This window comes from Lithobates pipiens, unplaced genomic scaffold (assembly GCF_037356315.1).
Source record: "Lithobates pipiens isolate NorthernLeopardFrog02 unplaced genomic scaffold, aLitPip1_a1.2 Scaffold_10, whole genome shotgun sequence".
Taxonomy (NCBI): Eukaryota; Metazoa; Chordata; class Amphibia; order Anura; family Ranidae; genus Lithobates; species Lithobates pipiens.
Window position 1 is genome coordinate 71,805,185 of NW_027507686.1, and position 144,179 is coordinate 71,949,363.

The window sequence follows — 144,179 nt, forward strand, 5'->3', positions numbered from 1 at the left end:
AGCCACGGGACACAGTGCTTTGGAGAGAGATAAGAAAACGCTACAGATATGTGCTCAAATTTCATTAAATCTGGTTTACATCCACTGTAAGGTAAAAAATGTTTAGGTGTCAGCAGGGGAGGGGCCAGGAGTGCCAGCGAAGGTTCGTGGCTGCTATGTGCAATTCCGTTGCACAGTGCAGGTAAGTATAGACATGTTTGTTATTTATAAAAAATGACCTTTACAATCACTTTGGCAGCTCATTCAGATGAGCAGATCCATCCTCCTTGTTGAGTCGTGCTGTGTACATTCATCTTACATCCTGGGTTTTCTTTAATTTCCTCCCTTTTAGTAACATAGTCCCTTTAATGAGAAGAGTCTCTTTTCTTCTCTCTGATTTCTTGGTCAGGTCAGGCATATCCAAAGTCTGGCCCGAGTTCCGGTTTTGAACGGCTGCCTGGTTATTTGTACATATATATCTTTTGTGGCCCCCAACAATCTCCCAGGGTCAGGCCACAAAAGATGTATATGCCGGCTGCCTTGGAGGGGACAGGGAGGATGCGGGAAGAGTGTCGTGCACACAGGAGAATTTCCTGTTTACACGGCAGCCTCTAATAGAAATTCCATCTCCTGCACTGCCATTGGACGACTGTTCTGTCCATCAAAAAAAGGCGGGACTTTGTATTAAAGAGATGACCAAAAAAACAGGAGTTTTTCCTGTATGTAATCTTTTGGCGCTCGTCCCACCCCCCTCCCTGTTCCCTTCAAGGCTGCAGATGAATGGGCATCAATCAGGTTGCATTCCTGGCAATGGTGGGTTCTGCATTCCTGGCAATGGTGGGTGGCGGATGCTGCATTCCTGGCAATGGTGGGGCTGCATTCATGGCACTTGTGAGGCTGCAGATGGGCACTGACCCTTATTTTGCTTCACAGTTCTTTATTTAAAATGTTATTCTTTTTCCTTAAACTTTCCTCTTAAAGTGAAGGTGCGTGTTATACGCTAATAAATACGGTACATCCAAATAACACGCTTGAGCTCATCTCTTTACTCACACACAGCCACAAAGGCAAGGGAATTCTTGTTGGGCAGTGTATTAGTGCTCGAATGAACACACTTAGACCGAATTTTAATGGTTCAAAGAATGTCAGGCAAAATGGTCGGCCCTCACGCATGTTCACTTCATCAAATCTGGCCCTCTTTCGACAGTCAGCCTACCGCCACCCTTTTCTCTATCCAATGAGACTGCCCTCACTGGACAGTCTTTTTGAACATGAAATTGACAAGTCTAAATTATAAAGTCAGACCTAAGGAACACTATGAAATTAAATAAGAGGGGGCTAAGTAATTGCAGACATCTTGTAGGAACAGCAAGACAACATATATAAAGAGGCGCTGGGAACTTTCAAACTCAATGGGAATGCAATAGTAGCTCAAACCATAGACCAGAAATGGTTGAGAGAGCCACCGATAACTTTAAATGTTGGTAAATAACTCATATAAAAACATCCAATTAGTTTCAGGGGCAGCATCACATCTCCTTCATAAAGGCTACATGCCTCATAAAAGTGAGTATACCCCCGCATTTTTGTAAATATTTTATTATATCTTTTCATGTGACAACAATTAATAAATGACACTTTGCTACAATGTAAAGTAGTGAGTGTACAGCTTGTATAACAGTGTAAATTTGCTGTCCGCTCAAAATAACTCAACACAGCCATTTATTTCTAAATCGCTGGCAACAAAAGTGAGTAGACCCCTAAGTGAAAATGACCAAATTGGGCCCAGTTATCCTTTTCCCCTCCCCGGTGTCATGTGACTCATTAGCGTTACAAGGTCTCAAGTGTGAATGGGGAGCAGGTGTGTTAAATTTGGTGTTATCGCCCTCACTCTCTTACTGGCCACTGGCAGTTCAACATGGCACCTCATGGCAAAGAACTCTCTGAGGATCTAAACTAAAGAATTTTTGGTCTACATAAAGATTGCCTAGGCCAGGGGTGCCCAACCTTTTGAAGAACGAGGGCCACTTAAGCAACTTAGTAACCAGTCGTGGGCCACAATGAGCAGATGACAAGTTCTGCGTCCACTCTGCATATGCAAAGTGGACACAGACACAGCCCACTCTACTCTATGGGCCCTCTCATCTGATCAAATGAAAGGTGAGGGATCCACTTAACTTTTTTTTTATTTTATTTTTTAGCAGATCGGATTGGGAGGAGGCAGGTGTAAACGAACACAAGTCTGTTTACATCTGCCACTCCATAGAGGTGAATGGAGGGTCAGATTGGGTCAGACAGATCATGTTAAAGGGTAAAGGTGATGGAGTGACCAAGCATGTTTCCAGACCTAAACCGTATTGACCATCTGTGGGAAATCCTCAAATGGAAGGGGGGGAGCACAGGGTCTCTAACATCCGCCAGCTCTGTGATGTCTTCATGGAGGAGTGGAGCTCTGGTGAACTCCAAGCCCAATACGGTTAAGGCAGTGCTGGAAAATAATGGTGCCACACAAAATATTGACACTTTGGGCATTTTCTCTTAGGGATGTACTCGCTTTTGTTGCCAGCGGTTTAGACCTTAATGGCTGTGTGTTAAGTTATTTTGAGAGGATAGCAAATTTACACTGTTATACAAGCTGTACACTCACTACTTTACATTGTAGCAAAGTGTCATTTCTTCAGTGTTGTCACATGAAAAGATATAATAAAATATATATATATTTTTTTTAATTCTTTTTATTGAGTTTGCAATTAAAACATAAAACAACTTACAGCCTATTGGGCATACCCAGGCTGATTACTACTACAACCCCCTGAGTCAACAATAACAACAAACCCCCCCCCCTCCCCCCCCCCAAAATAACGCCACCGGCGTATACAACCAAAGAAAAAACCCACCGTACACTCTAGCATCACTGCTCACTGCTCAGGACAATCTTCAAGTTCGCTCATGCTCTACTGCAGGCTGTAGGTCATCCCCGGATGAAGCTTGCAAGCCTTCGCCCTCCCCCCCAACCAACCCCCCACTGCCCCTGTAAGGAGGACCCAGGGCTACAGACGTGTTAATATCCTAGAACACCTCCACTAAGTCCTAATGAAACATTGTCAGTCAGCACTCGAGTCAGCATTGGTGTCTCGTGACTCCGTCCAAATGTCCCATACTTTATGAAATTTAGCTCCGCAGCCACGCGAAAGATAGGTGGCCTTGTATAGTGGAAGAGCCGTGTTCACTAAACTCTTCCAAAAATTAATAGAGGGGGCCACTGGAGCCTTCCACTTAAGAACAATAGACTTACGGGCATAATATAACAATAATCCCAGGAGTGTTCTGATCGCTCGGCGTGGGGCCAGCGATCCGACCAAACCCAATAGACATATTTCAACAGACAACAGTACCGTTACAGTGGTAACCAACCGAATAAAGTTAGTCACCTCCACCCAAAAAATAGCTATTTGAGGACAGCCCCAGAATACATGTATAAAATCCGCTGAGAGTGAGTTGCATCTCCAACAGGAGGCAGGGACAGATGGGTAGATTCTATGGAGACGTTGCGGAGTATAATATACCCTATGCACTATTTTAACCACTTCAGGACCGCCGTATTGCCAATGTACGTCAGCACAATGGCACAGGCAGGCAGAATCACGTACATCTACGTGATTGCCTTCCAGCGGGTGGGGGGTCCGATCGGACCCCCTCCCGCTGGTTACGGCGGTCCGATTCGGTCCAGGAGCGCTCCGTGATGAGGGGATGGTCGTTGGTTTTCGGCCACCCCCTCTGGATCGCTCCTGGCCAATGAGAAGCTTCCTCCCCTGTGTATTGTTTACACAGGAAGGAGGAAGTGATGTCATTCTCCTCGGGGCGGTCTTTTTGACCGGACTACGAGGAGAAGAGTAAAAGTAAGTGTGCACCAACACTACACTGACATGTAGGTACACACAGGCACACAAACCCCCCCCGATCGCCCCCCGATCACCCCACGCCCCCCCTCCCCCCCCAGTCACAGTGTCACTGATTGCATTGATCATTTCTTTACTGATCAATGCATTCAGTGTCAGTTGTGACAGTAAAAACTGTCAGGACAGTTAGTGTTAGGTCCAGGGTAGCCCCCTATCACCCCCCAATAAAGATTTAACCCCCTGATTGCCCCTAGAGTTAACCCTTTCACCCCCTTTTGCCAGTGTCACTAAGCGATCATTTTTCTGATCGCTGCATGTGTCGCTAGGTAGCTAGTTATTTTTTTAGGTTCACCGCCAGGTTTTTATATCGCTAGGTACCCCGATATACTACCCAATAATGGTTTTAACCCCCTGATTGCCGCTAGTTAACCCTTTCACCCCCTTTTGCCAGTGTCACTAAGCGATCGTTTTTCTGATCGCTGCATTAGTGTCGCTACAGTCGCTAGGTAGCTAGTTATTTTTTTAGGTTCACCGCCAGGTTTTTATAGCGCTAGGTACCCCGATATACTACCCAATAATGGTTTTAACCCCCTGATTTCCGCTAGTTAACCCTTTTACCCCCTTTTGCCAGTGTCACTAAGCGATAATTTTTCTGAACGCTGCATCAGTGTCGCTAGGTAGCTAGTTATTTTTTTAGGTTCACCGCCAGGTTTTTATAGCGCTAGGTACCCCAATATACTACCCAATAATGGTTTTAACCCCCTGATTGCTGCTAGTTAACCCTTTCACCCCCTTTCACCAGCGATCACAGTATAAGTGTCACTGGTGACGCTGGTTAGCCAGTTAGTTATTTAGGTTCCCCGTCAGGTTTTTATATAGCGCCAGGGACCCCCATATACTACCTAATAAAAATTTGAACCCCCTGGTTGCTCCTAGTTAACCCTTTCACCACTGATCACCGTATAAGTGTTACGGGTGACTCTGGTTAGTTTGTTTTTTATAGCATCAGGGCACCCACCATTTATTACCCAATAAAGGTTTAACCCCCTGATCACCCGGCGGGTGATATCAATTAGGTTTTAGGGTCAGGGTCTGCGTCGCCCCAGGCAGCGCTAGGTTAGTGCCAGTACCGCTAACACCCACACGCAAAGGATAAACCTCCCGTAGTGGTATAGAATCTGAACAGATCAATATCTGATCTGATCAGATCTATACTAGCGTCCCCAGCAGTTTAGGGTTCCAAAAAAACGCATTGTTAGCGGGATCAGCCCAAATACCTGCTGGCACCTGCGTTTTGCCCCTCTGCCCAGCCCACCCAAGTGCAGTATCGATCGATCACTGTCACTTACAAAACACTAAACACATAACTGCAGCGATCGCAGAGTCAGGCCTGATCCCTGCCATCGCTAACAGGTTTTTTGGTAGCATTTTATATTCAAATCCGGAAGGCAGTGCTTGGTTTTCGGGGTCCCGTACGTGGCTAGGCTCCCAAAAAGTCCCCCACATGTGGTATCCCCGTACTCGGGAGAAGCAGCAGAATTTATTTTGGGGTGTAATTTGACTTCTGCCCATATCATGTGTGAGCAATATATCATTTAGTGACAACTTTGTGCAAAAAAAAAAAAAGTTTGTAATATTCCCGCAACTTTTGGCAAAATATAAAATATTCCATGGACTCAACATGCCTCTCAGTAAATAGCTTGGGGTGTCTACTTTCCAAAATGGGGTCATTTGGGGGGGTTTTGTGCTATTTTGGCATTTTATGGACTTCGAAACTGTGATAGGTAGTGAGGAGTTAAATCAAAAATTTGCACCCTTAGAAATCCTGAAGGTGGTGATTGGTTTTCGGGGTGCCGTGCGCGACTAGACTCCCAAAAAGTCCCACACATGTGGTATCCCCGTACTCAGGAGAAGCAGCAGAATGTATTTTGGGGTGTCATTTCACATATGCCCATAGCATGTGTGAGCAATATATCATTTAGTGACAACTTGGTGCAAAAAAAAAAAAGTTTGTAATATTCCCGCAACTTGTGGCAAAATATAAAATATTCCATGGACTCAACATGCCTCTCAGTAAATAGCTTGGGGTGTCTACTTTCCAAAATGGGGTCATTTTGGGGGGTTTTGTGCTATTTTGGCATTTTATGGCCTTCCAAACTGTGATAGGTAGTGAGGAGTTAAATCAAAAATTTGCACCCTTAGAAAGGTGGTGATTGGTTTTCGGGGTGCCGTGCGCGACTAGACTCCCAAAAAGTCCCACACATGTGGTATCCCCATACTCGGGAGAAGTAGCGGAATATATTTTGGGGTGCAATTCCACATATAACCATGGCATGTGTGAGCAATATATCATTTAGTGACAACTTTTTGTAAAAAAAAATTTTTTATTTTTTTTTTGTCATTATTCAATCCCTTAGGACAAAAAAAATAAATATTCAATGGGCTCAACATACCCATCAGCAATTTCCTTGGGGTGTCTACTTTCCAAAATGGGGTCATTTGGGGGGGATTTGTACTGCCCTGCCATTTTAGCACCTCAAGAAATGAGATCGGCAGTCATAAATTAAAAGCTGTGTAAATTCCAGAAAATGTACTCTAGTTTGTAGACGCTATAACTTTTGCGCAAACCAAAAAATATACGCTTATTGACATTTTTTTTACTAAAGACATGTGGCTGAATACATTTTGCCCTCAATGTATGACTAAAATTTAGTTTATTCGATTTTTCTTATAACAAAAAGAAGACAATATCTTTTTTTTTCGAAATTTTCGCTCTTTTTCCATTTATATCGCAAAAAAAAAAAATCGCAGAGGCAATCAAATACCATCAAAAGAAAGCTCTATTTGTGGGAAGAAAAGGACGCAAATTTCGTTTGGGTGCAATATTGCATGACCGCGCAATTACCAGTTAAAGCAGCGCAGTGCGAAATTGCAAAAAGACCTCTGGTCCTTAAGGTATTTATTGGTCCGGAGCTGAAGTGGTTAAATTGCACTAATCTATCCCTGGCTGACACTAACTGTAAGAAAGGATACTCCCAGACGTCCTCCCAGTGTCCAAAGAGGAGGAATCCGCCTCCCACTTTGCCCTCAGGAGCTCGAGACCGGTATGAACATTCGGGAGCAAAACCTTATATATGGCCGACAGAGGTTTAGACAGATCATCATCTCTGAGCAGAGTCTCTAGCCTCGAAGTGTAGAACGCCACTGGGGCATTTCCAAACTGTGTTCGAAAGGCATGGCTAAGTTGCAGGAATCTGAATAAATGCGAGTTAGGCAAAGCGTACTGTTGCTTCAGCCTGTCAAAGGTCTGTAATTTACCCTCAAAACAAAGTTGCTCGATATATTTGATGCCCCTGTTAGCCCACACACTAGGATCAGGTATAGAGCCAAATTCCGGTAAATTGGGGTTAAACCAAAGAGGACTATGCGGAGAGATGTGCCCTGAAGGTACGGGGCGCATCGAGCTAGCTATGTTCCATGCCCTCACAACCGCCCGCATTGCGGCAGTAAGAGGGAACGGGGCCCGAAGACCGCGATACATTAAGTTCCTCAATGCTTCATATGACCCCAACCACGCCGCCTCCAGAACCACCACCGCATTGGACTCATCCGAAACCAGCCAATTGTGGGCATGGGACAGAAGGGCCACCACATAATAGGAGTGTAGGTCCGGGCAAGCCAAACCACCCTCCCCCCAAGGCCTCTGCAACACCGTCAGCCGAAACCTCGGCTGTCCAGCGCCCCAGAGAAACGACACCAGGAGAGAGTTGATCATGCGGAATATTTTTTTAGGAATCCAGATTGGAGCATGTCTGAGAACATAGAGGAAAGCAGGAAAAAGCTTCATCTTGAATAAATTAATCCTCCCAATCAAGGTGAGAGGGAGATGTGACCACGCTTTCAGTCTAGTCCTCATCTTCTGCACCAATGGATCCAGATTAAGGGCACAAAAATCAGAGGTAGAGGAGGAGATATAAATCCCCAAGTATTTGATTGTGACCGTCCACACTAATGTTAGGTCGGGATCCGCTGCCGCTTTAGCCCCCCTGTCTATGGGCATGATTTGAGACTTGTCCCAATTTACCTTCAACCCCGAACACTCAGTGAAGTGGGAAAGAATGAGTAGTGTCTCCCGGAGAGACTGGGCAGGGTCACTTAAAAAAAGTATGAGATCGTCTGCATATAAAGCTACCTTTTCTCGTATGGAGCCCACCCGTATCCCACGAATCCCCTCCGCCCTCCTGAGGGCCGACGCGAGCGGCTCCATCACCAGGGCAAAAAGAGCAGGTGACAATGGGCAACCCTGCCTCGTACCCCTCCGGACAGCGAAAGGCGCTGACAAGGCACCACCCATCTTAATCTGTGCCAAGGGCTCTTTATATAAAACATGAATCCAATTACGGAATTCCTCTCCAAAACCCATAACCTCCAGCACCAGGGACATAAACTGCCATGCCACAGAATCAAAAGCTTTTTCGATATCCAATGACACTATTACCCTCGTAGAAGACTCAGTGGATGGCAACTGCAAATGAGTAAAAACTCTTCGCAAATTTATATCTGTGGACTTCCCTGGCATAAATCCGGTCTGGTCTATATCAATCAGGGATGGCAGGACCGTTCATATCCTGGTGGTCAGCATTTTCGTCAAAATCTTCAAGTCAAAATTTAGCAGAGAAATCGGTCTATAGGAAGCACAGAGGGAGATGTCCTTGCCAGGCTTGGGGATAAGCACTATGTGTGCTTGATACATGGACGGAGGGAGTGCCATCCGAGTTCTACTGTCAGAGAACACTTTCAACAATTTGGGAGCGACCAGCGGGGCGTACATCCTGTACCACTCGCCAGGTAGGTCATCGGGTCCAGGTGTCTTCCCGCCAGGGAACGAGCATATTGCCTCTTCTATTTCCTCCAAAGTAAAATCCCGGTCTAGAAATGCACAATCCTCTTGTGAGAGAGTGGGCAAATCCAGAGAGGAGAGAAACTCCCTCTGCTCCTCCACCGATCCCCCTGGGACTTCAGCATACAGTTTTTCATAAAAGGTTCTAAATTCAGTAAGTATCTGATCAGGTGCAAACACCAACTGACCATCAGACCCTCGGATCTCCGAAACCACTGTCTGAAATTTAGAGTCAGCCACTAAATTCGCAAGAAGCTTACTGTTTTTGTCCCCGGATTCAAAGATTTTCCCCGCCAGGGACTTCAAATCTAAGTGAGTAGACTCAGCAAGGTGAAGGGACAAGGCCCACCGTGATTCAGCCAATCGAGTAAAGCGCTTCAAGGTCGGCGAGTCGGAAAACGCCTCAGCCGCCTCGGCCTCGCCCCCCTCGAGCGTCAGCAGCTGGGATGACAGCTCAGAACGGATCGCCTTAATGGCCGAAATATATTCTCCTCTGGTGTTGGCCTTAAAGGCGTCCCAAACCATCTGTGCCGAGGTAGAACCTTCGTTCAACTCCCAGTATTGTTTCAGTTTAGGAGTGACCTCCTCCCCCACCCGCACATCCTGCAACCATTTGGGCGCCGGGCGCCAACAAGCATTACCTCTGGCGTTCGACAACTGTAAGGTAACCTCCAAAGGTGCATGATCAGAGAGACCTGCAGGCAAATACAGTGCCCCCCTCACCAACGTCAGGGCCCCAGAGTTGCCGAAGGCCATGTCTATCCTGGAGCCCGATTTATGTGTGAAAGAGTGGAAAGAGTAGGCCCTAGCACCCGCGTGCTTCCATCTCCAGATCTCAGTATAGTTAAAAGTTTGAGCCCATTGCAGTAGCTCTGGCGAAAATACCCTATTTGGGTTGGACGAATCCAGGGATGGATCCAAGATGGAATTAAAATCCCCTGCTATATACAACCTGGAGAATTGGAGGGGAGCCAGCAGTTCACTAATCTTATACAAGATCTGCGGATGGAAGGGGGGGGGGCAGGTATACATTAACGAAAGCATAAACCACCTGGCCAATCTCTAATAACAGGATAAGAAACCTGCCTCCTTGATCAGTGTGCAGGTGAACAAATTTATAAGCCAAAGACTTACTTAGCAAGATGGCCACACCCCTCGCATAGCTAGAATACGTAGCATGGAACACTTGTCTCACCCAGGGCCTGCGCAGTGCTAGTAATTTATTCCCCAGAAGGTGAGTCTCCTGGAGAAAAAGGACATGGGGTCTATGACTATTTAGGTATTTAAACATCAAGGCCCTCTTAACCTTATCATTAAGACCCCGAACATTCCAAGACACCAGTCTCAAATCCATTGGAACAGCTGGTAACATAGTATAACATAGCAATACCTACACAATAACCCCTTATCCCGCCATTGAGCATGACACATGGAAGTATAGCATACAGAACAGATGCAATAAACAGTGGATTCAGAGTGCACATTGAAAAAAAAAAAGAAAAAAAAAGGGAATCAAAATACCAAAAGAGAAGAAAAAAAATAACCCACAACTCCCTACTGGCCAAGAGTGCCCCAATTGGGGAAAAACAAAAAACAATTGGGCACTAAAAATCATGGCCAGTTTGATACCCAAAACCTAACCAAAACTTAAACCTCCAGACTTTTAAACAAAAAAAGTTCCGAAGCAGCGGCCGCTCCAAACCGCTTACTCCTTGTCAGGTCAAAAAACCCTGTAATGAGGGGGAAGAACTGATAAGTCCTTAAGTGTCCCGCGTCCGGGGAGCTCCGAGCTAAAAGGAAGTAGCTAAAAGGACAAGACCTATAACAGAAAAAACAAAGCGGAGTCAGGAAGGATCAACATTGAGCAATGGCAAAGCACCGCAGATGTCCTAGGAGAGGTGGAGGTCAGTACGCCATCCGCTGGCAGGAAGGATGAAAAAACGCCCACCCATCCAGTGGGTAAGTAGAATCCCATAAGTTCCGCAGCAGCAGTATCAACAAACCGCCAGAAAAAACAAAAAAAAACAAAAACAAAAAGGCCGGGAGCCCATAGCAGGATACTAATTCAGGCAAGTAGTACCCCCCATCAACGTAGGGATAGCTGTAGAAAATTAACGTAGAGTGATCAGCCAGTCATTCGCTTCCTCAGGCGTGTCAAAGAATTTCACTGATCCGTTATAAGGCACCCGAAGGCGGCTGGGGTATAACATGCTGTATTTAATATCCTTGTCCCGTAGGCGCCTGCGGACATCATTAAAGGACCTTCTCTTGCGCTGCAAGTCTGCCGAGAAGTCCGGGAACAGTAGGATTGAGGAGTTGCCATATGGTAGAGAAGGGAGCTTACGAGCTGCGGAAAGGATCCTATCCCGGTCCCTGAAATTCAAAAAGCGGGCCAGGAAGGGTCGGGGAATTGCCCCTGGGATGTAACGTCCTGTAGGAACACGATGAGCACGCTCAACAACATATGTCGGGGAGACTTCCGGGAGGCTCAACAGCTTCTTGAAAAAGTCTTCAGCAAACTCCGCTGGTCGGTCACCCTCCTCTCCCTCCGGCAGTCCTAAGACACGAATATTGTTGCGTCTCGCTCTATTCTCCGCATCATCAGCCTTAGCGACGAGCAGTTGCACCGTGCGTTGCAGGTCCGCTATGTTGTTGGTGTGGGTAGCCGTGAGGTCCTCAGCTGCAGAGATTCGTGATTCTGATTCAGTCAGCCTGCCCCTGATCTTGTCCAGGTCATTCCTAATAAGGTTACATTCTTCTGCAAGGTGATCGATTCGTACCAGCATAGAGGTTTTACTCTGTTCGATAGCAGCTAGTATCACCGCAGTACTGTCCTGGGAGGGAGGGGTAGGCATAGCCACCCCGGAGGGAGAACCGGACTCCATGGCTAATTCCGCAAGCAGCGACTGCACCCTCCCAATAAGAGAAGGATCTGGCTGAGCGGGCGGATCAGGAGCAGGACAGCTCAGTGCAGAAGAGCTCTTAGGCCGGTGTTTAGGGCCCATGAAGGGATGGGGGCTGTATGCGTCCGTGAGCCTCCGCTCCTCACAGTAGCAATTCTTTGGCAGCAAGGCTCAGGCAGTGACTCTATATGGCAGGGCCCAGGGAGCTGGATGGATGGATGCAATGTCCGTCAGGAAGGGAGGATTGCCAGGGCCCTCAGTCAGTGCACCAGATCAGCCCCCCCTAAAAGGGGTAGCAGTGTCCAGCAATAAAGAAAAGGAGCAGGTACCAAATAACAGGGGTCAGGCCGACCACATCACCTCCCCTCCAGCCACTGGGCAAAGGCTGCAATTGACTCCCAGGTTGCAACAGGCCGGACTAGGCCAGGGCAGTTATAATGACTCCACAGCCCCCCACCAGCTCCCGCCAGGATGGTTATGGAGGAGACAGTCCCCCACCGGCCGACAGCCGCCTCCGCCGCTCCGCTGGCCGATCGCGGCGCTCCTCCGCCGGCCGGCCGTCCAGGAAAGTCCGGTCCGCGGCAGGCTTCACTAGGCCGCGCTAGGCCTCAGGCCCGAAATTTAACGCCGGCGGTCCGCGGAACCACGGGACAATCCGGGACAATCCAGGGGCGCAAGGGGGCAGTGGATGGATGGAGAGGAGCCTCTTACCTCTCCCACAGGCACCGGATCAGCCCCGATTGCCCCGCAGAGGCCGGGAAGATGGCGTCCGGCACGGGGAGGATGAGCGGCCTTATCCCAGGCTCCACGGTCCCCCACTCCACAATTTCCCCGCAGGATAAAGTGCAGCAGGGCAGTAGTCCCTCTGGCTGAAAAAGCTCTCCGTTTGGGCCGTTAGAACAGCAGGATGGCACAGGATTCTGAATCGGACGGCCGGAGCTCCCCAAACACACGTCCGCTCTTATTTACATCCGGACACGCCCCCCATAATAAAATATTAAAAAAAAATGTGAGGAGTGTACTAACTTTTGTGAGATACTGTATAAACTTAAAACGTGGTCATAATGATAAAAGATAATGTCACAGCCTTAGTCGGTGAACTCTGAGGCCCTAATGGTGCAATTTAAAGACTCCTTACACAAAATTCCTAACAAGGTGTCTAAACAAATGACAACTTAGCTTATCAAAGCAATAAAGGACTAACATATACAAGTCTACCATAGAGCTGCGCTGCAATGATAAAACAGTGGTCTTGGAAGGACATGAAGATGAAAAAAGACTAGGTCTGCACAACCCTTTTTTGTTGATGTAGTTTGAGCACTCTGAAAACCATAATTGTCAAACCTGCACCTGAGGAATTTGGCAGAATCCACAGCCCTTCAATTCACAGTTAAAAGTCCTGTTCCAGTAGTAGTGCCTGAGATACCCATAGAACGCCTTGAGTTTGACAGGCTCCAGAAGAAGAACCTGAGAAAGAACCTTGCACAATATAATAGTGCGACTCCATTACTACCATACTAAGGAGCATTTGATGCAAGGGACTGCAAATCCCTGGAACTCAATGGACAAGCAGCTATTTGCAGACCTCTCTCTAGCGATAATAGGACGATATTGCGAGTTTAAAGTGGTTGAAAAGCTAGGATTTTACCTTATAAGAGAAGTGTGTGTGTGTGTATATATGTATGTGTGTATAATAACCTGTCACAGTTCATATGAGTACCGAGTACATGAGCACCAGTCACCAGCCCATCAGAGTACATGAGTACCTGTCACCAGCCCATCAGAGTACCCGAGTACCTGTCACCAGCCCATCAGAGTACCCGAGTACCTGTCACCAGCCCATCAGAGTACCCGAGTACCTGTCACCAGCCCATCAGAGTACCCGAGTACCTGTCACCAGCCCATCAGAGTAACCGAGTACCTGTCACCAGCCCATCAGAGTAACCGAGTACCTGTCACCAGCCCATCAGAGTAACCGAGTACCTGTCACCAGCCCATCAGAGTAACCGAGTACCTGTCACCAGCCCATCAGAGTAACCGAGTACCTGTCACCAGCCCATCAGAGTAACCGAGTACCTGTCACCAGCCCATCAGAGTAACCGAGTACCTGTCTGCAGTTCATAAAGTTACCCAAGTACCTGTCTCCAGCCCATCAGAGTACCCGAGTGCTTATTTTCAGCCCATGCCTCATAGAATATACGTTGGGGAGTTGGCTTTCCAAAATGGGCTGGTGCAACACAAGCGCTCTCTATTGGAAACTGTAGAAATGCTAAAAACCTGCAGCTGCTTGAATCTACTATTCATACGAATAATATCATGCAAAGATCAAAAAAATTGGACCAGATGCCAGGAGAGATAATATGTGACAACCCCGTCACAAAATATATATATATATATATATGTGTGTGTGTGTGTATATAATTTTTTTTTTTTTTTTAAATATTCATGCTTACTTATGTAGATGGAGTATCAGACCAAAGCTGCAGCTGTCCCCTGCTGCCTCTTCACTGAGATCCGAGCCACCGAACACCGCCGATGACTCGGTTCTCTCCCCTCCCTGAGCAGAGAGATGCTGCCTGTCAGTCAGCATCTCCTGCTCAGTTTCTCCACACTCATTGGAGCACTGAGCTGTGGAGGGGCCATGAGAGGCCATCTCAGCATCTCGCTGAGAGGCTGAGACTGCCATCAGTCAAGGCAGCTGGCGGATCCAGACTTCGGAAGTCAGGGTGACATACTGCCTCGACTGATAGCAGTGACGTCAGCGGATAGCGGACTTCAGACCACTCTCCGCTGAAAATGGGTAACAGGAGTGCAAAACGAATTGCAATCCTGTTACCCAGAAGAGAAGCCCGGCCTAAAAATCTCAGGCTGGACTTCTCCTTTTTAATGCATTCCTGAAAACCTTTCAAATCCTGCTTGGATATATCAAAGCATGGCCCCTGGGGGCCAAGGCATCATTGGAAAATGGGGCAAAGCTGGACCCTGGTAGTTTTACATCCATCTATTTTAAAAAGTACTCAGACTTTCTACCTTCTCACTCAGTTAAGCTAGTCAACAAATTTCACAGAGACGCAAAGCCTACAAGAGACTCCTCAACTGTTAGCTAAAGGTACAAGGCTTTACAGACTGGAGTATTTCCCACTATGGGGGTAGATGGATTAACCAAGATTTGATTATAGCAGCTGGGGCAGTGGCGTAAGCTTCAAGGAGTTTTGAAGTGGTAGGATACCTGCTGGCATCAGTGGGAGAGAACTTGGAGTGCCTGTTCATTTAGTGGGGGTGAACGTCTTAAAATGGCAGAAGTGCAGAGCCTAAGAAGCTGTCTTATCTTCTCCAGAGCACCTTGCAAGGGGTGATGGGTTTTACAGCTGATGGCTCACAGGTTGCAGTACTCTAACTCCCCCAAGCAGGCAGCTGTCTAGGACAGGATTAAGAATGCAGGAAGTGTCTTGCAATGCAGAGGTGCTGGGATTACAGGTCAGAGTGTACAATCTAGGTTGGCAGGGGTTCCTGGATCAAACGGAAACAGCTGGCAGCGTGGGGAACCGCATGTGATTTTGAACAGAAATTGCATGCGAATCTTCAGCAGTGCGATTTGAGACATTATTCTGTATGACTCAAATGGCACCGAATTCGCACCAAAAACTTGCAGGACCCCTTTTTTGGCCACACAAGAATCAGATTGCATTTCACACCCATGCGATTTGATTCTGCAAATTGCACTGCGGTTTGTGAACGGGAGCTCGCTGCAAATTTGCAGCACACACGTGTGAACCGGGGCTGAAGCAGGCTAATAAATGGAGTACACAAGTGGCTGGCTGGAACTCACATGAAATTACACAAGTGATGGGATGCAGATAGCTGACTGGAATACACAGGGAATCACTTGGATGCAGGAAGACCGGGGGCTGGCTTTGGTATCCAAGAAAGCCACAGGTAAAAATTGTGTGTTCCGAGTATCCTCTGAGCACTGTGCTGGCTTTGTGATTGTAGGCAGGTACACACAGGGAGTCACTGAGGGTCTCTCTAAGGCTGCTTTCACGCTGATTAGAGGAAGAAAAAAATGCATGACCGTTTAAATCCTATGGAGCTCTCCACAATGGTTAGTTGCACGCCCGTTTCATTTTAAAAGTCCTGCATGCTGCATTTTTGGTACAGTATAAAACTGCGCCAAAAATGTAACTCACCGTTGAAATGAATGTAAATGCATCAAAAACGTACCCACGGTTGCCTTTTTGGTACGGTTTTGAAGTCAAATTACTTTTTTTCACAGGTGCAAAACACACTGGAAATGCAGCAAAAATGTGATAAACGCATTTGCATTCTGTCCACATTTTTTCAATGGAGCAGTGTGAAAGCAGCTGAAGAGTGATGACGGGAGCAGGATGGACACTAGAGGGAAAAGCTGCACAGAGGAACACTAAGAATGCTTAAAGGGGTTGTAAAGGTAAATGTTTTTTTCACTATAATGCATTCTATGCATTAAGGTGAAAAAACATCTGACAGTGCCTGCTCCCCGAGCCCCCCCCCCTTTTTACTTACCTCACCCCTCGAAAATCCCACGCTCGTCCCCACCGTCCTCCTTCATCACTCAGCCTTGCCGCTGGTTGGCTGAAGTGGATGGATGGAAAGCAGCGCAGCCAGTGGCTCGCGCTGCTGTCAATCACATCCACTGACGCGGAGCGCCGGGGGGCGGGGCCGTGTGATACAGCGAGCGGCTATAGCCGCCGCCTGTATCACGGGAGCGTGCCCGCAGATTCTTCTCACCATGCGAGGGAGCTCGCATGAACATGAGAAGTACCTGCGGGAGGAAGCAGAGACAGCCGCCGAGGGACCCCAGAACAGCAGGTTCAGGGCCACTCTGTGCAAAACGAGCTGCACAGTGGAGGTAAGTATAACATGTTTGTTATTTAAAAAAAAAAAAAAACTTAGCTTTACAATCCCTTTAACCACTTGCTGACCAGCGCGCGACGATGTACATCGGCACAATGGCATGGCTTCGCAAATGGGCGTACCAGTACAACCCCTTTAAGATGCGGCATTGTGGGCATGCGCCGCCGGTGGGGCACGCGCACACCCGCGTGTACTCCATGAGGGGTCCCACGGACTCAATGTCCGCCAGGGGGCCAGCGATCATGACACGGAGCAGCAGAAAGGGGAGATACCAATATAAACAAGGCATTTATTTCCCTGTTCTGCCTAGCAACTTGACAGGGATCTACTGCTCCCTGTCATCGGGAGCAGTGATCTCTGTCATGTTGTAGTGAGCCCATCCCCCCTACAGTTAGAATCGCTCCCTAGGACACACTTAACCCCTTGATCACCCCCTATCAATATACGCTTATTGCAATATTTTTTTTTTAATCAAAAATATGTAGAAGAGTACATATCAGCCTAAACTGAAAAAAAATGTGTGTTTATATATATATATATATATATATATATATATATATATATATATATATATATATATATATATAGCAAAAAGTAAAAAATATTGCTTTTTTTTTTGGTTTATAGCAAAAAGAAAAAAATGCAGAGGTGTTCAAATATCACCAAAAGAAAGCTCTATTTGTGGGAAAAAAAGCATGTGAATTTTGTTTGGGTACATCACACGACCATGCAATTGTCAGTTAAAGTGATGCAGTGCCGTATTGCAAAAGTATCGCAAAAAGTGCTCTGGTCAGGAAGGGGCTAAATTCTTCCGGGGCTGAAGTGGCAAAAGACACTGGGGGAATCGGCTACAAGTGTGTAGACACCTTTCTGAAATGCAGAGCAGCACATGCCAGCCCTGTAAAGATTATACCTGAAAGGGGATTGGCAACACAGGAAGAATGCCTGCTGTCCCCAATTGAGTTTGCCCTGGCCATAGAACCCCTGACTCCCATTGCTCTTGTTGAAGATCAGTAGCACAATGAATTTTTTTTCATAATAAAAATAAGACTGAAAATCATTTTTTTGTAAATTTTTGTTTATTAACAGTTTTTTCAACACATACAGTACAGAACACATGTACCAAACGCCCCCCCCCTCCCTCCCGCTCCCATCCCTCTCCCCATAAACCCTTGTGCAGCCGTCCAACCAATACCAAATAACGTTCCACGTTCACCAACTGTACCCCACAAATATTATGTTTCCCAGACATCAATGGCAGTGAACACGGAGCCAGATAAATATCTAACCGTGATTATATAATTTCTCTGCCCAGTATATCAGGTGGTTATGTAAAAGCCCACCCCCAGCGTATTGAATTAATTCAAGGTATCCTTGGCGTCCAGCCAACACTACCACACTTTCTCAAATTTCTTGGGACATCCCCTACTTAAGTATGTTGCTTTATAAAGAGGTAGTGCTTTATTAATTATACTTAATAATTAATTCTCCAGTATGACACCGTAGGTGGTTCAGGTTTTTTCCAACACAACAGAATAGCTTTTGCGTGCGTTAAACATAGAAAGGGAAATCATAGTCCTCTGCGCCTTTCGGGGCGCCAACTCCTCCACCAGTCCAAGCAAACATGCTGCGACTGTGACAGGAATTGGCACCGAAAGTACTGTCTGTATAGTGTGCGTTACTCCTTTCCAGAAGTCTATCTTCCGGCACTACCAAAATACATGGTCAAAGTCAGCATGATTATCTGTGCAGCGCCAGCACACTGCTGTACCTGTACCATATATCCCAGCTGTCCTTGCAGGGGTATAGTACACCCTGTGTAAAATTTTGAATTGAATGAGTCTGTCTCTGACTGACACCAGGGTCTTGAACGGGTAATACCACATGTCATCCCAATCCTCTCCCCCCGAAATCTGTTACTAATGCGCTCCACGTGTCTCTACATTTTTTAAGCATTTTTGGCCTTTCCACAAATAGTTCATTGTAGACTGTTGAGAGGGGTTTCAGTAAGTCCTCCGTCCTCAGCATACTCTCCAGGGGGGGGGGGGGGGGACATACCCAGCTCCAGAGTGTCGGAACCAAACTAAGTGAGGAAGGCATGTCTCAACTGGAGGTATCGAAATAGATACCAATTGGGAAGGTTGTATTTATCTTTCAGTTGGTCAAACATAAATAGCTTTGCCCCCCCCACTACATGCTTCAATTGTTTGATGCCAACCCTGGCCCATATCACTTGATCAGGGATTGCACCAAAGTGTGTCAGTCTGGGATTGAACCAGAGGGGAGTGTCTTGTGACCAGTCCCCCACTTCATTTTTCATCAAAATCTGTGCCTTGTCCCAGGCACGCACTGTTGCTCGCATTGAGGCAGTCAAAGACAAAGAGGTTTGTGGGCCCCTGTATGCTAAGTAGAATAAGCTCTCATACGATCCCAGAAGGGCTGCCTCTAGTACCGTTGCCGAATCCCCGTCGTCCCTTGTCAGCCAGCGTCGAGCAATCACCATCTGCCCTGCTATAAAATATTTGAAAAGATCTGGTAGTGCCAAGCCACCTTGACCCCAGGGCTCCTGCAAGGTACGAAGACTTATTCTGGGGTGTGTGGCGGCCCATAAAAAGGAGCTAAATAGACTATTCACCCTCCTAAAAAAGGAACAGTGAATCCTAATTGGCGTGTTCCGTAGTAAGTATAGAAAACCCGGCAGAACTTTCATTTTAAGTAGGTTAACCCTACCAATCGGGGACAATGGTAAATGTTTCCACGCATCCAGTTGCACTTTGACCCTGGCTAGTAATGGAAGAAGGTTTAAAGACATAAAGTCACCAACTCGGGTTTATACTCGTACACCCAAGTACTTGAACTCCTTCACCCATTCGATGGGTACCCTGTTGGTCGCCAGAGCCTGGGCATCTGTGTCAATAGCCATCACATTGGACTTCTCCCAATTAACTTGCAGCCCGGAGAACGTGGCAAATTTGTCAAGTATTCCGAACACCACCTCCAGGGATGGCCCTGCGTCTCGCAGAAAGAGAAGCATGTCATCCGCGTAAAGTGCAATGCATTCCTGGATACCCCCTACCTCTAATATTCCAACCTTAGGCAACCTCCGCAGTGCTATAGCCAAGGGCTCTATTGCTAGAGCAAATAAGGATGGGGACAGTGGGCACCCTTGACGCGTGCCCCTGCCCACTCGAAACTGGGAAGAGACCGAGGTGCCTATCTTTATGGCCGCTTGGGGTTTACTATAGAGCATAGAAATCCAAGTCATAAAAACGTCTCCAAAGCTCATGTGCCGTAGAACTGCCAACATATACTGCCAGTCCACAGAGTCAAGGGCTTTGGCCATGTCAAGGGACACCACTACCCTAGTTCCCATCCTGTCATGTTCAATCTGTAAGTGAGTAAATAGTCTGTGAAGGTTAGTATCAGTAGATTTTTGCGGTATAAAGCCTGTCTGATCTATGTCAACCAGGGTAGTAATAACTTGGGAAAGTCTGATAGCTAGCACCTTTGTAAGATTTTGAGATCCTGATTCAGCAACGCTATAGGCCTATATGATGAGCATAACAAGGAGTCCTTGCCCGGCTTTGGCAGAAGAATCACCTGCGCTTCTGATAATGAGTCGGGGAGGCACTTGTGTTTAAGACAGTAGCAAAACAGGGCTTTAAGTCTAGGGACCAGGTCCTCCATATGTAGCCTATACCATTCAATTCAAAAACCATCAGGTCCGGGAGATTTGTGAGGGTGGAAGGACCTGATGGCTGTTTCAATTTCTTTTTCAGTTATGTCAGCCTCCAAGATGTCCCTATCCGTCGCAGACAGCATCGGGACATTCAGGGACGCCAGCAACACATCTAAGTCTTGGGGATCATAGGCTGGAATAGGAGCATACAAAGCAAGACTGAAAATCCATTGCCATGACTGACTGAACACCTCTTTATTTGCTTGTGGATGACTGCCTCATCTGACATGCATTAAAGTGATAGTAAACTCATTTTTTCTATTTGCGATGCTGAGGGTGTCTTTTTATTTTATTTTTTTCTTCTTCTTCTTCTACAGTTTGTTTTGCTATCCTCCCTTTTCACACTCTCCTGTCCTCTGCCAAGATTTCCATTGTAAGTGTGACCTATGGAGCCCTGCTGGAGCCACCCTTTGCATGCTTGTTCACAGTATACGTGCAGCTTCTGCCTGCATCGGACACACACAGAGGAATCAAAAGGTGAAACACGTGTGCTGGCGCTAGGAATGATCGGTCATGTAGTCCCAGGGAGGATATTCAGGAGACGCTAAGGGGGAATTTACTGAAACTGCAGCAGACAGAATCTGGATCAGTTGTACATATTACCCATTCAGCTTGTAACTTCAACTTATTCGGTTCAGCTTTGAAAATGAAAGCTAGAAGCTAATTGGTTACCATGCACAGATGCTCCAGATTCTGGCTGCTACAGTCCTAGTAAGTTCTCCTAATTTAGTTCTGAGAGTGCACGGCCCCCGACTGGAAGTTTGTGCCAGTAAAAATTAAATAAATGTGAGTGTTTAACCACTTCAGGCCTGGAGGATTTGGATATACGGCACTGCGTCGCTTTATTTGACAGTTGCATGGTCGTGCGATACTGTACCCATGAAAAATTGACGTCTTTTTTTTTTCCCCCACAAATAAAGCTTTCTTTTGATGGTATTTGATTCTCTCTGTGTTTTTTATTTTTTGCACCATAAACAAAAGAAGAGTGACAATTTTGAAAAAAAAAAAACTATTTTTTTCCTGTTTTGGCCGATATGTATTCTTCTACATATTTTTGGTAAAAAAAATCACAATAAGCGTATATTGATTGGTTTGTGCAAAGGTTATGGCGTCTACAAAATAGGATAGATTTATGGCATTTTTAGTATTATAATTTTTTATACTAATAATGGCGGTGATTTTTAGCAGGATTGCGGCAGACAGATTAGGACACTTTTGACACTTTTTTTCGACCATTGGCATTTATACAGCGATCAGAGCTAAAAATAGACACTGGTTACTATTTAAATGTCATTGGCAGGGAAGGGGTTAACACTAGGGGGTGATCAAGGGGTTAAATGTGTGTCCTATGGAGTGTTTTTTTACTGTGGAGGATGGGACTGGGGGAGGATACCGATCGCTGTTCATAAGCAGTATGAACAGCAGATCTGTCTCCTCTCTCCTGACAGAATGGAGATCTGTCTGTTTACATTGACAGATCTCAGTTCTGTCTCTCTCAGGAGCTATCGTGGGTACCAGGTGGACATCGTGGGTGCCGCGCATCGTCTCTGTCATCACGCCCCCTAGTGCTCTTAAAGCGGCTGAGGTACAGCTACGGCAATTCGCCTCCTACCATTGGATCTCTTGTCCAAGGTGTAGGAAAGGGTCTTCCCATCAAAATTTCAAAAGGAGACACTTTAGTAGTTTTTTTTAGGAGTCATCATTATTTCCGCCAGTACTGCTGGCACGTATGCCTTCCACCTAACATAAGTGCCTCCTGTAACTTTTCACAATTTTTCTTTAATTGTATGGTTCTTTCTTTCCACCACCCCTGAACTCTAAGGATGGTATGGAATATGAAACTTCCAATTAATCACCATTAATTCAGCAATATTTAGAAAAATTTTAGAATTGAATGTGGGACCTTTGTCCAAATCAATGGTTAATGGGCAACCCTTGGGATCATTTCTTTACACACAATTTTGGCTACTTTAAGTGCGTCCTCTTTATGGGTTTCAAAAGCTTCTGGCCACTTAGGCCCCTTTCACACAGTACAGATCAGTAATGATCCGCCCCGTGATGATCCCCTTGCTCAGCGGGGATCGCTCCGTTGTCCCCGCTGAGCCGGCGGATAACAGGGCGGTCCTGGGACACTGGGCCGGGACCGCCCTGTCAGCTCTCCGCTCTCCTCTATGGGGGATCAGATGAGCATGGACCGTCTGTCCGTGTTCATCCGATCCGCTCTGCAGACGGATAGAAAAATAGGATTTTCCTCCGTCTGCAGAATTGGACAGTAGCGGAGGCGGACGATAGCGGGTGTCTGCGGATGTTCATCCGCAGACACCCGCTATCCCATAGGAATGCATGTATGTCCGTATTTCATGCGCAAATGGATGGATGAAATACGGACATAATATTTTGTTCTATTCCTGCTACCTTTAGGCATGTGTGTAAAATCAATCTGCAATTCTATTTTTTTCTTTTTTTTCTCAGAAAAAAGTTTTATTGAAAATTGCAGTTTAAAACATGTAAAAAAAAAATCCCAGTTCCAACAAATCACAGTGTACATACATCAATTATTATCATCTCTACACCATTATCTATGGCATAATAATTACAACATGCATTTTGTTATAAATGTAGCCTGTAGTCCTCAAGGCCAGCTACTCTAGCTATGGACCAGCAGTGTGACCTGGTGTGTTACCTTTTGCAATTTAACAACCCAGTTACCTATGGATAGGTGCAATCTGCAATTCTTGAAATTGACCTTTTGAGGTGGTGGCAAATGATCATGTTTCCAATGTTAAGCACCCTGTGTATTGTTCCTAATACATGTTATGCATCTACTCAACTGGTCCTGGACTCTGTGTTTGATATTTTTAATGCTAAACCTTTTCTCCAATTCGTGTGTTGTCCTCTGTGTCCTATACCATGAAACTGCACTATAATGATAGGTGCACTATGTTGAGGTATGCCTATGATCCCCTCTTTTGTCATGAGACCGTTTTTGGTCTAAGGGCAAACCTTTTTTTTTTTCAGTATTGTACATCTTCCTCAGTGGCTGTATACTGTAGATCTTTCAAAACCTGGTGTTCTGGAATTGTGGGTGGCTCTGGAAGGACAAAGTTGGGATTTCTTGCTGCAAGGGAACCTGCATGGGCAACAAAAGCAACTACTTCTTTGGCCATTTGTTAGCCAAAGCATTACCTAGGGCATCGAGGTCATTAGAATTAGTATGTGCCTTACATTTTATCACTGCAACAGAACAGGGTTTGTGTATGGCCTCTAACAAATCATTTACCAATGGCACGTGTGAAATTCCCTTACCATCAGTTGCTACATTTTCAAATCATGTACCACTCCGAAAGCATATTTAGAATCCGTTTAAATGTTTACATCTTGTCACTCAAATAACTGACATGCACGGGTTAAAGCAATCAACTCTGCTACTTGTTCTGAACAATGGAAAATGGCTTTGGCTTCCAACACAATGTTTGAGAATTGTACTACAGCATACCCAGTTAAAGCGGAGTTCCATCCTTTTAAAAGAGAGCAGCTGACTTTTAATAATCGGACACTCATCTGTCTCACGGTCCAGCGAAGCAGGTGAACAAAACCCTGCTCCTCTCCACCCTCCTCTCTGCGGTGCCAGCATTGTAAATGTGGGAGCCCGGCTGTGGCTTCATAGCCAGGCACGCACTGCAAATGCGCAAGCCGCGCTGCGTGCTGTGAATGGCTGGCCAGTGTTCTGGGACCTGTGACATGTCACAGAAAATTGCAGGGAGGAGGGAGAGGTGACCTTTCTTCCTGAGCCCCGGGAGGAAGTGGGAGCTGGATGCCTCTAAAAAGAGGGTATCCGCTGCCCCTCTCCCCAAAAAAAATTACATGCCAAGGGGGTCACCTACATTTAAAACGGAAGTTCAATTTTTGGGTAGAACTCCGCTTTAAGTATTTCTTGTCATTTGGTATAGTACACGAGCCATCTACAAAAATGTCTATACTACCTGGTTGGGGATCCTGCATCATGTCTGCTGTTGGTGCGATATCCTCATGAATAACCTGTACATAGTCATGTTCTTCTGGTGGGGAATCTTCTTCACCCTTAACACCTAGCTTTCCATTAAGAATGACTATGGGGCCTTAAGTTGGGGAAGCATATTTAACAGACAAGTTACTGGTCAAAGGTAAATAGAAAAGCTTGGAGATACGGGACTTTAAAGGTACCTAAATAGTATAAATATCACATAATAGTCAATTATGATATCAAAGAGATTTTTTATTTGCACAAAATTAAAAAATAAAAAAAGACAAAAAAACTCCTGTAAACATGTCTACTAACATAGGCCTATACATATAACCTATTGCAAAGAGACAAAAAGTTACAGCATTCTAATGTATAAACCATTATGTTCTCATTTTTTCGACATTTTTCACCTATGTGGCTTCTTCAGGAAAGGGACACAGACTACTTTTAGTAAATGCACAAGAGAGTATGATCCATTTTAGATGTATATAACTCCAACAAGGGGGGCATGTGGGTCAAATCCAGTAGAAAGTAGGCTCCCGAGAGATCCCATTATACACACAAGCCAAAACTTGGTCCATAAACAGCCAGAAAACCCATAGAGAGGGATAGATTCGCTACAACATTTCCTTGTTGCCATACAAAATATAATACCTCTCACCAAAAAATGAGTAAGGATATATTGAAATAATTCCGGGAGCTCAGGTAAACCACACATTGGGCAATTGCCTGATGGATAGATGTTCACGTCAACAGGATCTTCCTGACTTTCTCTCTATGGCGACCCTTATATGTGGCAACACAGGATCCCCGAAAGGGGGGAAAAGGCATGGTCCCACCAGCCCCCCATGTCCCCACACCGGGATAAGCCTCCTCTCCAAATGGTCAAAAGTTCCCAATGATTGACCTTTACACGGCAGTTAAACGAACGTCCCGAGCTCCACTGCACTCCAGTGACAATTTAGCCTTGAGGCATTCTCTGCCAGATAAGCTGGCGGCCATCAGATGTGAAACTCCGTAGTAGTTGTGTCTCTTCGCCCACTGAGACAAAAGAAAAAGTATTTGACAAGTCCAGCACAGTTTAATACTGAGTGGTACAGGGAATAGAGGTAATCAATGACAGTACATCTGGGACAATTGGTGCAACTGGGACTATCAAGTTATTAATAGTCCTAAGGTCTTGGGTAAATCTATAAGAGCCATCAGGCTTCTTCACTGGATTTATTGGTGTATTGTAGGGAGATATTACAGGCCTTAATATACCTTGTTCTAAGAATGACTCAATTATTGGCCCAACTCCCTCTATTTTCTCTTGTGACAAAGGGTATTGTTTCTGGTACACAGGACTAGTGAAGGGCTTCAGTGTAGCTTTTAAAGGTGTGCATGGAATGAACCCTATGTCTAACTTGTCCTTTGCCCATACCTAAAGATTTATATCATCAAGTTCACCAGCTTCTAGGAAGCAATACAGTGATTCCATGTGTATGCCACCATTAGGGTCTTACCTCCTATTTTGCTTTCTAATTTGCCTAATAAGTCCCTTTAAAGTAAATGTACAGGGCAGTGTGGGATAATTCTGAATGAATGTTGTAAAATGTTACCTGTACCATAAGGGGGGTTGTTTACTTCAAGAAGAGTGGTTTCCCAGGTACAAGCCCATACCCCATTTATTCCCACATAAGGTTCACACTCTTGACGGGTACCCTTCATATAATGAACGGCTGAACAGTATATTGAGAGTATATCTGAGGGAGCATGAGGGGTTTACCTTCCAGGTAACCCTATTGTTTTCCCTGCCATTGTAATGGGTATTTAATGGTATGCTGCTTATTATTACCCTGGAGTTGCTGTCTTTGTTGGGGGTAGTTTCCAGGATTATATACTGAAGCACCACCCTTGGACTTTGGGCATTGGTTCCTCCAGTGTCCTAATTCCCCACAATTGAAACATCTCTAATTTCTCTCTCCTGAAACTCCTCTTCTACTTCCTCTGTACCCCCCTCTATTTCCATATCAGGAATTATCAAATTTCCCTGGATTATGCTGAAGTCCCTGGAATTGTGCCTTTGATGAAGTTTTGGGAATATCTAAACAAACTGCGGAATCTTTTAACATAACGTCCTTCTCAAATCCCTTTGTATCCAGCTCAGGCCATTTAGCAACTAGCTGCTTAATCAAGAGAGTTTAAATGAGTGCATAATGATCTGTGTGTATATCATGCCCATATCACCTGCCATGGTCATTCCCACTTCTTCTTTCTACACCTTTTTAATCCTTTTAATAAAGTCAGTGGCTGTAGAAATTGATTTCTTATCCTGCAATAGTCTTTTAATTTCTGCCTCAACTTGCCGCCACATTTCTTCAACATGGGCATCTGTTAACAAAGGATAATCAGCTGCTCTACCGCCTGGTGCTATTAAGTCTAATTTATCCACATTATCCCAGCTCAATCCTGATTCCATGTCATATCCCAATATTCCATATTTAATTAGTCTATAGTCTTCTATAGAACACTGCCTACCCTTTGTAGCGCTCTTTAAATAGTTTATAGTAGCTGAAGGATTTTTTCTAGGATCTGGGGAATTCTTGATAATGTCCATGCAGTATTGCATGTCCATTGGTTTAACCATAACATAATTTCTAACTATGATATAAGGTGCTGTTAAATCTGCAGATGGGATGCGGCATGCAATGGGGGAAGAGGTACTGGGTCCATCGATGAGAGTGGATGCACTGGGCCTAATTAAAGTACCACATCCACACCACAAGTACTAGTGTACCTGACTAACAAATCTCCCTTCTGTGCTAGCTGCCGCTCCTCCCTTCCTCCCTCAGTAGAGGATGTTGCTATACCTCCTTGGGCTCTTCCAATTTGTTCATCCCTTACCCAGGGGGCCATGGCTCCTGCAGAACTACCTGCCTGAACCTATTGCTGGGGAACCCCATCCCGCTGTATGGGTGGGGTCCTGGGATGCTGGGGCCGAGGACGATTTGTACGCAGTCAGAAAACTGCAGCATCTTCGTCCTCTATTACCTGTGATGCTGCAGGTAATTGTTGGTATATTTGTGTATAATTAGGGGTCCCTGGGAGTGGAGCAGTAGGATTATTATTATTAGATTTTTTTTTTTTATCTGCCTGGGGTGGTTCTGAAGGTACATATCTCAGTGCATATTTTAACCAGTTTAATCCTTCCGCCATCATATACATTTTATCCCATTCTGGATTGGGTCAAACCATGGGAAAGCTTTCCTGTCTCCCAGGCACAGACCCTTCGCCATATTTACATCAAACTCATTGTTTGCTCAATCTGGGAAAGGAGCTGGAACTATGCATTAACTCAGTATATTATACCCTGACAGATTATCTACCCAAGGATTTACATAATAATCCCATATGTTCATACAACATGCTCTTTACATGTTACAGTTTCAGGATTTGGTTTTGGAGTGGATTCTGACATTTTACCAAGTTTACATAACTTAACTATTTTCTTTCTCTAAGAACCTTTCTAGTAGGCTTAGGTGGGTCTGGGAGTTTCCCCTTACCCTAGGGTATTTCCCATCCTTTGGATCCAAAAGAGTGATTATGCAGTTCCTAGTATTATAATAATTACTCACTACTGTGTTGAAATGGCTGTACAACACTCAAGTAGAGCCTCTGACAATGCCTTTCAACAACATAGGAGCTTTATAGCTTAAAGCGAGCAAAAATTTGAATACCCTTAACACTCCGTCTCTCTGCCACTTGCATTCACCTTACTCTGGGTCAATGGCGTGAGCCTAGCCAGAGGGGTGGGGTGTCTTGCAAAGATCAAGAGCACAAAACTTTTAACATTTCATTCTAACAGGACATTAAGCAATCTAACAAAAGCACAATAAGCAAAACCTTTATATCACTCTTAACAGGTTGAAGGGAGTATTCCTACAACTATTTCAATTTTCCTAGGCTAATAATCTGTCTGTGAGCTACTTCAGCTCAAACGGACCTATCTGCTGTGCTCCCATGGCACTAGGGTTCATTGAAATGTGGCCATAATCGGGGTGTCATAAGACAGGATGTCTCACTTGCCTCTGATGGCGAAGTCACATTCCACTTCTGATCACCAGTAAGTCAGATCACAGCAGAAAAAAAGACACTTTAATGTCCAAGAGGCTGCATGGCTTCTCTAACGTCTGACTGCTGTGATTGGCTCTCAGCAGATAGATGATCAGGAGGCATGACTGAGAACTGTCAACAACAGCTTGGTCAGTGTGGTGAGAGTACGCAGTACAGTAAGTACACTCTCAGCACACAACCTCAGTATGCCATGGTCATGTGTGGCATTTAAGCGTTAAACTTTTTCTGCTGTCGCATACATGCAATACATACAATTGGGTTGAGAAATATGTCTTTTACATATATGCAGATTGGATACTGCAATTTTTAGAGAAAAGTCTGTTTGGGCTTGTTTGTTGCCTATCGAGTAGTACAAGGTTTTCCTGTCTAACTATGGATAACACAGAAGGAAGTAATGTGTTTTTGTGAATTTTAGGTACATCCCTAGTTACCCAATACATGGCACGCAGTTACTGGCAGTATCCACCCTTTGCCCAGAAAAGTAGATAATTGTGTAGAGTTTTCATGGGTGCTGTTGTACGAGGTAGAACTGATTTGCAAATCAGGTGTTTCAGCACCCTTTCTTCAATTTCCCTAAAATATCTGTGAGGAATCATACAGGATTCCTGAATTGTGTGATTCTGCACACATCAGACAAATCTGCGTAAAAAATAAATATCCAGGCAGAGCAAAAATTTGTAGTTCACTGCTAATAAGGAAAACTGTACAGAGACTTTAAACCAGATTGAAATGTGTGTATAAAAACTCTAACAATACATTTCTCTTATTTGCTCTTTTTTGGCCTGTTAAACTTGCACTTGAAAGTGTTTCAAAGTGATTGTAAAGGCTCGTTTTTTTCCCCTATAAAAATAACAAACATGTTATACTTACCTGCTCTGTGGCAGTGAATTTGCACAGAGCAGCCCGGAGCCTCCTCTTCTCGTGTCCCTCTTCTGTGATCCTGGCCCCTCTCTCCTCTCCTGTTCAGCACCCCCACAGCAAGCAGCTTGCTATGGGAGCACCCAAGCTGAGTCGCAGTTCCCTGTGTCCATTTAGACATGGAGCCCTGACCCAGCCCGTCCCCTCTCTCCCCTGATTGGCTAGCTGACTTTGACAGCAGCGGGAGCCAATCGGGAGGGAGAATCTTGGACGGCCAAGGGACTCATGGACAGAGAGGGACCTCAGGTAAGTGATGGGGGGCTGCTGCACACAAAAGGCTTTTAATCTTAAAGGGAGGATTTTTTATTTTAGTGTATATTATGCATTAAGATAAAAAGCCTTCTGTGTGCAGCAGCCCCACTAATAACTGTCACATTGTATCCGCGTATTTATATTTATTTTATTTTTCTTTTTTCTTCTTTATTATACTATTCCCACTGGAGCTCATGTTTTAACTACTATGCTATGATAAAGTTGTTTTCTTATCTTAATAAATTATTATATCTATAGAGGTTATTCACCCTATCTCTTTGTGTTTGCTGCCAAAAAACCCCACCTGGGGGAGGAGTTGTTCCTTTTTTTTCAACATTTTGTAAATAAGTATGTTTTCTCCTTCACTGATGGGCACCGATGAAGTGGCACTTGGCACTCATAGGTGGTGCTGATATGCAGCACTGATGGGCACTCATAGGTGGCACTGATAGATGACATTAATGGGCACTGAAAGGCTGCACTGATGGTTACTTATAGGTGGCACTGATGGGCATCACTGGCATGGAGGCCTAAAATATCAGGTGCAAAAATTGGTATCATATATCGGCCATCGACCACGCCGATTTCTAAATATCGGCATCGGCCAGAGAAAAACCCATATCAGTCGACCTCTACACAGCACCGCCGATCAACACATGATGTTCGGTCAGAATAACGCAACCACTTTGCGCACGTCATACTGTTATATAGTGGGAATTGGTTAAAAGATCTAAAGGCTATTCCGTAGGCTGAGGATTTTTTCATCTTTAAGCACTTGGACACCTTCCCGCCCAAGCCAATTTTTGAGCTTTCAGCGCTGTCGCAATTTGAATGACAATTGCGCGGTCATGCTACACTGTACCCAAACAAATTTTTTATCATTTTGTTCCCACAAATAGAGCTTTCTTTTGGTGGTATTTGATCACCTCCTGCAATTTTTTTTTTTTTTTTGCGCAACAAATAAAAAAAAACGAAAATTTTGGAAAAAAAAACCCCAAGTTTTCCTTTTGTTTCTGTTATTTTTTTTTTGTAAATAAGTAAGTTTTCTTCTTCAATGATGGGCACTGATATGGCTGCACTGACATGCACTGATGAGGCAGTATTGATGGGCACCGATGAGGTGGCACTGATAGGTACTTATGGGTGGCATTGGGCATTAGTCATTGTATCTGTTACTTTATGGTGCCAGTCAGTGCCCATTTGTGGGCATAGATTGGGCACATGTGGATGGCCATGGGGTACATACCTGGCCATCCACATGTTGCCCACTTCCCTGGTGGTCCGGGCAGCTTCCCTGGTGGTCCAGTGGGGGCATCCGAGGGGGGCTGCACTGATAATCAGTGCAGACCCCCCCCCCCGCCTGGAGAGCCACTGATCGGCTCTCTACTCGTCTCTGTCAGGTGCGAGTGAGGAAAAGCCGACCAATGGCTTTTCCTGTTTACATTGTGATCAGCCGCGATTGGACACAGCTGATCACGTGGTAAAGAGCCTCCGTCGGAGGCTCTTTACCGAGATCAGTGTAGCAGTGTGTCAGACTGACACACCGCACCACCAATCCTTGCGATGCACGCCCCCACGGGCGCGCTCTGGCTGTTATCCTGAAGGACGTCATATGACGCTCAGTCAGGATAACTGAACCACTGCCCAGCCGTCATTTTGCTATAGGCCGGGTGGTAAGTGGTTAATATGTAATTTTATTCATATAGCACCTTACTTGTGAGATATATGCCCCTTTCCCTCTTTGTCCATGACAGGTGATCCCAGCGCACCTCCCTTGATTCACTGTTTATTGTGCCTGACCTTTGATTATTCCTTGAGCCTAAAAAGTCCCAACTTTTCTGAGGAGAAATTTCTTTCTCTACGCAGTTACAGTAAGTACACTCTCAGCACAAAACCTCAGTCTGCCATGGACATGTGTGGTAGCTGAGCTTTAAAGCCCACTTTTTCTGCAGTCGCATACATGAATCATGTGACCGGCAAGAGTTTAAGACTCCTGACAAATAGGCAAGACAAGACAGTCAAGAAAAGTTATTGTAGTTGACTATACCTCAAAAACCTACGAGGTAGCAGAAAGAAGGTGAAAATCCAAATTGAGTTGAGAAATATGTCTTTTACATATATGCAGACTGGATGCTGCAATCTGCAATTTTTAGAGAAAAGTCTGTTTGAGCTTGTTTGTTGCCTATCGAGTAGTACCAGGTTTTCCAGTCTTTAAAAATGGATTGAACAGAAACAAGTAATGTGTTTGTGAATTTTAAAGTTGTTCTGCACCTAAGAAAAAAAATATTAAAAGCCAGCAGCTACTAATATTGCATCTGATGACTTTTAATAAAATCACACTTACCTGTCCCAGGGTCCAGCGATGTCGGCGGCAGATGACGATCGATCGCTCATCTCGCTGCTGCCACCGCCGCCATCCTCTGTCAGGGAATCGGGAAGTGAAGCATGGCGGCTTCACTGCCCGGTTCCCTACTGCGCATGCGCGAGTCGCGCTGCGCGTCTCTTCAGATCCCCCGCTGTGTACTGGGAACTGTGTGTTTCCCAGAACACAACGGGGGGGGGGGGGGGGGGCGTCTGCGGGGGTCTGCGGCGGTCTGCCCGGAAGTGGGTGCAGATACCTGGATTATCCAGGTAACTGCACCCCCCCCCCCCCGAAAGGTGCCGATTGTGGCATCGGAGGGGGGGGAGGGATCAGATTAGCGGAACTTCCCCTTTAGGGTAGAGAACCGCTTTAAGTACACTCCTAGTTACCCAATACATGGCACGCATTTACTGGCAGTATCCGCCTTTTGCCCAGACTAAGTAGATAATTGTGTGGTGTTTGCATGGGTGCTGTTGTACGAGGTAGAACTGATTCGCAAATCGGGTGTTTCAGCACCCTTTCTTCAATTTCCCTAAAATATCTGTGAGGATTCATACAGGATTCCTGAATTGTGTGATTCTGCACACATCAGACAAATCTGTGTAAAAAATATCCAGGCAGAGCAAAAATTTGTAGTTTACTGCTAATAAGGAAAACTGTACAGAGACTTTAAACCAGATTGAAAAGTGTGCATGAAAACTCTAACAATACATTTCTCTTATTTGCTCCCTAAATTTCCCTAAAATATCTGTGAAGAATCGTACAGGATTCCTGGTTAGTGTGCTGGGAGTACGCAGTACAGTAAGTACACTCTCAGCACACAACCTCAGTTTGCCATGGACATGTGTGGCAAGGGAACAAGAAGGAAGCGCCACCTAAGTGCATTTAGGTGGCGCTTCCTTCTTATTCCCTTGTCTTCCTATTACAGAACTGGCTTCTCTCTAGGGATAGCTGCAACCCACCACCATTTCTTTTAGGACTTGTTATCTGTTCAGTCTATGGACTAAGGAACTGTGACTGTGTTCATTACAGACATTGTTTCATGTATAGAGGTACACATATCTTTGCGCTCACAGTTTTCTTTTTTTTATTGTATATGAACATGTTTGGCAGCTGAGCATTAACCACTTTAGCCCCAGACCAATTTTCAGCCTAAGGACCAGAGGTCTTTTTACAATTTCGCACTGCACTGCTTTAACTGATAATTGCGCTGTCATGCAATGTTGTACCCAAACGAAATTTGCGTCCTTTTACTTCCCACAAATAGAGCTTTCTTTTGATGGTATTTGATTGCCTCTGCGTTTTTTATTTTTTGCGATATAAATGGAAAAAGACCGAAAATTTTGAGAAAAAAAGATATTTTCTACTTTTTGTTATAAGAAAAATCGAATAAACTCAATTTTAGTCATACATTTAGGGCAAAATGTATTCAGCCACATGTCTTTAGTAAAAAATGTCAATAAGCGTATATTTATTGGTTTGCGCAAAAGTTACAGCGTCTACAAAATAGAGTACATTTTCTGGAATTTACACAGCTTTTAATTTACGACTGCCTATCTCATTTCTTGAGGTGCTAAAATGGCAGGGCAGTACAACCCCCCCCCCCCATGACCCCATTTTGGAAAGTAGACACCCCAAGGAAATTGCTGAGGGGCATGTTGAGCCCATTGAATATTTTTTTTTTTGTCACAAGTGATTGAATAATGACACAAAAAATAAAAAAAGTTTACAAAAAGTTGTCACTAAATGATATATTGCTCACACATGCCATAGTTATATGTGGAATTGCACCCCAAAATATATTCTGCTTCTTCTCATGAGTACGGGGATACCACATATGTGGGACTTTTTGGGAGTCTAGCTGCGTACGGCACCCCGAAAACCAATCACTGCCTTCAGGGTTTCTAAGGGTGCAAATTTTTGATTTCACTCCTCACTTTCGAAGGCCATAAAATGCCAAAATAGCACAACCCCCCCCCCCCCATGACCCCATTTTGGAAAGTAGACACCCCAAGGAAATTGCTGAGGGGCATGTTGAGCCCATTGAATATTTTTTTTTTGTCCCAAGTGATTGAATAATGACACAAAAAATAAAAAAAGTTTACAAAAAGTTGTCACTAAATGATATATTGCTCACACATGCCATAGTTATATGTGGAATTGCACCCCAAAATATATTCTGCTTCTTCTCCTGAGTACGGGGATACCACATATGTGGGACTTTTTGGGAGTCTAGCTGCGTACGGCACCCCGAAAACCAATCACTGCCTTCAGGGTTTCTAAGGGTGCAAATTTTTGATTTCACTCCTCACTTTCGAAGGCCATAAAATGCCAAAATAGCACAACCCCCCCCCCCCCATGACCCCATTTTGGAAAGTAGACACCCCAAGGAAATTGCTGAGGGGCATGTTGAGCCCATTGAATATTTTTTTTTTGTCCCAAGTGATTGAATAATGACACAAAAAATAAAAAAAGTTTACAAAAAGTTGTCATTAAATGATATATTGCTCACACATGCCATAGTTATATGTGGAATTGCACCCCAAAATATATTCTGCTTCTTCTCCTGAGTACGGGGATACCACATATGTGGGACTTTTTGGGAGTCTAGCTGCGTACGGCACCCCGAAAACCAATCACTGCCTTCAGGGTTTCTAAGGGTGCAAATTTTTGATTTCACTCCTCACTTTCGAAGGCCATAAAATGCCAAAATAGCACAACCCCCCCCCCCCATGACCCCATTTTGGAAAGTAGACACCCCAAGCTATTTACTGAGAGGCATGTTGAGTCCCTGAAATATTTTAGTTGCAGGAATATTAAAATTTTTTTTTTTTTGCACAAAGTTGTCACTAAATGATATATTGCTCACACATGCTATGGGCATAAGTCAAATTACACCCCAAAATATATTCTGCTGCTTCTCCCGAGTACGGGGATACCACATGTGGGGGACTTTTTGGGAGCCTAGCCACGTACGGGATCCCAAAAACCAAGCACTGCCTTCCGGATTTAAATATAAAACTCTACCAAAAAAACTGTTAGCGATCGCAGGGATCAGGCCTGACTCTGCGATCGCTGCAGTTATGTGTTTTGTAAGTGACAGTGATCGATCAATACTGCACTTGGGTGGGCTGGGCGGAGGGGCAAAACGCAGGTGCTAGCAGGTATCTGGGCTGATCCCGCTAACAATGCGTTTTTTTGGAGCCCTAAACTGCTGGGGACGCTAGTATAGATCTGATCAGATATTGATCTGTTCAGATTCTATACCACTACGGGAGGTTTATGCTTTGCGTGTGGGTGTTAGCGGTACTGGCACTAACCTAGCGCTGCCTGGGGTGACGCAGACCCTGACCCTAAAACCTAATTGATATCACCCGCCGGGTGATCTGGGGGTTAAACCTTTATTGGGTAATAAATGGTGGGTGCCCTGATGCTATAAAAAGCAAACTAACCAGAGTCACCCGTAACACTTATACGGTGATCACTGGTGAAAGGGTTAACTAGGGGCAATCAGGGGGTTCAAATTTTTATTAGGTAGTATATGGGGGTCCCTGGCGCTATATAAAAACTTGACGGGGAACCTAAATAACTAACTGGCTAACCAGCGTCACCAGTGACACTTATACGGTGATCGCTGGTAAAAGGGTTAACTAGGGGCAATTAGGGGGTTAAAACCATTATTGGGTAGTATATCGGGGTACCTAGCGCTATAAAAATCTGGCGGTGAACCTAAAAAAATAACTAGCTACCTAGCGACATTAGTGACACTAATGCAGCGATCAGAAAAATGATCGCTTATTGACACTGGCAAAAGGGGGTGAAAGGGTTAACTAGGGGCAATCAGGGGGTTAAAACCATTATTGGGTAGTATATTGGGGTACCTAGCGCTATAAAAACCTGGCGGTGAACCTAAAAAAATAACTAGCTACCTAGCGACACTAGCGACACTAATGCAGCGATCAGAAACATGATCGCTTAGTGACACTGGCAAAAGGGGGTGAAAGGGTTAACTCTAGGGGCAATCAGGGGGTTAAACCTTTATTGGGGGGTGGTAGGGGGCTACCCTGGACCTAACACTAACTGCCCTGACAGTTTTTACTGTCACAACTGACACTGAATGCAGTGATCAGTAAATAAATGATCACTGCAATCAGTGACACTGTGACTGGGGGGTTTGTGTGCCTGTGTGTGCCTACGTGTTAGTGTAGTGTTGGTGCACACTTACTTTCACTTCTCCTCGTAGTCCGGTCAAAAAGACCGCCCCCGAGGAGAATGACATCACTTCCTCCCTACTTGTGTTTACTATACACAGTGGGAGGAAGCTTCTCATTCGCCAGGAGCGATCGAGAGGGGGTGGCCAGAAACCAACGGCCATCCCCTCATCTTGGATTGCTCCTGCAGCGAAACGGACCGCCGCATCTGCTGGAAGGCAAGCATGTACATGTACGTACATGTGCGTGCTTGTGCCTGTACATTGTGATGACGTACATTGGCATGCGGCGGTCCTTAAGTGGTTAAAGGCCACTTTTTCTGCTGTCGCATAATCTCACCTCAGCAGTGCCACCTCTCCCTGAAGATCAATGGGAAGCTGATCAGGGTGAGCCATACGTTTTTTTTGAAGTGTTACAACTGTTTCCAACACTTCAGCCCATGTCTACATTACTAAGGATGTTTTCTCCTCAGCCTTGGTGGGGTTGGCGGAAATATTGACTCCTCTAATTGCATCTTCCCGGCATGGGAGAAAACGCAATAGGTCCCCTTCTACCATCCAGGACCCTCAAATAGGGGATCGGTGGGTGGGGGAGGATGAGGCCCCCTCAGGGGATCGTGAGGCGGCTGACTCCCCTTCTGAGTAATCAATTGTGGAATAACCTTTTTCAGCTTCACAATCTGGAAAATTGCTGGTGCAATCGCTTACAGAAATGGTTCGCTCCACATTTAAGCTACCCTTAAATAAGTCAGCTGAAAAACCCGCTTCTTCTTTGGGTTCCATAAAGCCTCCCCAAGCTATGCATGCTTTTCCTGTCCATCCGTTGTTAGAACAGCTTATGTATTCTGAGTGGGATCACCCAGATAAGCATTTTCTCCCTCATGAAAAATGATCAACACTTTATCCTATGGAGGAAAAATTCACAAAAAAGTGGAGTAAAGCAGCAATTGATACTGCTATTTCCTCTTGACCGTCTCATCTATGTAAGTTTATAAAGTGGTAGGGTAGAATCAATCATAGCTCTCTATTGCGAAACCGTGGGAGGCTCCGGCTTCTTCCATTTAATCAGGATGGCCTTCCTGGCATAAAAAAAGGCATATAGTATGCTCTGTGAAGAAACATGAGTTGAATATATCTGTCCCTAGCCAATATCCTCAATGGGATATATAATGTTAGATCCCTTTCTCCCATTCTTCTTCAGCAAGGGCAGGTATATCCTCCAACCATTTATGAAACAATTTAGTCACTCTGCTTGAATCCTCGTAAGATATCGAAAGATATAGCAAAGAAAGGATTCTATCCACACTATTGGAAATAAGGACTGCATACACATACTTAAAGTGATTGTGAAGGTTTTTTATTTTTTTTATTTTTTAACCTTTTGCTTGCTGGGCACTTAAACCCCCTTCCTGCCCAGACCAATTTTCAGCTTTCAGAGCTCTCACTCTTTGAATGACAATTGTGCGGCCTTGCAACGCTCTATACAAATTAAAATTTTCACACAAATAGAGCTTTCTTTTGGTGATATTTAATCTCTGCTGTTTTTGTTTTTTTTGCTAAAAAAAAACGAAAAAAGGCAGAAAATTTTGAAAAAAAAACTCCCCAAAAAACATTTCATAGTTTGTTATAAAATTTTGAAAACAGGTAATTTTTCTCCTTCGTTGATGTGCGCTAATGAGGCTGCACTGATGGTCATTGATAGGTGGCACTGTTGGGCAAAGGTAGGTGGGCACTGGTGGGTACTGATATATGTGGCATTGGTGGGCACAGATGAGGCAGCTGTGGCTTTCAAAAAATGAAGTGGGGTACATATATTTTCAAAGGAGTTCAATTTTTGCCTGGAACGTCGCTTTGAGGTGAAATCCTGTAAAATCACTTTCATCCCCAAGAGCTTTCAACCAGGGCTGTCTGAAGCTGCCCGTAGGCATGAGATTGTTGGCCAATCCACCAAAATGGACAGATCAGGAGGCTAACATTTTATGTTTGTTTATAGATACAGACAACTGCGCAACCGATGAAGAATACTGATTTTCAGGTGTCATAATCTGCACATATACAGTATCTCACAAAAGCGAGTACACCCCTCACATTTTTGTAAATATTTTATTATATCTTTTCATGTGACAACACTAAAGAAATGACACTTTGCTACAATGTAAAGTAGTGAGTGTACGACTTGATATCTGAATGATGCCTGCAGTTGTAATGACTTTATTCTTGAGGGTATCTGCTAAAAAAAATAATGTTTGGGGGTTCTATGTAATTTTCTAGCAAAAAAAAATATGATTTTTTACATGTAGGAGAGAGATGTCAGAATTGGCCTGACAGGCAAATGGGTAAAGTGGTTGTAAACCCCCCCCCCCCCCCCCTCAAAAAACAAAACAAAAAAAAACTGCAAGACAAAGGCATAAGGAGATAGTATGCACAGTTAGTACTAAGTTCATTATGAAATACTCACCTTAGATTGAAGCCCACCCCCCCCCCCCCCCCCCCGTGGCGGTCCCGGCACACTGCTCTGCCCGGCACCATGTCTCCCAGAGTTATTTCTGGATATTGCGGGCTCTGGCGCTGTGATTGGCATGCGCGTGGAAAATATCCACAGTAGCTACAGGTATGCCTTATTATAGGCTTATCTGTAGTAAAAAGTGTTTTGTAAGGGTACAACCATTTTAAGTGATAGACCTGTTCTCCTCCAGAGACGTTTTCTTCATCTGAATCTTTTATCAACATTTGACAATGCATAACCTTGTGCTACCTACCAGTTTCCAAATCTGTTACACTTGTTGTGTACCATTTAACGGTGTACATCCTTCCATGGTTATCCTGGTTGTGTCTTTGAGGCAGGCCTATTTTTTTGCTTTGGGCACTGGATTTTGCATAAAGCACTCAACTTGGTATAGAGCAGTATGTGTGAAACAGCAGGGTTCTATACAGGTCCAGAGCCAAGGTCTATTCTTCTGGTTCCCAGACTCTGAGGACACCTTTTGGGGGTAGGACTACCATGACAGGCAAAACATGGACCTTAATACAGTGGGGATCGAAAGTTTGGGCACCCCAGGTAAAAATGTGTATTAATGTGCATAACGAAGCCAAGGAAAAATGGAAAAATCTCCAAATGGCATCAAATTACAGATTAGACATTCTTATAATATGTCAAAAAAAAGTTAGATTTTATTTCCATCATTTACACTTTCAAAATTACAGAAAACAAAAAAATGGCTTCTGCAAAAGTTTGAGCACCCTGCAGAGTTAATATCTTGTACTGCCCCCTTTGGCAAGTATCACAGCTTGTAAACGCTTTTTGTAGCCAGCCAAGAGTCTTTCAATTCTTGTTTGAGGTATCTTTGCTCATTCTTCCTTACAAAAGTGTTCCAGTTCTTTGAGATTTCTGGGCTGTCTGTCACGCACTGCTCTTTTAAAGTCTATCCATAGATTTTCAATAACGTTGAGGTCAGGAGATTGTGAAGGCCATGGCAAAACCTTCAGTTTACACCTCTTGATGTAATCCCCCGTGGATTTTGAGGTGTGTTTAGGATCATTAACCATTTGTAAAAGCCATCCGCTCCTTAACTTCAGCCTTTTCACAGATGGCATCAAGTTACCATCCAAAATTTGCTGAAATTTTATTGAATCCATTTTTCCTTCTACTCGTGAAATGTTCCCTGTGCCACTGGCTGCAATACAACCCCAAAGCATGATTGATCCATTCCCATGCTTAACAGTTGGACAGAGGTTCTTTTCATTAAATTCTGTGCCCTTTCTTCTCCAAATGTACCTTTGCTCATTCCCGCCAAAAAGTTCTATTTTAACCTCATCGGTCCACAGAACTTGTTTCCAAAATGCCTCAGGCTTGTCTATATGTTAATTTGCAAACGCTGATTTTTGTGGTGAAGACATAGAAGAGATTTTCTTCTGATGACTCTTCCATGAAGACCATATTTGTACAAGTATCTCTTTATAGTGGAATAGTGTACCACAACTCCATTGTCTGCCAGATCTTTCTGGAGGGATCATGCAGTCAAACGTGGGTTTTGAATTGCTTTTCTCACAATCCTGCAAGCTGTTCTGTCTGATATTTTTCTTGGTCTTCCAGATCTTGCTTTAACTTCCACTGTTCCTGATGACTGCCATTTCTTAATTATATTCTGAACAGAGGATATTGACATCTGAAAAAGCTTTGCTATCTTCTTATAGCCGTCTCCAGCTTTGTGAGCGTCAACTATTTTCAGTTTCAGTTTTCTAGACAACTGCTTAGAAGAACCCATGGTGCTGATTGTTGGGGCAAGGTCAGATGAGTCTGGCCATTTAAAACCTTTGAGATTGACATCACCTGGTCTTCCCAGATGATGATTGAGAACAATCCATGACACTGGCAGGTCTCATAATGGAAAAAGGGCCTTCGCGCTGCTATATAAAAATATAAATACAAATTGGGTAAAAATACCTCTCCAACTAATCAGTGTAAATAAATGTAGAAAATATAAATGATTAATCAAAAAAGTGCACGTGCAAATATAAGGTGCAAACTGGCAGGTCTCAGCTTTTCAAAAGGGGCAGTGCATGCTATAAATTCTGCAGGGTGCCCAAACTTTTGCAGACGCCATTTTTTGTTTTCTGTAATTTTGAAAGTGTAAATGATGGAAATAAAATTGAACTTTTTTGACATATTATAAGAATGTCTAATCTGTCATTTGATGCCATTTGGAAATTTTTCCATCTTTCCTTGGCTTTGTTATGCACATTAATACACATTTTTAGCTGGGGTGCCCAAACTTTCGATCCCCACTGTAGGCCCAGTGTCGTGGATAAAGTACAAAAGTTTTCCTGTATATGACACTATCTGCAGAGCATAGCGCACACTATGTTTAGTGTGCAGAGGATTTGGGTGTTATTCACTTTATCGTGTATATTTGTCTTTTAACGGCTCTCTGTGAGTAGTTTTAAAATTGCCAATTGTTTCCTCCTATCTGGACTTATGCCACGTACACACGATCGGAATTCCGGCCAGAAAAACACAGATGAGAGCTTTTCATTGGAAAATGTGACAGTGTGTATGCTCCATCAGAATTTAGCTGTCCGAATTTCCGCCAGCCAAAAATTGATAGCATGTTCTCAATTTTCCCAACGGAAAAACTTTCTATCGGTAATTCCGATCGTGTGTATGTAATTCCGACACGCCAAAAATCACGCATGCTCAGATTCAACTACGAGACAGAAGCTATTGACTGCTGGCTATTGAACTTCCTTTTTCTAGTCCCGTCATACGTGTTGTACGTCACTGCAAGACAGCTTGAGCCAAATTCCATCAGAGCTTTTTCCGACGAGAATTCCGATCGTGTGTACGTGGCAGTAGTCTTAGAAGAATGAGGTAAGGCAGCACAGGAGTGCAGTAAAGCTGTATACCCATGGTCATCTTCTACAGAGACACAGCCACATGAACTTGAAGTCAGTGCCTGGGTTATAGCAGCTCCTTCTCTGGACACACAAAACCCTTTCCTAAACCATGAATATGCCACTGAGGGTCCCCTCACTAGCATTAGCAGATCACAGGTGCAAGGAAGCTTGAAAAAAATGCCTGAATAGCATGAGTTCTGCAGACCGCCTACAGGAAACACAGACCATGGCACAGGGTGATGGCTGTTCCCTTGTCATGGAGCAATGTCTTATTATACTGCTCCCTTCATCTGACTTTGACTTCCTCTCAGGCATGCAGCATGTGGCCCCTCAGACAAAAGCAGAATTTTTTGAAAAAACATTTGGTTTTTCTGTTCAGTTTCCAGAGGCCAACAATACTACTTATTCCCTTTTCCACTGCCCGTGTTCAGGATTCAGAAGCATAACCTTCTTTACTTGAATATATGGAGGAAAGTACTAAGGACAATAAGTTTGTAGTAGACGTAACAGAGAATGTTCCTTCCCATGAAGCTTATGAGGTACAAGCTATGGCTTTGCACCAAATACTCTCCACTGTAACAGCATCTGATTTTCCAGAATTAAAACAGACCACTATGGGTACTAAGAAACTGGCTATAACTAAAAAAACTTTTCCCATAGATGCGCTTCATGAAGACTGGCTTTGTCCTGGAAACATTTATACCCATCTTAAGCTTTTTATCTGACATCTATACTAGGGAAAAGGATATTCCAGTAGTGGGATACATTTATTTTCCCAATAAACACCTTAGAGTCCTGTTGAGGGTGTTCTCTTGATAGGTGTTTTGAAGCCCCTTTTAAAGGCCTTATTTGCTCTTGCAGGTCTAGCCCTGTAGCTGGCAATCACTGCCATATCTATTTGCAAGACTATCTTCTAACTGGTCAAAAAGCATGAACAGAGACCAGGACCCCTTCTTTGAAGACACTGCACTCTTAGACCCCATTCACACCTGAGCGTTTTGTAGCTTGAAGCCTGAAGCTACAAAACGCTAGAGGGGAAAAAAATCTATTATTCTCAATGGAGATGGTTCACATCTCCACTCCATGTCACCTGAAGCTGAACGCCTGAAGCTCAAACAAGTTCCGGACTCTTTTTTTGTCGCTCGAATTGAGCAGATTTGGGCGTTTTTCTTCTTTTAACATTGGTGACCTTTTGCCCTGCACAAAATCGCGGTAAAAAAACGCAGCAAATCGCGGTAAAAACGACACAAAATCGCAGTAAATTCACGCAATTTTCTGCTTGAAAACTCTACGCTCAGGTGTGAATGCAGCCTCAAAACAATTATATTTGATGCCTTCATCCCTGTAGTTTTGTTTTGATGCTCTTAACAATGTAATTTGACAAGAACTGCTCTTATCTCTGTGCACATGTGCAGGATTTTGTGGCTAAAAGTCTGCTGCACATGCTTGTAAGAAACCTCTTCTGTGTATGGCTTTTGATGGTGAATGTCTGGGGAATCCATTCAGAAATTCATCAAGTAAGTAACTAGTACTTCTACTACACAAGAAAAAGCCTAAGCCTCCTACTCCTTTAGCTTCTACCTCTACTCATAGAAAGGGCTTTCTGTTGTCACCAAGCATTAACCTCTAGACCAAGGTTTAACACTTCCTTTTTTTGCAACCCTTGAACTACCAAAAATCCTCCCTACAATGAAGGGCGCCCACCTTCGAACTGGGGGGGACATCTGTTGGCCTTTGAGCCAGTCTGGATCGCGTACATCCCGGACCCCTGTGTGCAATCTTTAATTTCAGAATGGTGCAAAATAGACTTTCTGACCCTACCCTCCCTTGCTTTTTTACTTTCCAACCTGCCAGCTTCAGATCAAAGAGGCAGCTATAAAGACCACTTTGCATCAATTTCAAGCACCAGAAATGGCTGTACTATTCTTCAGAAAAACAGCTTTCAAAGTTTCTGCCCAGACCTTTTCAAAGTCCCAAAATCAAATGCGCAAACGCGCTTGTCCCACTTCTGTCTCTTTTACGAACCCAGGGCATTCATGTCACAGGTTACCTGTGTCTGCCAATGTTTAAAGGACATTCCATGTAAATTTAAACATTTTTAGCTTCATAGTCAACTTTCCAAAATCGGCCCTCCATCGCTCACACTGTCTGGAGTACCCAAGTCTTATCTTGGAAAAGATTGCTTCTTAAGGTGCAGCTCTAACACAATTGTTTTCCTCCCTATCCTATCAGAACCCATTCCACCATGGCTGCATCTTTAGGTTTTTCAGCATCCAGCTTCTTTATTACACATTTGCAAGGCCATCATATGGCCCACTGTTCTGACATTTTTCAAGCTCTAACAGGTGTATATTCAGACCTCAGTTCCAACCAAACAAAAAAGAACTACAGGCAATCCCAGAGTTAAACATCCGACTTACATTTGACTCATACTTAAGACTGGAGGCAGCGTCATATCACACTGGTCCTGGAAACTGCCAGAGGGCCATCTTGCTGCTCACTGCATGCTGGCAGCTACTGTCCGGCAGACCTGTCAGCAATCCCACATCACTGCATGGCCAGTTAACCCTTCCAGATACTGTCCAAAAGGTAAAAAATTATTTTTTGCCTGGAGTTGTACTTAATCAAATGTATCTGTTTCAACTTGCATGCAAATTAAACTTATGAACAAACCTACGGAACCTATCATGTTTGTAACCTGGGGACTCCCTGTAATAGAAAACCTCCGTATACACAATACTATTTTTTCAGTTGATCCAGGGGAGGGTAAAATTAAAAAAAAAGCAAGATCCATTTTGCTCCAGTGGGGGGAATTTTTTTATATAATAAATATATATATATATATATATATATATATATCGAGTGTATAGCTTGTATTCACTTATATTTTTACCACTAATTCCACAGGCTCTGTTGGTATATGCTGCTGGATTCTTTGCAAACATGGGAAACTACAAGTCCTTTGGGGATACTAAGTTTGTCCCCAACGTCTCCAAAGTAAGTTCTTGTTTCATTAATGACAATCACAAGTTTTCCACACACCATGAAAAAAATTTTTTTTTTTTAAATGTATGATTGACTGTTCTTTGCCCTCAGGATAAATTTGAGAAGTTACTACGGGCAAGTGATGCTTTTGCTAAGGATCCAGAGGGAATGGAAGGCATTTGGAAAATTGTTGAAGAACATATGTACTCGCTAGAACCACGTGAGAGGCAGCTAGGACTGGGTGACCAGGTCAGTACCAGGATAAAGTTTAGCAATATAGTGTGTGCCTTCTCTGTCTTGTTAAAAAGACATTTCTTGGAATGGAAGATATTTTGGGTGTGTAGACTCATGGAAACATACTTGTATTTCAATGTTTGGGGAGGTCATTGCATCCATTTTGTGCATGACCTAAATAGCCATGCTCTGTAAAATATAGGTACATTTCTAGGCTTGGCTGGCAGCCAAACCTGGGTGTGTTGTGATCTGGGTTGGGAGTGACTCAGAATATAGCTGGGTGACTCACAGGCAGCATCATCAAGACCTACCACTTCTTTCCAGAATGTTCTGTTGTTTCCTGGAAAGAGAGGTGGGAAGGTGGAGCTGCTTGGGGTGTCCTGAGGAGCCCTGACCAATCCCTAATCTGGATTGGCAGGGGGCAGGCCTCCTTAAATACCCAGGGTCAGCCCAGCTAGGGAGGAGTTGTTCAGGAGGAAGCTGGAGTGCTAGGCAGTCGTGGCCTTGGGGGGAAGCTCCCCAGTCTGTGGGATGGTGACTTTGGGCCTGGGGCACGGGTGCAGACAGGACCTTTCTCATGACACACGGAGGTGCATGCATGTCTGCAGGAGGCAGACGTACTTGGTGACAGAGCAGCAAGACGCTGGCTAGGAATGAGCTAGGAATGAGCTAGGAGAAAGCTTAACTCTAGGAAACTCTTTTTGGTCTGAGGAGCAGACCTAAGGCCTAGGCTAAAGGCCTGAATCAGCCGTATGGGAAGAATGTAAGCCAGGAGGTTAAAATATTGAGTGTGCAAGATACATTAATGGTGGGACCCCCCTGCATGGGTACTGATGTCTTTGTGAACTTCCCTGTGCTTTTAAATAAAAGTGGGCTACAAAATACAGTTTTGTACTGGCGTACTCACTGGAAAACGCACCTACCGTTTGAGTCTGATAACCCCAATCTTACAAAATATATATATATAATATATATATATATCTCCTGTAATCAGTTTGGGCATCTCATGAGTATCCAATCCCAATCCAAGTTTATTCCTCTCAGTAAAAATACAAAACAAGGTTCAAGGACTGGTTTTCTGCCTGTGGGTAAATGAGAACAGTGTGCCTGCCTGGGCAGGATGATAGGTGGACCACAACACTCAGCAGCCCCTACTGGGGGACCTCTTCAACTATGTAAAACATAAAAAAATCAGTACCTATACTTTTTAAAATCTAGTAATACACTGCTCATTTGCCCTTTGTTTTAAGGCACTGCTGAATTTGTTGTGACCGATCTTCTGTCTGCCTTAAAACAGAGTTAAACCCTTCAATGCTTGGCTGTAGCCAAGGAAGCTGATTCTGTTTGATCTGCAACTGCTATGGTACTGCACATGTGATCAGTTATTACACCAGCCATTTGATGGTTTGACTGTTTAGTTGCGGAAACAAGCAAATATGACAGTCTGTAATCCTGGGATTCCATTTCTGTAGCTGTTTTTTGAAACCATTAAATTAATGGTTTTAGTTCCACTATGATTTATTTCTGCTCAGGGGCTGTTGGCTTCAGCAAAATGGCAGCCTCCAGTAGGAAGAAACAGGAGCAATGCTGGAGGCAATTTGTAGCATAGATGAATTTTTGGTGGCATAATTATTATTGTGAAATATATGTTCCTTGCTAAAGAACATTATTTTATATCAGGCTGTTATGAGTAAAGTTCCACTTTGAAAGCTTACATATAAATATTGAGATAATATTGGAGTGGAGTATTTATGCAGTATATATCCCTAGCTAGTTTCTGCCTAGTTCTCACTGGCAACGAAAGCAGACATTTTCAGACAACATAGCCACAATAGTTTTTATATCAACAAGCAGGGATGTACAAGAAGTCCAGCCCTGCCAAGAATGGCTCATAACATTCTGGACTAGGCAGAAATCACTCTGGCCTCTTTCAACAAATCACCAGAAAGGAACACAGAATAGCCTAGCAGACTTCCTCAGTCTTCTTCGGATGTTGCAGGATAAATGGTCTGGTTCCCCAATCTAAAGGTAAAGTACAACAATGACAAACCATCAAGGTCAATGTCTATACGCTTTTTTAGTGTTCTATAAAATTATACACCTAGGTTAAAATGTGAAGTAGTTCTGCCTCATTGGCAATACCATGATCTAAATACATTTAGTCTCAGTCATACAGGGTGTGGAAATATAGGTCACTCAGTGATGTGACCATATAGATCGCTAACTTTTTAGAGCAGGGGTCTCCAAACTTTTGACACAAAGGGCCAGTTTACTGCCCTTCAAATTTTAGGGGGGCCAGATTGTGTCCAGTGGGAGTAGAAAATGCTAAAGACTTGGTGGTCAGTGGGAGTCAAATAAAATTCCATTATTGGTGTCAGTGGGAGGAATAGGGCCTCATTGTTGGTGTCAGTGGGAGGAATAGTGCCTCATTGTTGGTGTCAGTGGGAGGAATAGTACCCCATTGTTGGTGTCAGTGGGAGGAATAGTGCCCCATCTTTTATGTCAGTTGGAGGAATAGTGCCGCAAGCACCAGATAAAGACAAGCAATGGGCCACAGTTTGGAGACCCCGATTTAGAGGTTAGAAAGTGAGGAAGTGATGGTTATATTCTTGACATGGAAGAAAGTACAACAATAAAGAGGGAAAGACAAAAAGAGAGACAAGGGGGGTGAGAATGTGAGAAGCATGACAAGTGAAGAAGCTGGTCAATATCAGGTGGTAAAAAGTGATTCACTTGTAGAACCCCAATGGTATCAAACTTCACAATAGTATTCAGATCATAGTCCATGTGATACAAGGTTTAATCTGAACAATTTAAAAGGGGGGTATTACCAAAAGTAAACGGTCGTTATAAAATAAAACACACACAGAGAATGTTAATGTTACATGAACCTCTAAATGAGGTTCATGTAACAATTTGTGTGGAGTCAGCAGAAAGAACACAACCAGGTACCTATGTTTGCAAAAATATGTGTTTAGTTCATTAAAAAAACACTGATTAATGCAGTTATGTGTTCATTAACAACAAAAAAAAATCAATTTTAAATGCAGCTTATTTATTGCAAGACTTCATAAAACTTCCCTCTCCTTCAATGGTCTGACATCCTTCGCTGGCGCTAGCATCTTCTATCTGTCTTCTTTTACATGCCATCTTCATAGGCTGGCAACTGGCAAGGGCTGATATCACTCTTGCACATGCCTGTAAGTGCATTCATCCTGGCACTTGGGCGCTGTGCCAGAATGTGCACGCACAGCTCAGTGTACATTCCAGAGAAAATTGCAAGCCAACAGTTGGTTTCTGTTATTGCAGAAGAGACATTGCTTGTGTCTTCTGCAATAAAAAGCCTGTCTGCTTTCTGTTTTTCAAAGCTGGACTTTAGTTTTGCTTTAAGTACCTGAATATGACTTGATATCGGCCTCTTATAATCCCTTGTACTATAGCCCTCTGACTTGGGGGAGGAATCGCAGAATTGGGAGTCAATCATTTGCTCTGCATGTATATGTGGGCAAAAGAATTTGCTGACAGGAGGAGAGGGCAGTGATTGCACATATTGGTGTGAGCAGCTCTTGACGCATGCCATTTTGACATTTGTTTATTTCAGTTAGGTGTATTGGGGATCATATTGAGAGTGTTTTTTTAATGTAAGCAAAGGGAGGAACTGCTGCTCCTTCGCTATTAGGCTAGGAAAATTGAGGCCTGGATGGGCAAAATACAAATTCTTTGGCAAAAACAATTCTCAAATGTGTATTTTGACTGTGTGTTTAGTTTTTTGGTTTGCCTAGACTTTAGCTGTAAACTTGCTTTTATACAGAAAAATAAGTGAGCTTCTAACCCACAGTCAGTATTTCTTGGAAAATTAGTACATTTTTCTTTTCAGTTACATCGGGTTCATTGAGAGCTATAGAGATCCATTCGGTTCCCGTGGAGAATTTGAAGGTGAGTTTGCAGAGGGGCCCCGGGTTAACATACCGTTTAGTAGAACATTGGTGATTTTTTTATTTGAAAATTTGGACAGATTGATCGGACTTTACTAGTACCAGAGAAGGATAATCACTGCGTAATGATACTAAATCTCTTTATTACAAAAAATTTAAAAATGTTTATACATTCTATAGAAAAACAAAAAAAATTAGAGCTCTGATAAATATGACCACTTAGTTGAAAATGGGTCTCTGTTGCTATTAGGTCAAGAGACCACACACAGACAGCACTGCCTCCCTTCATATCAACCCCCCCCCCCCCCCCCCATATGTCCATTGCCCCCCTTCACTCTCCTACCTTGTGGTGATCAGGAGGCAGAAAAATTCTGGATTGACGGTGGGAGGCACAGCAGCACTGGACAGAGGCAAGAGAAGGAGCAGCCAGGGTGAACTTTTCATATTAACAAGCTGGTACAGCAACCTACAGCCTAGCAACCAAGCAGCTGGTTAACTTGAAAAGGTAACTTTGGCAGCTCCCACCCTATGTTCAGTGCTACTGGGCCTTCTACTTTCAATCCTGAATTGTCCTGCCACCTGCTCTCCACTCTGCGGTGATAATGATGGCTGGGGGAAATGACTCCTAAATGGGGCAACAGCAGGTCCAGGTGGGAAAGTGGCTATGTCCGCATCTGGACCATGGTCGGCCATTTAATGTGGTTTTAAAAGCAGAAGGTTTATCTTTATGCATTAAGATAAAAAGCCTTCTGTGTGCAGCAGCCCCCCTCAGCCCCGCTGATATGTACCTGAGGTCCCTCTACATCCAGCGGTTTTGCAGGAATGTCTTGGCTGCTCTGGACTCCCCTCCTCATTGGCTGAGACAGCAGCGTGGCGCCATTGGCTCACACTGCTGTCAATCAAAGTCAGTCAGCCAATGAGGAGAGAAAGGCGTGGGGCCAGGTTGCGGCTCTGTGTCTGAATAGACACAGGGAGCTGTGACTTGGCTCGGGTGCCCCCATAGGAAGCAGCTTGCTATGGGGGCACCCAAGCCAAGTCACAGCTCCCTGTGTCCATTCAGACACTCATCAGGAGGAAGGGGCCAGGAGCACTGAAGAGGGACTCAAGAAGCGCCGCTCGGTGCAAATCCACTGCACAGAGTAGGTAAGTATATAATGTTTGGTATTTTTAATTTTAAAAAAATGAGACTATACAATGATGGCTGTTATATAGCATTGCTGGAACAGTAATTATTCCACCTATGCATTTGTGAACATGCACTTTTTGGGGGAAATGAGGACAGGTGTGAGGAACATGAGGTGAAACATGGGGAGAATACCTGACACAAGGAATATAAATATGTTAACTTTTATGAATGTAGTATGAGAGGTGAGTTTTTGCAAATGCAATCTCCTAAACTTATGAAATTGCCTCAAGGGCCTAGAGGTACCTAGACTGTCTGTTTGTCACTATAGATTGGTTTAACATCAGTACTTGGATTTGATATTGATTCAATGTTTTGGTAAATACAGGGCTTAAAACATGGAAGGGTATAAATTTATTGTGCAACGTTCATTTGTTTCTTCCTTGTTGGTAACAAACACTTTGCTGTATTCACAGGCTTTGTAGCAGTAGTTAACAAATTGGTAAGTGCTCCCTTTGCTCAGCTTGTGTCAGCAGCAGAGAGCCTTGTGGCAAGTCTTCCATGGCCATCTTCATATGAGAAGGATGCTTTCCTCCGTCCAGACTTCACCTCCTTGGATGTTGTAACATTCAGTGGAAGTGGCATCCCAGCTGGAATCAACATACTGAATTGTGAGTTTCTAAACTTCTGCCAACAGTATCTGCTTTGTTTAGACCACAGAGCAGTATATGGTGAATGGACGGAAATTGATAGTAAGTTGGTTTTCAGTGCTGAAAACCTGCTTTTGTAGCATGCTTTAACCTCTACCCTTTACTCTTTATTTACTCTTCAATTGACCTTAAAGGATAAGTTCACCTTTCTGAACATGTTACATCCCTATTTGGGGTGTAACATGTTCAGCACCCCCCCTCTCTGTGACAGTGGGTGAGGGATCGTCTCCGTGCACCCGATGTCACTATTTAAAGTGGTATTAAACCCAAATCCATGAATGTAATATATTACAGCTTAACAATCATTAGATGTGGTGGCTAGTGATGGCCGAACGGTTCGCCCGGCGGTCGTTTCGCGGCGAATTTCCGACATTCGCGGTCCGCACGTTCGAACGCCTTTTTCCGTCGTTCGCCGCGGCGGACTTACGTGTTTAATGTATACAAGAACTTTAACCTTTGGTGACACGTTTATCATGTGATACAGGACAGCCAATTGAGACATGACAGCACATGGACACTTGTACATTCCCCCTAACCTATAAATACACCCGATCCGGTGGCCATTTTACATTCTTTCTTCTGTTACGATAGGGACAGGTTCCTGTGTGGAGTAGGGAGAGATAAACCACTAGCTATTTGGTACACAAAAGTTCTTTTCAGGACTGGTATAGGTGTTAGGTGTTGATAGGTTTGCTGTGCTGCTGATTCTTGCAGCAGCCTGAGTGTCTTTTGTTAGTTTAGAGAAAGGGAAAGGACGGTGTATGCTACAGGGACAGCCAGATTAGTCTTTCATCATCATCATCATCATCATCATCATTAGCTGTTACTATCAAGGTCCACAAAAGAGCTGTTCCAGTAACCACTAATCGTTCTCTTTTTTTGCCAATTTGTATAGGGACAGGAAGGAAGCAGTGTTGTCAGGCAGTGAGGGTAATTTTAAAGACTTGCTGTTATTATTAGTTCCACAAAGGTTCTTTTCAGGACTGGTATCAGTGGTACAGTAATAGGCTTGTACATGTATAATATTCTTTCTTCCAAATATAGAAAGGATATTATACTTGACTGCTGCCCTTCTGCTGCAGTCTGCTAAACATTCACAACTCACTTGTTCCACAAAAGTTCTTATAAGGACTGGTAACTTGGTATAGGGTGCTACGGTACATAGGCTTGAGTGCGGTACAGTCTGCTGTTCTGTAAGGACCGCTATCGGTCCACAATAGATAGGGTTGACGTGCACCACTGCTGACCGCTGCCCTATACTGCAGCAGTCCTTCAGCGGTATAGGGACTGACGTACAGTCTGCTAAACACTAATACACAACCTGCTTGGTCCACAAAAGTTCTTATAAGGACTGGTAACTTGGTATAGGGTGCTACGGTACATAGGCTTGAGTGCGGTACAGTCTGCTGTTCTGTAAGGACCGCTATAGGTCCACAATAGATAGGGTTGACGTGCACCACTGCTGACCGCTCACCTATACTGCAGCAGTCCTTCAGCGGTATAGGGACTGACGTACAGTCTGCTAATCACTAACACACAACCTGCTTGTTCCACAAAAGTTCTTATAAGGACTGGTAACTTGGTATAGGGTGCTACGGTACATAGGCTTGAGTGCGGTACAGTCTGCTGTTCTGTAAGGACCGCTATCGGTCCACAATAGATAGGGTTGACGTGCACCACTGCTGACCGCTGCCCTATACTGCAGCAGTCCTTCAGCGGTATAGGGACTGACGTACAGTCTGCTAATCACTAACACACAACCTGCTTGTTCCACAAAAGTTCTTATAAGGACTGGTAACTTGGTATAGGGTGCTACGGTACATAGGCTTGAGTGCGGTACAGTCTGCTGTTCTGTAAGGACCGCTATCGGTCCACAATAGATAGGGTTGACGTGCACCACTGCTGACCGCTGCCCTATACTGCAGCAGTCCTTCAGCGGTATAGGGACTGACGTACAGTCTGCTAAACACTAATACACAACCTGCTTGGTCCACAAAAGTTCTTATAAGGACTGGTAACTTGGTATAGGGTGCTACGGTACATAGGCTTGAGTGCGGTACAGTCTGCTGTTCTGTAAGGACCGCTATAGGTCCACAATAGATAGGGTTGACGTGCACCACTGCTGACCGCTCACCTATACTGCAGCAGTCCTTCAGCGGTATAGGGACTGACGTACAGTCTGCTAATCACTAACACACAACCTGCTTGTTCCACAAAAGTTCTTATAAGGACTGGTAACTTGGTATAGGGTGCTACGGTACATAGGCTTGAGTGCGGTACAGTCTGCTGTTCTGTAAGGACCGCTATCGGTCCACAATAGATAGGGTTGACGTGCACCACTGCTGACCGCTGCCCTATACTGCAGCAGTCCTTCAGCGGTATAGGGACTGACGTACAGTCTGCTAATCACTAACACACAACCTGCTTGTTCCACAAAAGTTCTTATAAGGACTGGTAACTTGGTATAGGGTGCTACGGTACATAGGCTTGAGTGCGGTACAGTCTGCTGTTCTGTAAGGACCGCTATCGGTCCACAATAGATAGGGTTGACGTGCACCACTGCTGACCGCTGCCCTATACTGCAGCAGTCCTTCAGCGGTATAGGGACTGACGTACAGTCTGCTAAACACTAATACACAACCTGCTTGGTCCACAAAAGTTCTTATAAGGACTGGTAACTTGGTATAGGGTGCTACGGTACATAGGCTTGAGTGCGGTACAGTCTGCTGTTCTGTAAGGACCGCTATAGGTCCACAATAGATAGGGTTGACGTGCACCACTGCTGACCGCTCACCTATACTGCAGCAGTCCTTCAGCGGTATAGGGACTGACGTACAGTCTGCTAATCACTAACACACAACCTGCTTGTTCCACAAAAGTTCTTATAAGGACTGGTAACTTGGTATAGGGTGCTACGGTACATAGGCTTGAGTGCGGTACAGTCTGCTGTTCTGTAAGGACCGCTATCGGTCCACAATAGATAGGGTTGACGTGCACCACTGCTGACCGCTGCCCTATACTGCAGCAGTCCTTCAGCGGTATAGGGACTGACGTACAGTCTGCTAATCACTAACACACAACCTGCTTGTTCCACAAAAGTTCTTATAAGGACTGGTAACTTGGTATAGGGTGCTACGGTACATAGGCTTGAGTGCGGTACAGTCTGCTGTTCTGTAAGGACCGCTATCGGTCCACAATAGATAGGGTTGACGTGCACCACTGCTGACCGCTGCCCTATACTGCAGCAGTCCTTCAGCGGTATAGGGACTGACGTACAGTCTGCTAAACACTAATACACAACCTGCTTGGTCCACAAAAGTTCTTATAAGGACTGGTAACTTGGTATAGGGTGCTACGGTACATAGGCTTGAGTGCGGTACAGTCTGCTGTTCTGTAAGGACCGCTATAGGTCCACAATAGATAGGGTTGACGTGCACCACTGCTGACCGCTCACCTATACTGCAGCAGTCCTTCAGCGGTATAGGGACTGACGTACAGTCTGCTAATCACTAACACACAACCTGCTTGTTCCACAAAAGTTCTTATAAGGACTGGTAACTTGGTATAGGGTGCTACGGTACATAGGCTTGAGTGCGGTACAGTCTGCTGTTCTGTAAGGACCGCTATCGGTCCACAATAGATAGGGTTGACGTGCACCACTGCTGACCGCTGCCCTATACTGCAGCAGTCCTTCAGCGGTATAGGGACTGACGTACAGTCTGCTAAACACTAATACACAACCTGCTTGGTCCACAAAAGTTCTTATAAGGACTGGTAACTTGGTATAGGGTGCTACGGTACATAGGCTTGAGTGCGGTACAGTCTGCTGTTCTGTAAGGACCGCTATCGGTCCACAATAGATAGGGTTGACGTGCACCACTGCTGACCGCTGCCCTATACTGCAGCAGTCCTTCAGCGGTATAGGGACTGACGTACAGTCTGCTAAACACTAATACACAACCTGCTTGGTCCACAAAAGTTCTTATAAGGACTGGTAACTTGGTATAGGGTGCTACGGTACATAGGCTTGAGTGCGGTACAGTCTGCTGTTCTGTAAGGACCGCTATCGGTCCACAATAGATAGGGTTGACGTGCACCACTGCTGACCGCTGCCCTATACTGCAGCAGTCCTTCAGCGGTATAGGGACTGACGTACAGTCTGCTAATCACTAACACACAACCTGCTTGTTCCACAAAAGTTCTTATAAGGACTGGTAACTTGGTATAGGGTGCTACGGTACATAGGCTTGAGTGCGGTACAGTCTGCTGTTCTGTAAGGACCGCTATCGGTCCACAATAGATAGGGTTGACGTGCACCACTGCTGACCGCTGCCCTATACTGCAGCAGTCCTTCAGCGGTATAGGGACTGACGTACAGTCTGCTAATCACTAACACACAACCTGCTTGTTCCACAAAAGTTCTTATAAGGACTGGTAACTTGGTATAGGGTGCTACGGTACATAGGCTTGAGTGCGGTACAGTCTGCTGTTCTGTAAGGACCGCTATCGGTCCACAATAGATAGGGTTGACGTGCACCACTGCTGACCGCTGCCCTATACTGCAGCAGTCCTTCAGCGGTATAGGGACTGACGTACAGTCTGCTAAACACTAATACACAACCTGCTTGGTCCACAAAAGTTCTTATAAGGACTGGTAACTTGGTATAGGGTGCTACGGTACATAGGCTTGAGTGCGGTACAGTCTGCTGTTCTGTAAGGACCGCTATCGGTCCACAATAGATAGGGTTGACGTGCACCACTGCTGACCGCTGCCCTATACTGCAGCAGTCCTTCAGCGGTATAGGGACTGACGTACAGTCTGCTAATCACTAACACACAACCTGCTTGTTCCACAAAAGTTCTTATAAGGACTGGTAACTTGGTATAGGGTGCTACGGTACATAGGCTTGAGTGCGGTACAGTCTGCTGTTCTGTAAGGACCGCTATCGGTCCACAATAGATAGGGTTGACGTGCACCACTGCTGACCGCTGCCCTATACTGCAGCAGTCCTTCAGCGGTATAGGGACTGACGTACAGTCTGCTAAACACTAATACACAACCTGCTTGGTCCACAAAAGTTCTTATAAGGACTGGTAACTTGGTATAGGGTGCTACGGTACATAGGCTTGAGTGCGGTACAGTCTGCTGTTCTGTAAGGACCGCTATCGGTCCACAATAGATAGGGTTGACGTGCACCACTGCTGACCGCTGCCCTATACTGCAGCAGTCCTTCATCGGTATAGGGACTAAGAGTTTTGTCACAGGGTCATTTAAAAAATGACAGGCAGAGGAAGAGGCAGGCCCTTCCGCAGGGGTGGTAGGGGTAGGGCAGGAGCAACAGGCTTGAGCCAAAGTGGGAAGTTGCAGAAGGTGCGTTCAATTACTTTAAAGGATGCACCAGACTTGGTTGAGTGGCTCGCTCAGCCTTACTCTTCTGCACCCTCCTCATCCTCTCGATCTGCACCCTCTTCTTCACTCTCTGCTATGTGCACCCCCAAAGACACTACCACCAACAACACGACCACCACCACCACCACCACATACCTTCCGCTTGAGTCACTGGAATTATTTTCCGATCCATATCAAGAGGACATTTCTGATGCGCAGCCACTCTTGGTATTGGATCAGGAAGAGGAGGTAGCAACAAGCGCTACTCAGCAGTCTGACGCCAGTACCCAGATCAGCCCAAGGAGGAGGTTGGTCCCCGGTGTTGCTGCCTACTCCGAGATCTCTACTTATAGCGGTGGGGAAGGTGACGTTGATGATGACGTGTCTAGTGATGTCACGTGGGTGCCCACAAGAGAGGAAGAGGAGGGGAGTTCAGAGGGAGATATGGACCAGCAGATAGGGAGGAGAAGCAGCAATGACTTACATTGCACAGCAGGGACAAAGCAGACTGCAAATGTATCAGGAGCGAGTCATCGACCATGTACGGTCACATCTGGCGCTCCCAGGACACCGGCACATGGCTCCGCAGTGTGGGCTTTTTTTAACGTGTCCGCTGCTGACAATAGCGTTGCCATCTGCAATCTTTGCAGTCAACGCGTTAGTCGCGGTAAGCCCAATACTCACCTAGGGACGACCGCCTTAAGAAGGCACATGAGCAGCCATCACCGAGCCCAGTGGGAGCAACGGAACACACAAAGCCACACTGCAGGCTCTCACCGTCCAGCCTCGTCTTCTACTTCTCCTTCTCCTCTCTCCTCACAATTGTCCTCCACTCCACCTTCCATCACGCCAAGCTCACATTTTTCTGCAAAAAGGCAGGCTTCCGTGGGCCTAATGTTTGAGCGTAAAAAAATGATGACGCCGGATAACCCTCTTGCCCAACGGTTGGCGGCTGGCTTGTCAGAACTCATAGCCCGCCAACTACTGCCATATAAACTGGTGGACTCGGAGGCCTTTCGCAAATTTGTGGCCATTGGAACACCACAATGGAAGGTCCCAGGAAGGAAGTATTTCTCAGAGAAGGGCATCCCAGAGCTATATGGCCATGTTCAGCGGCAAGTGAATGTATCTCTGGCACACAGTGTCGGTGCCAAGATACATCTGACCACAGACACGTGGTCTAGCAAACACGGGCAGGGAAGGTATATCAGTTTTACTGCCCACTGGGTGAACCTTCTGACGGCCGTCAAGCATGTAACCCGTGGCACCCGTGTAGATTTGGTTTTACCGCCACGGATTGCATGCAGGCCTGACTCTTCTTCTCCTCCTCCTACTCCATCCTCCTCCCTCTCCTCCTCAGCTGCCTCCTCCTTTTCCGCTGCTAGCGTCTCTTCCACTGCACCGCCCAAGCTCCCCAGAACCTATTCCACATGCCAGGTGAGACGTTGCCATGCCGTGCTGCGTCTGTTGTGCCTGGAAGCAAAGAGCCACACTGGCCCGGCACTCCTTTCAGCTTTGCGTTCACAGGCAGATGAGTGGCTAACACCGCTCAATTTGACAGTTGGTAAAGTGGTGTGTGACAACGGTGCCAATCTGCTTAGCGCATTGAAACAGGGCAAAATCACGCACGTGCCGTGCATGGCACACGTCTTAAACTTGGTCGTGCAGCGATTCCTTGTCAAATACCCTGGGGTCCAGGACATCTTGCGGCAGGCAAGGAAAATCTCGGCCCATTTCAGAAGATCTTACACGGCCATGGCTCGCCTTGCTGACATTCAGCGGCGACACCATCTGCCGGTCAGACGTCTTATTTGCGATTGCCCGACGCGATGGAACTCAACCTTCTATATGCTTGATAGGCTGCTCCAGCAGAAACGTGCAGTTAACGTCTACCTGTATGAACTCTGCGAAAGAAACGGTTCTGGGGAGCTGGGTTTTTTTTCACCGCGCCAGTGGCTGCTCATGCGCGACACATGCAGACTTCTGCGGCCATTTGAGGAGATCACCAAACTGGTCAGTCGCAGCCATGGCGCCATCAGTGACATGGTACCTTATGCCTTCTTTCTGGAGCGTGCATTGCGTCGTGTCATTGATCAGGCTGTGGAGGAGCAGGAGCGGGAAGATGAGGAAGTCGCAATGCTGGATGAATTCCCAGGGGGGGCTACTCTATCTGAGACAAGTCAACAACAGGAGTCTGATGAGGAGTCAGAGGAGGATGGTGCCGGGGCGGATGAGCAGGAGCAAGAAGAGCATGCTTTAAACCTTTCTGTGATCCCTGTTGTGCGAGGATGGGGAGAGGAGAATGAAGAGGACGACATTATCCTGGATGATGAGCAGGAGCCAGGCCACCACACCGCTTCCACTTTAGTGCAAATGGGGGCCTTCATGCTCCAGTGTTTTAATAGGGACCCCCGTATAAAAAGCATGAGGGTCAAGGACCAGTACTGGGTGGCAACGTACTTAGACCCCCGGTACAAACACAAAATGGCGGAAATGTTACCGCCGTCGCAGAGGGCTGTCAGAATGCAGCACTTCCAGGCCTTGCTTCGAGAAATGCTGCATTCTGCTTTTGCGTGCGCTGGCAGAGGAGCAATTCCCACTCCCAGAGAAGGATTTGCGGGTACCAATCCAACAGCGCCTGCAAGAAGAGGCCGGTTTGAAGATGTGTTGGTGACTTCGGATATGAGGTCATTCTTTCAGCCGACCCATCGACAGGTGTCATCCGGATCCAGCATCAGGGAACGCCTAGACCGTCAGGTGTCCGACTACATTGGGTTAACGGCCGATGTGGACGCTCTGAGGAGTGATGAACCCCTAGACTACTGGGTGGGCAGGCTTGACCTCTGGCCAGAGCTTGCCCAATTTGCAATCGAACTGTTGGCTTGCCCCTCATCCAGTGTCCTGTCCGAAAGGACGTTCAGCGCAGCAGGGGGGATTGTGACCGATAAGCGTACTCGCCTAGCTCACCACAGTGTTAACTACCTCACATTTCTAAAAATGAATGAGGCATGGATCTCGGAGGAATTCAACACATGTGACCAGTAGACCATGTATATGTCTATAAACTATTTTTTTAATCAAGCACACAGACCTTCTTAATTCATTTGGCTCACTTCCTTGACCCAAAAAAGCACACCGTACTATATGCCCCTACCCTCCTCTTTGAAGAGGTTGAGCGGTGTCATATTTCTACTGGGGCTGCTTATGATATCCCTGTGCTGTGCTGACTTCCTCCTGGGGGTTCTTATTATGAAGGGATCACACTATCCCTGTGCTGTGCTGACTTCCTCCTGGGGGTTCTTATTATGAGGGGATCACACCATCCCTGTGCTGTGCTGACTTCCTCCTGGGGCTGCTTACGGTGCTGCTGTCAGTGCTGTATGTCACGGTGCTGCTGTCAGCGCTGTATGTCACGGTGCTGCTGTCAGCGCTGTATGTCACGGTGCTGCTGTCAGCGCTGTATGTCACGGTGCTGCTGTCAGCGCTGTATGTCACGGTGCTGCTGTCAGCGCTGTATGTCACGGTGCTGCTGTCAGCGCTGTATGTCACGGTGCTGCTGTCAGCGCTGTATGTCACGGTGCTGCTGTCAGCGCTGTATGTCACGGTGCTGCTGTCAGCGCTGTATGTCACGGTGCTGCTGTCAGCGCTGTATGTCACGGTGCTGCTGTCAGTGCTCTGTATTACGGTGCTGCTGTCAGATGCCTCTATCACGGTGCATGTGTCATTCCGGTATGTCACGCTGCTGGTGATCATCTCCTGCACCCTCTTCTTTGCCTACCCTGGTCCCTGACCTTCCCTCTCCTCCATTGCCTTCATTAGCTCCATAGTCCTGAATTGTTAGAACAATTTCCCAAATAAAATAAAAATGCTTGTAGTTATCGATCCCAAATTCACCTCATACATGTATTATGTCATTGTCCAGATGGTGGGACTACGTTTTACCCCCTAATAATTACCACGTGGCCGCAAATTCGACATGAAGGTTTGCAAAGTTCGCCTCCCATTGAAGTCAATGGGGCCCGCGGCGAACGTTCGGTTTCGCGAACGTTTGGGTCCGTTCGCATTTCGCGTTCGCGAAACGTCCCGTCGGAAGTTCGTCCATCACTAGTGGTGGCTGCATTTGTTTTCTTATTTTAGTCTTTTTTCCTCCTGCTGATCTGGCCAGTAACACATCCCCTGTATTAGAGAGCCCTCACTCTGGATGAAAGAGCACAGGGGGCACCTTTGAATAGAAGTATTGTCAGTCTGGGGGGGAGAGGAGTGTTAGATACACTGGCGGATTTAGTTCCACTAATAAATTAAAGCCAAACTCCAGACAGCACTTTAACGTCTTGTAAAATTTTACATTTACATTAGGTTGATCATTGTACACACCCCCTGTTGGTGGTAAATGGTTTGTCTCATCTTTATAACTGATACATTCTGCTGGAGAGCTTGTTCTTTTGAAAAACAACAAGCAGACTGGATCACCAGATGAAAATAGAAGGAAGGAAGCCTAAAAAGGAAAATTAATGCATCAAACTTAAGAAATGGTAAAGTGCAATTTAAATGTTTACTTTTGGGTTTAACCACTTCAGCTGCGGACCAATAAACACCTTAAGGACCAGAGGTCTTTTTGCAATTTCGCACTGCGCTGCTTTAACTGGTAATTGCGCGGTCATGCAATATTGCACCCAAACGAAATTTGCGTCCTTTTCTTCCCACAAATAGAGCTTTCTTTTGATGGTATTTGATTGCCTCTGCGATTTTTTTTTTTTGCGATATAAATGGAAAAAGAGCGAAAATTTTGAAAAAAAAAGATATTTTCTTCTTTTTGTTATAAGAAAAATCGAATAAACTAAATTTTAGTCATACATTGAGGGCAAAATTTATTCAGCCACATGTCTTTAGTAAAAAAAATGTCAATAAGCGTATATTTTTTGGTTTGCGCAAAAGTTATAGCGTCTACAAACTAGAGTACATTTTCTGGAATTTACACAGCTTTTAATTTATGACTGCCGATCTCATTTCTTGAGGTGCTAAAATGGCAGGGCAGTACAAATCCCCCCCAAATGACCCCATTTTGGAAAGTAGACACCCCAAGGAAATTGCTGATGGGTATGTTGAGCCCATTGAATATTTATTTTTTTTGTCCTAAGGGATTGAATAATGACAAAAAAAAAAAAAAAAGTTGTCACTAAATGATATATTGCTCACACATGCCATGGTTATATGTGGAATTGCACCCCAAAATATATTCCGCTACTTCTCCCGAGTATGGCGATACCACGTGTGTGGGACTTTTTGGGAGTCTAGTCGCGCAGGGCACCCCGAAAACCAATCACCACCTTCAGGATTTCTAAGGGTGCAAATTTTTGATTTAACTCCTCACTACCTATCACAGTTTCGAAGGCCATAAAATGCCAAAATAGCACAAAACCCCCCAAAATGACCCCATTTTGGAAAGTAGACACCCCAAGCTATTTACTGAGAGGCATGTTGAGTCCATGGAATATTTTATATTTTGCCACAAGTTGCGGGAATATTACAAACTTTTTTTTTTTTGCACCAAGTTGTCACTAAATGATATATTGCTCACACATGCTATGGGCATATGTGAAATGACACCCCAAAATACATTCTGCTGCTTCTCCCGAGTACGGGGATACCACATGTGTGGGACTTTTTGGGAGTCTAGTCGCGAACGGCACCCCGAAAACCAATCACCACCTTCAGGATTTCTAAGGGTGCAAATTTTTGATTTAACTCCTCACTACCTATCACAGTTTCGAAGGCCATAAAATGCCAAAATAGCACAAAACCCCCCCAAATGACCCCATTTTGGAAAGTAGACACCCCAAGCTATTTACTGAGAGGCATGTTGAGTCCATGGAATATTTTATATTTTGCCAAAAGTTGCGGGAATATTACAAACTTTTTTTTTTTTTGCACAAAGTTGTCACTAAATGATATATTGCTCACACATGCTATGTGCAGAAGTCAAATTACACCCCAAAATAAATTCTGCTGCTTCTCCCGAGTACGGGGATACCACATGTGGGGGACTTTTTGGGAGCCTAGCCACGTACGGGACCCCGAAAACCAAACACTGCCTTCCGGATTTGAATATAAAATGCTATAAAAAACAAACTAACCAGAGTCACCCGTAACACTTATACGGTGATCAGTGGTGAAAGGGTTAACTAGGGGCAATCAGGGGGTTCAAATTTTTATTAGGTAGTATATGGGGGTCCCTGGCGCTATATAAAAACCTGACGGGGAACCTAAATAACTAACTGGCTAACCAGCGTCACCAGTGACACTTATACTGTGATCGCTGGTGAAAGGGGGTGAAAGGGTTAACTAGCAGCAATCAGGGGGTTAAAGCCATTATTGGGTAGTATATCGGGGTACCTAGCGCTATAAAAACCTGGCGGTGAACCTAAAAAAATAACTAGCTACCTAGCGACACTGATGCAGCGTTCAGAAAAATTATCGCTTAGTGACACTGGCAAAAGGGGGTGAAAGGGTTAACTAGCGGAAATCAGGGGGTTAAAACCATTATTGGGTAGTATATCGGGGTACCTAGCGCTATAAAAACCTGGCGGTGAACCTAAAAAAATAACTAGCTACCTAGCGACTGTAGCGAAACTAATGCAGCGATCAGAAAAACGATCGCTTAGTGACACTGGCAAAAGGGGGTGAAAGGGTTAACTAGCGGCAATCAGGGGGTTAAAACCATTATTGGGTAGTATATCGGGGTACCTAGCGATATAAAAACCTGGCGGTGAACCTAAAAAAATAACTAGCTACCTAGCGACACATGCAGCGATCAGAAAAATGATCGCTTAGTGACACTGGCAAAAGGGGGTGAAAGGGTTAACTAGCGGCAATCAGGGGGTTAAAAACATTATTGGGTAGTATATCGGGGTACCTAGCGCTATAAAAACCTGGCGGTGAACCTAAAAAAATAACTAGCTACCTAGCGACTGTAGCGACACTAATGCAGCGATCAGAAAAACGATCGCTTAGTGACACTGGCAAAAGGGGGTGAAAGGGTTAACTAGCGGAAATCAGGGGGTTAAAACCATTATTGGGTAGTATATCGGGGTACCTAGCGCTATAAAAACCTGGCGGTGAACCTAAAAAAATAACTAGCTACCTAGCGACTGTAGCGACACTAATGCAGCGATCAGAAAAACGATCGCTTAGTGACACTGGCAAAAGGGGGTGAAAGGGTTAACTAGCGGCAATCAGGGGGTTAAAACCATTATTGGGTAGTATATCGGGGTACCTAGCGATATAAAAACCTGGCGGTGAACCTAAAAAAATAACTAGCTACCTAGCGACACATGCAGCGATCAGAAAAATGATCGCTTAGTGACACTGGCAAAAGGGGGTGAAAGGGTTAACTAGCGGCAATCAGGGGGTTAAAAACATTATTGGGTAGTATATCGGGGTACCTAGCGCTATAAAAACCTGGCGGTGAACCTAAAAAAATAACTAGCTACCTAGCGACTGTAGCGACACTAATGCAGCGATCAGAAAAACGATCGCTTAGTGACACTGGCAAAAGGGGGTGAAAGGGTTAACTAGCGGCAATCAGGGGGTTAAAAACATTATTGGGTAGTATATCGGGGTACCTAGCGCTATAAAAACCTGGCGGTGAACCTAAAAAAATAACTAGCTACCTAGCGACACTAGCGACACATGCAGCGATCAGAAAAATGATCGCTTAGTGACACTGGCAAAAGGGGGTGAAAGGGTTAACTCTAGGGGCAATCAGGGGGTTAAATCTTTATTGGGGGGTGATAGGGGGCTACCCTGGACCTAACACTAACTGTCCTGACAGTTTTTACTGTCACAACTGACACTGAATGCATTGATCAGTAAAGAAATGATCAAGGCAATCAGTGACACTGTGACTGGGGGGGGGGGGGGCGGGGGGGGGGGATTGGGGGGCGATCGGGGGGGGGATCAGGGGGGGTTTGTGTGCCTGTGTGTACCTACATGTCAGTGTAGTGTTGGTGCACACTTACTTTTACTGTTCTCCTCGTAGTCCGGTCAAAAAGACCGCCCCGAGGAGAATGACATCACTTCCTCCTTCCTGTGTAAACAATACACAGGGGAGGAAGCTTCTCATTGGCCAGGAGCGATCCAGAGGGGGTGGCCGAAAACCAACGGCCATCCCCTCATCACGGAGCGCTCCTGGACCGAATCGGACCGCCGTATCCAGCGGGAGGGGGTCCGATCGGACCCCCCACCCGCTGGAAGGCAATCACGTAGATGTACGTGATTATGCCTGCCTGTGCCATTGTGCTGACGTACAATGGCAATACGGCGGTCCTCAAGTGGTTAATACCACTTTAAAAACAGCATGGCTGCAGCCCCGAAATCAGCAGTTTGGAGATTTTTAGTTAAAGCGGAGGGCCATTTAAAAAAAAAAAAAGTCAGCAGCTGCAAACACTGCAGCTGCTGACTTAATCAGCCCACTTACCTGTCCAGGGCGCCCGCGATGTCGGCCGACCCGTCCCTTGGCTCTCGGGTCCCGGCGCCGCCATTCCTTGTAAGGGAAACAGACAGTGGAGTCCTACGGCTTCACTGCCCATTTTCTACTGCGCATGCGCGAGTCACGCAGCGCTTTGTGAATGGGACGCGCTGTGTTCTGGAACACACAGTTCCCAGAACACAGCGTGACCCATTACCCAGAAGACGCCGCACGGAGGAGAGAAGACAGAAGATCTCCGCGGAGGAGGAAGAGGAAGATTAGGATTATGTGCCTAGCAACAGGCACTTCTGGTAAGTAAAAAAAAATACATTTTTTTTTTTTGTCATTTTTAATATTTTTTTTTTTTCAGGGTGGCCCTCCACTTTAATAGGTCTCTTCCCTTTTATAAAGCAACTTATTCCAATAGAGGTGTACCCCATAAGTTTGATAAAGTGTGTGTGTGAAGGGGTCCTCTCACTGTCTCTGACTTTGTTCTTCCTTTACTACGCCAAGTTTTTTGTCCATTCATTTGAATTAAAAATGTGTTTTCCTTTTACCGCCTAGATTATTCAACTATTAGTTTCTCCGTTCATCATAAGAGCTAGTGTGTGGAGTGTATCATTATGTTGCCTCTGTCTTTAGTATTTGGAGAGGGTTTGTATCCTGGATTCTCCTTGCATGTGGAGAATGCTGTCTTGGTCACGGGCTATGTTTGTTTTTTTTGTTTGTTTTTTTTCTTAGTAGAATGCTGTTTTTTTTTGTTTTTGTTTTATACAGACTGCATGTACCATGCAGTGTTCTGTATTCAGTTGCTGTTTTTGTACCTTATTGAACTGCAAAGGTGCTGGTGAGCGCTCTCGTAGTTCATTGATTCCTCCCCGGCTTTAGTAACTGTCTTGTCTATACGGGAGGTACAGGCAGACAGCTGCACTGAGAGCTTGCAGGAGCCTGATATGCTCTACAGGCTCCTAAGAAAATAAATGGACATTTTATTACCTGCAAAAAATGTGCATTTATTTATTTTTAAAGCGAACTTATCCATTAACACACAGCCCTCTTCTTTTCCAGGCCCTAAAACATAACATCATTTTAGAATTAGCAGTTAAAATTTCTCTAACATTTATGCCACGTACACACGACCGAAATAGAACATGTTTTAGATTTTCCCACCGGAATTCCGCCGGGCCGAGAAATCCATTTGTGTGTATGCTAGTCCGACGGACAAAAACCGACGCTAGGGCAGCTATTGGCTACTGGCTATGAACTTCCTTATTCTAGTCCGGTCGTACGTCATCACGTTCGAATCCGTTGTACTTTGGTGTGATTGTGTGTGGCCAAGTCCGTTCATTCGGAAAGTCCGTCGGAACTCTGCCGAAAGTCCGTCGGACCTAGTCCCTCGAAAAGTCCAGTCGTGTGTACGCGGCATTAGGAGTGTATTTATAAAAAAAATCACATAGTTTGACATGATTTGTTTTGTTATAATATGCTGAATGTCATGGGTGCTATTCTTTCTTTGTTTCAGATGATGATATCCGGCAGAGTGTTGGATTTAAAAATGTCTCTTTGGGAAATGTTTTATCAGTTGGATCAATCACTGAGCGTGAAAAGCTAACATTTTTATCAGAGGAAGACAAGGTGCAGTATACAGACATATTGACTTCAAATGGGGAACAGTCCAGAGGTCTGCTTTTATTTGTATGTTAAATGTGTATGCATTTTGTGTAAGGTGACATACTGATGTGGACCCTCTAGCTAAATTATAAGGCCTCATGCACACTGAATGTTTTTACAGCTGCTTTTTCTGGCTTCAGGTGTTTTTTTCTGCAGCCAGTAAACTCCCCAGCATGTTATCCTATGTGTCTATGTACACATAGGCTGTTATGCCCCATACAGACTGTTGGAAATTGAGACGGAAAAAGTCAGATCGGATTATGTTGTTGGAAAATCCGATCGTGTGTGGGCTCTATCAGACTTTTTTTCAGAATTTCCGACAGAAAAAGTTTGCCAGATGGATTTAAAATTTTCCGACAACAAAATCCAATCTGACTTTTTGCGATTGTGTGTAGAGAATTCCGACGAACAAAGCCACGCATGCTCAGAAAAAAATTGGAGACGAAAACTATTGGCTGCTGGCCTCTACATAGTCCCGTCGTACGTCACCTCGTTCCGAACGATCGGATTTTGCGACAACTTTGTGCAACCGTGTGTATGCAAGACTAGTTTCGGCCAAAATCCGTCGTAAAAAATCTGACGGATTTTGTGGTTGGAATGTCCGACCGTGTGTATGGGGCATTAGTGTTTTTGACAGGAGCATTTTTTGCCTGGAAAAAAACCCAGAACTAGTGGTTTTGAGAGGAGTAGTTCAGCTGTAAAAATGCTCTAACTCTGAAAAAAAGCTGAACAATGCGGCTTTTCGGTGTTTGAACATTTTTGAACCATAAGCTTTTGTGGGAGTTTTAGTTTTTCTTAATAAAAAACGCTACTGCAGACACACTGCAAAACTCACATTACAGCTAACTCTACTGGCGTTTTTCTAACATCCTGTGTGCATGAGGCCTAAAGGATACCCAAGGGAGATGGTAGGTGTACCCAAAAAGTGTTGTCTGACAGCCAGTTCCCTATAGAGTCTGGCCATCATGGGGCAGATCAGACATGGAATTTAATCTGCGGAACTGTAACCACGCTGAAGGGCTCTTCCGAAGTTGGTCCATTGTAAGAGCAGGTGACGCAGGATTGCCCAGGGCTTGAAGTCAAAGGGTCAGTCGGTATTCCCCAGAGCTTCTGATGGTGAGGATGAGCTTCGCTGAATGTTGACGCTGGCTCGCTTCCCTCTGGTTCACCCTACTTAAAGTGGTAATAAAGGCCAAGTTCACTTTTGGAACATGATAAATGTGCCACCTATATTTAGGATGGAACTTGTAATATGTTCCAGCTTCTGCCTCCTCTCCCCCTGATTCCTCTGTGTTGACCCTTCTCGTGACAAGCTAAATGGAAGCTTTCTTGGTTTGCTTCTGAATGAGCTATGTTGTAAAGTAACATAATATAGTAATGGAATTGAGCTAATATATATAATTTGTAAGGGCTTGTGTCAATGGGAAAATGCAGCTTGCGTTAGATATCAGGGTGAAATGCTTCTGAGATAATTCAGAATTAATTTATAGGGCTGATTTAACTGCCTTTTAACTTGCATTTGACATGTTCAAGCTGCATTCCAGTAGAGTTGTTTGTGGAAAGAAATGATGCTGTATTTACAGCAAACCTAAGAAATGTTCTGTAAATATCGCATATTAATAGATAATCCTATGTAAAAGTCTAGCCACACCCTCTGATCCCCCTTGTATTGATTTGTATTGTAAGTTTACTGTCTGCCCTCATGTTGTAAAGCGCTGTGCAAACTGTTGGCGCTATATAAATCCTGTATGATAATAAATATTCAAATATAGGTAATTACTTGCTGGTTGTTAAGGATCCGGCACCCACCATATTCTTAACAACCATTGACTCATCCACTGAGAGTAGAATGTAAACAAACAAGCTGAGAGTAAACAGTTTTTTTATTTTTTTAAAACAGCATGCGGTCGTCCCATCCCCCCACCACCCCCCACCACCACCACCACCACCAATCCATTTCAAGTCATTGAGGTCTGGTATGGATTTTGAGGGGTGCATAACACCAAAAAAGAAAACGAAAAAATAGTGTAAGGTCCCACCCTCCAAAATCCACAACAAACTCTTATCCAAGCATGCGGCCCAGGAAGGGGGGGTGTAATATGGGGCCACGTGCCCTTAACATGGAGCTGGCACTTTGTCGGGAGGGCACACTGGCAAAGCACTTTGTCCACATGTTGATGAACAAAAGAGGGTGCAGGGGTATAGTCTGTTAGAATTTGGAAGCCCTCTTTAACAAAGGGGCCCCCAGAACCTTGCCCCCTTATGTGAATGACTAAGCTTTACTAGTACCCCTACTAAAAAAAAAAAATAGTTGTGCCCTGGAAACAAACACAAGTCATTAATAAAATAAAAAATATCCCCCAATGTACATCCATTGTCAATCAGTCTGCGGACACTAAGCGTGAGCGTAGTTGGGTGGGCAAGCGGCAGGTTTTATTTGTTTTTTCTCGTGTGGGTGGCGTTCATCATGATTGATGACTTTTTTTTTTTTTTTTTGATAAGACTTGTCAAAAGCTGTGTGGCGTTTTCGTTTACAATTTACTTTTATTTACAGTTTTCAGCACTGTCACACTTTGAATGACAATTGCACGGTCATGCTACACTGTAACTATGTGAAATTGTTAGAATTTTTTTCACACAAATAGAGCTTTCTTTTGGTGGTATTTAATCACTGTTTTCAAATTTTTTACAAAAAAATTAATTTATATATCTAATATGCCACTGTTATGGGCATTGATGGGCAGCACTGATAGCCAGCACTGACTGGCATCACTAATAGGCACTGATTGCTGGCACTGGTGGACACTGATTGCTGGCACTGGTGGTGCTGTATTTTAATCAGGGCAGTGATGATCAGTGCCCTGATTACATGTCTGGATGTCCCCTGCGAGGAGATGCCGCTGATCAGCTCTCCTTGCCACACACTCTGTCAGTGTGAGGCAATGGGAGATGATTAGTGCCATTTCCGTGTTTACATGTGACTGGCTATGATTGGACACAGCTGACCACATGGTTTAAAGAGCCGCGGCTCTTTACAGAGATCAGGGTCGCGACATGACCTAGCAACACGGCGTGGTCGCGATTGCTGCGCAGCCGTTCTGCGACAACTTCATGTGATGTCATCCCAGAATGAGGGCCGCACCCTCCCTCCGCCATTTGACGGTGGGCGGGAGGCAAGCAGTTAAAGTGGTTGTAAAGGCTGAAGGCTTTTTTATCTTAATGTATTTAGCAGCCCTCCTAATATTTACCTGAGCCCCATCTCGATCCAGCAATGTTGCACGAGAGCATCGGCTGTCCGGGACTCTCCCTCCTCATTAGCTGAGACAACAGCTGGCACCATTGGCTCCCGCTGCTGTCAGTCAAAGTCAGTGAGCCAATGAGGAGAGAGAGACGGCAGTGTCTGAATGGACACACAGAGCAGTGGCTCGGCTCAGGTGCCACCATATCAATCTGCTTGCTGTGTGGGCACTCGGCAGGAGGGAGGGGCCAGGAGCGCCAAACAGGGACCCGCGAAGAGGAGGATCTGGGCTGCTCTGTGCAAAACCACTGCACAGAGCAGGTAAGTAGAACATGTTTATTATGTTGAAAAAAAAATACTTTTTAATCTCAACTCTTAGTAACTTGAGTCCTCAGTCTCTCTCTCTCATAATAGTATACAGATCCCAATAAGGATGATACCAAAAAATCTATGCAAGATGTATCCTAGATTAGATCCAAGATAGTTGGGAAAGCTCACCCCCTGTTGAAAATGATTTTAAAAGAAAGTGCCGCGCTAAATAAAGTAATATAAGGATGAATGTGCAAACATAGACCTCTACACAAAAATTACAAACTTGTATACAATTATCGGGTGATATATATACGTTATACGTGAAAAAACAATACAAAAAATAAATTGACAGAGTCCTTCTGATAAGGATTACTGCAATGTCCATGCGAGGGATGAACAACAGTCCCCCACTTTCACTTGAACAGTAAATGACGAAAATCTTTCAGGAAAAAAAACAGCTTTGATATAAATCGATTAGATGGTCTCCGAGGAACCGTGAGGTATGGAACTAGTTGGTATAGAAACTCAATGCAAAACCAAACTCGATGCAAAATATCCTCCAGTTAGAGAAGCAGATCATACTCCACCAAAGCGATCATACAGAAAAGAATAATGGAACCGACATACCGTAATTCCATAAAAATTTGAAATTCTATTAAAACAGTATCACACTTACGACGTCCGAGGAGACGAAGCGCATCGGGAGAAACTCACTGCTGTGACTATTTTGAAAAAGCGCTATGTCAACTACAGAAATGTAAGTGTGATACTGTTTTAATAAAACTTCAATTTTTTACGGAATTACGCTATGTCGGTTCCATTCTTCCTCGGAGACCATCTAATCGGTTTATATCAAAGCTGTTTTGATCCTTCGGGCATATATCCGTTTGGGTCAAAGGCATCTGGTAAGCTTTGAATTTGTTCTAGGTGGTGGCATTCACACAAGGGTGTATTGTGCACTTTTTTGAATTTCCTGAAAGACTTGTCATTTACTTTTCACGTGAAAGTGGGGGACTGTTGTTCATCCCTTGCTTGAACATTGCACTAATCCTTATCAGAAGGACTGTCAATTTATTTTTTGTATTGTTTTTTCACGTATAACGTATATACACATATTCAACTGATATAGGGGTCACCTGATAATTGTATACATGTTTGTAATTTTTGTGGAGAGGTCTATGTTTGCACATTCATCATTATATTACTTTATTTAGCGCGGCACTTTCTTTTACAATTGACCTTACTAAGATTTCCACTTTTAGTGTGTCAGCGGCTGGTTTGCTAGAGATAGCGCAGTGTTTTTTGGTAATTTTTATATTTGTTGAAAATGATGACTGAGAATAACCTTCAGCACAAGAAGTGATTATTGCGAAATGCGTTGATTTTGACCTGTCCAGGAAGCACACGATTTCGGGCCCCCGAGCTCCATCCATCCATCTGATAGGGTGCAGACGCCAACTAAGGGAAACTGGCAGTGAAGCCTTGCAGCATCACTGCCGGTTTCTGACTGCGCATGCGTGAGATACGTAGCACTTTGTGAATGGCCAGCTTGTCTTCTGGGACACGCAACGGGGGGCTCACCGCAGAAGAGGATGTGACGTCCTCGGCTGGATGGCCGGCTGGATCGGAAGTACCCTCAGTACTTCCAAAAAGGTACTATAGAAGGAAAAAGGGGTGGTCTTTCATTTAAGACCACCTCTCAAAAGTGGGTGGAACTCCACACTCCTTTTTCTGCAATGTAATTGGATGGTGACAGAGTATTTTTTTCTTTACAGGATGTTTTCATCAAGTATCGTGGACCATCTTTTGAAGTTCAGGTTGGTCTGCATGAATTACTCGGTCATGGCAGTGGGAAGCTTTTTGTTCAGGTATGTGACTATAGGCATATTCTTCATGCTCTCACACGCCACATATGTTCATCTAGTACATGAATCCTGTTATCAATATGCCGCCTAAAATATTTGATAAAATTATGCTTAAATTTGTATTTGTAATTCGTATTGAAATCCGTGTAGGAACTGCTACAAAATGTTACACTGTTTCTTTGCATTGCACATGTATTAAAGTATTTAGTGTTATGGCCTACATATAAATGTATACTGAATGGAAAGCATATGTCAAGCCATTTTTTCTTAGTGTTGAATAGAATGCTAACCCTTCCTTTTATCTGGGGCTCCACTAAATAGATTTCCCCTCACTTCTGCCCTCCTGACAACATATTTGCACACAGGGGTTGAGGGGAACTCACAACAACAAAAAATAAATGAAATTGTCTTTTTTGATTATATATTATTTTTTGAATGTGTGAGTTATACTGTTGCTTACAAGAGGTTTGGAGACAAAAAATGTCATGTCATGCCAAATTTTTGCTAGTGTCCTAGAAGTTTTAATGCATTTTCCTCAACTTTGCTGTGGAAAACAATATATTTTTCTTATGATTTCTTCTCTTCATACAAGACTTTTTGCACCATAGATATTTTTATTTGGTTGCTTCTTCAGCTAATCTCTTCACAGCAGTTATTCAAATCAGGATATCCTTAACAGCAGCGTTGAAGTCACGATAAGCTCTGCTGGACTGAAGATTGCGGGCCTAGATTGGATCGTGACCTTCAGCCATCGGACTCCCTTCACTTCCTGTCCCAAAGCCAAAACAGAAAATGAGAGGGAATCCCTGGCTGTCATCAGAACTAGTGTCCCCATTGGAAGATTCCCCCTCTATTACTGTTCTGAGGACAACACAAAATTAGGGACTTTCGATGATAATGGTAAATTGAGAAAATTAGAGTGAGATCTCCCTAACAGGGGCACAGACCGCCATAAAAACTGACAGGGGTTCTTAACCCTCTCCACTCTTTTCAAAACTGAGTAAAAAAAGTTTTGTCTTTACCAATACTTTTACTTTGTTAACAAAGCCGTACAGTTGAAGCACATGGGTATTTATTTTCTCAACATAGCTTGGGCACCCCTACTTGTACCCCACTGGACTGGTAATTTGTGGGTTTGTGTGGTATGTGACCTTCACTCACTGAGTCTTCATTTTAGCACTTTCTAGACCTCTGTGTACTGCTAGCTGCAGGGTGCTCTCAAAGTATAGCGCTATGGCATAAACTACCCTGTGACTTCTCTAGTGAATATCCATGTGGTGGCATTTATAGCATATCAAACCCCCTCTCTACTGCCCAACTTCCGATTTTCCCTGGAATCTGAATCAAGAGAAAAATCACCATGCTCGGGTAGAATACCTATCAACTTCCAGCACTAAAATTTATGATACCAAATTTATGTGCAATAAAAAGTGCAGTGTTAAAATATGTAATACAAATCATATCATATCCAATATATAGGGAAACAAACGTATAAACATGAAATTTCAATAATCCTATATATTGTACATCCAATTATAAATTTTATATAAAAGATTGATTAAAACATAAATCACCAACTCATCGTGTCCATAAAAGTCTGAAGGAAAAGTGTCATGCCCTGTACACACGGTCGGACTTTCTGATGGAAAATGTGCGATCGGATCGTGTTGTCAGAAAATCCGATCGTGTCAAAAATCCGACACACAAAGTTTGAGAGCTGGATCTAAAATTTTCCCACAACAAAATCCAATCGTATAAATTCCGATCATGTGTAGACACGATCGGAATTTTTTTTTTTAAATTACGAGACGAAAGCTATTGGCTACTGGCCCATTTAAAGTCCCGTCGTACGTGTTCTACGTCACCACGTTCAAAACAATCGGATTTTCCAACAACTTTGTGAAACCATGTGTATGCTAGACAAGTTTGGGCCAAAATCCATCGGAAAAAATCCAACGGATTTTGTCGTTGGAAAAGATCCAATGGATTTTGCGGTTGGAAATTCCGACCGTGTGTACAAAAGTGCTGATCAGGAGAGACACCCAACAGTCTGCTTCATGTGATGGTAATATTATCAGGAAGGAATCATAACAGCGAGTGCTCCACACAACAAATACACAAGACTCTTACCAACTCCATATGACCACTGTATAACAAATTGTCAAACCATGCAGATTCGGAGTCGCACCAATTAGGATAGTGCCATTGACGGCAATTGACGCCGATTTAACGTGTCAAATCGCATGTCAAAATGCTCCAGTGTGAACCAGGGCTAAATGGTACATTTAACAAACCAAATGTGAGCAATCAGAGTTAAATTTTAAGCTTGATATTTTGCAGGATGCAAAAGGAGGATTCAACTTTGATAAAGACCATGTTATCAACCCAGAAACTGGGGAATTGGTGAGTATAACGTTTTGAGAGACGTTTTTTTTTAAATGTTAAATGCAGTTGAATTTTATTTTGTGTAAATGTTACACGTTAAAGGGATTGTAAAGTGATTTTATTTTTTTTTTAAAATAACAAACATGTTATACTTACCTCCACTGTGCAGCTCGTTTTGCACAGAGTGGCCCCCAACCTGCTCTTCTGGGGTCCCTCTGCGGCTGTCTCTGCTTCCTCCTGCAGATGCTTCTCACGTTCATGCGAGCTCCCTCGCATGGTGAGAAGCATCTGCGGGCGTGCTCCCGTGATACAGCCGGCGGCTATAGCCGCTCGCTGTATCACACGCGCCCCCCGATGCTCCGCGTCAGTGGATGTGATTGACAGCAGCGCGAGCCAATGGCTGTGCTGCTTTCCATCCATCCACTCCAGCCAATCAGCGGCCAGGCTGAACGGTGGAAAGGACGACGGGGGCGAGCATGGGATTTTCGAGGGGTGAGGTAAGTAAAACGGGGGAGGCTCGGGGTGCCGGGACTGTCAGATGTTTTTTCACCTTATGTTTAAGGTGAAAAAACATTTACCTTTACAACCCCTTTAACTCCAGTCTTGCCTTTGAGTCTTACACAGTTGTACAGGTTCATCTCTTGTACTGAAATTGGGATTTCACTGCAGAAAGTGGAATATGGCCCACCTTGTTTATGGGCTGGTGGATGTCCAACCATGTCTAGCTCTTTCCTCCCCAGCCTTACTGTCCCTGGCCCATTCCATTTATTGGATTTTATTGAAGGCTCAATATCACATATGGATCAGGATTGATATCTGCACATCAAGGCTTTTTTATATTTGTATAAATCCTCCCAAGAGCTCACTTTTTTGCATCAGGGTTTAGAGCTCTTGAAATGTGTGCAATGGAAGGGGTGCTGTTTTCAGAAAACTATTAACACCACCCCACCCCCCCCCCCCTTTCCCACCAGCTAAGATCTGCCTGCATTGTATAGAGAACCTCAAAGATCCAGTAATGCCACTAGGTCTAAAATAAGATGTGTTTTATTTAAAACTTTAAAGTGGTTGTAATCCCTCACATATACCCAGTGAAGTGAACCGCTTCAGATGATAAACAGAGATGAAACAAATCTCCCTACATAAGTTTTACATGTATATCTACTGTCTTCAGCTTTATATATTCTTTAGACAGTTCACATTGTGTTAGAGACTTTCTCTTCCTGTTCAGCACTGATCTTGAAGTCTGGGCGCACAGCCAAGACAGCTGATTGGAGGAAAGGCTCACACCCCCATTCCACATAGGCAGAGACTCTCGGAGCTGTTTCTGTGAATAATTTAGCTCTCTGCTAATCTATTTATAGATAAAAAATAAAAAGAAACTGCGCTAAGGTGAATCACAAATTGAATATTAATTGGTCTCAAAGGACCAAGTTCAGCTGCGGCTTCACTGTATCACATAACTACAGAAATCAAACTAGAAAAAATAAATAAGCTGCGCTAAACCATACGTATACCAAGGCTAGGGCCTTGGTATACCATACATATACTTCACAAATAATGTGACAAAAATTGTGAACTTTATCTTACCCCTAACATATGGGTAATAAAAAATCAAGCTTAAAGCGGAGGTCCACCCTAAAGTGTACCTTCCGCTCATCGGAACCCTCCCCCCCTCCGGTGCCACAATCGGCACCTTTCAGGGGGGAGGGGGGTGCAGTTACCTGGATAATCCAGGTAACTGCACCCACTTCCGGAAAAGCTCTCTACAGAAAGGGGCGTAACTTACGCCCCTTTCCGCAAGTGCCCACCCCTTCCCGCAAGTGCCCCGCTGCCTGCTGGGAAACACACAGATCCCAGAGGCAGCGGGGAGCGTCCTTATTGCGCAGCACGATTCGCGCATGCGCAGTAGGGAACCGGGAAATGAAACCGAAAGGCTCCATTTCCTGATTCCCATACCCAAGATGGCGGCGGCAGGACCCGACAGACGACCTAGAGATCGGCTTCGGGTGCCGACATCGCGAACGCGCTGGACAGGTAAGTGTCACTATTTTAAAAGTCAGCAGCTGCAGTATTTGTAGCTGCTGGCTTTTAAAAAAAAAAAAAAAAAAACGCGGAGTCCCGGTGGACTCCCGCTTTAATCATAAAACAGTGATCTAACAAAAAACTGTGTAATAAACACCCAGTGTATTAATTGAAAATCTATATAAAAAGATTATCCCGATATACGGTGGTGGATCAAGCACTATTCACTTGTTGGAGGACTTCATCCCTTCATCTGCATTTAATTGGATTTGAAAGGACTTTTTTCAGATTTTTTTTTTTCATTTTTTTTCTTTTTATATATATTAATATATTCAATTAATACACTGGGTGTTTATTACACAGTTTTTTGTTAGATCACTGTTTTATGATTAAGCTTGATTTTTTATTACCCATATGTTAGGGGTAAGATAAAGCTCACAATTTTTGTCACATTATTTGTGAAGTATATGCATGGTATACCAAGGCCCTAACCTTGGTATACGTATGGTTTAGCACAGCTTATTTATTTTTTCTAATCTATTTATAGCAACTTCCTCTACACAAATTTCAGGCTGGTTTTATCTCAGTTGATGGAGAACTTGTCAAACGTTATCATGCTAATAACAGAAGAATGGAGCAGGAGACAGCTACGGACATAGTGCTTTGAAAAGAGATAAGAAAACATGTCAACAAACATATGTGCCCAGCTCAAATTTCATGAATCGGGTTTACATCCACTTTAATTGGCATGTTGATGCGAGTTGGGGGTTTAAGCCAGAGAAAGCACATTATAAGCGGATTAAAAGTCTGCTTTATTGTTAGGGGAAAACAAACCTAGTAGGAAAAATAAATAAAATTGTGTGTCTTTTTAGGGCAAACAACAGAGATTGTATGTGACTACTGTGCTGTGCATGAAAATTAACATGGGCAAAGGATCAGCTGCTGAAAAGATGGTGTAGAGCCACAGTGGTGACTGATTATTCTGCCAAGGCAGGGGAATGCCTCTTGCAGTAGATACCAATACATGCTTAAATTTTGATGTATTTGTGTTCCTGATGATTGTGGAATGCAAAAGATCTAGTCACCAAAATTGTCAGACTTTTGAAGCAGATCCCATATAGCAGATCATTTCTAGAGGGGATTATATATTGTATGTTTACAGTTTTTTTTTTTTTTCATGAGACATTCACAACTTGAAAACAGTGTTTCTGAGAAAAATGCAACAAACATCATGTAGGCAGAGAGATTTGACAAACATACAAGTGTCAAGCTGTATAGTTGGGTCTTGTCAAAGTGCAAAAACTGTTACCTTACAGGAAAGAAGATAACTGGGGAATACTATGTAAAAAAAAAAAAAATGTAGATGGAAGAGGAAAAAAAAAAAAAGAGAGGGGGGAGGGAGCACCAGGGACTCCATGCAGACTGGTAACTGCAAGAATGAAATCTTAGCAAGCTTACACCCAGGTGTTGCTCCTTTACTCCACTCCAGCCATCAGCCCTTTGCCCTCCTCCAAGAATAGAAACATATGCCAGTGCTGCCAAGTTTCCAACACTGCTTAGAAAGCAAAATATGGTTCCAGGTTAGTGCCCTCTTACAAATATGGTAGGCCGTGCATCCAATAAATTCACCTCTATTTAATGATTCATCATGTTAAAAACATTTCCACAAAACATAATGAGAAATACGGCAAATCCAGCTAATGCATTTCACGCTCCATTAATGCTTAGTCAGAGCTATAGTTAGAGTTCCTGTATTGCCCATCATGTTTTCTGAAGTGTTTTTACCAGGGATGAGCTTTATGTTCGAGTCGAACATTGGCTGTTCACCGAACAGCAAACTATTTTGGGTATTCGTGCCAAATTCGAAAGCCGCAGAACACCCTTTAAAAGTCTACATCAAAAAAAGTGCTTATATCAAAATGATTATTATTATAAAAAGGGCTTATAGGCATGGTATTGTCATAAAAAGTGTTTGGGGACCTGCGTCCTGCCCCTGTTTAATAGGAATTAAAGAGCTGCCTAGGACTGCCCCCCTCCGCCTCCCTTCTGCTGCGCATCTAAGTAATGGAGCTGTCCTAGGTTGGCAGGCTCAAACTGCCTTGGTCTGCCCTCAGTGTGCACAGTGATGACTGACCCCCGTGGCTGCCAAATGGTAAATATGACAGTGTGCTGGAGGTATTGGTACAATGGAGGATTAAATAAGATGTGTGCTTGGGGGGGGGGGGGGGGGGGGCTAGTGGTGGTGGAATTGGAGGCATAGGTATGGTGGATTTGGGGGGGGGGGGAATTGGAGGCGTAGGTATGATGGATTGGGGAGAATATTGAAAGCATAAATGCGCTGGATTGGGGGGGGAGATTGGAGGCATAGGTGTTCTGGAGAGGGGAGGTCAGAAGATGGTGTGCTGGAGGGGTCGTTAAAAGCACAGATTGGGGGGAGGCAGATATATGTAGGGAAGAGGAATTGGAGGTAGAGGTGTACTGGGGGATGTGTTGGTGTTGGAGGTGTACTGGGGGATGTGTTGGAGGTAGAGGTGTACTGGGGGGAAGTGTTGGAGGTATATGTGTACTGGGGAGTTGTTGGAGGTAGAGGTGTACTTGGGGGAGGCATTGGAGGTAGAGATGTACTTGGGGGAGGCGTTGGAGGTAGAGGCTTACTGGGGGAGGCGTTGGAGGTAGAGGCTTACTGGGGGAGGTGTTGGAGGTAGAGGCTTACTGGGGGAGGCATTGGAGGTAGAGGCTTACTGGGGGAGGCGTTGAAAGTAGAGGCGTACTGGGGGAGGCGTTGGAGGTAGAGGCTTACTGGGGGAGGCGTTGGAGGTAGAGGCTTACTGGGGGAGGCGTTGGAGGTAGAGGCGTACTGGGGGAGGTGTTGAAGGTAGAGGCTTACTGGGGGAGGCGTTGGAGGTAGAGGCTTACTGGGGGAGGCGTTGGAGGTAGAGGCGTACTGGGGGAGGCGTTGGAGGTAGAGGCATACTGGGGAGGTGTTGGAGGTAGAGGCGTACTGGGGGAGGCGTTGGAGGTAGAGGCGTACTGGGGGAGGCGTTGAAGGTAGAGGCTTACTGGGGGAGGCGTTGGAGGTAGAGGCTTACTGGGGGAGGCGTTGGAGGTAGAGGCGTACTGGGGGAGGCGTTGGAGGTAGAGGCATACTGGGGAGGTGTTGGAGGTAGAGGCGTACTGGGGGAGGCGTTGGAGGTAGAGGCGTACTGGGGGAGGCGTTGAAGGTAGAGGCTTACTGGGGGAGGCGTTGGAGGTAGAGGCTTACTGGGGGAGGCGTTGGAGGTAGAGGCGTACTGGGGGAGGCGTTGGAGGTAGAGGCATACTGGGGAGGTGTTGGAGGTAGAATTGCTCTACAGGAAGCACAGGCTAAAATAAAACAAAGAGGTATAAAATTTGCTAAATCTGGCTCAGCCGATGCATCTGACTCTCAAGACCAGAGGATATCAACACACAGATGTTGGATGCAGGGAAATTCTTCCTTCTAATGAAAAAAAATCTCTATGACAGACAGCCTGTCAGGCTGGGGAGGTGTCCTAGGGAAACCACCTGGTTCAGAGAACGTGGTTGTCAGAGAACCAGAGGGAGTTGCTGATCAACATCCAGGAACTTCAGGTGATTCGGCTGGCCCTCTTACGCTTGCACTGGTTCGTCTTTCTGTAGGGTCTCCCTGTAAGGGTGCATTTAGACAGTGCTACTGCAATGGCATAAATCGGCAATCAAGAAGGGACAAGAAGTTGCTCCCCCTTACACCCCTACCCCCATGTTCCACCACTGTACTTTCCTGTACGCATATTCCATCACTGCACACACATTACATTGCAGTACCCTCTCTACTGCTCACATGTTCCATTGCTGTACTCTACTACACACGTTACATTGCTGTACTCTCTCAACTACGCACTTGTTACATTGCTGTACTCTCAACAACGCACTTGTTACATTGCTGTACTCTCTCGACTACGCACTTGTTACATTGCTGTACTCTCTACTGCACCCATGTTACATTGCTGTACTCTACTACACAAGTTACATTGCTATACTCTCTACAACACACATTACATTGCTGTACTCTCTCTACTGCACGCATGTTACATTGCTGTACTCTCTCTACTAAACACGTTACATTGCTGTACTCTCTCTAATGCACACGTTACATTGCTGTATTCTCTACTGCACACGTTACTTTACTGTACACTTTCTATTGCACACGTGTTGCATTGCTGTACACTTTCTACTGCACACGTGTGAAATTGCTGTACTCGCGCTACTGCACAAGTGTTATATTGCTGTACTCTCTCTACTGCACATATTCAGTATTGATGGTAAACTAGGTTCAGTGTAAACTCTGTGACAAGAGGAGGAGCTGACTCTTCCCACCCTTGCTCCAGCAGACATTTCATTCTCCAAGCTGCATATTGTTCTTCTCGCACAGCTTGGACTTGGAAGAGAAGGCAGGTAAAGAGCTGAATGACAGAGCAGCAGACCAATCAGCTTTTAGCTGCATTTAAGTAAAGCAGCAGCCAGACCTCCTGCTGGGAGGCAGAACTATGCAGATAACAGTGTGGGAGAGGCTTCAGTGTCACTGCTCTAATTGGCACAAGGTAGGGACAGAAGTAAAACAAATCACACATGCCGCCTATGTGTCAGTGATGCTGCTGATCTGATGCCGACCCCCTACCCTGAGTTCTCTCACTGGTTCTGAAAGTGCCCTCCTCTCTGGGCTCTCTCTCCGCACAAGACCGTGCCGCTCACTCTGTCCTTCCTGCCCCTCCTCTGCAGCCAGCCACTCCTCTGCTCACTGGCCACTGGGATCCCTTCTCCAGCTCTGCATTCCATTCCCTGCAGTCAAACGAATGCTTCCATGCTGTGCGGCATGCCCTCTCTTCTATGGGGCACAGGGTGGAAGTTTTATTTTGCCTGCTGGAGGGACAGACTGCCTCCCTACCCTGGCACTCTAGGCAGCCACCTGACCTGCCTATTGCTGGCGCCGGCTCTGCTACCCTTCTTAGAGCTTAACCCCCAAAAAGGTGTAATAACTTACTTGGAAAGCTTATTTCACTTGGTTTGAAATTCTTAAGCTCTATCCTCAACAGTTGGCTGTAAGGGAAGTTTCTAGCTTTTCTCCAGTCTGATCTGGAGATGTCATTTGCTTCGAGGGAAGAGACAAATCTCAGACTTGGCCAGGAAACTTTTCTGGTTCTTCACCAGGATATGGTGGTGTTGAGGCCTTTGCCCTCTTTCTTGCCTAAGATGGTTTCTTCATTTCACCTGAATAAGAACATTGTCTTGTTGTACTTTTGTCCTACTCTTAAGCATCCAAAATAGAAGGTGCTTCATACTTTGGATGTTTGGGCTGTTTGCCAAAATCTTAAGCCTACAGCTTTGACAGTCTGATTCCCTGTTCTGCCTGAAAGTTTTCGTAAGGGTCAGGCTGCTTCTAAATCCACTATTTCTAGGTGAAGTAGTCAGCTCATTTCTTGGGCATATGGGATCGAGGGCCAGGTTCCTCCTTTCCTGATTAAAGCAGAAGTAGGACCAAAGCTCTTTTGGCCCTATGTGTGTGTGTAGTTAGTTGTGTTCCACACACAATGCGGCTCGGTCCTGCTCCCCCATCACTGGATTCGACAGCAGCAGAAGCCAGTGGCTCTTCACGACTCCATTGAGGAGGGAGATCGCAGCTCTGCTTCTCTCGGGCACAGTGCTGGACTCAGATTGGGTTCGGGTGAGTTTTTAGGTGGGAGAAGGGTGGGAAGCAGCACCTAAAAGGTTTTTCTACCTTAATGAAGAGAATGAATTAAGGTAAAAAAATTGTTAGCCTTTACAACCACTTTAATTTCTATATCCTATTTTGTGTCCCTAATATTGTGTTTCTACCTTCAGGTAAAGAGTTGGTATAAACCAGGTGAAACTTGGGATTCCAAATTCTCAACAATTGCCTCTAGCTATGAGGAATGCAGAGCAGAGTGTGTTGGCCTTTTTCTGTGTGTCAATGAAGAGGTGCTGCGGTAAGAAAGTGGACCATTACAGTGAATGTTTAAATGTGACCCCTACTCCAACCGCATTGATATACTGCTTGCACGTGATTAAGCTTTAGCTTGCTTTTATGCTCACAACAAATAACCATGTAAAGGTGCCTCCAAACATTTTGCACCAACAATAATCCTAAAATACATAAGTTTATTGTATACAAAAAAATTAAGATTTCTGGCCTATTTTAACTAACATAATAATTTTTTTACTTACAAATAGGATATATAATTTTTATTTTATAGACCTGGTTTACAGCTATTGTATTCCACCGCACCCTTCTCAATTTCTCTTGGATTCTCTATTCTTTTTGGAACTAAATTCAATTCAATTCAACTCAATTTGGAAAATTTCAATTCAAGATGGCTCTGGCAGGGTGAGATGAAATACAATAGCTGTGGAACAAGTTCATTAAAATAAAATAGCGTATCCTATTTGTATGTAAAAAAATAATTGTGTTGGTTGAAATAGGCCAGAAATTGATTTGTAATACATTGCACTACATGTTCAGGCTGACCAACTGCATCATTGATCCCTTTCTGGCCAGTCCTTACTGCAAAATGCCAAATTCTTACTTGCTCAAAGCATGGTTTAATGGGCATATAGGGGTTGAATTACTAAAACTGCAGAGTACATAATCTGGTGCGGCTCTGCATAGATACCAATCCGCTTCCAGTTTTCTTTTTTATAAAGCTTAATTAAATAAGCTGAAGTTAGAAGTGGATTAGCTACCATACACAGCTGCACCAGATTTTTCACTCCCCAGTTTTAGTAAATCATCCCTTTAATGTCAATATACGATAAACTGGCACACTTGGAGAAGAGCTACAGACCCATCTGTTAACAATCTCGTTTGTGCAAACCACAGGATATTCGGCCATGAATCTCAGGAGGCGAAAGATGTTCTGTATGTTAACTGGCTTAACATGGTGCAGGCTGGATTGATGGGACTGGAATACTACACACCAGAGACTGGGCGTTGGAGACAGGTAAATACATTCTTACTGGGGAAAAAAAATCACATAATAGAGCACAGAAAAGTCACAGGCAGCTTCTAATATTTGCCTATCTTAAAATAAAAGGGGGCATCTTAATATATATACTCACTCCTATTATGCATATTTTTGGACAGTCTGGTTCTAATCAGCTACACACATGATAATTTTATGAAGCATTCATTCCCTTTTTTTATTTACTTTTTCTTCAGTCTCTGAAGCCAGGAGGTAGCCATACTGATGAGCAAAAAGCTACAGCTTTGCTCTGAAGCCTTCTAAAATCCCTAATGAGCTGTCTACAAACGGGTCACTGGAAAATTGCATTTTTTTTAAAACTAGTTTTGTGATCCAGACAACATAGCCAAGTCCCACCTTCCTTAAAACTTTTCTGTAGACTGAGGCTGGCCATAGACAGTTTGAATCTCGGCTCGTTCAGCAGGTACCAGCAGAGATTCAAACAGTGTATGGGCAGGCTGAATGTACCAAGTTGACCAATCAACTTGGGTACAACCAGCCTGCCGGATTGTACTTGCTATTATCGCTTGCAGCTGCTATAGCCACTAGCAATAAATAATCACTGTCTTCCCCCGACGGAGACAGCTTCCACCGCTATTGCACAGAGCAGGCAAGTATAACTTTTTGTATTTTAAGTAAAAAAAAATCTTGCCTTTTTACATTCAATTACAATTTGTTTCACCCATTACTCAAACCATGGACTATTCAAGCACATATGCAAACTTCTTAGATACCACAGTATCTGTCAGGGATGACAAACTGTGCACTTCAACATACGGATAAACACTGACCAATGCAACTGTATCCACAGTTTCTGCCAAGTCACCAGATACATCCACATATGTTCTGACCCAGAAGTTATAAACAAACATCTCACTAGCAGAATCCTGAGTGCAACAGATATGGACAGCAGAGAGCGCATCTTAATTTAGTGGCTATTAAAAACATTGATTTAAGTAAACAGTTAGCAACATACACGATACACATGGTGATAACAGGCATGTAAGTGTAAACACACATATGTCAGCCGCTGGGGATGAATTTTCTCACAGAAGGACTCTCAGCTCCTCCGGAAACAGGAAGGGCAGGCTTGGTTCCACAGCAGCTATGTTCCTGTAGATGTCAGTGAAATCATTGGAGAGCAAAGGGCGACCAGAAGTTGCCTGGTGGTGGAACAAACATTGCTCTGGAAGTGACGTCATGTGCGTGGGGGCTTGGTCACAGGGTTTTGGGTGGGCCACCTCTTTCTTAAACCAATGGGACCTCAATTATGAGACTGACTCATCCATGTTACCACAAGGAACCTAGCTGCATTGTTTTCATTGTATAAATATATTTTCAAGATCTATGTTGTGTCCTTCATTTGAAGTACAGAAAAAGATTTTGACAAAAAAACTGTTTATACACGATGTAGTGTATACTCTTGGCTTCTATGAGCTGCCACAAATGGAACCACGTGCCCGGATGATGTAACTCCAAGGTCCATGTGCAGGAATTAAATTATTTGTTGCCAACCAATGGCCATAGAGCAAAGATTCCAGCAATCACAATACCAACAGAAGGCTGCAACAGAATTGATAAGAGTGCATTATTGTACTGAATAAGTTAGTTCCTTTAGATCCTCTTGTCTTTACTAGTTTTTCATGTCTGAATTCAGAAATGAAGCAAAGATAAAATAGGGAGAGGTTGGTGCTCTTATCCTTTGTAAAGAAAGAGGTCCTTGTTTTTCAGTAAAATAAGTGGTATGGTAATTGTTCTGGAAGCGTGGCATGGCTAGATTTAAGGTCATTACTGCACACATCTTAAATCAAGCACCACTGCTGGTAACTGTGTCTATCAGGAAAATTATATATGTCACAGCTTGTTTAACTTTTCCAGGCTCACATGCAGGCTCGATTTGTCATTCTTCGTGTCCTCTTAGAAGCTGGTGAAAATTTTGTCACTCTCACCCAGAAAGTTGGGGTTGATGGACGACCAGATGCACAGGTGACACTGGACAGAAGCAAGATTATGAGTGTGGGCCGACTAGCAATCCAGAAATTTTTGCAGCGTTTGCAGGTGTGTGTATATATTATCACAGTATGAAAAAGAATAACTAAAAGTGCCCAAAATCAGAGAGAAATGTTCCGCCGAACATTCCTCTCAGTTGAGATGGAGAATAGACCAGCCCTGCTGGCAGGCACTGTTTATGTCAGGACAAAATACTGAAGACTAAGGCAGATTTCTAACCTCCTTGAACAGTTGTTTCCCAGTCAGCAATTAAGAGGTGAGTTCAGGGAAATTCTGTGGATATGCTATCGTTTAATTTTTGTTGGCAGCAAAACTGCCTTGTGTCTGCTGTTCTTGCAATAAATATTTTGTAAAGTAGATGTAAACCAAATTGTAAACATGTTTAATAGAATTCAGAAATCATTTTAATCTTTTTAAATCTACAGTTTTCATGTTTTTGTTTTTTTCTTTGGGGACTTCCATGAAGACTTTCATGGTCTTTCACAGCGTATATCCGTATTAGTGTGTCCTTAGCAACAACTTTTGGAGGTCATACCCTGAACGCTAGAAGATTGCAGGGATAGCCTAAAATGTGACCATCAGACACTGGGTGCTGCCTTTTGGCATGCTCTATACCTTTTTTGCACTGTCTTAGTTCACAGCAGAGCACTATTTGGGTCCAGAACCTTAACACAGCTACTGGTTACATAGTTAGTCAGGTTGAAAAAAGACACAAGTCTATCCAGTTCAACCTTAACTGGAATAATACACACCAGAGACTGACTCAGAAGAGAACTGTATCTGAAGACTCACTTTGGGAGCAGGGCTGGTTGGGCTTATACACCAGGAGCTACCTCACTGTGGCACTGTTGTGCACCACTGCTGGTTTTATAATTGTAAGATTGAAGGCTTATAGGCCTGAGAAAATTATGTTATTAGTGTAGTGAAGTGTTGAGTGTGCTCCTTGCTTTTTCTCCTTCCATTCCACCTAGGGGAAGCACTATCCTGCTGCTGCTAAGTGGTCATTGCACACTGTAGACACTCCAGTGAGCCACCTTAACGAGCATACATATAAATGGGTTGATAGTGTTCTTACTTTTAGGAATTCTATTGACAGCTGTTATACTACTCCCTACCTAGTTCCAGGTTTTACGTAACAGAAATGTGTGCCACCGGGGGATGATGTCTGTTCATATGGGTAGGGCACTTTAGCTATGTGCCTGGTACACCGATGATGCTTTCAATTAACCTCTCACTTGGTTGCCCTTCAAAGGAAGTTGACTCTTCTCATCTGCTATTGACATTGTAATTCACAATGCCACTAGTGGCTGGAATGTGCTCCTGCCTCCAACACAGGAGGTCTGTACTTGGGGCAGCAGAAACTCATGCTTCTCCTTTATCTGCTACAGCAGTAGAACCTCGTAGGCAGTCAGTCTACCTCCCACTCAAGTCACAGGACTCAAAGCCAGAGTTCTTCTTTTTTCCCGGCTTAGCCTTCGACATGAAAGTGCACTCGAATTTCTGGAAGTGGTTGCTGTTTATCCTGATTTATCCTGTGTGTTTACCTCCCAGGCATTTGACTGTTCAGTTCTCCCCTGTAGCCTTCAAATTTGATCCTTGAGTCAGGCACCTCCTCCAGCTGCCCCTCCTCACCCTTTTGATATTACTGTGCACTCCATGTGCGTCTTCTCTTTGTTTGTTTTTTCCAGCTCTGTGCATTTTGAGACCCCTGATTCCTACTTTAGTAGGAACCTGTGCTTTGGATTGGTATCCCACTCAAACTTGCACTGCTCCCAGCAAGGATATTGCTTTTCCCTCGCAAGAGATTATACCACTTGCAGGGCTTGACCCTCCTCAGTCTTTTACCCCTCCTAAGGGACCTATTGACCTTTAAAAGTCAACAGAGATTAGTCCTTACTGATCTATTCTCTAGTAGGGACCACACTCCCAATGACTTTCAGCAGTTCCGAGCCTGCTCATGGCACTAACTCTAGTGCCCTTTGCTGGTTAAACTAAATACTGAAGGTCCTATTATCTGCAAACCTTATCTAGAGACATTATCTACTGTAGTGTTGGTAGCCTTAGGTTGTCACTGAGTGGGGTTGTTCAGCTCAATTCCCCACTCATAAAGTCCACTCCCTGTAGAAACTTGGCTCCTTTCTTATGTGTAGCAGACTCTTCCATTCCCTCCTCTCTGGGGTTGTTGGGGGACCTCCTTTTTAGCACAGTTAGGGAGTCTGGAACCTGGGTAAGATACCAAGATGTTGTTTTACCAAAACGCCCCAAAGACTTTTGAGCAGTCACTGGTGGGGAATGGGATTGTACCTTCCCCTCACTCTGGAAGGGACAGGAGTAATCTCTTTTCTGGCAATTAAAGGAGAAGTCCAGCCTGAGTTTTTTAGACTAGGCTTCTCCTCTGGGTCACAGGAGTACAATTTGTTTTGCACTCCTGTGACCTGTTTTCAGCAGAGAGCGGTCCGTTCTCCGCTGATGTCACTGCCATCAGTCGAGGCTGAGCGTCATCCCGACTTCCCAAGTCTGGATCCCCCAGCTGCCTTGATTGATGGCAGTCTCAGCGAGCCGCTGAGACAGCCACTCCCTGCCCCTCCACAACTCAGCACTCCAATGAGTGTGGAGACGCAGAGAGGAGAGACACTGACTGACAGTCAGCAACTCACCTCTCGGATCTGTGAAAACTGAGCCATCAGCAATGTTCAATGGCTCAGTTCTCAGTGTAGAGACAGCGGGGAACAGCTGCAGCATCGGTCTGAGGTAAGGTAGGTAAGTATGAATCAAAAAAAAAAAAAAAACTTAAGTATTTTTCTCAAGAATAGACCATTCTGAATTAATCAGGAGATCCTTCTGTAGGTTGGTCTTATGCATTTATTCTTTAAGTATATAAACAGTAAAAAAGGGAGGACAGACCATATTGGCCCCATAGAGAATGAGGAAGGACATCTGCTTACAAAGGATGGGGTGATGGCGAAGGTATTGAATTTTGTTCTTCTCCTCAGACTTCATGAGAGAATCCGGGGGGGCTTCAGTAACCAAAATTGCAGTGTTCGTCCTCATGGCACATCACAGGAAGCACCCTCATGGCTAACAGAGGACAGAATTAGAAATACACTTGGCAAACTTAACATTAATAAATCACAGGGACCAGATGGCTTGCACCCGAGGGTACTTGGGGAACTTTTTATTAGGTTTTAGACAAAACAACAAACATAGAAAACGCAAACAACAAAATACAAAAAACAGCAATAGTGCCAGACAGTCTGGTCAGACAGGGGGTATACAATTTTAGGCAGTATACTCAATCATAGGAAATTACACAGACATCGATGCAAAAGATTTAACATAGGCATAATGGTATAATGTGCAAATATGCTACCAAGTCAGAGCAAGAGCATGTAACCAAGTATTAAAAATCTTTGGGGCACAGCACATCAATGGACAACCGAGAGTGGTATAATCAGCCCTGGGATAGGGTTAGTGGACTAGCCAACAATCTACCGCAAATTAGCTGAAAGGTTTTGTTCCTTTTTCTAAGTTCAAAAGTCAGTTTATAAAGTGGGATAGAATCATTAATAAGTTTTATCCAGAAGGATTTCAGAGGGGTCTGTGCACCCTTCCAGGACATTAGAATAGTTTTTTTAGCATAAAAATGGAGTATGCGGAGCAGTCTCTTGGCTTAGGATGATATGGGTCAATCACCAAAGATGCCTAAAAGGCCATTCTTGGGGTGTAGTAAATTTGGGAGACCCAACGTCAGTGAGGTGAAAGCACCCACTTCTTTCCAGAAATCCTGGACCATTGGGCACGCCCAAAAGCAATTTAGAAAGTCGGCCTCCTGGCCACAGCTGCGAAAACAGGCAGCTGAGGGCAAGAGACCCATCTTGTGCAGTCTGGCTGGGGTGAGTTGGGTCTGATGAAAGATCTTGATCTGACCGATGTGGTCCCTGGAGGCAATAACTGCGGTTTTATATGTATCTCTGAATTCTGGCCAGTCTTCGTCCATCAAAGACATATCCAGAGATGTCCATTTCGCTTGTGCTTTATGAAACCTGGGGTTAAAGTCAGACATTAGGGCTGCATAGTAGGTGGAAACTAGTTTAGTGGGGTCTGGGTGTCTGAGTAGTTTTTTCAACGGGGGCAAGTCAGTGGGGTCGTCCAGGGAGCCAAATTGTGTGTGGATCGCATGTTTGAGCTGGTAGTAGTAGAAGAGGTACGATCTTGGCAAGTCAGTCTAAGCGTAGCTGGGAGAAGGTTTTAAAATATTTAACCCCCTTGGAGTACCAGCGATTGGGGCCCGGGAGGGAAAACCATTCCTGAAGATTAGGGTTGAACCATATGGGTTTTTTTTGGAGATTTTATCCAAGTATAATAGTAATTATAAATTATCCTCGCGCCAAAATATTTAAACAAATCTAAAGAGAAACGTATGGTTGCAGCTAAAACACCGGCAGGGGCTCAAACCCTCCCCTAAGAAGGTATGCTGTGTATATGTTGAATGGTGTTGCGCTCCACACTTAATACAAATAAATAAATTGATATACGTATAAATCAATATATAATACACAGATAGAATAACTACTAACACTTTCAAAATAGTGAATCAGTGCCAACTCTGTAAAATCCAGTCGCATGCAATATAACGGTAAGGACCCTCTATAAAGTGCATCCAGTGCCAGAAAAATATAGCCAAACTATAATGTATATATTAGAGTTCAAAATTATGATGCAATCCAAATAGTGCATATAGTGTGAAACACAATATATAATAAAAATAAAAAATAAAAATGTGTATTAGCAAATATTGCTGCAATTAATATGCATGTTGCAATACGGATTGATGCTTTTTTGCTATAGACAGAGACACTATCACTACTATGGGATACTAATCATTGTTGCACTTTATTGGACATTGAATTTTTATTGCTGTGTTCATATTTGCTAATACACATTTTTATTTTTTATTTTTCATTTTTATTATATATTGTGTTTCACACTATATGCACTATTTGGATTGCATCATAATTTTGAACTCTAATATATACATTATAGTTTGGCTATATTTTTCTGGCACTGGATGCACTTTATTGATTACTGTCACTGGATGCACTTTATTGATTACTGTCACTGGATGCCCTTTATTTTAAGAGGGTCCTTACCGTTATATTGCATGCGACTGGATTTTACAGAGTTGGCACTGATTCACTATTTTGAAAGTGTTAGTTGTTATTCTATCTGTGTATTATATATTGATTTATACGTATATCAATTTATTTATTTGTATTAAGTGTGGAGCGCAACACCATTCAAAATATACACATTTTATCCAAGTATGTTTGGTTACCTTTGTAACAATATAGCGGAATAATGAAAGAGAGGTGTTAAGCATAGAGGTACCAGGGCAGGCAGGGACTCTGCCTCTATAAATGATATTATGCAAGGTTTATTGTTCCTAATTTTTACTGACAGTCTACTGACTGGAATGGTACCAGCAGATTTGAGAAAAGCCAATATAGCACCAATATTTAAAAAAAGGACCAAAATACATCCCTGGGGATTGCAGACCAGTTAGCAAAACATCAATAGTATGCAAGCTCTTGGAGGGGATAAGGGACTATATACAAGATTTTAGTAAGGACAGTGGTATCATTAGCAGTAATCAGCATGGATTCATGAAGAACCATTTTTGCCAAACCAATCTATTAACCTTCTATGAGGGGGTGATCTGCCATCTAGATAAAGGAAGGCCCGTAGACGTGGTGTATCTGGATTTTACAAAAGCATTTGACACAGTTCCCCATAAACGTTTACTGTACAAAGTAAGGTCCGTTGGCATGGACCATAGGGTGATTACATGGATTGAAAACTGGCTACAATTGTGAGTTCAGAGGGTGGTGTTAAATGGGGAATACTTGGAATGGTCAGGGGTGGGAAGTTGGGTCCCTCAGGGTTCTGTGCTGGGACCTATCCTGTTTAATTTGTTCATAAACGACCTGGAGGATGGGGTAAACAGTTCAAACTCTGTATTTGCGAACAACACTAAGCTAAGCAGGGAAATAACTTCCGCCCAGGATGTGTAAACCTTGCAAGAAGATGTGAACAAATTAATGGGGTGGGCAACTACATGGCAAATGAGGTTTAATGTAGAAAAATGTAAAATAATGCATTTGAGTGGCAAAATTATGAATGCAATTTATTCACTAGGAGGTGAATCTTTGGGGGAATCTAGGATGGAAAGGGACCTGGGGGTCCTAGTAGATGATAGGCTCAGCAATGGCCTGCAATGCCAAGCTGCTGCTAACAAAGCAAACAGAATATTGACATGCATTAAAAAGGGGATTAACTCTAGGGATAAATTGATAATTCTCCCACTCTGCAAGACTTTGGTTCGGCCTCACCTGGAGTATGCCGTCCAGTTCTGGGCACCAGTCCTCAGGAAGGATGTACTAGAAATGGAGCGAGTACAAAGAAGGGCAACAAAGCTAATAAACGGTCTGAAGGATATTAGTTATGAAGAAAGGTTGCAAGCACTGAACTTATTCTCTCTGGAGACACTTGAGAGGGGATATAATTTCAATTTACAAATACCATACTGGTGACCCTACAATAGGGATAAAACTTTTTCGTGGAAGGGAGTTTAATAAGACACGTTGCCTCTCATTAAAATTAGAAGAAAAGACGTTTAACCTTAAACTACGTCGAGGGTTCTTTACTGTAAGGTAGGCAAGGATGTGGAATTCTCTTCCACGGGTGGTGGTTTCAGTGGAAGGCATCAATAGGTTTTTTAAACTATTAGATAAGCATTGGAATGACCGCAACATACAAGGATATACAATGTAATGCTCTCATATAATCACACACTGTGACAGAGCGAGGCTCTGTCCCTATGAAATTGGAGGAAAACGAGACATAGACACAGAGTTTGCATATCTGCGGACTGCAAAACTACAGAGTGTAGCTTTTAAATGGAGAAAACTGCTCTGTCAGTTTTCTCCAGGTTTTGCTAGCTCCAGATGGGATTCTGTAGTTTGGAGATCCCTGAGAGTTATGGGTGGGACGGGATCTCCAACCCTGTGTCCGGGTCTTGGTGATAACGAGCAGGGTGTGTGCCCAGCTGCACATAGGCCATGTAAATGAAGGGCTGTTGGTAGAGGATGGTAGAGTGTGAGCAGCTTGCTGCTGCTGTTTGAAGACAAACCTGTGTTGGAGAGTAGTCTGCCCTGTGGGAGACTGTAGCCTGTGTAAGGGGGATTCTTTGCCCAGGAACTGGGAAAGGCTAGACATCCTTGAGAGTCGGGAAGACTACGGAAGCCAGTGAGTCCAGGGGACGGGAAAGAATTTGATAAGTCTGTTGGGAGCAAGCAGAGGAGCTGCTGACAAGAGAGAGAGCCAGGTGGCTTGGTATGCTTTCATTTATGTGTGCTGAATGAAGTTAAACCCCTGCGTGGGATTCCTGGATGGACTAATATTTTGTTTTCTTCTAATAAACGTGGGCTACCAGGCCCTTAACCATGCACGCCTGACTGATGTGGACTAAAAAATGCATCTACCAATTGAGCTTAATCACCCCAATATCACAAGTGGTGCTCGAATGCGGGCATGTAGACGGTGGAATCCGGGTCCTTGCTCCATGGTGAGTCGCATCAGGAACTACTGCTAGCTGTGTGTGGCAGCCAGGCGAACAGCATTGTGTATACGTTTATTTGATGGACTGTGTTGCATGCGGGTTGTGTACCTGTGAAGGAAGAATCAAACATCAGATTTTTTTTTTTTTCTTTCTCTGCTGAGAACTGTTACAAGCTGCTGTGTGCATGTGATTGCAAGGATGGGACGGTCAAAGCAAAAAAAGGAAGCAATCCTTGCTAAAGCCAGGGAGCGGCTATTGTGGCTAGAGGGTATTTCACCACATGCCCCAGCCACACCAGAGAATTTGTCTGAGTCTGACATCGCTGTGATCTGGGGTAAATTGATCATGTCACCCCGAGTTAAAGGAGAAGTGAAAGAGGATGTTGTTCCTGGCAGCCTGAGCCCAAAGGTGCCACAGCATGACGCAAGGAGGCCTCTGCGCTGCATTAGTTGTAGTGAGTGGGGACATGCTGTTGCCCATTGCCCCTTGTCACAGGAATGTTTGTGGAATAACCAAGCTGGATGGGAGGTTGATGAATTCTGGAGCTCATCTGCTAATGATTGTGATCAGCTGTGTCCTCAGAAGTGGTATCCAATGGCAACGAGTGAGAGCCAGTCATTGAGGAGATGCCAAGAAGTGAGCTCAGCATGGCCTGAGAAGATGTCTCCACCTTGTAGGACCAGTAAAAAGGGGCCAGTGACATGTGAGACAGCGAATGAATGGTTCAAGTGGAATCACAAAGAGTGGGGTGCACTGCAAGGGGCTGAGATCTTGGCCTCTGACTATGTGCAACCCATGCTGCCTACAGAGGAGGTGGGAGACTTCCTTGTAAGATTTGAAAAAGTTGCTGTAAAGAGAAAATGGCCTAGAGACCGGTGGCCAAAACTGTTGCAAACCTTATTGCGGATAGAGTTCCGGTCGGTTTACCATTTGATGGATGGGGACCAGGATGACTACAGCAAGTTTAAAGAGGAAATCCTTCTTAGAGGAGAGTTCCATCGTATCATGGGCCGCCAGCAATGCTCCAGGATGGGAGAAGTGTCGCCGGAAGACCAAGGATTTGGAAATCCAGAGAAACGTAAAGTTTTCCGTCATGGCCACTTAGGCAAAGGGGTCAGTCCCGAAAGGAGAGTACATCAGCTTGAATCCTGCATGAGGTATAGCCAACCAGCTTTGGAGCGCAAGTCTGCAGTTACCCCTAGCAACAAGGATCTTGTCTTACCTACAGGGGGCGTCTGTGGGTCCAGAAAGGCTGCAGTTTTGCTCCATGGCCACATGGGGGAGTCAGCCTATGGAGACACCACACCAGTGAGACAACGCACTCAAGTGAAGGCTATGACATCAGCTGCAGGAACTGGTAAGACTGTTTCAGTTTATGATGCTGAACCCAGTGAAGTGGAAGTATGTCCAGTGGGGAGATCCGCGGTACAAATGGACATAGACTTTCTGCATTGTGCTACCCAGAGCAGTGGGGAGGCGCAGCTTAAAGCCCAACTAGACGCAGGGCTAAGGACTGAAAAGGACATGGGGACTCTGCATGTGCCTGCTATGATCCAGCAGATGGCTGGGAAAAACGAGCTAGGGGTGACCAAAACAGTGCTGGTACCGTGTTCCCTAGTGACAGCTGCTGCAGGATTGCCCAGGGAAACTTCCAAGGAGCTTGCAGTGTTGGAGCAGAGAGTTTCCCAGGTCAGCTATGGAGCTGCCCAAATAGGCAAAAGTGCCCCTTTACAAAGAGCGGGTGCTGTGAAGAGTCGCTCAGAGGTTATGGTGGCTCATAAACAAACCACAAAAACGGCAGTTGTGTCTACATGCAATGAGAATGCTAATGATCGTACTAACAAAAGTGATACTATTGCTAAACATGATGAGTGTAATGACATTGAAACATGTATTTCTTGTAATGTCACATCTGAGAGTGAGGTTGGTAATGTGTTCACTACCAGTGACAAGAGTAGGAGATCTCCCATGACAGGCAGAGGCACAGGATTGTCCATGGAAGTCTCATGGGGTCTCCATGTGTTGGAGTCAGAGGCTGTCCAGGATGGCTCTGGTGCTATGCTGGTGGAACAAGGGGGGACTAATTCACACAGTGAGAGAGTGTGGGCGCAGCCCCACAACCCTACGTGTAGCCCAGTGGGCAAGGGGTTAATTCAGCCTGCAAAAGTTGAGTGTACAAAGCTGAATGTGTCTGTAGTGCCACCAGAAAAAGGTGTTCAGAATGGTGTGCTGCACCAAGCTTTAGGTGATGAAGCATCACCCCAATGCAACGTTGATAAAAGTGTGGTGTTAAAAAATGATCTGTATAGAAGTGACGAATGTGCAGTTGAAGCTAATGAATCCCAGGTTTCTGTGCGGCCTTCTACAGCAGGTGATGCAACGCTGTGGAACGCCCATGGTGGAACCACAATGGTCTGGGACAGCTGGGCCAAACAATTGCTAGCCATGCTGGGTAAGGCTAGCTTAAGTAACAAGGGTGTGGACACAACTGCTATGCCAGACAGGGGGATCGCAGAGCCATCGGAGGTTGAGGGCGTCTTGGTCCCTGCAAAGGTTGCTGCCCTCCACTCTGAAGAAACAGTTCAGGGCACTGGCATCGCAGATGTGTTGTCCACAGCCCCACCGCTAAATGATATGGAGTATCAAAGTGATAGTGTGACTTGTAATGACCTGCAGAGGCTCACGAACACTGGTGCAGAAGGGATAAGTGTGAGACATGTGTCTGACAGCTCTCCAGGGGAGAAACAAGCTGTGATGATGGGTACCTCCAAGGAGGATGAGGTCTCTTCAAATGTCTCACCCTCTCAACCTGCAGTCGCTGAGCCCCTCCATGTCTTGGACAGGGTAGAAGACCCTAGAAAGTTCTGGTGTTTAGAGATGACCGAAACCTTACTGGAAATGCTAGAATTGGTAAAGATGAACTTACTGTATACTTGGGTATCTCCGCCGCAGTTGGACCAGGTGGTGCTGCGTAGCACCAATGGGTGGAGCCAAGTGGTACAGGCAGTGCTGGGAAACCTTGACCAACAGTGGAATTGGTGGGACCAATGGTTACCCATTTGGCACAGGATCTCCAGATTCTCTGTGAGCGTACTTCTAGTTATTGATTGGTATGGAAGGCACGCGAGAGAACTGCTTGAGATATCAGAGGTCTCTCCGTCTGATGTGATGACTAGAAACATCTCTGCTGGTGTGGTCCGGGGTGCGGCGGAGCAGTTGTCAGTAGAGGGCGCAGATACTGCCTTTCCCGCTAGGCCTCATGAGAAGGAAGGGCCCAGAATGGACTCAGCAGTAGCAGAGATGCTTTCTGTCACTGGCCCAGAGGTACAAGTTGAGGTGCCTGGAGACACTGTGGGAGAAAGTGTTAATATTGGTTGCCATAACAATGTAATGTGTACACCTGGAAAAAATGGTTTATGCTTGGGTCAGGGTGGTTTGTTAGAACAGGTACCCATGGAGTGTTGGACAACGGGTGAGGTGGAGCTGTGCTATGGTCCCATCGGATGTAGTCCCTCCTCAGGTCTTCTTCTAACAAACACTGAATTGGAAAGCACTGATGATATGGAAAGCTGTGATCTGTTAAGAGTTCGTTCTGTAAACAATGATTTGGTTGCAGTGGGTACCAAGAAAAACAGTTTTGAACCTGAAATACCGATGGTGAAGGGTAAAATGGGTATTTGTAAGTTGAAAGGAAGGCTCAAGGAAGGCAGAGTTCCCCCAAGAAAAGTGAATAAGCCTAGGGACCCCAAAAGAGGAAGGCTGAGTATAGGACAATATAGGAACCTGTTAAGATCCAGGGGGGAATGTTCCTGGAAGCGCACCCGGAAAAAGGGTTGGGCCTACGTGGCTGACAGCCAGCACAGAGGTGTCCCAACCATCATGATGGGTGCTGGTGTTCCTCCCTCCGGATCGAAACAAAGGGGGGGGATATGTGACAGAGCGAGGCTCTGTCCCTATGAAATTGGAGGAAAACGAGACATAGACACAGAGTTTGCATATCTGCGGACTGCAAAACTACAGAGTGTAGCTTTTAAATGGAGAAAACTGCTCTGTCAGTTTTCTCCAGGTTTTGCTAGCTCCAGATGGGATTCTGTAGTTTGGAGATCCCTGAGAGTTATGGGTGGGACGGGATCTCCAACCCTGTGTCCGGGTCTTGGTGATAACGAGCAGGGTGTGTGCCCAGCTGCACATAGGCCATGTAAATGAAGGGCTGTTGGTAGAGGATGGTAGAGTGTGAGCAGCTTGCTGCTGCTGTTTGAAGACAAACCTGTGTTGGAGAGTAGTCTGCCCTGTGGGAGACTGTAGCCTGTGTAAGGGGGATTCTTTGCCCAGGAACTGGGAAAGGCTGGACATCCTTGAGAGTCGGGAAGACTACGGAAGCCAGTGAGTCCAGGGGACGGGAAAGAATTTGATAAGTCTGTTGGGAGCAAGCAGAGGAGCTGCTGACAAGAGAGAGAGCCAGGTGGCTTGGTATGCTTTCATTTATGTGTGCTGAATGAAGTTAAACCCCTGCGTGGGATTCCTGGATGGACTAATATTTTGTTTTCTTCTAATAAACGTGGGCTACCAGGCCCTTAACCATGCACGCCTGACTGATGTGGACTAAAAAATGCATCTACCAATTGAGCTTAATCACCCCAATATCACAACACATAGGTTGGACTTGATGGACTTATGTCTTTTTTAATCCTCACCTACTATAGAACTGCCATGATCCTTGGCACTCTTACTATGATAAGTTGCTGCTTCTTACACTGGACAGCTGAGTGTGTCATTCGTGACCACTTTATTTCTTGGATTCAATGTATTGCCAGTGGGATCTGTTGGTCCCCATGTTGAAGAGTAAGGTTTCATCACCTGTATTCCCCAGGATGGTCATCAGACAGTGCTCACTGAACCCCGCTGTAAGGTCTTTCTAAGAGGAATGATAAAAGCCTTGGATGTATTTTTTGGGCCCAATGGGAGAAAGATCCTCTTTCAGTAGCTGACCTGCAGTCATCTGGGGAAGTCTCTTTAGATTCCTTTATTTCTCCTATCCTCTCTCAGAAGAATGTTTCTAGTAATAGCACTAGGATTCCTATCTCTTGCTTCTCAGCAGAGGATGCTGGCATTTTCCAGGGGTAAGTTGGATAATTCCTAAATCATATAGTTCGGAGGTGGTTAGGCAGTGTAAGTTGCACCACAGGAACAGTTTTGGATGTTGGTTGGAAGGGGCTCTTCTTATCCCTATAGTCCAGTAGTTTGGATTAAGGTATAAACTCAGCTTTGTCTACCTATGCAGGCGCTGTTTATTTAAGGGTCAACACATTCAAATATTTTCCAGCTATGGGGTTTTTCTCTTTCATTCATTTGGTTCGTATGTGGCGAGGAATTATCCGCATGGCTATCTTGTTAAGGGATTAGTTCACTAGAGCTTCACAGGTTGCCACTGGAGTCCTCTTCCAGCCCTCTATGACGACAACACAAAGCTGGTGGATGTTAGAGACCTTGGACTCATCCACCTTTCATTTGAGGATGCCCCACAGCTGCTCAATAGGGTTTAGGTCTGGAGATGTGCTTGGCCAGTCCATCACCTTTACCCTCAGCTTCTTCATCAAGGCAGTGATCATCTTGGAGGTGTGTTAGGGGTCATTATCATGACACCATCTGAACCGAATAGGTTTTATCTTGGTCTCATCAGATCACAGGACATGGTTCCAGTAATCCATGTCCTTAGTCTGCTTGTCTTCAGCAAACTGTTTGTGGGCTTTCTTCTGCATCATCTTTTGAAGAGGCTTCCTTCTGAGACAACAGCCATGCAGACCAATTTAATGCAATTTATGGAATATGGTCTGAGCACTGACAGGCTGACCCCACACCCCTTCAAACACTGCAGCAATGTTGGAAGCACTTATACGTCTATTTCCCAAAGACAGCCTCTGGATATGATGCTGAGCACCTGCACTCAACATTTTTGGCCGACCACGGCGAGTGGAACCTGTCCTGTTAAACGCTGTATGGTCTTGGCCACTGTGCTGCAGCTCAATTTCAGGGTCTTGGCTATCTTTATGTAGAGCAACAATTATTATTTTTTTTCAGATCTTCAGAGAGTTCTTTGCCATGAGGTGCCATGTTGAACTTCCAGTGACCAGTCAGAGAGTGAGAACGATAACACCAAATTTAACACCCCTGCTCCCCATTTACACCTGAGACCTTGTAACACTAAAGCCGCGTACACACGGGCGGACTGTCTGTCCAACTTAGTCCGCCGAAACACATTTCAGCGGACAGTCCGCTCGTGTGTGGGCTTCAGCGGACTTTTTCAGCAGACAGTCTGGCGGACTAAGTATTTCGGAATTTCCGTAATACAGTCCGTTCAACTTTGTTTTCAGCGGACAGTCCGCCCGTGTGTGTGCCAGTCCGCCGTACTTTTGAAATGAGCGGACTTTTCCTGCCCGGAGAAAAGTCCGCTCATTTCGAGCGGGTATCCAGGTAGGCGGGGCCCGCGAAGGAGATGTCACTGGCCCCGCCGCCTGGTATGGACTTAAAGGGGAACCCCAACGCCGAAAAAAATCGGCATGGGGGTCCCCCCAAGTCCACAACAGACCCTTGTCCGAGCACGCTACCCGGCTGGCCAGGAAAGGGGGCGAGCGAGCGCCCCCCTTCCTGAGCCGTACCAGGCCGCGTGCCCTCAACATGGGGGGTGCCTTGGGGAAGGGGGGGCCGCACGGCCCCCCCACCCCAAAGCACCTTGTCCCCATGTTGATGAGGACAAGGGCCTCTTCCCGACAACCCTGGCCGTTGGTTGTCGGGGTCTGCGGGCGGGGGGCTTATCGGAATCCGGGAGCCCCCTTTAATAAGGGGGCCCCCGGATACCGGCCCCCCACCCTATGTGAATGAGTATGGGGTACAATGTACCCCTACCCATTCACCTGTAAAATAAAAGTCCAAAAAAAAAACACAACACACGAGATAAAATACTTTATTGCACAGCTCCGGGGGTCTTCCGTCTTCGGGGGTCTTCTCGCCGGACTCCTCTGCTATCTTCTTGTAGCTCTTTAACTAGCGGAGGAGCCCAGCTTTCTTCCTCGCCGCCGGCCTCTTCTCCCGACTTCGGGGGTCTTGTCCCCCTCTTCAGTTCTTCTGCCGGGCCACCGCGCCTTCTTTTAGCTCTTTTACAGGCGGTGGCCCGGTCTTCTGTCGCCGCCGCCTTCCGTTCTTCTTGTTCTTCTCCTGGAGATGTTGACTCGACGATCTCTCCGGCCACAATGCCAGGGACACACTGCGCTGCCACTTATATAGGGACAAGGGGCGGTGTCACATGGCCTTATGTCACATGGGTTGGTGTCACATGGTGACCCCGCCCCCTTACGATGTCATAGTCCCCATGTGACATCAACCCATGTGACATAAAGCCATGTGACACCGCCCCTTGTCCCTATATAAGTGGCCGCGCAGCGCGTCCCTGGCATTCCGGCCGGAGAGATCGTCGAGGCAACATCTGGAGAAGAAGAAGAACGGAAGGCGGCGGCGACGGCGGCGACAGAAGACCGGGCCACCGCCTGTAAAAGAGCTAAAAGAAGGCGCGGTGGCCCGGCAGAAGAACCGAAGAGGGGGACAAGACCCCCGAAGTCGGGAGAAGAGGCCGGCTGCGAGGAAGAAAGCCGGGCTCCTCCGCCAGTTAAAGAGCTACAAGAAGATAGCGGAGGAGTCCGGCGAGAAGACCCCCGAAGACGGAAGACCCCCGGAGCTGTGCAATAAAGTATTTTATCTCGTGTGTTGTGTTTTTTTTTTTTTTGGACTTTTATTTTACAGGTAAATGGGTAGGGGTACATTGTACCCCATACTCATTCACATAGGGTGGGGGGCCGGTATCCGGGGGCCCCCTTATTAAAGGGGGCTCCCGGATTCCGATAAGCCCCCCGCCCGCAGACCCCGACAACCAACGGCCAGGGTTGTCGGGAAGAGGCCCTTGTCCTCATCAACATGGGGACAAGGTGCTTTGGGGTGGGGGGGCCGCTCGGCCCCCCCTTCCCCAAGGCACCCCCCATGTTGAGGCCACGCGGCCTGGTACGGCTCAGGAGGGGGGGCGCTCTCTCACCCCCCTTTCCTGGCCGGCCGGGTAGCGTGCTCGGACAAGGGTCTGTTGTGGACTTGGGGGGGGCCCCCACGCCAATTTTTTTCGGTGTTGGGGTTCCCCTTTAAGTCCATACCAGGCGGCGGGGTCAGCGACGTCTCCTTCGCGGGCCCCGCCTACCTGGAGACCCGCTCGAAATGAGCGGACTTTCCTCCGCGTGTGTGGGCGAGTCTGTTCATTTCAAAAGTAGGGCGGATAGTACGGCGGACTTAGTACGCTGTATTAGTCCGCTCAAAAAGTGGTGTGTGTGGTCAAGTCCGTTCAGTGGAAAGTACGACGGACTGTCTGTCAGACTGTCTGACGGACTAAGTTGGCCAGACAGTCCGCCCGTGTTAACTACTTGCTGACCGCGGGCCGTCAAATGACGGCCAGGCGGCGCAGCTATTGCGGCGGGAGGCCGTCATATGACGGCCTCCCGTTTAAACAGGGATGCGCGCGATCGTGCATCCCTGTTTCTTCGGTGGCGGCGTGTCACGGAGACTCCGCTCGCCACCGAAGGGGGTGAACAGCCATTCGTTATGGCTGTTTACCACGTGATCGGCCGTGATGAAGTCACGGCCGATCACAGATGGTCACACCCCGCACGTGCACGGCGCATGCGCGCGATCGCGAGCGCGCTGCGCGTGCACGTCGGTGGCGGCGTGTTCCACGGGAACACTGCTCGTCACCGACACTGGTAAACAGCCATTGGCTGGCTGTTTACCCACGTGATCGGCTGTGATCCTTTCACAGCCGATCACTAAATTGTAAACAAACCGCGGTAACGGGATGTTACCGGGTTCTCCTCCTCACACACCGATCGTGTGTGAGGAGGAGATTGCGGTAACATCTCGTTACCGCATACAGTGTACACCAAACATACTGATTGCCCCCCCCCAATAAAGAGGACCTGTCACCACCCCTCATAGTATCTGTCAATCACAGTCCATCAGAGTACCTGTCCCAGCCCATCAGAGTACCCGAGTACCTGTCCCGGCCCATCAGAGTACCCGAGTACCTGTCCCGGCCCATCAGAGTACCCGAGTACCTGTCCCGGCCCATCAGAGTACCCGAGTACCTGTCCCGGCCCATCAGAGTACCCGAGTACCTGTCCCGGCCCATCAGAGTACCCGAGTACCTGTCACGGCACATCAGAGTACCCGAGTACCTGTCACGGCACATCAGAGTACCCGAGTACCTGTCACGGCACATCAGAGTACCCGAGTACCTGTCACGGCACATCAGAGTACCCGAGTACCTGTCACGGCACATCAGAGTACCCGAGTACCTGTCACGGCACATCAGAGTACCCGAGTACCTGTCACGGCACATCAGAGTACCCGAGTACCTGTCACGGCACATCAGAGTACCCAAGTACCTGTCACGGCACATCAGAGTACCCGAGTACTTGTCACGGCACATCAGAGTACCCGAGTACTTGTCACGGCACATCAGAGTACCCGAGTACCTGTCACGGCCCATCAGTGTACCCGAGTACCTGTCACGGCCCATCAGGGTACCCGAGTACCTGTCACAGTCCATTAGAGTACCAAGTACCTGTCACAGTCCATTAGAGTACCGAGTACCTGTCACAGTCCATTAGAGTACCGAGTACCTGTCACAGTCCATTAGAGTACCGAGTACCTGTCACAGCCCATCTGAGTACCCGAGTACCTGTTCCAGTCCATCTGTGTACCAGAGTACCTGTCACAGTCCATCTGAGTACCCGAGTACCTGTCACAGTTCATCTGAGTACCTGTCACTGCCCTTCAGAGTACCCAAATACCAGTCACCAAACCATCAGAGTACCTGTCACCAGGCCATCAGAGTACCTGAGTACCTGTCACCAGGCCATCAGAGTACCCGAGTACCTGTCACCAGGCCATCAGAGTACCCGAGTACCTGTCACCAGGCCATCAGAGTACCCGAGTACCTGTCACCAGGCCATCAGAGTACCCGAGTACCTGTCACCAGGCCATCAGAGTACCCGAGTACCTGTCACCAGGCCATCAGAGTACCCGAGTACCTGTCACCAGGCCATCAGAGTACCCGAGTACCTGTCACCAGGCCATCAGAGTACCCGAGTACCTGTCACCAGGCCATCAGAGTACCCGAGTACCTGTCACCAGTCCATCTGAGTACCCGAGTACCTGTCACAGTCCATTTGAGTACCCGAGTACCTGTCACAGTCCATCTGAGTACCCGAGTACCTATTTGCAGCCCATGTCTCATAGAATATACGTTGGGGTGTTTACTTTCCAAAATGGGGTAATTTTGTGGGTAATTGCACTGTCCTGGTGGTCCAGGACCTTCAGAAGTGTGATGGGTAGGAATGAAATAAGATGTGTCATTTATGCTCCTAGAACGCCTGAACGTACTACTTCAATGTTCGGCCTCTCTATGTGGCCAGGCTGTGTAAAAGTCCTACACATGTGGTATCACCATACTCGGGAGGAGTAGCAGAATGTATTTTGGGGTGTAATTTTTGCTATATACATGTTATGTGTTAGAAATATCTTATAAATTGACAATTTTGTGTAAAAAAAAATGCGTTTTAATTTTTTTCCACATATTCCAAAAACCTCTGGAAAAAAATGAACCGTTCAAAAGACTCATTATGCCTCACAGATTATACGTTGGGGTGTTTGCTTTCCAAAATGGGGTAATTTTATGGGAAATTCCATTGTGCTGGTACTCCAGGGCCTTCAAAAGTGTAATAGGTGGTTGAGAAATGAGATGCGTAATTTTTGCTCACAGAACGTCTGAAGGTACTACATCAATGTTAGTGCTCTGTATGTGGCCAGGCTGTGTAAAAGTCTCACACACGTGGTATCGCTGTACTCGGGAAGAGTAGCAGAATGTATTTTGGGGGGTAATTTGTTGTATGCATATGCTGTGTGTGAGAAATAACCTGATAATATGACAATTTAGTAAAAAAAAATAAAAAAAAATAAAAAATCTTCATTTTGCAAAGAATTGTGGGAAAAAATGACAACTTAAAAAAACTCACCATGCTACTTACTTAATACCTTGGGATGTCTACTTTGTAAAAAGGGGTCATTTGGGGGGTATTTGTACTTTCCTGACTAGTTAGAGTCTCAAGAAATAAGGTACACCTGATGTACTGAAGGCCTGATCAGAAGTGATGAATTTTCAGTGATTGGCACCATAGATTGTAGACTCTATAACTTTCACAAAGACCAAATAATATATACTAATGTGGGTTATTTTTACCAAAGATATGTAGCAGTATACATTTTGGCCAAAATTTATGAAGAAAAATTACTAATTAGCAAAAATTTATGACAGAAACGAAGAAAAAGGCATTTTTTTCACAAAATTTACGTTTTATTTTATTTATAGCACAAAAAATAAAAAACCCACTAGTGATTAAATACCACTAAAAGAAAGCTCTATTTGTGTGGAAAAAAGGACGCAAGTTTCATATGGATACTGTGTTGGATGACTGAGTAATTGTCATTCAAAGTGTGAGAGCGCTGAAAGCTGAAAATTGGTCTGGTCAGGAAGGGGGTGTAACTGCACTGTACTGAGGTGGTTAAAGAGTCACATGATACCGGGGAGGGGAAATGGCTAATTGGTCCAAATTTGGACATTTTCACTTAGGGGTGTACTCGCTTTTGTTGCTACTGGTTTAGACATTAATGGCTGTGTGGAGTTATTTTGAGGGGACAGCAAATTGACACTATTTATACAAGCTGTACACTCACTACTTTACATTGTAGCAAAGTGTCATTTCTTCAGTGTTGTCACATGAAAAGATATAATAAAATATTTACAAAAATGTGAGGGGTGTACTCACTTTGTGAGATACTGTATCAGTAGTTCAATTCCCCTTTATAATGGATATACACAAGAAAGAGTAGCCATTTGCATGCATATGTGTACAAAATCACCAAATCTATCTTTTTTTTTCTGTTATATACAGAACCAAACTAGACATGCACAATTTGAAAACACTTTAAATCAGGGGTGGGCAACAATCCTGTAAGCTTATTGTTTTCTATACAGAGCTGCACTATATTTTGTACTCCAGTTTTAGTATATCAGCCCCAAAATCTGCATTTGAGCATTTTATATGTTCAAAAGGAGCATGTTGGCATTAGTCTGATGTATAAGCAGCAACGATGCAGGCATTGAGGGCTGTTGAGGCAATTTGTAAACACAGTGGGGTTGATTTCAAAAAGGCAAAAAAGACTGTTGACCTTTCAAGGGAAGCTGCATTTTGCAAGGGAGTTTTTCACAGTTTCATTAATGTGGTGAAATTTAACTATGCAAAGAATACCCAATCATGTGCAAGGAAAATAAAAAAACAGCATTTTTACTTGCACACGATTGGATGATGAAGGTCAGCAGAACTTCACCTTATTCCCTAGCCAGGCGCAACCTCCCTTGCAAAGTGAAGTCTATTTCTCTTTAGTAAACCCTGCGTGGAGCAACAAAGCAGCTGATACAATTGCCGCCTTCTATACTGATAGATCTCACATATTCAGGATCAGCATACTTTTGTAACTCCACGCAATCTATATAAATGTTGCTATGGTCCCATTTGTTGCCTTTTTACCCACATTATAATTATATTAGCTTCAAAAACTTTGTCCACCTGGCAGATGACATGTCTCTTATGCCACCTCAGAAATGCCACAAGTAGCTTTTGGGTATCTCCCTGGTGACACAGTAATACTGTACATATTCTGGTATACTGGTGGTATCCATGTTATCACAGTGGTTGTTTTCTTTAAAAAAAAATTAAAATAAAAAAGGCATATAATTAAAATAAAATGGGTTATAGTTTACATCTATATTAATGTCTATTATTCCACATTGCCTCCAATTTTCATAGGTATATAAATCCACAGCCGATGTAGACAGGGCACATGAGATGTATGATGGATACTCCAAAGTTACAGACTCCAAACCCTATCAGTTTCTTACACTGCGAGACATTGTGATCTTAAGAAAAGAGGAGCGAAAATCATTTGTACAGATAAACACACGGTTGACAGGTGAGTAATGCTAAGGCTGTAAACTCCTGGACACAATAGAAATGCCTGCAGGCTTATTAAATAGAATAAAGTGTAGTCAGCCATTGCAATCAGCCAAATATCAAATTACTGTTGTGAGATGAAAAAATAAAGTATGTTAATAATACCCATAGTCTTGTTATCTGCACCACCGTGTCAAGAGCTGCCCATCACAGTTCCTGGCTTCAGCACCTGCTTCAACAACTTTTTTCTACCCAAAACTGGGGTGTCCGTTTTGAGCAGGTTTGCCCTTTAACCATTTCAACTCTGGAAGGATTTAACCCCTTCCACACCAGGCCATTTTTTGCGATACAGCACTGCATCATTATAACTGACAATTCCGCGGTCGCGTGACATTGTACCCAACCAACATTTATGTCCTTTTTTCCCACAAATGGAGCTTTCCTCTGGTGGCATTTGATCACCTCTGCGGTTTTTATTTTTTGCGCTATGAATAAAAGAGCGACAATTTTGAAAAAAAAAATATATTTTTTACTTTCTACTATAATACATAGCCCAAAAAATATATAAAAAAAAATGTATTCATCAGTTTAGGCCAATATGTATTCTGCTACATATTTTTTGGTTAAAAAAAAACGCAATAGGCGTATATTGGTTTGCGCAAAAGTTATAGCGTCTACAAAACAGGGGAAATATTTAGGGACTTTTTATTTATTTTGTGTTGTTTTTACTGGTAATAGCGACGATCTGAGATTTTTAGCTGGATTGTGACATTGCGGCCTGACAAATCTGACCCTAAGTGACATTTTTGGGGACCAGTGACACCAATATAGTGATCAGTGCTATAAAAATGCACTGATTACTGTATAAATGGCACTGGCAGGGAAGAGGTTAACACTAGGAGGCGATCAAGGGGTTAACGGTGTTCCCTTGGAGGTGTTTCTAACTGTATGGAGGATGGGGTGCCTGGGAGAAGGGAGAGATCTCTGTTCCTGATCACTAGGATCAGCTTCTCTCTCTCTCTCTCTCTTCCCCTGTCAGAAGGGGATCTGATTTGTTTACATTGACAGATCCCCATTCTGGCTCTCTTTCCCATGCGCACTCCCACAGTACTACATGCAGCTGAGCCACCCTGCCACAGTATATTTGCAGAAGTCGGTCGGCAAGAGGTTAAATGCGTTATCCATTACAGAATGTTTAGCAGGTTGTATGACGTTAGTTTGAGACATCAATGAATGATTTAATTTCATTGATTACAGGGGAGAGGAATGTAAAGGAATGTTTCGCTAAGATTTAAGGTTGATGGGGTTTAATTTGATAACTTTACATGGCGCTAGAAATTTGCTTGGGAATCCTTCAAACTCATCTCTAACCTTAACTCCAAACTCCCACTTTTTTGTACTCCTTTGAGCTCGGGGATGGGCCATTTCTCGCCCTACAGCTTCCATGAGCTTAACAGCACCTCTAAACTTTTTCTTCCTGCAGCATCAAAAAAAATTTTTCATGAGTAAATTGGCTTTTGCTTGGTAAGTTTTAAGGTTAGTTTGCATTGACATCCCACTATCAAACAGGACCAGAGAGTATGGTGTCCTTGACTTTTCAGTGGTTGTATTTTGGATGCATTTACCATGTGTTAGGAATACATTCTTATTACCTTTTGTAGATGAACACAGTACAGTGTATGCCAAAAGAGCAGTAACTGTAAGTTAACAGCATATAATCTTGTTTCTTTCTCATCTGTTAAGGGACACATAGTAAGTACAGTTTTTATTGATACCTACAGGAAGATTGGACATTTGCAAACACAAAATATGTAGACCAGAAACAGGGTAACTCTCCTCTACTGGCAGAATACCTCAGTTATTTTGTCAGTGCCCTAAGAGGATGCACACATTTTCCCTGCTCAACTTGTAAAAGTATAACCTATTTGTTTTATTTTCTTTTTTGCTAGCATTTTTTTCCTCCATTTTTTTCTTCAGTCAAGGTTTCTTGCTTCATTGATGCTTGAGCTGGTCTCTACAACAACAGCTCTCTGAACTGGCCTTTCCCCAGCCTAGCTATGGATTGCCGTACCCAGACCCTGCTAGACAGAGGGAACAGTATTACTGCTAGATTATCTCAGCTCACATTCCTTTAGTGCAGGGGTGTCAAGCTAAACTTGTAGTTCCACAACAGCTGGGGGCCGCCAGTTTGACACCTGTGCTCTAGTGGTTTCTTTTCTCTATGCCCTTTGAAGGCTGCAATATGTAATCCAGTTGCCCTATAAATATAGAATCTGCCTCATCATCCAAGTCCTCCTTGGCTCTGCCTGGTGATGGTGAGTCTTTTGCTGTTTTTTTCTGGGGTACTGCAGTCACTCAAGACTTTGCAGCTAAATCCACTGTGTTCCCCGCTGGTGCTGACTGCAAAGACAATTGCATTTCCGCGCCTTCCCCTGCAGAAATTGTTTCCTATCTTTCTTAAAAGTAGCCCGGCCACCAGTTGCAGGGACCATATCTGACTCTGTTAGGGGGTCACCTTAGTGTCTTTCTGATATGACTATGTTTGATAAATTGCAGTCTTCTGCCATTTTCTCAGATTTACAGGAAACTGTCTCAGGCACTATTGATGCAGGACACTGCATCTGTTGAATCAGCCTGTTGTCTCCAGTCTTTCAGAACTCCTACAGCTGCAGCAAACATTCTGTTACACCTGCTCTTTGAGGTATTCTTCAATAGGGATTGAAAACCCTACAGTGGGCCTAGGGACCCCCCTGAGCATTTACTGGATCTGTTCCTGTCTGGGAAGGAATGGTCTAAACCCACCATAAATCTGTGATTGACCCATCTTAATAGAGGAACCATTTGACCAGTAGAGGGCATTCTTAATTTGAGACTTCTACAGACTAACAGCAATTCCTCTTTAAACCCCAGTTCTCACTGGCAGACTGTGTCCCTCACCTTATTCTAGCTGTGACTTTAAATTGCCAAATTGTGGCAGAATGGTCAAGATCCCTCAAAAGAGATTTTTCCACTGCAGCTGAGGATCCTTTCCTGGTTGCATGTATCAAACAGGTATAGAATTTGCAATATTTGATAAGATGGACTTTAAAGGCACGTAAATACATTTTTTAACAAAATTAATTTATTAATATACATATATATCACGATATTATAGTACATATATAGCATCAGACATAAAAGGTGGACTACCAGTGGTTCCCCTAAAATACAAACTAGATATCGTTTTACTGTCTGACGATACTAAAGATGCATCCACACGAGAATATCCTTTTAGTTGGGGTTCAATACTTCTATATGGAAAAATATTTTTAGTAACAATATATTGTACGAAATAGCTTACAATTATAAAAATAAAAGTAAAAACGAATTTCTACACAAAATACAATTTATCTAAACTCAGTTACACCATAGGTACCAGACAGCAAGACCTCCCCCCAAGGAAAGAAAGGAAAGAGGGGAACACCTGAAACATGTGTCTGAAGCCTAACAATTCAGTGGAGATGGCCTGCTGGATACCTCTAGACTTGTCTCTAGTATACGTCTGCTGTCATACAAATACACAGAGCACTTTGTTTATAGTACTGGAAGGACATTGCATCCAAGGAGCACCTGTCCTGCTTGGTTTTTGAGTGACCCCGTCCCTTCAGACCTACATCAAGGATATCATTGGATAACAGAACATTCAGTATACCTGCCTCAGTATTAGAGGTCTAAAAAAAAGGTTGTCAAAGTCTCCTTCCTCTCCCCACCTAGTTCTGGAGAAAGGACTACTAGGCCTTTAAGAGCTTGGTCCTCCAACCACCTACAAGGTCAGGAGAAGAAACCTGTTAGACTGTCAGGAAAGCCTTCAGCAAGAAGATGCACCCCCACTTTTCCAGGTAGGGGGATGTTTGTTGATCCTTGCAGGCTCTAGAGTAGTTTTCCATTTGGACATTCAGGTGTGCCTTTTCAGGTTTATAGACTAATCCTCTACCACCAGCATTCTCTTCAGTTCCTAACTCTTTACCTCATTGTGTCACTGCACAAACTTGCAGACCTACCTCTGCTCTTTTTAGGTCTTCTGAACCAAAAGACCCTTGTTTTAGTTTCTGCAACACTTCGGTCTCAGGAGCTGTACTCAGTCTGGCCATTGTTATCACCCACAGAGAAATAATTTCTACCCCTGGCCCTCCCAAGAGGGACCCTCTGACTTGAGTGGTCATCTAGGATGAATACTTACTGATTACTTTCCTACCTACCAGGACTCTGACTTCTGCGTCGCCCATACATCATAGATGTTCTCCATATTGTTAGCTATATTGTTGCCCTGGTGACTTTTTATAGAATTCCCCCTTTTCATCAGTCTCTTCTCAGTCTACCTCAGCCTCTGCATCCACTGGGGTAGGTCTTGTTTCTGACTGAATTTTCAGCCCCTGGGGATCAGGTAGTCTTTATACTGATGAATTAATCTTTCAGTTTTGGGACTCTCAATGAGTTCTCTCTCCACCTTCAGGAGGCACCTGTCATTGGTGAACAGTTTTCTCTTGCACTATATTCAACTGTTCCAAAATAGATTTTTTTTCTTCCTACATTGTGGGAATATTCTCTGATCAGGTCTTCTGATATGGAGACCTTCCGACAACACTTTCTATGTTTCTGATGTGACTTTTATATCAAGAAGGAACAGGCATGTATTGTCTCCTGGGATTAGTTGAAGGAGTTGGAAACCCGGGAAGCAGCCAGACGGCTGTTCTGAGATGCCTATTTCAGGCAAGAAAACTGATTGCCCTAAGATGGTTGTCAGTGTCGCCTCTGTTCGGTAGAGAATGGATAAATAGCATGAATGTGGTAATTCTTAAAGAGAAAGCGTTATATATAAAACAAGGGACTTTAAAGAAATATGACAAGATGTGGAAACCTTGGTGGGAAGCCAGAGGGATTGATATGTGAATAATAATAGTGTGGAAAAATATTTTAACGATGAAAAGTGACCCAATAGGTATTAAAGTAAGAGGGAAAATGAAGAGGGTGGAAGTGTGCGAGAATGGAGATGAGAGGGAAGTGTGATAGAGTGGGAATCTAGATTACATGGAACATCAGCTAGGATGGCCCTCATGATACCAATCCCCTCTTAGGCCACCCAAGATATGAACGATTCTTGTTTTTTTTTATTTTTTATATATTCTTATCTGATAAGGTGATGGGAGGGGGGAGGGGGGACTGAGGGGATGTTTAATTTTGATGTATTTTGTAAACAAAATAAATATCTTAATAAAGAATTAAAGTTTAAAAAAAAGAAGGAACAGGCATTCTTGTTGTAACAAGAGAGGTGCTCTGAATCCTTATTTTGGTGCAATCATGTGTGCTAGTCTTAAATCCAAAAATTGTTGTGCTCAATGCAAAAAAATAATATTCAAAGTGCTTGGAATTGGGTAGTTCCAGGTGGCTATGGAAAATTTTGTTCTGGAAATTTGATGTTCGCCTTGACATGGGGAGAGGGAGGCTACTAGTCGATGGCTGAAATAGGTCAGAGTCTGCCATAGAATTGGAAAGAAGAAGTACAAGAAAGTGGGAAAGGAGGAAAAGGAAGGTGAGTGATCTGCTCTCCTGGCCTTGATCAAAGCCTAATGCCATATTAAAATTTTGGTAGAGAAAAATGCTCCTAGTGAGGAGACTCCTGCTGACCCCAAAAGGCATATGGAAGTGGTTCCCAGCCTTATTAGCGCATTTAGCAGCCCCAGGACAGGGACCGCGCCTGGGAGAGACTGAATCCAGGCAGATGTAGGAACATCTTGCTCACCATGAGGTCAAATGAAGAAAGCAAAATGCTTGGGATGTCTTAGTCTTTTATGCTATTCACTGCACCTGAGGGATGAATCTGGGGCAGAGCTCTATCATGGGTATGCTGCCATGGATAGGTACCAGCAAAAAATCTTTATGATCTTTCTCTTTGCACCACTTGCTACAAACAGGGAGTAGGAAGGATTATCCTGAGTTGACCTACAGATTTTTTTGTTTGCCAGTGTCCAATCTTTAGGTATTTTTTTAATCCAAAGGTATATGACATACAGTGTCCCTCAATGGACAAGAAAGAAACAGAATTCTATGCAGCTCTAGTCCTCTGGCTGCAACTGTCTCCATGTTGCAGCTGTCAGAACTGTTCTATGTCACTACTTGTTGGTAGGCAAATAAGAGTTAAAAAAAAAAAAGTCAGAAATAAAGCAGCATGATGACTGCAGAGACTTACAGTACATATACATGCTCTGGTTCCTAGTTGTTTTTGTTTTACTTCCTTTATACTTATATAAAGCAGTATGTGACTCTTTGTGTTCCTCAATGCAATCTAAGAAAATAATTTTATGGTGAGTACAAAAATGCTATTTTTTATTTTTCTCTACAGGGGCAGCTGTAGAAGCCCTGCGGTATGACAGCAGTCCTTCAGGTCTTATCCAGTCTGTCATAGAGCGATTCCCTGATAATGAAGAGGAACTGGAGTGCCTAATGCTAGAAATCAGCTGCGCAGATGCCCATTTCTGGGGGAAGCAGTGCAGTACATGATTACTGTGGCTTCTAGATCACATTCTGCGGGGCTGTGTCATGGATGGATTATTAGGCAGTACCCTGCAGGTGTTCAGCTTGGATTGGGTGTAATTAGCAATATGGCAGATCAATGCAGAGAATGGGTTTGTGAATACTCATTTATAATGATTATGGGAAAAAAATGAATGGGAACATGTCAAGATTTTAATTACCAAGAAAGAAATCCTTAAGGACCTTCCTTGTTGCAGTGGGTCGTGTAGGTCTGACAAGTACAGGTTTTTGTGGCTCAAAGATGAGATAAGAACTAAAACTGAATGCATTAAAAAATAAAAATAATTTTACCAAACCCGTCTTGGTTATTTTATTTTATTTTCTTATTGCTTGTAATAGTTACTGTGACCTTCTTAATAAACAAGGTGATAAAACAGAAATAATCCTTTTATGTTTAAAGGCCTCTGCTCTGTGAATCAAGAACTTTTAATACACAGAGCAAGACTAGCTGAGATAGCCAGGACCTGCAGATTATATTGAGAGGGAGCCTCTCCTTGTGTAATGTGTCCAGTTTGGCTAGCTGTTTTACAGCTAGTCCAGCTCTTTGAATAAGTAATGAATTCATCTTTATACTGCTGAACCCTTCCATGCTATAAACTAGTGGCTAAATTTACACAACAAAATAATACCCCAACAGCTGCCGTACTAAAAGTACCCTTAAATTTATTTTATGTGAAAATAGTGAAACTCCAAAATCATCAACCGGTACAGCCCCATTTTGGAAAGCAAACACCCCAACATATATTCAATGAGGCATTATGAGTGTTTTGAACATGTCTTTTTTTTTTCCACAAGTTTTTGGAAAATGTGGAAAGAAAATTAAAACATATTTTTATTTTACACAAAATTGTCAATTTATACAATATTTCTAACACATAGCAAAAATGACACCCCAAAATATCCAAGGAGCACCTCAGGTGTTCTTGGGACATAAATTACACACATAATTTCCTTTGAAGGCCCTTCAAATTTCTAACATATAGCATGTGTTTATGTGCAAATTATACCCCAAAATGCATTCTGCTGAGCAAAGGGTAAACAAATGAATACCTGTGGTTTTTGTAGTGCAGTGGTCCACATAGAAGAGCATAGGTCCAGGCAGTAGGCAGGGGCATGGTCAGTGACAGCTAAAGGTATTTTCCAGGCAGCAGGCAGGAATATTGTCCATAGTCAGTGCAGGCAGAGATATGGTCAGTACAGCCAATGTATTGGTCCAGTCAGCAGGAAAGAACAAATTTTGGGCCTTGGTCAAGAAAGAATTGGGACAGGCATAGAGACTTCTCCCACCCAAATCTCTTTGAAGACTCAGGTCTCCAGACCCTGTTCTGGGAATTACAAAACCCAGAGAAAGCCAAAAACTGTTTTTCTCTACTCGGAACATTATGCTGAAGCCCCTCATATATGTGAGACCCCTGTGTTATCTTGTATTCCACTACTACAGTTGCAAGGCAAAAGATCAGTCTAAGCAGCAGGCAAAAAACATGGTCGATTAACAAGCTGAGGTCAGTGCACGTGGAAGGCAGAAACGTGGTTTGGAAACCATCCATATGGAAGGCAGAGGCATCATCCGTAAACAGGCCAGGGTCAGTTAACATGGAAGGTAGAGTCATGTTCAATCGAGGCAGCAGGCAAATGATCTGCATAGATATTAGAAAGGGGGAAATGGCAGGCTGTTAAAAATAAGGGGAACTAATAACTTAGGGATGTGTGATAACGTCTGAAGCATTCTCCGATGTATAGGCCTGGTTGGGGGGACGTTGGGGACAATGGTGTTCAGGAAAATGTTGCTCATGAAGTCGACTTACATAATCATAATGAATGATTCGTGGGGGGATTTCTTATACACATTATACATGGTCAAATGGTAAGGATAAAATTTAACTTTCTTGATCATACATCACGGGACACAGAAGCTTCATTACATAGTGGGTTATATATGCACCTCTAGTGATTGGACACTGGTTGACCCCAATTAAAGAGAATTCCTCCCCTATATAACCCCTCCCATATGGGAGGCACCTCAGTTTTTTCGCCAGTGTCTATGGTGGTTGGTCACGTAAAACTTTAGCTCTGTGCAGGTCCCTGCGGGGGCCTAACGGCTACAACAAACTGGATCCATACCTCGGGCCGATATTTGACTCCCAAGATGGTATGGTACCCGGGCCTCGTCAGCCGAAGAAACGAGGTTTGGCCTGTAAGTCCTCTCCATTGGAAGACTGGGCTCTGGGAAAACCAGATTTGGTGTACTGTTTACACAGAGCGCACAAAGGTTTCTGGCAGAGTCTTTTACATGGTCCAGGTAGGAGGCTCTTCCGAGAAAGGGCCCCAGATAAACCTGAAGGTTGGCTAACACTACCCGCCGTGATGGGTGAAGGCTGGAATTTGTCTGGTTCAGCAATTCCTGCGGCGGGGACAGGTAAGGGAAGTTAATCCTATATATATAATTATATGATGGATTTCTTCACTGTGAGTAGTTGTATGTCTTACCTGGTTTCCACCACTAGAGGGAGTAAGAGCAGCCTGATGCATACTTACATGCCTTTCAGTACACACGCTCAGTGAAGCCTGGTTATCCAGCTTTCTCACGTCTCCAATACAATCCCTGCCACAACAAGGTAAAACAGGGGTCCCACGTAGTCTGGGGGTCCCACGCAGCTCCGGTGGAGTTCTCCTTTCCCCCCTGGATCCCGCGGTCCTCGTGCACGCGCGCCGGGCACGTTCCCGGCCTAATGGAGGAGGGGGGAGTGTGGTTGTGAGCCGCGCACGTCTCTGTACTGCGCAGGCGGCAGTTTTAAAAAGCCCAGAGCGTCAGGGGGGCTGTAAGTGGAGACACAGGAGCTGTGGGCAGTAAGCATCCGTGTGGAATGGATCCAGGCAAATATTACACACCTACTCAGCATCAGGTTGTGCAGTTTAAGCATATATATTTATTGTGAGACTTTAAGCACAACAGTGATTGCACTTGTACTAGTACCTCTGCTTTGTAGCTTAGAAATATGTCTCCTCGTAAGAGGGTCTCAGGGGGAGGTAGCAAGGGCACTGGTAAATCACCGCCTAGGTCCAGGGGTTCTAAAAGTGCCTGTAAGTTACTATCCCCCCCTGCAAGACTGGAGCCAGCCTCTCAAGACGAGTCAGTGCCCCTGTCAGGTTTTGCAGCCTCTCCTATTTATTTATTTCAGTTACTTATATAGCGCCATCAATTTACGCAGCGCTTTACATAGACATTGTACATTCACATCAGTCCCTACCCTCAAGGAGCTTACAATCTAAGGTCCCTAACTCACATTCATACATACTAGGGACAATTTAGACAGTATCCAATTACCCTACCAGCATGTCTTTGCAAACTCCAAGCAGGTAGTGTCGTGGTTTAGGATTCGAACCAGCGACCCTTCTTACTGCTAGGTGAAAGTGCTACCCACTACACCACTGTGCCGCCCTAATGTCCCAGCCCCGGTTTATGTCACTGAGGACTCCTTTAGGGCTATATTGGAGGGTTTTGAAGGGAGAATAATGAATTTTATTTCTGCTTCCCTATAAGATAGTAGGAAAAGGAATAGATCCCCTCCCTCTGCTGAAATTCCTCTTTCAGATGATTCTTCTGAAAATGAGGAGAGATCCCTGTCTGGGGACAGGGATCATGAGCAGTCGGATGAATCAGAGGAAGAGGAGAGAGTCCCCTCCTCCCAGGCGCTCAGAAAACAGGTGCAGTATTATACGGAATTGGTGCGTACCACATTCAGAATGCCTGCTGCTGAAGTCGCTACATCCTCTGTTTCTTCCCTGGGACTCAGCAAAGCCCCACAGACTGCCTATTCCTTTCCAATTCATCCCTTAATGGATGAATTGTTGTATAAGGATTGGGGACATCCCAATAAACTGTTTGCTCCTCCTAAAAGGTTTTCTATGCATTATCTTCTGGAGGAAAGTTTCACCAAGAAGTGGGGGGTCCCATCTGTTGATGCGGCTGTTTCTTGCGTGAATAAAAACCTGACTTGTCCCTTGGATAATGCGCAGGTATTTAAGGACCAAACTGATAAAAAGCTGGAAACTTTATTAAAAGTCTCCTTTTCCATGACTGGCGCTGTGGTGCAACCTACAGTCGCAGCCGTGGGGTTGTGTCAGTTCCTCAAGGAACAGGTTAAGCAGATGCTTGGGCTCCTTCCCAGTGAGGAAGTAGAAAATTATGCAGAACTGCCTCATATTCTGTGTTTCATGATTGATGCGATTTTGGATTCTGTCCAACAAGCATCACGTTTGTCCCTCATGTTGGTACACATGCGAAGGGCCCTATGGCTAAAGAATTGGGCAGCTGAGCTGTCATGCAAGAAGCATTTGATTGGGTTCCCGTTTAAAGGGGAACGTTTGTTTGGAGAAGAATTAGACAAATTCGTCCAAAAAAGTTCGGGAGGTAAATCTACTCTCCTTTTAGTCAAAAGGAGCAAGCATCCTTCATTTAGGCATGCTCTCTCTCCCGGAGCATCAAGCTCTAAGCAGTGGCGACAGCCTTCTCAACCCTCCTCTACAGGAAAGGCTCAAGGCTAAACCCAGGGACAGAAAAAGACTTGGGGGGTGAAAGCCTGCCAAGCAGAGCCCAAAAGCTTCCTTGTGAAGGGGCGCCCCCGCTCGGCCGAGTGGGGGGAAGGCTCCTGCGGTTTACAGGAGCCTGGCGGAAAGAGATCCGGGACAAGTGGGTGATCTCTTCGGTATCTCTGGGCTACAGGCTAGAGTTTCAGGAGATTCCACCTTCTCGTTTCCTAAGGTCAGGGATCTAGTAAAGCAAAAACCGCTATTTCTGGCCTTAGATCACTTACTATCCCAGGGGGTGATAGTAGAAGTGGACCCAAAAGAACAAGGTTCAGGCTTTTACTCGAATCTCTTCACCGTTCCGAAGCCAAATGGAAGTGTCAGACCTATCCTAGATCTGAAGGATCTGAATCGGTTTTTACACATCCGGTCCTTCCGAATGCAGTCAATCCGCACTGTGGTCTCCTCCCTGCAAGGGGGAGAGTTTATGGCATCAATAGACATCAAGGATGCATATCTCCATGTGCCAATTTTTCCCGCACACCAAAAATTTCTAAGGTTCGCGGTAGAGCGGCACCATTTTCAATTTGTGGCCTTGCCATTCGGGCTTGCTACGGCCCCTCGAGTCTTCACAAAGATTCTGGACCCTCTCTTGGCAAACCTAAGAGCTCAGGGTATAGCCGTTGTGGCTTATCTAGACGATTTGCTTCTCATGGAGAAAACGGCAGCGTTCCTGAACCACAGCGTCACCAGAACGCTAGAACACCTGGAACGCCTAGGTTGGATCATAAACCTAGAAAAGTCGTCCCTACAGCCTGCTACAAGGTTGGAATACCTGGGTATGATCATCGACACCGCTCAGGGCAAGGTGTTTCTTCGAAGGCCAAAGGCCTTGGCCATTGGGGATCTGGGCAGGAGATCTTCCCCCTTTCGATTGTGCATGAGACTGTTAGGGAAAATGGTCGCCTCCTTCGAGGCCATCCCATTCGCCCAGTTCCACTCAAGGCCTCTGCAAAGATGCATCCTTGCGGCTTGGAACAGGAAGCCCCAATACTTGGATCTTCCTATGCGTCTATCCCCAGGGGCACGCAGGAGTCTCATCTGGTGGTTACAAACCAAGAATTTGCTGAAGGGCAAAACTTTTCTTCCTCTTCCATGGAAGATTATCACGACAGATGCCAGCCTGACAGGCTGGGGAGCAGTGTTGGAGGAGACGTGCTCACAGGGGAAATGGTCTGCGATCGAGAAGCTATTGCCCATAAATGTCTTGGAGATCCGGGCAGTTTATATGGCTCTCATAAAGTGGTCTTACAGACTACGACGTCTCCCTGTTCGGGTTCAGTCCGACAATGCCACAGCAGTGGCTTATATCAATCACCAGGGCGGTACCAGGAGTCTGGTGGCCCAAAAAGAGGTGAATCGCATAATTGTCTGGGCAGAAAAGCATGTTCCGTGTCTTTCTGCAGTCTTCATTCCAGGAGTGGAAAATTGGCAGGCGGATTTTCTGTGCCGCCAGCAGTTGTGCCCAGGAGAATGGGCTCTGCACCCCGACGTGTTTCGGAACATATGTCACAGGTGGGGTACTCCAGACGTAGATCTGTTTGCATCCAGGTTCAACAGGAAACTGGACAATTTTGTGTCAAGGACAAGAGATACACTTGCTCAGGGGTCAGATGCTCTGACAGTTCCCTGGGATCAGTACAATCTGATCTATGCCTTCCCCCCGAGCCCGCTTTGGTCGCGGTTCCTGGGAAGAGTCAAGAGGGAGACAAAGTCGGTCCTTTTGGTGGCCCCGGCTTGGCCCAGGCGACCATGGTATGCAGAGATCATGAAGTTGGCAGTAGGCAGGCCATGGATCCTCCCTCTCCGGCCAGATCTGCTCTCACAGGGTCCAATCTACCATCCTGCTTTACGCAGTCTGAATTTGACGGTTTGGCTGCTGAGACCCACATTCTGAGAGACCGTGGCCTTTCGGGGCCAGTCCTTTCTACTCTGGTCAATGCCAGAAAGCCGGCCTCCAGGCTTATTTATTACAAAATCTGGAGGGCATAATTTTCCTGGTGTGAACTCAGGAAAAGGCATCCTAGAAAGTATGTCATTAGCAGGATCTTGGCCTTTCTCCAGTCAGGCCAAGAAATGAATTTGGCCATAAGCACTATCAAGGTGCAGATTTCGGCCCTGTCAGTGTTTTTTCAAAAGCCACTTGCATCGCATTCCCTGGTGTGGGCTTTCATCCAGGGGGCCATGCGGATAAGACCGCCAGTCAAACCTCTGGTATGCCCATGGGATCTGAATTTGGTTCTCTCGGCTTTGCAGGGGCAACCATTTGAACCTTTGCATCTGGCTTCATTAGTTCTCCTGACTAAAAAATTGGTCTTCTTGGTAGCCATATCCACGGTTAGAAGAGTATCAGAGCTAGCAGCTCTTTTCAGCAAGGAGCCGTATCTAATTATTCATAAGGACCGGGTGGTCATGCGTCCCAACAGGTCCTTACTACCTAAGGTGGTTTCGGGATTCCATTTGAATCAAGACGTAATCCTACCATTTTTTTTTCCGGACCCACAGTCCGCAGAAGAAGAATCTTTGCACACTTTGGATGTGGTTAGAGCAATCAGTATTTTTCTTCAAGCAACTGCTCAGATAAGGAAAACGGATTGCTTATTTATTTTGCCGGAAGGGCCAGGCGGCGTCAAAATCCACTCTCTCAAGGTGGATTAGACAGGTTATTTCTCAGGCCTATAGTGTAAAGGGGAAGATTCCTCCTTTTCAAATGAAAGCGCACTCTACTAGGGTTGTAAGTGCTTCTTGGGCAGTGCATCACCAGGCCCCCCTGGCTCAGATCTGTAAGGCTACAACTTGGTCATCAGTCCACACATTCACCAGATTCTATCAGGTGGATGTCAGAGGGCAAGAGGATATCACCTTCGGGCGCAGCATACTGCAGGCTGCAGTTTAGGTCCTCTGGTCCCTGGCGGTCTATAATTATGATCTGTGTCTCCATCCCCTCAATCTGAGCATTGCTTTGGGACATCCCACTATGTAATGAAGCTCCTGTGTCCCGTGATGTATGATCAAGAAAATGGGATTTTTATATACAGCTTACCTGTAAAATCCTTTTCTTGAGAGTACATCACGGGACACAGGGCTCCCGCGCCTCTTGGGTTTTACGTGGTTTCTTATTGCTTTTCTACAAAACTGAGGTGCCTCCCATATAGGAGGGGTTATATAGGGGAGGGATTCTCCTTAATTGGGGTCAACCAGTGTCCAATCACCAGAGGTGCCTATATAACCCGCTATGTAATGAAGCTCCTGTGTCCCGTGATGTACTCTCAAGAAAAGGATTTTACAGGTAAGCTGTATATAAAAATCCCATTTTTTTTTTTATACCAGAAACAATAGTTGGTCAATAGGGCTGTAGCATCTGGTTGTTTAAATCCACCCCCTCCCCATGAACAGATTATAATTGTGGATGCATTCAGGCTTTACAATGGGACCGTGTTTTCTATGAATCTCCACCAAGGTGTCATCGTGGATGGTGGACAGGATGTAAACATCTCTCTTGTCCCTACACTTCATGTCCAACACTTCCTAATTCCTCAGACTTTCCGATTCCCCCCTTTGTAGTCTTGTCATTACTAAATTTTGTGTGAAGTCCTTCCTGTTTTTTCTGAGGGTCCTGTAGGTCATGGTTTTTTCATGGTACAGGTGGTGAAAAAGGGGCAAATTGGTATAATTGTCTAGATATAATAGCCTTTTTTGAGCAGGGGGTATGTCAGGTCCCAGAGAATTTTTCTGCTTGTTCCGATGTACATTGGGTAGGGGTGCTGAATGTAATCGATGCGATTCAGCCTTGCTCGATTCTGCATCAATGCAGAGAGCAGCTTAATTGAGATGTGTGCTGATGTCATCGCGGCTCCTCTTCCTTGTCACATTCATGATAATGGCAGTAAGGAGCCACGCTGTGCACACATGTTGGCGGAAACATGGAGGGCCAGAGCTGAAGGGTGGCTTGGCCTGTCCATGCTGGTGCTGCAGCTGATGACAGTGGCTGGGCTTGTGGAGCAGGAAGCTCTGAGGAGGAGAGAAGAGCCATTGGTAAGTGTTCAGGGCGGCCGTGGCTTTCCCAGCCAGAGGTGTGACAGTGAAGATTGGTCAGAGGAGAGCCGGTTAGAGCGCAGAGCTAGCTGAGGGGGTTGCAGGGAGAACACTAAGGATGTGGAGGAGTCAGGCAGTGGGCATGTCCCCGTATCAGTAGGAAGTGGCAGCCCGGTCTGTCATCTCACTCTGCCGTGATTGGCTGTTGGGAGTCCTAGGCCGTGAGGGCCACCGAGCTGGTGGCAGTGATCTGAATACTGCTGGCTCTGATCCAGGGACAATGGCTGATGAGTGCACACTGCACAGTACACCTTCCCCCGGGAGGAGATCTCTGCCCTGTCCTGGGAACATGCAGGTAACCACACCCCTGATTGGTCACTCTGCAGCCTGGTCACATATTTGCGGTGTCTACTGAGGAAAGGGGGTGAGGGGCCCCAGGATGTTTGGTGAAGGAAGAGAGGACCCCTGGATGGCTAAGGGAGGAGAGGGGCCCCTGGGTGGCTAAGGGAGCAGTGGGTCCCTCAGTGGCTATGGTAGAAGGAAAGGGCCCCTGAGTGGCTGTGGGGAAAGGATGGGTGCCCTAATTATTTAATACAGCGCCCACTTAATTTTGTTTTTTAATGCAGATATGGCAGCATGTTCCGCAGCTTGCTGATCAACTACTTAAATGTAAGTTTGATATTTGTTTTAATAAATTGAGTTGTTTTATGGAATTACGCTATATGGCCCCATCTTTTCATCCCATATGTCCATCTCTGGGAGTTTGGCCTGTTTTATGATTGGAGGATACCGGTTCTGTGTGCATTTATGTCCTGGAAGAGATCTTTCCTATTAGGTTCCATGTTCCAGTGCCTGTTGGTTTGATTGATCTACAGTCGCCTCAGACTAAAGCGTGATTGACCCTTGGAATATATGTTCTTTTGGGTCAGATACAGTCAGCAAGCCTACATCCATTAAGGTGGTAGTATTGGCACAGGGGTGTTTGCACATCTTAATCCTGAAGATTGGAGGGCATATCTTCCTTTTTTCATTGCACCGAGGGGGACTTTGATCGCTCTTTTGAGAAAGGACTTTATTGAGCTTATTGAATGCCACTCATTTTCTTTTTTTCTTTTTTTTTTATATATATATGTTCACATTGAAGTCATTTAATTAATATTTGTGTTAATTTTTAGATAATCATGATAATTCATGTCATTTAAATCATATATGACACATAGGGGAAAGACAGATTTGGTCACAGATTTGTGCACGTGTTCTTGTAAATTTTAGCGCTACACTTCTTTATTATATAGGTCAGCTGGCTGACAAACTGCCTGATGTCCTCCACAACCCGTTCCTCCCCCTCAATTCCCACTGTCTCTTGTCCAACCCCCCTATATGTCTCAAAATGCCGCTGGTCACTAACCCCAGATCACTGAGGCTCCACATCAGACGAATATGGCTCCCAGCCCATTCCACTTCCACCTCCCTATTCAAACCAATGGCTACCACCCACCCCACCTACATTCACAGTCTCCAACCACCACACCATGCAACCCTGAACAGTCTGAGGTCCCATCCATTCTTATCTCTGGACCCCTTCATCCTTCAGTTCCTATCACCCCTCCCGCCCAGACTCCTCTATTGAATAATATTCCTGGACTCTTCCAGCCTTCAATTCCTATTCATTGGATTCTTCCATCCTTTCTTATTCTTGGGATCCTCCTTCCCTATCCCCAGATTCCTCCTTCCTTCCTTTCCTATTCATGGATTCCTCCTTCCTTCCTTTCTTATTCATGGATTTCTCCTTCCTTCCTTTCCTATTCATGGATTTCTCCTTCCCTATCCCCAGACTCTTCCATCCTTCAGTTCTCCTGCTTGAATTTGTTGATGAAAACCATCGGCAGTAAACATGATGCATCACTGAATTGAATCAAATCATTGCCATGATGATCGTAATTGAATCGAATTGTAAGACCACTGAAGATGCTTACCTCTAACGGGCACTCGGGGCTGGAGCTGGGAGTCTTTGCCTTTGTACACGTGGAAGGTGTACACATATCCTCAGGCTCTTTTGCAAAGTTTGTTTCGTTTCAATCCATACCTGGCCCTCTTACTGGAAATGTATTGTTTGTATTGCAGCCGGCCAATGAAGTGGACATTCGTCCACACAAATGTTTTGGTCTGGGACATAAATTCTTTTTCTAAGCAATTTGCACAAATTTATTAGTTGGCATATTTTTTATAATTTATCATGGTTGGAAAAATCTCGGGGAGCATGCCCTGGACATGACAGAAGAATAAATTGGCATGTGATGGACAGGGTTGGTGGACCAGTAGGCATGCAATAAATTTTTCTTTGTAAGCCCCATATTAAATGTAAGGCCCAAAAACAATTTGTGAGACGGCGCCAATTAAACATACGGGCATAGGACCAATTGGGGTTGGTGGCAATATGTTTCTCTTCAAAAAGGCTTGTTTAGTCCAGGGTGTATTGCAGCAAATCTTCAGGGAAAATGAAGTAAAAAAAAAAATCAATTTCATAAACATGAGTGTTGAGATGCACACCTGGCTGTGCGGTGAAAAGGGGGAATTGCAGCTGACCCTGAGCTGAAAGGCAGTCATAATGGGTTTGCCAGGGCATCTGCAAGCCAGCTTTGGGTCTGAATTCTTTGGGCCTGGTGCGTTATTCCAGTGCTGGTACTGGTCCTTTCTTTCTGGGGTCTAGCTCCGTTGGTGTTGGTGCTGTTGGGGAGTATGGCGCTACTGGTGGTAGGCAGGTCTTTTGATCTGAACAAGGGTAGTTGGAGTGCTAGGTACTCTATGGCTGATGCAAGGACACCTCTGTAGGACAATTGAATCCAAAGACAAGGTGAAGGGGGGAGGAAAGAAGGTTCATATAATTTAAAAAGTCTGTATATTCTGGATGGTAGCCACAGGAGGAAAGGACAGGGATCCTTGTGCACAGAAGAAGAAACTTTGTAGGTACTAAGACACAAGGAGAAAGGAGCAGCGCCAATCTGAGTGTAGCAATATCACAAAGGCAGGTTAATTTAGAAGTAATGCAATCACTAAACAATGGTGATTCTAGGCACATCTGTAATTGTAGTCAGAGTCTTCAAGCGGGAAATTCGATACTCCTAAGAACCAAGGCCTGAGGTGTGCCTTGGCCTAGCTGGTCAGTATGCCTGAGAAGAGGGCATACCCTGAATGTAAGAATAAGAACAAAATACTATGAGAATGTATGAAACTGGGGAACGGGTGGGTGGGAACCCAGATTTTTTTTTTTTTTTTTTTTTTAATTGAAAGCCTGTGGCGTGCAAAACACACTCCAAAAAACTTCACCCGGTGCATAAAAAATGTGCACACACATAAAGAGTGACACAAAAAAGTGCAGACGGGTACACAAGTCCTCTAAAATCAGAGGACTTTGTCCTGAATCCCCCGGGGCGTTAGGCTCCTGACAGGGACAAGGACACTTAAAACTTGGTCTTCCTGGCCGAAACCAGTCAGACCCCGTTCTTTGGAAGGTCTGCCGAAACAGACCCACCCAAATACTAGGTGAGGCTCCCCCGAAGGAAGACCCCAACCCTAAGGAAGAGGGTGAACTAAGCCAAAAGGCCATGTCCACCCCCTCACCAGACTTTCAGGACAGGCCCTAGAACCTGTGACCCTACTCATCACAGCAAAGTGACATAACACACACTAAAAATAAATAAAAAGTGGGGAAAGGATAGTGAAGAGGCAAGTGAAAAAGGTGGTCGTTGTGTGAAACAACAACCAGGCCCTCCGGCCAGGAATAAAAAATTCCTCTGGTCCCAGCCAAAAGGCCCGGCCCAAGAGGCAGGTGCTAAAAAAGCATGTTATGGTGCAGTGACCTTGGTGCCCAAAATCAAAGTGACCCTCACTCACAGTGATTCTTAGGCACCCCTGGACTGCCACTCCAGGGGCACATACTCCATAGGCTTTCAAGACCGCCCTGGCCCACGGTCCAGACCACAGCAGTCCCCACCCCGGACAGGAAGGCATGAAGATCAGGAAGCTCGGTGAGAGCCCTTTACCATAAGGCTCCACCATCGCTCCCGTCACTCCTTCCTAATTACATTCGGGAAGTACTAACCGTTCCTCCCCCCCACCAAGGGAGCAGCCGGTTTTCCCTCCCGAAAAACTGCTCGGGGCTAGAACTACCCCAATCCAGACCAGAAGTCCAGGTACCCGACCCTCTGGATCAGACCAGGCAGCACCCATCCTCACCAGGAGCATCCTTCCAGACGGCTCAGACTCAACCATGCATCGGCCCCCAGTTTACTGTCGGGCGGCACGACGTGGCCCCTACCGAAACCGTCCTTCCGGATGCAAATTACACCATTGGAGAGCGCCGCCCAAACCCTCTCGAATAGGGATGGAACAGCGCCTCCTTTGGCAACTGATAAGAACAGATTTTTTTTTTTTTCTTTTTTTTTTCCCCATCAGATCTCAAGCAAGTCCATATATCTCACAGAAAAGATCATTCACCATCAAGAACCTTCCGCCCAAGTTCTTTCCAGGTACTCGCTCAAATCATCATATAGGCTTCATATTTATCACAAACATCTTCAAATAATCATATATACATTTTAAAACATAATATACATACCCATACCCTTACCAACCACCCCCCTTTCACCTCCCCCAACCCGAATACCCATCTGCTTCCTCCACTCCCATACGTTTCCGATCAACCAACAACACCACATACAACCTAGCAAAGAACAGATTTACACAATCCACTTCGGACATAACATACTTCTTTCTCACGTCCCAACACCTTACATCCCACATCACCTCCCTAAAGATTGCAGCAACAATCCAAATTTTCCTCTGTGTTGTCTTATGTCCCTCCACCAGTCCAAAGAACCACACCACCTTCCCCGCACCCTTGACACCCAACACCTCTTCCACAAAAAAGGCCAATCTCATCCGGACTCTACGTACAAATGAACAATAAAACAAAGCGTGTTCCGCTGTCTCAAGATCATTACACCCTTCTCTAGGGCACTTATCACCCCTTGAAAGATCCCTCGCTTTTAAAAAGGCTTTTGTCAACAATGCCCCATGAAACACCAACCAGGAGATCTCCTTCTGCCTATTAGAGACTCCTTCCAAAAGAAATCTCTTCCAACATAACTCTGTCAGCCTAGAGCTAAGTCCACAGATACTAGCCCTTACCTCCTCTCTCAGCAACCACTTTTTCAAAGCCCTCTTTTCAACTGCAGCTCCTCCCAGCTCTTTCAATCTGTTAGTTCCATAAAAGGCAGTCAACTTCAGATAAAAGGAAGGTGTTACCAAAGCGATTGGTCTAGATGCATCTTTCTCACACCAGCCCCATTTAATCAGAGCCCATCCAGCCAAATACCTCATTAAAAGACCAGCTTTGCCCCCCGCCACATAAGCTTTGTAATGTGCCAACCAAAAATGCAAACTTAAAAAGACAGGAATATCAGGGAATCCACATCCTCCTTCTTCGAGTTTCTTCATTACTGTTTTCCTCTCCACACTTTCCATCTTACTACCCCAGAAAAAAACAAACAGAACTCTAACAATCCTTCGCGTCCACCTCACATTAGGTGGAAAGACCAAACTATAGTACAGTAACAAAGGCAATATCACCGATTTAACCACCAACACTTTCCCAGATAATGTTAGCCGCCTTAATTTCCAAAAATCGATCTTCTTCTGGATCTTCTCCATCGCCTTCTCCGCATTGGATTGGTCCAACAAATTTCTTCCGAACTGTGTCCCCAAGATTGTTATGGAATCGACCACTTTCACCTTTACCTCCTTCAGCGTTCCAGACCCACTCAACATACAGACCTGGCTCTTCTGCCAGTTGACATTTAGCCCAGACATACAACTAAACAATTTAAGCTGAAGTTCAGCCCTCCTTGCATCGGCCTCAGAAGAACAAATAAAAGTTGCATCATCCATATAGCAGACTGCTTTAGCGTATTCCCCTCCACTCCCTGGCACAAAAACACCCTTCATTCCTTTATCCTTCCGCACATGGCAAAGAAGAGGTTCAATTGCACAAATAAACATAATCGGAGACAGAGGGCAACCCTGTCTAACTCCTGCTTTAACAGAAAAGAAATCAGATAAATTGCCATTAACTAAAACTTGGCTTACAATCCCCGTATACAAACCCCTTTAGAAAGGGCATCGGGATTCCCATCTGCTCCAAAACTTTAAATAAAAAGGAGTGTGCCACCTTATCATAGGCCTTTTCCAAATCTACTCCCATAAGGGCCAAGGGCCTGTTATTCAGCTGGGCATAGGTAACCAAATCCCGTAGCAAAATTAGTATATCCGAGATCCTTCGACCAGGAACAGCACACACCTGTTCTTCCCCGACCAACCTATGTACCACCATGCTAAGCCTATTAGCCAACAGCTTTGCCACAAGTTTATAGTCAGCATTTAACAGTGTGATAGGGCGCCAGTTCTTTATCTCCCTTCGATCTCCCTTTTTAAAAATTAAAGTAATTGCCCCTTCCTTCATAGTGGGAGACAATATCCCATTTGAAACACAAAATGTAACTATCTCAGTCAAATGCCCCTTCAATATTTCCCAAAACCTAATATAAAATTCAGCTGGAAGGCCATCTTTACCAGGGGTTTTATTCTTCTGCATACTTTTCAGTACTCCCTCAACTTCCAACTCCGTTATATCATCCATCAACCCCTCAGCATCCACCTTCCCCAAGCATCTTCCCAGCACAGTGCAATATTCCTCCTGCTCCTCCTCCTGTACACCCTTCTGCACATCATATAAATTTTTGTAGAAAGAGAACACTTCCTCCATCACTCTATCCCCTTTCACCTCTTCCTCCCCCACCAATACAGAGGTCATTGTTTTCCTCCCAGAAAAGGCCTTTTTGAAGAAGTACCTTGAGCACTTCTCCCCCTCCTCCATATCTATAACTTTAGCATTAAAGAGGATACTTTTCCCTTTCTCCTTCAACATCCTCTCTCTCAATTCTCGCACCTCCTTCAGCTCCTCACTCACGTCAATACCTAACCTTTTGCACTTATGCAAAAAGGACAGCTTTTTAATTAGAGCCACCTCTCCCTTTTTTTTTTCCGCAGCCTTCAATCTACCCATTCTCTGGAAGAATTCGGCAAGACATCCCTTGACCCAATCCCACCACTCCAGGACGTTTGCAAAGTTCCCCTTCTGCTCCACCAACTCCTCCAGGTAAGTACCACATTTTCTACATATATCTTCATCTTCCAGGATTGTAACATTCAATTTCCACCACCCACCACCAAACTTGACCCCTCCCCCAACATCCAGCTTGCAACTCAATAGCATATGATCCGAAAACAGGACTGGGACAGCCTCATAACCGTTTATCTCAACAAATTCAGATGTTAGCAGGAAATCAATGCGAGATGACATTGTCCCCTTATCGGAATGGTAGGTATGTGCTGCCTGATCCCCTTCCACCACCAAAGCAACATCCTTGAGCCTAAAATCATTTATGAGCTCATTCAATAGACGAGAGGTCACATCCGTCCCCCCTCCTTCACTGACACCACATCTATCACACCCCTTTCTTACACAGTTAAAATCACCCGCCACAATCGTTGTCATCCTTCCTGGTAGCTGCAATCTCAGAACATCCAAAAATTCCTTACGTCCCCTCTTCTCCGCAGGTGCATAGCAATTAAACAATCTCATTCTTTCGTCCTCAAATTCAAACATAACTGACAGACATCTCCCTGGGACCACTTCCTCATATGATAGTACTTTCAGGTTATCATTTTTAACTAGCACCCCAACACCTTCCGACCTGGACTCACAGCAAGGGGCCCACACAGCCACTCCCTTCTCCCATTTGGTAATGCCCGCCAAATCATCCACACCACATTCCTGTAGACAAATTATATCAGCATTAACAGATCCCAAGAAATCCATAACGAAATCCCTCCTACCACCCGCCTTAAGGCTCCTAACATTTAACGAGGCAACAGTAAGAATCATCATCAAAAAAAGAAGAACACCAGCCATCATAGAATATTTAACAAGGTCCTTCCTCACGTCCAGGATCTTCTTGTCTCATCCGCTGTCTTCTCGGCTCTGGAGAACTGGCGACCCCCTCTTCGGAAGCCCCAGGAGAAGCGATATATAAGGAGTTGCCCTCCTCACTTCCCACACCTCCCCCCTCTGTCCGAGTCCGCTTTCCAGCCAACCGGGTTCCAGAGCCAGGGGAGGACAACATAGGTTGGCCACATTCTAGACTTTCGTCACTATCCATATTATCCATGTCATCCTGTTCCTCATCTTCACTGGAAGAAATGTCACCGACCAGCACCGGAGCCACAGACGGGCTAGATACCGGGCTAGCCACCAGATTGTCTCCCTCAATAATGATCTCGATGCCATCCGGAAAACTAGGGGAACGAACGGCGTCTCCGCCTACTTCCATCTCCTCTTCTCGGGGGGAACTATTAACCTCCTTGGAATCATCCGCATGATCCCCTTTTGTACCCTCTGCCTTCTTAGGGTGGGCAGAGTTACAGCAAGTGGCGTCAGCCGCAGCCGCAGCCGCACCACCCGCCTTCCTCACTCCGTCACTTGCCCCTCCAGCATCACAGGGTGGAGCATCACTGGGACCAGACTCAGGGGTTCCGCTGGTACGACTCCCTTCCCCAGGAGCCCTCTCAGCACCCCCTCCTTGTCCACCCCTCTGCTCTGCCCCCCATCCCATTCTGGTACTGTTTTGCTTCTTCCTCTCTCTCTCATAATCCGGGCATTGCTTGGCCAAATGTCCTGCACGTTTGCAGATGTCGCATACCTTCCCCGCCTTACAGTCTTTGGCCTTATGTCCCACCTGCTGACAAAGCCTGCATCTTTCACTCATTTCACACTCACTGCTAGTATGGCCGTACATTAAACACTTCCTACAATATTTCGGTTGCCCTTGATAGAATAGGAATCCCCTCTCTCCACCAACCGTGAAGATAGGGGGCGGCCGTCTCACTCCCCCAATACTATCACGGTCCAGTTTGAAACGACCAAAAAATCTGTACTTGCCTGTCCAAATGTTATATCTATTCAAGACGGGTTCTCCTCCTCTCAGCATTTCACAATAGTTCTCAAGAAAAGCTCTTACCAAGGCCGGGTCCGCGAAGGGGTTGTACATGTGAACAATGATCATCTTTTCCTCTTCCATAAACAACGGAACCACTTGTATATATTTCAATGCACCTTCTCCTTTCATTTTCTCAGCAGCTTCAAAGATGTTCCAGCAGATTGGTGTAGAAGAAAAGGTCACGTCGTAAATACCTTGGTTCGGAAAGTCTTGAAGACACAACACATCTCTCACCGCAATTTTAAAGGTCTCCGTCAGCACACCCACGACGATCGTCTTCAAGGACACCTGCTCCTTGCATCCTGGCACCACCAGAAATCTCAGTGAGTCTTTAAGCCCACGGTTCGCCATCTTGAAGAAAAGGCCCAACGATCCGCCTGCCTACCTATGGGGGCCCCCACAAGGGGGAACCCCCACAGTTCCGCCAACCGACCGAAGAACAGACGCCTTCAGAAAGGCGATCGCTTCCCGTTGCCCGGGGACTAAGCCTAAAGCCAATAGCAGCAGGGGGGGGCCCTCCGAAAAGGGACGCTCCCCCCAAGGCCGACTGTCGGGTACCCCGGGCACCTCTTGACTAGGTCTCCTACAGTAACACTGCACTTGATCCTAGCCAAAAGGCCGAGAAGCGATAATGGGTTTGCCAGGGCATCTGCAAGACAGCTTTGTGTCTGAATTCTTTGGGCCTGGTGCGTTATTCCAGTGCTGGTACTGGTCCTTTCTTTCTGGGGTCTAGCTCCGTTGGTGTTGGTGCTGTTGGGGAGTATGGCGCTACTGGTGGTAGGCAGGTCTTTTGATCTGAACAAGGGTAGTTGGAGTGCTAGGTACTCTATGGCTGATGCAAGGACACCTCTGTAGGACAATTGAATCCAAAGACAAGGTGAAGGGGGGAGGAAAGAAGGTTCATATAATTTAAAAAGTCTGTATATTCTGGATGGTAGCCACAGGAGGAAAGGACAGGGATCCTTGCGCACAGAAGAAGAAACTTTGTAGGTACTAAGACACAAGGAGAAAGGAGCAGCGCCAATCTGAGTGTAGCAATATCACAAAGGCAGGTTAATTTAGAAGTAATGCAATCACTAAACAATGGTGATTCTAGGCACATCTGTAATTGTAGTCAGAGTCTTCAAGCGGGAAATGCGATACTCCTAAGAACCAAGGCCTGAGGTGTACCTTGGCCTAGCTGGTCAGTATGTCTGAGAAGAGGGCATACCCTGAATGTAAGAATAAGAACAAAATACTATGAGAATGTATGAAACTGGGGAATGGGTGGGTGGGAACCCAGATATCCTAACGCAGTGGCGGAATTATCAGGGTCGCAACAGTCGCAGTTGCGACTGGGCCCTGGAATTCCATCACTGTGGGGGGGGGGCCCGGCGTGTTTGCTATCCACGGGGCTGTGAGTGGAGAGCGTATCTGTCGTTTAACAGCAGCGCAGAGCCAGAGACAGTGGGACTGACAATTAATTTTCCCTCGTTCTCTCTCCCAGGGGCACAGCTGATCTGCTCCCCCTTCGGCCCCCCCTCCCCTCCTCTCTCCTGTGTTCTCCGCGGGAAATGTGAGCTTGTTAGCTTCACACCTGCATGCCCGCGGAGAACACAGGAGAGAGGAGGGGAGGGGGGGCCGAAGGGGGAGCAGATCAGCTGTGCCCCTGGGAGAGAGAACGAGGGAAAATTAAACATCAGTCCCACTGTCTCTGGCTCTGCGCTGCTGTTAAATGACAGACACGCTCTCCACTCACAGCCTGGCTGACCCCTCTCCAGTGTGGGCAGAGACTCAGGAAGATCCCGCCGCCCATCAACATCCATAGAGCTGCTGATTGTTGCCTCCCCCCAGGTGCGGGGGGGGGGGGGTGTTACAGAGATCTGCTGGGGGCCAAGGTGCACATCGGAGTCCAGCAAGGTACAGAGAAACCTCTTTAAGGGGGGGGGGTGACTGTCTAGGGACCCTAAAGTAAGGGGGGCTCTCTGGGGATCCTGAAGCAAGGGGGCCCTCTGTGAACCCTGATGGCCAGTACCACCGCCACCCCTCCTCCAGTACCACCACCGTGCCACCCACCTTCAGTAGCACCACCACCCACCTCCAGGACCACCACCACCCCTCTCCAGTACCACCACCGTGCCCCCCACCTTCAGTACCACCACCACCCACCTCCAGGACCACTGCCACCCCCCCTCCAGTACCACCGCCACCCCCTCTCCAGTACCACCACCATGCCACTCACCTCCAGTACCACCGCCACCCCTCTCCAGGACCACAATGCCTCTCGAGTACCATCGCCACCCTCCTCCAGTACCACCACCCACCCTCCAGTACCACCGGCACCCACCTCCGTTACCACCGCCACCCCTCTCCAGGACCGCCACCCCCCTTCAGTACCACCACCGCCACCCACCTCCAGTACCACCACCACCCACCTCCAGTACCACCGCCACCCCCTCTCCAGTACCACCACCATGCCACCCACCTCCAGTACCACCGCCACCCCTCTCCAGGACCACCATGCCTCTCCAGTACCATCGCCACCCTCCTCCAGTACCACCACCCACCCTCCAGTACCACCGGCACCCACCTCCGTTACCACCGCCACCCCTCTCCAGGACCGCCACCCCCCTTCAGTACCACCACCGCCACCCACCTCCAGTACCACCACCACCCACCTCCAGTACCACCGCCACCCCCTCTCCAGTACCACCACCATGCCACCCACCTCCAGTACCACCGCCACCCCTCTCCAGGACCACCATGCCTCTCCAGTACCATCGCCACCCTCCTCCACTACCACCACCCACCCTCCAGTACCACCGCCACACACCTCCGTTACCACCCGCCACCCCTCTCCAGGACCGCCACCCCCCTTCAGTACCACCACCGCCACCCACCTCCAGTACCACCACCACCCACCTCCAGTACCACCGCCACCCCCTCTCCAGTACCACCACCATGCCACCCACCTCCAGTACCACCGCCACCCCTCTCCAGGATCACCATGCCTCTTCAGTACCATCGCCACCCTCCTCCAGTACCACCACATACCCTCCAGTACCACCGCCACCCACCTCGGGTACCACCGCCACCCCTCTCCAGGACCGCCACCCCCCTTCAGTACCACCACCGCCACCCACCTCCAGTACCACCGCCACCCCTCTCAAGGACCACTATCCCCCTCCAGTACCACCACTGCCACCCACCTCCAGTGCCACCACCAGCCCCCCTCCAGTACCACCACCACCACCCACCTCCAGTACCACCGCCACCACCTCCAGTACCACTGCCACCCCTCTCCAGGACCACCATCCCCCTCCAGTACCACCGCCACCCCCCTCCAGTACCGCCACCCACCTCCAGGACCACCACCCCTCTCCAGGACCACCATCCCCCTCCAGTACCACCGCCACCCCCCTCCAGTACCACCACTGCACTGGTGACACAGGTTTCACTCGGGACACAGGCTGCACAGAAATGTTTTACTTTGTTTTACAGTGGAAAAAAATATAGTATCAAAATCATGCTTTTCGGGGGGGGGGGGGGCCCTTCCTGATTTCTTGCATCGGGGCCCTGAGGCTTCTAGTTACGCCTCTGTCCTAACAACACTGGTCCTGACAGAGGAGGAGGTTTAAATAGCCCTCTGAGGCTCCTCCTACAAATACAGGCTGGCCTGCGGCCAGCCTTACAACTTGTAGTGAGAGTCTTCAAGCGGGAAATGCGATACTCCTAAGAACCAAGGCCTGAGGTGTGCCTTGGCCTAGCTGGTCAGTATGCCTGAGAAGAGGGCAAAAAGACACAAAATTTAGGTGAAGAAGGAAAGGTAAAGAACCATCACGGATAAAGGTGTGCTCCCGGACGGCAGCAGTACGTATCCAGCAAGTAACTGGAAAGTGTTCGCAGTGGCAAAAGAACACACCGACTCCTGACTTGGCGATGAGAAGGAACCCCCTATCGAACCTGTGACACTACCCTGAACCCAACTGAACATCCCCTGAAAGATTGAATTGAGCCGGATGCCCGTGACACCCAGACCCGAGAATGAACTGCTTGTGAAATGAGAGGATACGAGAGGGGAAAGGAACAAGGCCTGGCCCGAGGAAACCCCTGCAAAAGATGGTGAAATACCCCAATGAACACCAGTGAAATAGCCCAGAGACATACCCCCCCAAGAGGGTGAGTGGCTAAAAGACCACTAGCAGGAGTGCGAAAAGCTGGAAACCTGATGGATGTGACGGAGTAAGTGGATAAGGCCCATGCACCATGGCATTAATACTGTCAACCTGGAGAAACCATACCGGACGCAGGACCCAGGTCCCACCGGAGACGATCGGGTCATGCTACAGTCTGAACCCAACAGCTGGGACAGAATCCTGAACCAAGGAGGGCCAGACTCCCTCCCGGGAAAATAGACCCCATGGCATGATACAGACATACCCAAGCCCTCCTTACTTGGAACAAGTTGGGGATCGGAAAAGACGACTGGACTGATGTCCCTAAGTGGAACTCCAGGCAATAAGTTCAAATAAGATCAGAGCCAAGAGTGGAATCCAAAACCATTATGACATCTGCCCAACCTACCCCCCAAGGACCGTCATGGGGACATGGCTTAACAAACACCCTGAGAGAGACTATACATCCCTGGGCAGTAACCAGGGCCTCAACACAACAGGACATCAACTGAAGGAAAATTTTTCGACTGCTTCTGACCCAAGGGTGAGCTCAGTGGTGAAAATACATCAGCACCAATCAACTAGCCCCCAACAACGGCCGGGCTGAAGGAAGTAATAGCAAGCATGGATGATATCGGTATGGATGTTAAGACGGCCCAACTTGAAACACAAACTAGAGAAATGACAGACAACCAGACATGAGAACAACAATACCCCCCTGCCTAACTAAGAATGAAATATGAGCATAAAAGTCAAGACCACTGCGCGTAAAAGAACCTGACGGACGGACGGACCCCCCCCCACCCACATGTAAGTGGTAAGTGAGCCTGAGTAACCTGCAGTGCAGAGACAGGTAATTAACTGAAAACTCGGGGCTAGTGTACCCACAGGCAATGGTGGGTAAAGCAATCAGGGTGACTGAGGGGTTGGGACTTTAAATGAAGCAGGCAGGTGTAAGACATTTAAATTTATTGGAAAATCAATGGTAAGTTGCATGAAGATAATCATGAATACATTAAGAAGACCAATATGTTCCATACAATGGATAGACATACAGCAATAACAATTGACCACTAAAAATACAAATCACATTACAAGTGATCATTAAGTAAGTAAAACATATAGTTGGCATAAAACATGGCATATAGTAGCTCTATGCATTTCGTGGATTCATCCACTCTTCACATGTTTTAGTCGCTCCATCACCTTGGGAGCTGCGAGGCATAGTGCGGGCCTTCCTCCTCCCCTCTCTATAGGGTTGGTGGACCGCCCTGCATTACGCATCGACGTTGTGAAACCCCGCCCACTTTACACCCCACGTTACCGAATTTGAAAAACAAATGCGCCATTCGTTTGTGCCGCGTTTGTGCTGGTTTGTGCTGCAAAAATAAACGTTTGTGCCGCTTTGGTTGCGGAGATATTGTGCGTTATATGTTGTGAAACCCCGCCCACTTTACACCCCACGTTACCGAATTTGAAAAACAAACGCGCCATTCGTTTGTGCCGCGTTTGTGCTGGTTTGTGCTGCAAAAATAAACGTTTGTGCCGCTTTGGTTGCGGAGATATTGTGTGTTATATGTTGTGAAAACCCCGCCCAGTTTACACCCCACGTTACCGAATTTGAAAAACAAAAGCGCCACCCGTTTGTGCCGCGTTTGTGCTGGTTTGTGCTGCAAAAATAAACATTTGTGCCGCTTTGGTTGCGGAGATATTGTGTGTTATATGTTGTGAAACCCCGCCCACTTTACACCCCACGTTACCGAATTTGAAAAACAAACGCGCCATTCGTTTGTGCCGCGTTTGTGCTGCAAAAATAAACGTTTGTGCCGCTTTGGTTGCGGAGATATTGTGCGTTATATTTGCCCAAACAACATATAACGCACAATATCTCCGCAACCAAAGCGGCACAAACGTTTATTTTTGCAGCACAAACCAGCACAAACGCGGCACAAACGAATGGCGTGTTTTTTTTTCAAATTTGGTAATGTGGGGTGTAAAGTGGGCGGGGTTTCACAACATATAACTCACAATATCTCCGCAACCAAAGCGGCACAAACGTTTATTTTTGCAGCACAAACCAGCACAAACGCGGCACAAACGAATGGCGCGTTTGTTTTTCAAATTCGGTAACGTGGGGTGTAAAGTGGGCGGGGTTTCACAACATATAACTCACAATATCTCCGCAACCAAAGCGGCACAAACGTTTATTTTTGCAGCACAAACCAGGCACAAACGAATGGCGCGTTTGTTTTTCAAATTCGGTAACGTGGGGTGTAAAGTGGGCGGGGTTTCACAACATATAACGCACAATATCTCCGCAGCCAAAGCGGCACAAACGTTTATTTTTGCAGCACAAATGCGGCACAAACGAATGGCGCGTTTGTTTTTCAAATTCGGTAACGTGGGGTGTAAAGTGGGCGGGGTTTCACAACATATAACGCACAATATCTCCGCAACCAAAGCGGCACAAACTTTTATTTTTGCAGCACAAACGCGGCACAAACAACATGGCGCGTTTGTTTTTCAAATTCAGCAACGTGGGGTGCAAAGATCGCTTCTCGGCCTTTTGGCTAAGATCAAGTGTAGTATCGACTATAGCCCTTAGGGGTGTCCCTGCTTCACAGCTAGGACGTTGAGAACCACTTGTATCTATCCAAGCCATTAGGTCCTTGTGGGGTACCCTCTGCTCGGCCTTGTAGGATCGTTGATTAAATTCAGCTTCACCTACTTGCTGCTATTGGGCCAGAGGCTTAGCCCCCACAAGGAACGAGATTGCGGTCTTCCCTCCTCCCCCCCTCCTCCGCATTACTACCTTCGGGCAGTAGATGCAAGAGCCTTTATAAAGGCTTCAGAGTGAAGACGTCGAGGAATCCAGAAGGAAGCCGCCGAAAGAACACCTGAAGCGACTTCTCTCTCTCCTAGACGATGGGGAAGAGCAAGACCAGCAGAAGAAACAATAAGAACCCCGCTCCAGCCACCTCCACCGAGGTCCCCGGGGATGTTGCTGCCTCAACCTCCACCTCTACCCCGGCCAGCACCAGCCAGCCGGGTCCAGCCAAGCCTTCCCCCCTGCAGACGGGCTCCCTACCTTGGAGCCCTGGATGAAGCAGACGGTCGTGCTGCAACTGAAGGAGGTGGACGGAAGGGTCCCCGACATGACACCGGAGATCTTCGGGAAGAAGATGATCCTGGAGCAGGGGTTCAGCAAAGCGGAAACGCTTTCAGTGCAGGCCTTCACAAGAGGTATATTTTTTATAACTTTTGTGTCATTCCAGGCCTGCAGAAGATACTGGGATATGGTCAAGGCGAGTGGTCCCGAATCCCCCTTTCGTAAGTTCGCTGTGAACTGCCCCATAACACGGGACGAGAAGTGGGTGACGGTGGCCATGAGGAACCCCCATACCTCAGGTAAGGATATAGCCACTTACCTCCAGAGGTTCTGCACCGTGGTGAAGGACCCCGTCCGAATCCTCGATGCCAACGGCTTCTGGATAGGTAAGTGGTCAGTACTCTGCAAGTTCAGGAAGGACCCTTCGGGGGACATCCTGCACCTGCAGCCGTGCTTCTCCCTGGACAACTCTGCAGGCATCCTTTTCTACCCCGGTATACCCTTCACCTGCAACAGGTGCAGCAACGCCGGACACATGGGGAAGGACTGCAAAGAACCTGCTTGCAGGTTCTGTAGAGTTGCAGGCCACGAGACCAAGGATTGTCCGAGGTCCAAAGCCTGCAACCTCTGCGGAGCAGCTGAGCACGTGTTTAAACACTGCCCCCAGCGGTCCCGGTCCTATGCTGGCGTCCTGATCCAGGGCAAACCAGCCTCCAGCACCGGGAAGAAGCAGCCGGAAAAAGAACCACGGACGAAGACTGGTAAGTCTACCCCCATCCCTGTCCAGGCCCCAGCCCAGACCCCTGCTCCAGCCCCTGCCTCCAGCACACCCCCACCCACCTCCTCTGTGCTGGAGGTGACCCCCCCCACCCTCCCTCCACCCACCCCGGACCTGTCCTCCCTGGAGGACTTCCCCACCCTCCCTTCCACCCCCACCAGTGGACTCTCAGGAAGCCGGAAACGGAAGCCTAGGAGTCCAATAGCAGAGGAACCCGCTTCCTCCACTAAAAGGCCCACTGGCGACCAGCGCGAAAGCGAGGTACCAGAGCCAATAGTGGAGGACCTCGAGTCAGCGGGGGAGGAAGATGAGGACGTGGTAGGGGAGGTGGAGGTCAAGGCCGTCCCTGAGCCTGACCTCCCCTCCGACCTCCACGTCGTCATCACCAAGACAATGATGGATGCTGTCCTGGAGGAGCTCGGCCTGTCCGAGAACACAGGACAAGCAGAAGAGGCAGCGGAAGACCCCCCTCCGGGGAGGTAAGTTCGGTCCCTTGCCGACTAGACCTCATACCCCTCTTTCATTATGGCAGAGATCTCAATCTTTTCCATTAATGTGAGGAGTATCAAGGATACATCTAGAAGGCAAGCGGCACTGACATTCCTCGCCACTCAGCAGAGTGATGTCTACATGCTCCAGGAGTGTGCACTCCCTCCTCTGAGGAGGTACACACATCTGACCTCCCAGTGGACCCTCGGTCCCTCCTACTGGTCCGGGGGTGGCGATTGTAAGTCTGCAGGTGTAGCCATTCTTGTCAGGGGTGGGCGCTTCGCGGTTGACTCCATCCATGAGCTAGTCTGTGGCCGTCTTCTGGTCATAGACGGCTCGTGGGTGGGAGAGCCAATTAGGCTCATCAACGTGTACGCCCCCCCAGATAAGAATGAGCGGCTGGAACTTTTCCAGACCCTGCGGACCCAACTCGTCACCACCAGGGCAGTAGTAATCGGCGGTGATTTTAACTGTCCGATAGAGGAGGATGGGCGCAGCTCCAGCATGTACGCAAAACTTGATGCTACATCCAGGCTGCTCAAGGAGATGATCTCGGAGGCTTCCCTGCAGGACGCCGTGGGATCCATAGGGAAAGGTACCGTGAACTACTCATGGTGCCGTCCCGATGGATCAGTGCGTTCCAGGATCGACTTCGTGCTCACTTCAAGAGCAGTCAAGCATCGCGATTTCTCCATGATCCCCTGCTTTTTCTCTGACCACAGGGCTATTCACTTTCGGGGTGACCTGGGCGAGGGCTTTGCCCGCGGACCAGGCTCCTGGAAGCTGAATAGCACCCTGCTGGAAAATGAGGAACTGATGGGGGAACTCCGGGAGGCCTATGTCACCTGGACGGAGGAAAAGCGACTCTTCGGAAGGGTAAGTGACTGGTGGGAGTTTGTGAAGGTCAAGCTGCGCAGCTTCTTTCAGGCAAGGGGACGACAGCAAGTGTGTGCCAGGAAGAGGGAACTCAGGAGACTGCAACGTCAGTTGCAGTCCCTGCAGGACCTTCACCACTGTGGCTGGGACGTTAGGCAGGACCTGGAGGACACCAAGAAGAGCCTGAAAGGGCACTTTGAGGAAGAATCCAGGCACATTGTCTTCCGCGCCAAGGTGGAGAACCTTGAGAAAGGTGAGAAGTGTAATTCTTTCTTTTTCAGGAAACTCCACTCAGGACACACACCCTTGTCTGAGCTGCGGGACGAGACCGGAACACTCCAGAAGGGAAAGGAGGCTGTGATGCAAGTGGTCAGCGACTACTACACCAACCTCTACTCCCCGAAAACAACAGATTCACAGGCAGCCGACAGGTTCCTGTCAGGTATCTCTAACCAAATTGATCCTGCAGGTTCAGCGGACGTCAACGCCCCCTTGGTGTTGGAGGAGCTGCACTCTGCCGCTAAATCCTTTAGGCAAGGCAGGACCCCGGGCAGCGATGGTCTCCCAGTTGAACTTTATGTAACGCTGTGGGATCTCGTAGGCCCGGACCTGCTCGAGCTGTACGAGGAGATGGTGGTGGAGGGCAGAATGCCTCCGACCCTAAGAGAGGGCATGATCACGATTTTGTATAAACGCAAGGGGGAGAGATCGGACCTGAAAAACTGGCGTCCGATCTCTCTTCTGAACGTGGACTACAAAATCCTCGCCAAGGTTTTGGCCAACAGGCTGAAATCTGTCATCGGACAGATCATCCACCCGGATCAGACTTGTGGCATTCCTGGTCGCAGGATCGCGGACAGCCTTGCGCTTGTCCGGGACACGGTCCAGTACATTCATGGCCGCCGTGTGCACGCGGCCCTGGTCAGCCTTGACCAGGAGAAGGCCTTTGACCGTGTCTCCCATGAGTTTATGTGCAGCGCTCTGCGCAGGTTTGGTCTTGGGGAAATGTTCTGTTCATATGTAAATGTAATGTACAGTGAAATTTGTAGTGTGGTGTTGGTGAACGGTTGGAAAACTGACCCCTTTCCAGTGTTGTCTGGGGTCAGACAAGGCTGCCCTCTCTCACCTCTGCTTTTTGTCTGTTGTATAGAGCTCTTCGCCCGAAGCATCAGACGGAACCCAGAGATCAGAGGGATCACCGCACCAGGACCAGACAGACGGGAGGTCAAGTGCTCGCTCTACATGGACGATGTGACGGTGTTCTGTGCCGACCGGCGCTCCATCGACGCACTCGCCCAGACGTGTGAGGACTTCGGCCAAGCTTCAGGGGCAAAGGTCAACTGCGGGAAGTCGGAAGTCATGCTCTTCGGGAAGTGGTTCCTGCCTTCTTCTGCACCCATGCCCTTCAGCGTCAAAGCAGACTTCATCAAAATCCTTGGGGTCTGGTTTGGAGCAGAGGGCGCAGCCCTGAAGTCCTGGGAAGAAAGACTGGCAAAGATGCGACAGAAGTTTGGACTATGGAGCCTCCGAGAACTCACCATCGAAGGTAAAACACTGGTACTCCGCAGCGAGATTCTCCCTGTGTTGCAGTACCTCGCCCAGGCCTGGCCCCCCCGGGTTAACACCTGCAAGGCCATCACCAGGGCAGTGTTTCACTTCATCTGGGGCTCCAAAATGGACAGAGTAAAGTGGGCGGTTATGTTCAAGGAACCCCTCAAGGGCGGCAAGGGCGTGCCCGACATCGCCGCCCTACTGAGGGTCTTCTTTGCCTGTAACTGCATCCGCAGAACTTTGGTGGACAGAACTGTAGACTCTGGCGGTAACTCCATGTCCCGTTTTTTCCTCCTGCCTCTCTGGAGGTCCCTTGGATGGGACAAATGGGACAGCTCCATCCCTTACAACTGGGACACTCCTTGGTATTACTTGGACACGTTCAAGTTTATTAGGGAGCAGGGGCTACATGGAGTGAAGCCCGACTTGTGGAAGCCAAAAACTATCCACAAGTTGATCAGAGCAACGGACATTGTTGAGACTGTTCCAGGCCTCCCTTCAGCCACTTGCAAAGTGGTCTGGAGGAACGTTTCTTCAAAGAGACTTACCAACAGGCACAAAGATCTGGCATGGATGGCAATCCAAGGGGGATTGCCACTTAGGACATTCATGCATGCCAGAAACCTGTGCAGATACAGACACTGCCCCTTTTGCATCATCCAGGAGGAAACTGCTCTGCATGTTTTCTGGGAGTGTCCCTTTGCACAGGACCTGTTGAGGGCTCTGGAACCGGATCTCAAAGACTTTGTTCCACAGACTGCCATTACACACTTTGGTGTGCTGAACTGACTCTTTTGTGGAATTAATTCACAGGAGAACATTGATAGTGCCTGGCGGGTGCTGTGCTGCTTTAAGGACGCTGTTTGGTGTGCCAGAAAGCGCCTCATCCACCAGAGGGAGAGGATGTCCATCCAGGACTGCCGCAGACTGATTCACAGTCTGCTCAGAGACTATCACCTGATGGACAACAAGGAGGAAGAGAAGGTCTGAAGATTTCCCCTCCCCCACCACTATGTACCCTTTTTGGCAGTTCAATAAAGCTTCGGGCCTGTGAACTCTTTTCTCCCTCCCCTCCCCACCTTCTCCAACCCCCCCCCCCATCACACCTGTTGCTCATTGAAATGCCATTTAGATTTTGACTTTGACTGTATGACGTGATATGTACTTAGTAATGGTTTTTGGTAATGCTTTCAGGGTAATGCGGCGTCATGCATGATGTGATGTTTCGGGGTATTATTACTCTGCACAACACATCAGGCATCATACCGCAGGATGAATGTAATTTATTTGTATGTTTGGAACTGTATTGTTAGGTAGTGTATTTTACGCGCTGCGTCGCAGTACAGTGTGGAATGTACCCTGTTAAAGTATTTTGTTTTTTTGTATATTTTCTTGCAAAATAAAGTATACATTTTTCAATCAAAAATACTTAAAGTGGAACGATACAGAGAAGATTAGCATGGTCCCCTGCGCAAGGATAACACGCTTAATCGCGAAGCGAGCCACGTTTTTTTTAAGCTTTTTCATCTTGTTATCTCGTGTACTCTTGCCATTGGCTATACTAAAAAATAAAAAAAAATACTTATATATTGCGCTTAGATTGGTGGTGCAGTTGTACTTTTGCAGCGAGCGCTTTCTTTTTGTGCTATTTAACCACTTGCTTACTGGGCACTTAAGGCCCCCTCCTGCCCAGACCAATTTTCAGCTTTCGGCGCTGACGCACTTTGAATGTCAATGACGCGGTCATACAACACTCTACCCAAATTACATTTTTCCCCCACAAATAGAGCCTTCTTTTGGTGGTATTTAATCACAGCTGGGGTTTTAACTTTTTTTGCTAAACAAACAAAGAAATATGGAAAATTTTGAAGAAAAACAAAAAAATCATGTTTAACCACTTTCAGACCGGACCATTTTGCTGGTCAAAGACCAGACCACTTTTTGCGATTTGGCACTGCGTCGCTTTAACTGATAATTGCGCGGTCGTGCGACGTGGCTCCCAAACAAAATTGGCGTCCTTTTTTCCCCACAAATAGAGCTTTCTTTTGGTGGTATTTGATCACCCCTGCGGTTTTTATTTTTTGCGCTATAAACAAAAATAGAGCGACAATTTTGAAAAAAACGCATTATTTTTTACTTTTTGTTATAATAAATATCCCCCAAAAATATATAAAAAAGCAATTTTTTCCCCTCGGTTTAGGCCGATACGTATTCTTTCACATATTTTTGGTAGAAAAAATCGCAATAAGCGATTATTGATTGGTTTGCGCAAAAGTTATAGCGTTTACAAAATAGGGATAGTTTTATAGCATTTTTATTAATAATTTTTTATTATTTTTTTTTTTACTAGTAAGGGCGGCGATCAGCGATTTTTATTGTGACTGCGACATTGTGGGGGACCCATCGGACATTTTTGACACATTTTTGGGACCATTGTCATTTATACAGTAATCACTGCTATATCAATGCAGTGATTCCTGTGTAAATGACACTGGCAGTGAAGGGGTTAACCAGTGGGTGGCAGTGTAGGGGTTAAGTGTTCCTAGGGGTGTGTTACTAACTGTGGGGGGGGTTGGGCTTTCATTTAGTGAACACTGATCTCTGCTCCAATCACATGGAGCAGAGATCAGCGTCACTAGTTGCTAGGCAGAATGGAGAAATGCTGTTTACACGGCATTTCCTCCATTCAGCCGTCCCGTGAGACGATCGCGGGGATGCCCGCGGCGATCCAGTCCGCGGGTCCCGCGACCGGACTCACGGGGGTCCCGACCGGCGCGGGAGAGCGACGCCGGCGGCACGCTCCCGACGGCAGGGCGGCATTGAAGATTGGACGTACATGTACGCCAATATGCCTGCCCGTGCCATTCTGTCGACGTACATCGTCGTGCGCTGGTCGGGAAGTGGTTAATAGTTTGTTATACAATTTTGCAAACAGGTCATTTTGCTGCTTCATTGATATGCACTGACAGGTGGCGCTGGTGGGCGGCACTTGTTGGGGGGGCACAGATGAGCACTGGGGATCTGGTGGCACATCGCAGTGATTGGGACTGATGTCCATCTCACTGACGCCGGTGATTGGCGTTTTTTTTTCTCCTCGCGCTTAAAAATAGCCGATTAACGGCTGTGTTGACATCACATGATCAGCTGTCATTGGCTGACAGCTTGATCACATGGCAGGGGGTTGGGATCGATCCCTTACTCCGATCTGTGATCCGGCGAGTCTCATGGACTCGCTGATCACAGAGCGG

The 144,179-nt window shown here is 45.7% G+C and overlaps 1 non-coding gene and 1 pseudogene across 2 annotated transcripts; both read left to right on the forward strand.

The window, feature by feature from the left end:
- The first annotated feature begins 42,032 nt into the window (after window positions 1–42,032).
- On the forward strand, window positions 42,033–112,531 carry LOC143925429 (dipeptidyl peptidase 3-like; annotated as a pseudogene). Its single transcript, XR_013261976.1, has 14 exons — window positions 42,033–42,107; window positions 42,984–43,085; window positions 44,476–44,565; window positions 44,665–44,889; window positions 48,570–48,723; window positions 50,322–50,516; window positions 65,934–66,046; window positions 71,408–71,500; window positions 73,838–73,900; window positions 81,782–81,906; window positions 82,797–82,917; window positions 84,817–84,996; window positions 105,523–105,685; window positions 112,046–112,531. The product of XR_013261976.1 is annotated as a dipeptidyl peptidase 3-like (transcript).
- Window positions 112,532–142,338: 29,807 nt separating this feature from the next.
- Window positions 142,339–142,443, forward strand: LOC143956210 (U6 spliceosomal RNA). Its single transcript, XR_013269866.1, has one exon. It is a non-coding gene; the product is annotated as a U6 spliceosomal RNA (small nuclear RNA).
- Window positions 142,444–144,179: the final 1,736 nt, after the last annotated feature.